The sequence below is a fragment of the Peromyscus eremicus genome, chromosome 1, assembly GCF_949786415.1.
Source record: "Peromyscus eremicus chromosome 1, PerEre_H2_v1, whole genome shotgun sequence".
Classification (NCBI taxonomy): domain Eukaryota; kingdom Metazoa; phylum Chordata; class Mammalia; order Rodentia; family Cricetidae; genus Peromyscus; species Peromyscus eremicus.
Window position 1 is genome coordinate 27814612 of NC_081416.1, and position 124976 is coordinate 27939587.

The 124976-nt window shown below is 43.1% G+C and overlaps 4 protein-coding genes and 1 pseudogene across 4 annotated transcripts; all 5 read right to left on the reverse strand.

Annotated features, from left to right (window-relative positions):
- Positions 1–13870: 13870 nt before the first annotated feature.
- Positions 13871–16346, reverse strand: LOC131902795 (interferon-induced protein with tetratricopeptide repeats 1-like; annotated as a pseudogene).
- Positions 16347–37300: 20954 nt separating this feature from the next.
- Positions 37301–58598, reverse strand: LOC131902797 (interferon-induced protein with tetratricopeptide repeats 1-like). Its single transcript, XM_059253759.1, has 2 exons — positions 58594–58598; positions 37301–41556 (listed from the first exon to the last, which is right to left on the reverse strand). Exons 1-2 carry the CDS (start codon positions 58596–58598, stop codon positions 40170–40172), a joined length of 1392 nt encoding a protein of 463 aa, XP_059109742.1. The 3' UTR covers positions 37301–40169.
- A 7254-nt stretch (positions 58599–65852) lies between these two features.
- LOC131902798 (interferon-induced protein with tetratricopeptide repeats 1-like) lies at positions 65853–68733 on the reverse strand. The gene is made up of 2 exons (XM_059253760.1): positions 68687–68733; positions 65853–67236 (listed from the first exon to the last, which is right to left on the reverse strand). The coding sequence occupies exons 1-2, from the start codon at positions 68731–68733 to the stop codon at positions 65853–65855; spliced, it is 1431 nt and encodes a 476-aa protein (XP_059109743.1).
- Positions 68734–84018: 15285 nt separating this feature from the next.
- On the reverse strand, positions 84019–95979 carry LOC131902799 (interferon-induced protein with tetratricopeptide repeats 1-like). The gene is made up of 3 exons (XM_059253761.1): positions 95883–95979; positions 90607–90628; positions 84019–85399 (listed from the first exon to the last, which is right to left on the reverse strand). The coding sequence occupies exons 1-3, from the start codon at positions 95977–95979 to the stop codon at positions 84019–84021; spliced, it is 1500 nt and encodes a 499-aa protein (XP_059109744.1).
- Positions 95980–110515: 14536 nt separating this feature from the next.
- On the reverse strand, positions 110516–120521 carry LOC131896489 (interferon-induced protein with tetratricopeptide repeats 1-like). Its single transcript, XM_059247161.1, is given in 2 exon segments — positions 110516–111896; positions 120154–120521. Coding segments are annotated over 2 exon segments (1386 nt in total). The 5' UTR covers positions 120159–120521.
- Between the last annotated feature and the right edge of the window lie 4455 nt (positions 120522–124976).

Here is a 124976-nt window from a genome sequence, read left to right on the forward strand (position 1 = left end):
CTCCCTGTTCTCTGGTTTCCTGTCTTGTCATGGTCTAGTTCCTCAAGCATATGTTCTACCATGAGCCTGTTGGCCATGCTGTGCTGTTTGAGATTTAATCTCCTAAACCACCAACTAAAGAATTTTTTTTCTTTCTGTTGCCTATGCTCACATGTTTTATATAGTCATAGAATAGATTAACCCACTAGATAATCCAAGTTGAAGCAGACTGTCGGGTGGATATTCTAATTTTCAGTGCAGTTCTAGCTCTAAATAAAGCATAATAGCCAGAATAGCACAAGTGGCTGGAGCCCACGGCAGTGTGTAGCAAATGGAAGGAGCTGTAGGTTGGCCTTAGGTAAGTGTCAATGTAGAGAAGAGCTCCGAGTGAGTTGTTAACAACCTACGTGGCGGTACTCAGTTCTTGAAATTCATTGGCCGTTTTGCTGGGACATCTTGGGTATATCTGCAGACAATCCTGAATACGAGGGCATTCATATAGTTGATGCAAAAATGCACTGTGCTCCAGGATTCAGTTCTTGCTTTTCTCTGTAAACATCCAAACTGCACCACGCTGTACCATTCTTATATCTGGCAAGGAAGGACAGACATCTCTTCTTGGGCAGGCAGGACAGAGTGGTGTTGTTAGGTTGACAATAAGACACTAAATAAGTACACTTCATGGAGATCATCAAACCCCTCACCACCACACTGAGCACCCCAGATATTTATTTTGCATTAATGGCTATTGCTTTCAGATCATATTACATCTATTTTATAATGCTTGGTTTAATCAAATCTCTATCAGCAAGTGGCTAAAGTAGTACTTCAGTTAAAATAGCAAAAAATGTGAAACTCATGAGGACAATATGACAATTGATTAAATGTAAAACATTTCACAGAGAAAGCAGACCTGGGTCGCATACCTGTTTGCTGATTCGTTCACTGGATTCAAAGCTGTGTGAGATTTAACAAAAATGTCTACCTCTTTGACTTGTATTTTTGGTATCTAGCACTAAATTGTTGGCTGATAAAATGAATGAATTAAAATGTTCATGTATGTAAGTCCAATGTTTTAATTACTATACATCTGCCATGATTTTTTTCTACGATATGGCATTCACACAATACAGTCATTAGCAATTCATAAAGCACTCTTTATTCACTGTTTTCTGACTGCAATTAGTATTTTACTGGGCTTGAGTAGCTGTTGCAAAGTTAAAGCATTATAGTGAATTATGCGATATGTTTCTGAAAGCAGCAATCACAACGTGTGATAAATATGTGTAAACCTAAAAGCAAATGAAATGTGAAAGTGGCTGATATCTTAGCAGAGAGGGACCGTGCTCCATACCTCCCCAAGTCATCAGTCAGCCTTCAGGCTTGCTCATAACTTTTGAAGGCTGTAGACAAACCCAAGGATGCTGCAGGCCTCCAGGTCTAATGCATTTCTCCTGTTTCATTAAAGACAATTTCTCTGAACAATCAATAATTTTATTCCTGGTAAATAAAGTATTTGTGGGTTATTTTTTATTGTTTGTAAATAATGCCTGGTTGAATCAACTTCAGATTTCTTATGAAGAAAAGTTGAATTCTAAATATTGGCCGTAGGAGAAATGTCCATCTTACAGTAATTGTTTCTCTGGTAGTTGAATGAATAATGATTTTTGGAAAACATTTACAGCTTTTCTGCAAGTCCCCACTTCAATGTACATATGTAGTAGAAGTAGAACAATATAAGATGTGGGCTTCTGTGAAAGACGAAACCTGGCTAATCTTTAACCATTCTGTCCAAATACTTTCTATCCTGCCACCTAGCCTGCATACTTGTAGCTTGCTTTATTTGTATGGTCCATGCCATGAAATCTAGTCTTCGGGGAGGAGGCTTTAAGGTCAAGCTCCAGTTCTGGGGCCTCTGGACCCTGTTTCTGCAATGCATGGTATCTTCAGCGACAGAGACTTCCCTTCTGCCTCCGGGGCATAACCAAAGGCCACAGCAATACTCTCTACTCTTTTGCAAGTCTCTTGGACCACCTGGACCCACAACTTAAAGAGTTCTTCTCATGCCTGGTGTTGGGGGTTTTGTTAGATATTCTTTAACTTTTGGAGGGAACATTGTCAGCCCAGATGGGAAAAGTTTATTTAAACTATATATGTATATTTATCCATGTACTTGCGTGTATTATAGGCTGGGAGTAGATAGTTAATAGTGTAATTCTTTGTTATGATTTTATCAGAGATCTTTACTATTATTCTTCTGTATTTATTTCCCTCCTCCTCCTTAAAGAGCCCCTCCTCCATAAGATAATTTATAACCTGCTATTCCCTCTCTCTTGCTCCTCCCACCCCTCTCCTTGGGCAATGGTCCTGTTTTCCTTTCCTGGTTTTTGCAGTTGCTCCAGGCTGTGTACTCATGTCTGAAGATTGGGAGCTAGGAGCCTCCAATGAGAGAACATACAATGGTTTTTCTCTTTTCTTTCTGGGTCTGAGTTACCTCACTCAGTATCATCTTTTCTAAATCTATCCATTACCCTGCAAATTTTTACTATTTTATTTTTCTTTTTAACTGACTATCATTCCATAGTGTACATGTACCACATTTCATTATCTGTTTACTAGTTGGAGTATTCTTGGGTTGTTTCCATTCTCTAACTATTGTGAATACCAAATGATCAGCCCTGAAAACATGCATACAAGTAACATTATACAGAGTGAGCAGGTTGTATTTTTGTATTTAGGAATATTAGGAGGGGTGTGCATACAGTATAAATAAATCTATAAATGTGTATAACAATAAAAAAGAGGCCATGAATTTGAAAGAGATCAGGGTGGAGTATGTAGGTGATTTCTAAGGGGGGAGAGGGAAGGGAAGGAATGAAGTCACTATAGTAATTATATTATAATCTCAAAAAAGAAAAGAAATATTTAAGTAAAGAAAGTAGTAAAATGTCCAGTATATTCTGTGAAAGCCAGAGGAGCCATGCCTTTTTCTCCTTCACATCACCCACTATAAAAAAAGAGAAAAAAGCCATTTACTCTGGTGTTTGGAAGCCAAATCCAGTGTAACCAAGGGAGCATTTGAAAAGCCTTGTAGCACTTGCAGAACCACTCTGATAAGAACAGAAATGAAAGGAATGGAAGAATGAGTTTGGCCAAATAAATACTAATTTTCTTACAACTTTACCTGTGATCTGAGTAACTTTGTTATATTATAAACTCCAGCTAATTTCTTATTTGCTTAGATTAACTAGTGACTAAGGAACAGTCACCATGTGTTTCACAGTAGCTATGCAGCTAAGTCAACCCAAACACTAACACTACCTAGAGTGACAGGAACACTCCTGTGTGTCCTTTCAAAGAGTGAAGGGTGTATGTACTTTCATTACTCACACACACGTTGATTCTGTGATTTGAGGCAAGCCTCCCCAGGAAAGTGCTTTGTATAGTCAGAGCTAAGGTTTCCAAGGAGCAGCTAGGTGAACCCAAGATCCACATCATTTTCATACAGAACGGAAAGTTTTCCTGCCCTAGTGAAATCTTACATAAGCCATTTCCCCTGAGATCCAATTCTCAGTGGGATTTTTATTTTGCTCTTGCCTGGTCTGTTCCCTAAAGATTAGCTGTCCCTTCTACCCAAGATCTGTTTTCTGTTTTGCAGATTCATTGTACAGTCAAAATTAGCAGAAAATTCACAAACCTCCCCTTCCTGGGTACTCTCTAGTGTTCACATGGGTTACCTCCAAACGTACTGTGTAGCAAACCTTTCACCACTCTGTGTAGGGACCTACTTCAAAAGAAGACAGTTGCTCTCTCGTATTTCAGAGAACGTTCTAGGAGGGGGAGTGATTATAGGACTTCCACCTTGAAATTTGTGGTCCAGACTTATAATTCTGGCGTGCACGCACGGGCGTGTGTGCATGTGTGCGTGTGTGTGTGTGTGTGTGTGTGTGTGTGTGTGTGTACTGTTATTCTGTCTTCCCTTCCTTGAGTACATTTAGCCTGTGTTATGGCTTGAATGTGAAATGCTTCCGACTGGACCACATATCTGAACACCCTGTTCCCAGTTGGTGGTGCTGTTTTGGGAAGTTGTGTGACCTGATTAGTGTAGGGATCACTGGGCATGGACTCTGATCTGCCTGCTTCTGTTTGCCACCACTTGAGGTCACATCCTACCAGCCCCATCAGGATGGACTCTACCCTCTGAGCCAAAATAAAGCCTTCCTCCCTCAAGTTGCTTCTGGCAGGTGTTTTGTTTTCAGGGCACAGAAGTAACCAATGCATTCTGTATGGTTGCAAGTCTTTTCAACTTGTCAAATTGGAGAATGTGATATCTTTTCTTAATGGGGGCCCTCTGATACTAAGTCTAGGAAAATAGTCTGATTATAGTTAGAGACCTGTGACCAATAAATAGATGGTATTTTATGGCACTGTGGCTTGGCCACAATATGCCTTGGGGTTTGTGCTGTGGATATCGCTCTGTATAAATAAAATGCTGATTGGCCAGGAGCCAGGTAGGAAGTATAGGCGGGACAAGCAGAGAAGAGAATTCTGGGAACAGGAAGACTGAGTCAGGAGACGCTGCCAGCCGCCACCATGAGTAGCAACATGTAAGATACCAGTAAGCCAAGAGCCACATGGCAAGGTATAGATTTATAGAAATGGGTTAATTTAGGATGTAAGAACTAGAAAGTTAGAAGTCTGAGCCACTAGGCCAAACAGTTTAAATAGTATAAGAGCCTGTGTGTTTATTTTATAAGTGGGCTGCGGGACTGCCGGGGTTTGGCTGCCGGGGTTTGGTGGGAGCTGGAGAGAAACTCTCCAGCTACAGGTTTGAGAAAGGTTGACTTAATTATTACAGCATGTTTAATTATATTTTTATTGTAAGAGAAAAAGATTACAGAATCCCCTTAAGTGTATTCTTTTATGATACGTGTATGGTGTATGGTGATATGGGAAGACTGTGTTGAATCCTCTGATGGTTCAGAAGCCAAACAAGAACTGTTCTGTATTTTCTCAAAGAAAGTCTGGAGAGGAGGGAGACGGTGACACAAACTGGGGCCCAAATAAAGCACATGGGAAGCCTCTACTAAACAGTTACCCCCATCCATTCTGGTAGGATTGAGACTGAGGCTCCTCCAAACAAAATCTCAATCAAGCAGGAGAGGTCTTGCAAAATGCCTATTGAGACTCTCGAATGTAGAGAGAAAACTTACCAAGCTTTACCACTATCATACAGCTGTAGAGCCAGGAAGACCAGATTATTGAAATATGATAAACATGACTGTCAAGGCGAAGTACCCCAGATAAATGAAAGAGGTGATGAACAGCTGATATTGACCACAGAATGAATGAGCTTATTTTAGCTAATAGCTGCCGCATATAAAGTTTTTCACAACAAAGAATAATGCCTAAAGCCAGAAGTTAAGTGCCAATGGCTTCCTTTGTCCTGGCATCTGGAGGAAAAGGAAGAGGACCTGGGCAAAAGGTGAGCATGGACCAAGTAAAACTCAGTGCACTGTAAGGAAGTGTTGGTCCAGGGTCTCGCAATAATGGGAGACACACCATCAAAGTCTATTAAACCAGAAGCAAACTTTGTTTCAGAAAAATAAAAAAGTAAAAAGTAAAAAATGAAACACCACGGAGCACAAAAAGCTTATCAGCTAGCTGAGACCACAGCCAATGTTGGAATTCTGGGGCTGTGGCAGTGAAGGCGGGTACTGGCCCCCTTTTATAGTATCAGGCACGGGGTGCATGCTAGGAGTCACGTAGAAATAACTATTAAAAGTTAACTTTGGTCCAGGAGGTTGTTGCTAGAAGGGACGAGGGCGTTAAAAGTTAACCCCTGGCTGTTGACAGGGGAGCTGGCTGTAAAGCAGTCAGCCATTGTTAGCAGTTAACCCTTAGAGCTGATGATTGTCAGTTTTCATCTCTTAAGCTTACAATTTTATATTTCTATATTCCTGGACCCTTCAGAAGATGGCTTTAGGACAGCTATGTTTTGTAGTTTCCCTCAGAATTGAAACACTCCCCCATAGAGAAAAGAGGGACATTCAGAAGACTCAGAAGCCAACACAACTTAACACGGTTCAGGAAACTCTGATGCTTGGAGATTAGAGAGGCCTGTCTCTGAGGTTACATAAGTTCCCTAGTGGTGCTGATGGCAGATCATGCAGTGAGGCTCACAGAAGCAGCCTTTGTAAGTCGTCACCCACGCTAAGGGTGTGCCTTTGAGTCATCCACACTCCAGTAAGTAAGCCCGATAACCTCAACAGCACCAAGCACATGTGTGGTACACATACATACATGCAGGCAAACACACACATATATATAATGAATACTTAAAAATTATGTATATAGACACATTTATGTATTATACCCTAGAAAACAACTCTTACTTGCCTAAAGGGCAAGATTATAGCATAAATGCTTCCATGCTGCACTGCCTTTCCTCATAGGGAAATATTACTAAATTTCATTTACTTTTTCTTGGTTTTACTTTCATATACGTGGAGAGGTACACGTTGCTCTATTGCCTCCAATTTCTGTGTTTTTCTGTGATCCAAACTGTGGGCATGAGTGATTGGTAAGTGCAGTATTTACCCTAGGACTTAAGCTCAGAAAGATTCAAAGTTTCCTACAAGCAATTCTGTGAATGAAAAGAATTTGGGTAGCAAAGGATAGGCTATACTTTGAGGGGAGAAAGAAGAGCAAATGACACCCCAAAAAGCTGAGAAGACTCCTAATAAATATGAGGAAGGAGATGTTCCTCAGTGTGGGTTGCACATTGATGGGGGTTAAAAACATCGCTGCTCAACACCCAAGAGCCTGACTTTGATCCTAGGAGCTGATAAGAAGCTAGATATTGTGGCACAGATCTTCAGCTCCCAGTGATTCTACAGCAGATCTGCAATCCCCGTGATCCTACAGCAGATCTTCAATCCCCAATCCTACAGCAGATCTGCAATCCCCGTGATCCTACAGCAGATCTGCAATCCCCGTGATCCTACAGCAGATCTGCAACCCTGGTAATCCTACAGCAAGATGGGAGTCAGGCAAAGCAGACTTGTCCTGAAGCTTGTAGACTATTTATCCTGGCCTATACTTCTCAGCAGCAGAAATGAGAGACCCTGTCCTGTCAGGGTGGAAGGTAACAGTCAATTGAAAATTGTCTTCTAATCTCCACATGCATGCCATGATATGCTCGTATGTGTGCATGCATGTATTCTCTCTCTCTCTCTCTCTCTCTCTCTCTCTCTCTCTCTCTCTCTCTCAATACTAAAACAAAAATACTTTTTTAAAGGATTGTATATGAGGCAAGACATGGCTTCACATCCCTTCCTTTCCTTTAACCCAGGACTCTGGAGGCTGAGACATGATTGCGGGTTCAAGGCTAGCCACATAGCAAGACCCTGTTTTTGTTTGTTTGTTTTTGTTTTTGTTTGTTTATTTCAAGACAGGGTTTCTCTGTGTGTAGTCCAGGCTGTCCTGAAACTTGCTCTGTAGGTCAAGCTGGCCTTGAACTCACAGAGATCCACCTGCCTCTACCTCCCTAGTGCTGGGATTAGACATGCTCCACCACTGCCCAGATAAGACCCTGGATTTTTTTTGTTTTATTTGTTTTGTTTTTTTAAGATTATATATGATGGAAAGCATAAATAAGCCTTCCTACCACAAAGACCCCATTCTCAAAAGTTCTTTCTTGTAAAACTAAGTCTCCATTCCTTAAGGATTTACTATCCACTGAAATTTGTGCTTTATAGATTAACTCTACGCTAATGTTAACCAGGAATACACAAACTCTCCCTTCTTAAGCTCCTCCTAGTTCCAAGTTATGGAAAAAGTCTCAAATGGAAGGGTGATTGCTGGAAATCCAGTTTATAGACTATACAAAACATCAGACACCGGTCACTTCAATATGCTCAGAAATTTATCACTAATGTTGTCTTCTGATCATGTTAAAGACCTTAACTCTGTGGACCTATGTGAAGTGCTACAAGCCACAGGAAAATGTAAAGGAATTTGGCTACTATCACAAAAAGTCAAGGACTTTTCCAAAGGTTAAGCCATGGCTTAAGAAGTCTTAGTGATATTTTAGCTTTTGTATATATATTAGCTGGTTCCTACAAGGATTTTCTTGTAATGCTATGTATGCTTCCAAGAACTCCTAACAGTGTGTTTACCTAAAATACCCATCAAGCATCCAAGGCCAAATGATCTGAACTGAGGGAAAAACCCTTGTGGAAACTATGCCTGTTTTTTAGGTCAGGTGGTTAGCTTTATTTCTTGTGCAGTTTAAGCTGAGACTCTCCCTTTTCTTACAGCCTTGCTAACATTATGGACTCCTAACTTCTTATCTAACCATTTCTAGGAATGTAGACTGAGCACATAAATCCCCCTTTTCTTGATACACTAACCTATCATTAGTTCTCAGTTGACCTCCTCCTTTACTACTCCCTTTTTGAATTGTAAAAGAAAACCTGATGGTCACTCCCTGAGGAAAACTCTTGTCTGCCTTTATGACTCTGTAAGAATTCAAGCCTGGTGACCTTGCTTAGCCAGAAGATTGCTATTGCTTGGGTTTATAACTAAATACCTCAGAGATCTTGGGAGACCGAAGAGGGATAAGGAGAAGTATAAGGAGACTTGGAGGAGGATTTGAGGGAGAGAACTTGAGGATGAGACAGAGAAGAGAAAAGAGAATGGAAGAACTAGATGGGTAAGAACTGGAGAGGAATGAACTAGATGGGGAAGAACTAGATTGAAGGGCTAGAAGGGAGTACTAGAAGAACAAGATGAGGAAGAAATAGATGGGGAAGAACAAGATGAGAAAGGAGGAGATGGAAGAGGAGCTGAGATGGGAAGGAACTAGATGGATGAGAAACTAGATGGGGCAGAATTCAGATGAGAGAATTAAGACAGAACTTAGAGGGAACAGCAGATAAATGAAGAGAGAAATCAGACAAGAAAGGAGCTGGGCATGAGAGCAGAATAGAAGCTGTATAGAGAGAGATCTGGCTCAGAAGAATGAAGTGTATGGACTAAAGAGTTTTGTGTACATAGATTCATTTCATATCATCAAAGATTAAATTATCATATGGTTGTAGATTCTTCCCAGACCCTGGGAGGGGACTATTGAGGAGCTGGAATCCCATAGTCATCAATAGTGAAGGAGATAAGATAATAACCCTTCAAATTAATCCTGTTTGAAATAGAAAAATGAGGGACCTGTCTCTTTAATCTATGTATATTTCCTTCAGAAATCATGCTAAAGACTTTCCCTTGGAGCAAGAGGGTAAAGGTCCTTGAAAGAGATAACCTGCTATCTTCCAAGATGCTGGCTTGTTAATAAAGCGTTCATGACCTGTCCTTCCTTCTTCTACCACTGTTCTTCAACCACTTCATTCATAGACTCAGTAGTCAACAGTGACATGAATCATCTGTGAGCACACCAGTTATTTCCTATGCTTGCATTTAATAAACACATTCTTGGCTTATCATGGGTAAATCTGAAAACAGTATCAGTTGTGTATTTCTCAGGTATTGTGTGAATGACCAAGATAAGCCATAGCATCAGACTCCAGCATTCATAAATGCCAACCCTTAGGGATGATGGTGACATGAATCAACCTTATAATTCATGTCACATAGAAGTTAACACTATATTCCCATTTATACACACACACACACACACACACACACGCAAACACACACACACACACACGCAAACACACTTGGCAATGTTTATATGCACACACACACACACACACACACACACACACACGCACTTGGCAGTGTTTATATGCACACAACTCCATTTTCTACATGCCTGCTAGTGTTACATTCATTGCTTTTCCTGTTCCATGACCCCATGTGTTCTAATTTGCTTTCTATTGTTGTGATAATATCCAAAAACAACTTGGGGAAAAATGTTTATTTGACTTACACTTAAAGGTCACAGTCCATCACTGAGGAAAGTAGAATAAGAAGTCAAGGCAGAAAATTGAATAGGAATTGTGGAGGAATTCTGTTTGCTGGTTCACATACTGGTAAATGCAGTGTTAGATAACTTATACAGACCAAGACAACCTAACTAAGGATGAAACTACCCAAGGTGGGGTGGGTCATCCTACCACAGGTAAGACTTAAGACAGAAATCCCACAATATGCCCACAGCCAGTTTGATGGAGGCAGTTCTTTTCAGATGAACCCAAGATACATCAAGCTGAGAGTAAAAGATAACCAAGCTACTGTGTAAACATACAATTACATTTTTTATAATATCATCAACAAAATATAACAAATTTGTTATTACAGTTACTTTTGCTAGATATTTTTAGCACAAAAATATTAAATGAAGTTATTTATTTAATTTTCAGTCTATGTGACCTAAACAGGGCTTTCCTTTTATTTATCTCATCAAAGGAAAGTCTACTTGGTTCCTAATAAGTGCCCAGTAATGTGAGACCTCTCAGGTATCAAACTCTCCCCTTTGCTCACTTGGTTTTCTCTGACACTGCACTGTACTAAGAGTATCTGCTGACCTAAAGTAAAAGCTTCCTTGGAGAAGACCTCTTTGTCCAGGACACTGGCAGGCAGAGGATGGAAGACTTGCATTCCCAAGACACAGACATAAGGAAAAGGTGTCGTAGGATCTCACAGCTTAAGGGAGTACAGATCAGCAGGGGTCAGTCCTGGTTATTAAGTGAGCAGATGCAGTGGGGTGCAAGTTCCTTATAGACACCACAATGTCCTTGCTTATCATTTAAGCTCCAAAGAATTATCCCACAGTGGGTAGAATGCTGCTTGTTGGGAAACATTTCTAATAACTAGGTCAGCTTCTAAAACATCATTGACTCATGTTTGGGGTAAAAGACAATGCTCTGTGTACATGCATGTGAAAGCCCATCATGTTTGAGCACAATGCTTCAATGGAAACATATTGGAGTGTTTCATTTTCCAAATCACTACAGCCCATGGCAAGCAGAGGACCAAAAGGGATTCTTCCCCTACTCCTATAATGTGACATTAGTGCCCGTTCTGTGCGGTTCAGGCTCAGGATGGTATTTCACCTCTTCCCCCTTTGTCTCTGTAATAAATGGAACCATTTTTGATTTTGTATGCTCAATTGACTGTAGGGTGTAGATAGATGTTAACACACATCTCCTGACATGGTACATATATGCAGCATTAGGGAAGGTGTTCCATATAAAATACCCATGACTTGTTCAAATCCATCACTTTTCTTCAAAAATCTGCTATCTTAAGCCTACACAGAGTAGGTCTTAGTGACCTGGCTGCCTATCACTTTAGGAACAAATCCAATAGCTGGAGGTCACTGCCCAGTCCACCCCCAGCTTGATATCAGTGTTCTGGTCCTTCTGTCACATTAGCATGCACTGGAGAAAAATGCTATGCCACTTGGGGAAATTATAGTTGAAGGAATGCATGGCAGTGACTGCGGGTGATCCCAGGATGCTTTCCTGCTAAGGCCATAACAAGCGTGGACACAAAATAGACCACTGATCCACATTCACTACCTGCTTCTCCATCTTTGCTATGGAGTTTTCAATGTCAGTCTACGGAAAGTCAGGTTTGTAAACATTTGTCCTACATTGAACCTACAGGTCACCATAGAGCATTTGGAACAGTAGTGGTAACTAAGTACACACAATCTACATTTAATTAAAAATAAGGACATTATTAGTTATAGCTTGATGCTCAAAAACATAATACACAGTGACATTTCTTAACTTTATTAATTTAATGTATTTCATATGTATTTACTTTGTGGGCATTCTCATTTTCTCTCTCTCTCTCTCTCTCTCTCTCTCTCTCTCTCTCTCTCTCTCTCTCTCTGTGTGTGTGTGTGTGTGTGTGTGTGTGTGTGTGTGTATTGTGTCATCCATGCTTGTTCCTTGCACAGCTGTGGAGGGCACACCTCCACTTGCTGTAGTTTCGTCCATGCAGTTGAGTGAATGGGAAGACTAGGATAACAAGAGGAGACTATACTCAGAGGGGATGAGGAAGAGCAAAGAAAACCCCAAAGAGCTGACAGGACAGCTAAACAGCAGGAACAAGGAGAGAGGAGATGCAGAGGATGGGGAAGTGCTCCTGAGCATGGGAGTGTGGGTCAGCAGACACAGAGCACATGGGTGCATACTGGGCTTGCTGAGCCCAGGACCTAGGAACCACAAGACACTTTAATCAAGGGTAGAATTTTAAGCATTAATGTTCTCTAGTTTAACCCTATAGACTACAACTTTCATGGAGGTAAGTGAAGGGGATAAGGCTTAGTCACAACAGGACACCCCAGGTGTCTGAAACATCCAGTGTCTGACACACATACTTTCCTTGACAGACCTAGTAAAGGTGTGTCACATGGGGCATGTAGCTGGAGAGCTTCTCTCTGGGTCCCGCCAATCCCCGGCAATCTGACAGCCCAATTATAAAATAAACATATAGACGCTTATATTATTTACAAACAGTATGGCCGTGGCAGGCTTCTTGCTAACTGTTCTTATATCTTAAATTAACCCATTTTTATAAATCTATACCTTGACAGGTGGCTTGTGGCTTATCAGCATCTTCACATGCTGCTTGTCATGGCGGTGGCTGGCAGTGTCTCCCCAACTCAGCATTCCACTTCCCAGAATTCTCCTCTCCTTGTCCCGCCTACTTCCTGCCTGGCCATGGGCCAATCAGTTTTTTACTTATATAGAACGATATCCACAGTAGAGGCAAGTGTGAAAATGCTCTCCTGGAAGAGAAGAGTCTGCAAAGTTCCCAGACCCCAGCTTGTGAATCAAACTGCCTGCCCTCTTGCTATCTCCCAATCTTTCTCTCTCCAATCCACTTTCCTTTCCAATCAGTTACTCTTCATCTGCAATGATTGAAACTATTAGGGAGCAGTATAATGAATCCTGAGAGTTTTACTTTGATTGAATGAAATAAACATGATTTTGGCTTATCAAAGAAACATCTATTAAAAATATCAGAGGTATTTCCCCAAGTATCGGGTGAATGAACCCTAAACCCATCCCGAGCACCATAATTAACAAAGACAAACAGCAGCTGTCAGGTAGCAAGGCAGCATCAGTCACCCTTACTATCCCATGATGTGGAGAATGAAATACAGCCTCATCTTTACACAGACCCCCTTCAGGGTTTATATGCACAACTTTCTTTCCCACCTGCCACTAGACTTCTGTTAGTTGATTCTGCTATCCCAAGCCTTCTTGAGGACACTGAAGGGATATCCTTTCCATTCGTCAACAAATTACACTGGAAGACTTTGTGATTCAAGGAATTTTACTGAATATATTTTAGTTGAGGGGAAAACATCACATATAACACACTAACAATAGCACAGAAAAACTGCACATATCTCCTTATACACACTATCAATAGCACAGAAAAAGTGCACATATCTCCTTATATCATCTTCTGTCTGTAAGGTCCCGGCAGGTTTCCTCTGCATGGCTTTCCCCAAACTTAAGACTCTAATTAGCCGTGAATGATTTCTGCAGTAAGGGGAGACCTCTCAGGTACAAACTCTCCCCTTTGCTCACTTGGTTTCCTCTGACACTGCACTCTAGGAGTATCTGCTGACCTAAAGCAAAAGCTTCCTGGAGAAGACCTCTTTGTCCAGGACACTGGCAGGCAGAGGCTGGAGACTTGCATTCCCAAGACACAGACATAAGGAAAAGATGTCCTAGGATCCCACAGCTCAAGGGAGTGCAGATCAGCAGGGGTCATTCCTGGTCAGTAAGTTAGCAGATGCAGTGGGGTGCAAGTTCTTTATAGACACCACAATGGGGGTGATAGAGAGGTTGGAGAAAGAAACTGGGAAGGAGGCCAGGAACCCTCAATTTTGGGTATATTCACTTCACAGAGGTGAGCTGCATTCAGAACTCAGGGTTCACTCCCCCAGTGAGCCTCAGAGCCCTCTCATAGAGCTGCAGGGCCTCTTCCTTGTTGCCTTTCAGTTTGTAGACTAACCCAAGCAAGCTGAAGCTCTGCACAAGTCCAACATGCTGGCAAACATGTCTTATGGCCACTCTCTCTAAAGCTATGAGTAGTCTCCAACAGAAAAAGTTTTTTTTCTTTCAGATTAAGACCTATTAAGTAGCGAGTGATCATGTGATCCTCTGATTTCCGATGAAAGTCTTGATAACGGCCATAGCGTAAATGAATATCCTGCTCTTTGTGACACTCAAGATTACTATTCAGTTCCTTCATGTTCAGCGCCTTCTGGAAATTTGCCTGTGCTTCTTCATATTGGCCCATTTCTGCCTGTACTTCAGCCATGCAAACATAAGCCATTTCAAATATGGGCCTGAGTTTCACAGTCTCTTGAAATTCAAAAACAGCCTGTTGTGCTGCCTGCCTTTGGGCCCGCTTATCGCTGGATGTCCTCAGTTGCATCACATGTCTATGGTAGCAGAGCCCTAGTTGGTAATGCAGGTAGCCAGAGGCAGGTGACACCTTCAAGGCCCTGTGTAGCAGAGGGAGAGCCTTGTCTACACAGCCTTTCCTTCTGTAATACTTGGCTATATAGCGAAAGATAGAGTGTGGTCAGGATGTGCTACTGAGGGCTTCTTCAATGTGTATTTCTGCTTCAGCTGCTTCTCCTACATCCTGAAGCTTCAGGGCAAGATAAACTTTAATATTCGGATCTTCTGGATTTAACCTGACAGCCTTCCTTAGGGGATTTAGAGAGATAGTATTGTTATCAAAGTCTATGTGATAGGCTGCAACTGCATAGCCAATGTTGCTTTCAGGGTTTTCAGGCTCCACTGTCAGAGCCATTTCAAAGTAGGTCCTGGATCCTGCATAACTCTGTCCTCCACACTTCAGCAAGGCCCAGCCTTGCTCATAGACAATCTCAGCACACTCCATACTATAGCAAAAGGGACTGCCCAATTCCTTGCATGTGTTCTCCACCTTGTCCAGGTAGTTCTGGGTTAGTGTTAACATGCCCATGTGGTAATGCACCCAGGCACAGTTGCCCCAGGTCACCAAGCTTCTCTTGTCCAACTGTTTTCTCTGGATCAAGGCTTCTGCTTCCTTCAAGCTCTGTAGGGATTCCTCATCCTCTCCTTTCAGGTGTCTCACATAGGCCTGGAGGTTGAGCATCCCCACTGTGTTTTTGATGTCTAGGAACTCAAGGTCCTCAGAGATCCTCATTTCCACATCTGGTATGTGAATGTCTTCCAACAGTAGCTCTCATGTGAAAGGACAACTCAGCTGAATCAGACTCTCCTTGACCAGATCACCACCACCAATCTCTCTGTGAGAAGGAAGCAGGTGATTTGTTATTAGAGAAATGACCCAAAAATTGCCAATTAAAAGTTAAACACATTTTACAACATTCTTGCTTATTTCCTGAAAGTCTGACATTTTGTTCCTTTAGAATTTCTTGATTATTTTAAAACAATCTCTCATCTCCATTTATTGGTACTGCCAGAGACTTCTTCTACATGCATGTTAATGTACCTGTACTTACAATCTCAGGTTGTAAGTTAATCCTTTCAGTCAAGACTGGACATTGCCACACAGATACAGGCACACGAACATACATGTAAGAGTCCTTATCTGAGGTTTAGAATTCTAAAATTCTATTCCCCCTTTCCTTATGTCTTTGAGGACTATGTGCACAAGTTTATGTCACCTGAGCTGACATAGACAGGACCTGTCTGTGTGGTAAACACTGAATGTGGAGGAGAAGTCACTGGGGGTCTGCCTATTTCATCTCAGACACAAACAAGGAATTGTTCTCCATAGGCTGATGCAGAACAAATGGACATGCTCTCTGCCTTGTGACACTGGGGATATGACTCTTCTCTAGAACTTTTATCTTTGGACGATGTAGCTGGGGAGATTCCGGAGAGTAAGTCAACTTAGCTCTCCCTCCTATGGTTACAAAGAATCCCTTTATTTTAAAGATGCTTATACAACTTCATGGCTTTTCTGGTTTCCCTATAGAGCAGTACAAGTAGTTTCAAACCATGTATCATTCCTGTCTCAGAGAACCACCTATAGAGAACCACCTATAAATCTAATAACTTAGCTTTAGGGTAGTTACCCAAAAGCAAGCAGCTTGGAGACAAATCTGTGCTCAGAAGGCAAAAATGCCTTTGTTCCTGTTGGTAGCTGTCTCTGCCAGAGACCAGAGATGCCATAGTGCTTAAACCAGCTGTCTTCACTTTTCACATGGCCATGCCAAGAATAGTAGAGTACAGGTGTTATCTTACCCATATCAGAGCACACTAGCATTGTGCCCATAAGGGTAGGCTAATGGAAACAGACAGCCATCTAGACATCTCATGGATCAGCCAATTGGTCAGGTTTGCTCACCCATACCTCATGCCTCCATCCATGAATGTTATGAACAATGCACTAGTGACCATTGATGGCCCTCTTTTCCAGGTCCTAATTTTATAAGACCACAGTGGTTTTCAATCTTCCTAATCCTGTAGCCCTTTAATACAGGTAAGCATCTTATGGTGAATGCCAACCTTGAAATTATTTCATTACCACTTCCTAACTATAATTTTGCTACTGTTAAGAATCATAATATAAATATCTGATATGTGTCTCCCAGATGGATGTTGACACACAATTGAGAACTGCTGTAGAAAAGGAACTTTGTCTTCTTTCTTTCAGTGAAGTTCCCACTTACAATACCACAATAAATCTTTTGGAAAACACCTTCTGTGGAGCATTAACATCTGTTTTCTATACTGTAAGATTGGAACATAAAACCACCATGGACTCAATGGAAGCTTTGTGTGACTGTGAGCTTTGGCACACTGAGTCTTGAATTAAAATTCATCTTAGTCTAGAATCCTTCTGTCCAACTCAAATCCTCTTTCTTTTCCTTTGACTAGTTTTCAGTGCAGAACTTCCCTAAACATTATTGTCTTGAGGACCATGTAGTGCATGGAACAGGAAAAGGACCATGACTGAAATGATGTGATGTTTGGTCAGGATAGTGTTTTCCTCCTTTACCTCTAAAAAGTATAGATTCATGGAAAGCTTCCCAGTCAGTGCAAAACTCAGCTTTCTCCTTCACCGGGTTTTTCAATATGTACATCTTATACAAGTACAGTAGGAGAACTAGTGAGGAAACTGAGGTGGTTGCAACAACACATGGACAACTGTCATTTGTCCCCTTAATGATCTAAGTGCTGGAACTGACATTCATCAGCTGATGTAGACTCCTTCATCACCAATGCCTCCAGTTCCTGCTACCCTGGACAGGCACACCTCTAGCCTTAGTGCTCACACATTTTTTAGCCTTTGGCAACTGTAAACTTTGTCTCTATCACTTTAATTAGTCATTTAAGAATGGTAATGTAAGTGTGAAATGACACACAAAAGGTTGTTGAATTTGTAGAGATCAGTCACTGCAACAGAGAAGGTAAGAGGAAGTTGGAGAAGGGTCCATTTTGCCCAAGGGATGCATAAAAGTTGCACATAAACAATGAACCCAGAAAACTATAAAATTAATTAAAAGAAATTAAAATAGAAAGTAATGGAATTATAACTTGTATTAATGAGGAAGGGCAGCATTCACATGGTTCATTATAAATAAAGGCCCTTGAAGGGAAAGCTGTCACCTCCTAGACTATGGGAGAAGACCTGCAACTCGTGGAGACCTGCCCATGTCTCCTCCATTAAGAGCTATTCTTGTTGGGGAGGTCCTTGATCTGGCTAATGATGTGCCCTGGAAAGGCAAGTTTACCTTCATCCACACTGAAGAGATAGGAGGAATACTTCTCCCTTCAATGAGGTAATGGATTTTCTTTCCCAGAGTGTCTTCTCCCTGTAGTGCAATGCCTAGCAGCTGCCATGAGCTTGGGCTGAGCCTGCCTGCCTTCTGAGCCCTGACCTGGAAGGTAGAACTGTTCTGCCCATCTCCCCATACTTGTCCTTTCTTTCTCCTCTAAAGCTCCCCTCCCAGCCATGTGGCTGCTTGTACAACCTGTTGCTGTCCTTCAAGAAGGCTCAACACAATATGCGTGTGTATCCCATACCCCTGTTCTTCTCTATTCTCCTATTCTGAGCATCTACTGAAATTGACAACTTGCTTGCCCTGGGGCTTGCCATTAAAATTGCAATAAATTATCCTGGAACTCCCTTTTCAGTCCATTTCTAAGTTCTTTTAAAAGGCAACTAAGCACCCTAAGAGGACACCCAGTTTTCACCTTATCACTAAGATAAATAAAACTACCCAAAGAGCCGGGCGGTGGTGGCTCACGCCTTTAATCCCAGCACTCGGGAGGCAGAGCCAGGCGGTGTAGGGCCCTGGTCTTCTCCCATATTGAGTAAAGCCGTTGCCTGCTTGCTGACCTTGACCAGATGTCCTTCCTATGCTAATTCCCTGCCGGTATCCACCCTCCTGAATGCTTTAGGGAAGTTCCTTGTTTGTGTATCCTGCATATTGGGCGTTAACAGCTTAGATGCAAGAATGTAGAACATTCAGTAGCAAACTTCTGCCCTCCGGGGATCCGCCATTGTGCTGTAAGCCTGTATTTAAGGTTTCCTCCCTCTTTCAATAAACGGCATTTGGCATTTGGCATTCTGCTGAGGCAAATGACCCGCTGTCTCTTGTCCCTTATTTTTTAATCCACAGCCCCTCGCTCGGACATGGTGAATGGGTGACAGTAACGCGGGCGTTACCGTTACAAATGGAGGTCCCTACCGAGATTCTACCAAGACGTTACCGAGATCCGAGAAAGAAGGGACAAGCTGATGGACACCCGAAAGGTAAGGCTGGCCAGCAATTTAAAGAAAAAAAGAAAAGATAAGGGTGAATTGAAATGGGTGCAGCTAGCTCACAGTCAGTTGATTGGACTGTTGAAGCAGGAAGGCACCGAAGTTAAGAAAGGGCAAGACAGCTAAAGATTTTAAATAAAAAAGGAAATCTTCCCAAAAGAGAAGAGGGAAGGAAAGGAAATTTCCCGTTAGAAAAGGGAGAAAATTTTTAATCAAGAAAAAAGGATTTTCCCGGTAAAAAAGGGGAAAAATTTTGAAACTAGGCCTAAAGATTGGGGCCCTGTAGAGAAAGTATGAACAAAAGAAAAAAGCCTCTTCCGAGTGATAATGGAGGAAGAAAAGACTTTTTCCAATTGTAGAATTTTCAGGATAGCTGAAACTCTGAGCTCTTTCTGCAGTGCAGCATCTGAATTACAAAGAATCGGCAGGTAGGCCTCATTGCTGCTGGCTGAACAGCAAGAGAGCCCAGAGGTTAGAAGTTCTGCTGTCTGTTTGCTTATTTTGGTTCAAATGCTTTTTATTTCTCCCTCAGAGTGGGAATAATTCAATATTTAGGATCCCTTCGTGGGAAATGTTTTTCTGTTTTTCCCTTATGGTGGGAATAACTCATTAGGTAGTCCCTTCATGGGAGTAGGAAGTTTAAACATGAGTTTGTGTGTGCGGGGCGCCCAGCGGCGGCAGTGGTGGACATGCACAAGATAGCTCGGAGCGGCGGGCAGACAGGTACAGGCCGGTGGGAGGTGGAGCTGCAATGGAGCGCGGCCCGGGCGGGCACCAGCACTAGAGCCTGGGCACTGGACGGAGCCAAAGCTAAGCCACAGCTTTAGCTTGCTCCAAGTGAGCAGAGGCCCAGGAAGGGACTAACACTAAAAGTTTAAACAGAAATGTGTGTGTGTGTGTGTGTGTGTGTGTTGCATGTCCAGTATAGCTGTGGTCAAAGGCACATGCTGCAGCAGCAGTGTGTGAGATAGCCCGGAGCAGTGGGTGGGCAGGTATGCCAAAGCAGGAGGTGGAGCCACAAGGCCAACAGAATGGACCAAGCCAGCAGAGTCCGGGAGAGGGACTAGCGCCTAAAAGTTTAAACGGGCCTAACTTCTGGTGAAAAATAGTTTTGGTCAGGACATAGAATGCTAAGTCAATGCTGTTTGAATAAAGGATGTTCTGTTCTTTTGACTGTCTTAATAAATGTTTGGATGAATATTTGATTCTCATGGTAGATAAACTAAAGGAACAGGATTCATAATTTTAAACTATATATTAGGTGTGCTCTTGTCTGTTGATCATTACAAAAAATTTGGCCCTGCAATTTAAGTTGCTTTCTAGAAATTCTTGGTTTAATTCTATAGAAGTATAACACCTGAAATGGATTGGGTTGTCAGCTTATTAAATAATGTTGCTAAGATAAACCCATAAATAATAATCTCTTACTGATAAAGAGGTTACAAAATTATTTTTCCAGTAAATAAAATACAAGTAAATTGTTTGGTCCACATTGTTAATATTTGGCAATTTACATTAATGTTACTTGGAATCTATAAAAAAGGATCCTCTTTTTAAGATTTTATAAAAATACTCAGAAGTATTACCTAAAGTTACCTCTTAATCCTGTAGAGATTGTATTTAATGCTTTTATAATTGGTATATGTAAAAAGGACCATGAAAATAGAAGCTGGTGATAAAATTGCTCGATTAATATTGCTTTCCTATTTTAATTGCAAAATGGCACCTATATGTAGAACTGGAGGCTTTGAAAGTATAGGAAAAAGGTGTTTTGACAAACAGTTATCAATGATAAACAGCCTAAATTAAAAATAAAATTATATGGGATTGAGATTAAAAGATTACTGGATTCTGGTGCTGGGCATATCTATAATTTCACAAGAATCCTGAGATCCCAACTGGCCTCTACAAGAAGTCAGGAAAATGGCGGCTATTACAAGATCTTAGAGCTGTAAATAATACCATGCTTCTCATGGGAGCAACACAACCTGGCTTGCCTGCCCCTGTGGCAATTCCTAAACATTAGGAATTTAATTGTGATTGACTCATATGGATGATATTTTATTGGCTGCTAAAGATAAAAAACTTGTTTTTGATGCCTTTTCTAAATTACAAGAGGTTTTTAGCCTGGCTAATTTACAGATTGCCCCAGAAAAGGTACAGGTATCTTTTCCCTATCATTATTTAGGTCATGAATATTTTGTTTTTCTCATTCACCTACTGGAGCGTTTTGGCAAACAGGTTCTATTCTATGGGTACATTCCCCAGCTTCTCCAGCAAAAAACATCACTCCTTATCCACAGGCTATTGCTCAGATTATATTGAAGGGAATCAAGATCAATGTTCAAACTTTTGTTAAGGAGCCAGATATTGTGGTGACCCCATACACCCAGTCTCAAATAGTATGGTTGCAAGCTAATGATAATGATTGGACCATATTGACATGTTCCATGCAGAGTCAGTTTGATACTCACTACCCCTCCAATGATGTGTGTCATTTTTTTTAAATTGCATCCTGTTATATTTCCCAAGATAGTACAGATGACTCCTATTCCTCAGGCCCGTGTGGTATTTATTGATGGCACTTCACGTGGTTTTGCTGTGGTGGTTTCTGGTAACATAGTAAAGAGAATAAAAGTTCAGGGCACTTCTGCCCAAATGGCAGAGGTACAGGCGCTGTTGCTTGCTTTACAGATGTTTTCTGATGAGAGTGTAAATATTTATACTGATAGTCAATATGTGGCACATGCCATTATGCCTTTGGAGACAACAGCCTACATACCATCCATTTCTCCCATTCATGAATATTTATTGCAAGTGCAAGGACTTATATGGTCCCGCTCACATAACCTTTATGTGGGCCATCTTAGAGCTCATCCTCAATTACCTGGACCTCTAAGTGAAGGTAATCAGAGGGATGACGCCATTACTCGTATGCCTGTCACATTAGTTTGTTCTGCCTTTGATAAGGCTACTCAGTTGCATCAACGTTATCATCCTAATGCTGGATCTCTTCATCATAATACAGGCATAACCTGGGAACAAGCCCTCCAGATAGTTAAATCATGTCCTATTTGTGTTGAATTTTTACCTGTTCCTCATTTGGGAGTTAATCCCCGAGGACTTTTACCTAATCATGTGTGCCAGATGAGCGTCACACACGTGCCTTCTTTTGAAAAATTACAATATGTCCATTTGTCTATTGATACATATTCTTCTCTAATTTTTGCTTCTGCTCATTCAGAGGAAAAGATTAAGGATGTAAAGAATCATTGTCTTTATGCTTTTCCTTACATGGGAGTGCCAAAATGCATAAAGACTGATAATGGTCCTGCCTACAGCAGTATGGGATTTTCAAAATTCTGCCAAGACTTTTCTATTGTTAATAAGACTGGTATTCCTTATAATCCTCAAGGACAGGCTATAGTAGAACTCTGCCATCGTACCTTAAAAACATATATTGCTAAAGTAAAAAGGGGGGAGCTAGGGGCTCATCTCTCCTCTCCACATTCTACTCTTTCCCTTGTTTTATATATTTTAAATTTTTTATTGGTGGATTCTGCTGGAGTATCCACTGCAGATAAGCACTGGAGGGCTCCTGTTACAAATCATCCTCTGGTGCGATGGAAGGATCTTTCTACTGGCACTTAAAGGGGACCCGATCCGGTGTTGGTGTGGGCCCGGGGATCTGTTTGTGTCTTTCCGCAGGACAATGAAGTTCCTCTTTGGGTTCCTGAACGCTGTGTGCACCCTGTGGCTGCTGCTGAATCCTGACATGGCAGAGACCTATTGGGCCTTCGTAAAAAACTCTCCCCTTCTGATGCCAATGGGGATTGAGAGCCCAATATGGCCAGCCTTGGCAAACATTATTGTAAGCCTAGGAAGTGTAGCCATGTGGTTGGATTCTTCAGAAGGTAATGTATGGTAACTTTTTTCAAAAATGTTGAGAATGTGTCACACCTTGGAGATTAAGGATAACCCCGAAGGTCAATGACCTTCATTTGTTAACAGTAGCATGCCAGCTAAGCCTTTTCACATTTTGCAACCCTCTTCAAGCTGGTGTAGTACCTACTTTTCAGGAATGGCTCTGTGCAACATTTATTGGCCTCCTGAAATTAATCTAGCCTCTTTTGTAGACACCTTAAAATTTGTGAGCCTGAATGTAGCCATTTATGAGACCACTAGTTCTGCTCCTTGTTTGCTGTTTTTGTTTTTGTTTTCTTTATGGTTCTTAGTTGTTCTTTTGCAGACCTGCCAGCCTAAGTAGTGCTGGGATCAAGAAAAATGGGCCTTGGTTTTTCGTGTTCCTGGAGCTGCGTCCATGCCAGTGGACCATGGCAGTTAGACACAGATGATGCTCACACGCTCCAGAAGAGACTCGGACATCGATGTTGCCGTTGTTGCTGTTATAGCGGTGGTGGCCACTGCTGCTACTATTTCTGGGATGGCTATTTCATAATTGGGTTCTACAGCTAGCACAATGGAGACCCTGGCAGCAAAAGTAGCTACCACAGTTAGTTAATCTTTTATTTTATTGGGCATGATAAATTTAATTCTACATTTATACATTTAAATTGGCTTTGAAAGTTGTAAAAATTATTTAAACTCAAGTTCCATTTGCGTATGGGATACCACCTTACAAGGACTCCAATTTGCAGTAAGGCTCGTTTACGAAGGGAATGGCTCAATCGCCTTTAGCCTCCTGGCTATGGGTGGGTTAGGACTACTGTTGGTCTTTTCTGGGTCACACAGATTGCAAGCCCAGCGCCACTTTGAGATCTTTGGCAACAGTTTACTCTACAGCTCACGTGGTTGAGCCTGTATGATAATGAGTATTCAGAGACGGGTAATGCTTGGGGGGCGCTCACCAACCTAAGACAGAGCACTTGCGGGGCCTGGGCAGGTGTCTCCATGACGGGTAAGGTGACCTGCTGACGTCCCACGCAACCTAAGTCAGAAGCTCATTTTTTAGTAAAAAGGGGGGACCTGTAGGGCCCTGGTCTTCTCCCATATTGAGTAAAGCCGTTGCCTGCTTGCTGACCTTGACCAGATGTCCTTCCTATGCTAATTCCCTGCCGGTATCCACCCTCCTGAATGCTTTAGGGAAGTTCCTTGTTTGTGTATCCTGCATATTGGGCGTTAACAGCTTAGATGCAAGAATGTAGAACATTCAGTAGCAAACTTCTGCCCTCCGGGGATCCGCCATTGTGCTGTAAGCCTGTATTTAAGGTTTCCTCCCTCTTTCAATAAACGGCATTTGGCATTTGGCATTCTGCTGAGGCAAATGACCCGCTGTCTCTTGTCCCTTATTTTTTAATCCACAGCCCCTCGCTCGGACATGGTGAATGGGTGACAGTAACGCGGGCGTTACCGTTACAAGGCGGATCTCTGTGAGTTCGAGGCCAGCCTGGTCTACCAAGTGAGTTCCAGGAAAGGCACAAAGCTACACAGAGAAACCCTGTCTCGAAAAAACAAAAAAAAAAAAAAAAAAAAAAAAAACTACCCAAAGAACCACAGATTCAATGCAATCCTTATTCGGAGGCACATGACAGAGTTGAAATGAAGCTATAAATCTCAAATTGTATAAAATGTCCCAAGATGCTACAGTATTAAAAGTGATTTTCGAAAACATAGAATTAGACTCACTATAGTCTAAAACAATCGACATATTTTTGGGCTACCATGAGTACTCCTGTAAGAGAAAAAGGACATATATGTCATGGGGATTGAATTACATAGAGACCCAAGGGGCAGCCACTGAATGCATGGCTGAGCCCTTCTGTCTAGGCTGCCACAGGAAAAAAACTATGATCACAGAGGCTTACACAAAAGAAATGTGCTACTTGTAACTTAGCAAATTATAAATCTCAGATTAAATTGCCTGCCTATATTACCTCACTTAGTAGGTGTTTCTTCTTGACTTGCAGAAGGCCATATGCCTGTTCCATGATCAGGGTATCTTTCCTGTCTGAGCCATGAAATTTGAGTGTGTGTGTATTGTATGTGTGTGTGTGTGTGTGTGTGTGTGTGTGTGCGTGCGCGCGCACGCGTGTGTATGGATGTGTGAATATATGTGTGCGTGTATGTGTGGGTGTGTGGGGGTTTGTGGGTGTGTATTTATAAGGGGTGCCAATGACAAGTCATGCATATGAAGGTCAGAGGACAGCATTGGGCACTCATCTTTACCAGCTTGTGTTGGGAGAAGGAAAGCCAAGGCTTCCCTCTCTTCTCTCAGCAGAAACACTGAGATTGTAATCCTCATGCTTGCTTGCCAAGCCCTTGACCCACTCAACTCTCTGAGCTGCACCTTTTGATGTCTCCAAGGGAAGCAAGTGTGATGCTCATTCCCTCCTTTCTTATGGCATTTCAGATCTTAAGGATAGTGGCTTGAGATTGGGGACCACAAAGAGAGCAGCATCAATGACCATGAATCAAGCCAGCTGATCATTTTTCCTCAGACTAGAAGCCTCTGAAAACTCATCCAAATAGATCTCAGCTGAACTGCTGCTCAAAAGCCTGAAGCTTAACCATCTCTAGTTCCTGGTTGTTATGCCTTATATACCTTTCTACTTTCTGCCATCACACTCTGGGATTAAAGTCATGAGTCACCATGCCTGGCTGTTTCCAGTATGGCTTTGAACTCACAGGGATCCAGATGAATCTCTGGCTCCTAAGTGATAGGAATAAAGGCATGTGTGCCATCATTTTCTGGCTTCTATGTCTATCTAGTGGCTGTTCTGTCTTCTTACCTCAGATAAGTTTGTTAGGATGCACAATATATTGGGGGTCACAATATATCACCACAGCCCAGTGCTCTTTGGGCTTATCTCTCTGCTCACTAGTAACTTCTCATTTTCCAGAGTGCTGTTTTGTAATGAAATGTCTCTATTTCTGTTACTAATCATGTGGCCCTGGTCCAGTTCATTGATGTTGGACACAAATACTTGGATATTTCAAAAGTGTCCCAGGGTAGGTTTCCCAATTGTGACTAGACTCAGGTCTTTACCTGTAATATTTGATGAGCCAGGCTAGAAAGAGACAAAGGCATAAGAAGTTTCTGTCCTCTCAGTCTCTGTCTCTGCCTCTTTCTCTCTGTCTCTGTCTCTCTTCAAAATAACCAAATGGGTGGTTATTCCTTCTTTTACAGATCACTTAGAAATGATGGAGAGATTTCTATGTGCAGATTAATCATGGCCCAGGGGCATAAGATTCAATCCTGCTTTTCTTTGCTTTCCCTGCCTACAGCAGTGCACAGTGAACTAGAGATTGTGCCCACACCTTATGGGAAATAAAGGCATTGGCAGGGCAGCTAAAATCACCTGAAATCTGAACACCAGCTGTCCAGGAAGATCTGCCTAGTTGGGAGGCTCACAAGGTTCCTCCTGAGGACCTGTGCCCCAAGAAGTAGGCACACGAACTTGTGCATAAGTTCTTGAAGCAGGAAAGCTGAGCAGCACAGAGGCAATAGCCATTTGTGTGGGCAACCTGGACAGAGAGCAGCCAGGATCCCACAGCCCTGTGGATGCTCAGGTTCCCCTGTGAAGTTGGAGATCTTTAGCCTTTCTCATTCTGCAGGAACGCCTTTGCAAACCAAAGTCTTAAAAGCACCTGGGCCACTGACTCTATGATAATAACCATCACCTGACAAGTCCTACAGCCTTTTGCACTCTACTTACTTCGGCTCCATATTTTTCTACCACTGTGAACTCTGTATTCTATTTCATCATTCCCCAACAGCTCTCAGCCTCCTCCATATTCATGTACCATAGATAGTCCTATGTATAAAGACAGAAGAATAATCCCCCAAGTCAAGAGATGCTCACTGTAGCAAAGTGTCAGTACAGACACCTCCACTGACTGGCACTTTTAATCTGAATGGCAATATCAAACATAAAAACCCAGGGCCATTCACATAAATAAGACTCCACTGGGTGCCTAGTATTTCTTGAATATATATAGTATATATGCATATACAGTGAATATATATGTTATATGTATTCACACAGAAACCTTGAACAGGATCTCAAGAGGTACCTCTGCTGGGTACATCCCAAGGACAATGAAGGAGTGAGATCAGCATGCTAACTTCGCCCCAGGAGTTTCCAACTACATGTGTGAGACACTCTTTAAAACTAAAGCCAGCTTGCTGTCACCCATCCAGCCTCATGACAACAGAATACCCATTAAACAGAGTCTCTGGATTCTCAGGACAATCAGCATCCTTGTTCCCCTTTCAGTAGTAGAAAGAGAAGGCAGAAGACAGAACAGAGGAACAGAAGCAGACTCAGTCACACCTGGCCACAAGCAAATGTGTCCTGGGTTCACTCAAACTGCAGAGCAGGGAAATCCTTACCCCAGGGTTGCTGTGAAGGTGGCAGCAGTTCTCTGGGTTCTCACCAGGACAGGCTCTTCAGAATCCTGCCTTGACTCTCTGCTGTCTTGTGGACTTGCACACCAACTGGACTCTCAGAATGGCTGGGAGACAGCTCTGTGAGCTATGGTGTGTGTGTTTGTGCTTTTATAGTCACAGTAGGAACCTGAAACAGAAAGTGAAACTAATGCCTGCAGGTTTCTCCTCAGGGAAACTGAGGGCTAACAGGTGTGGGCCTTCTGCTCTCTCCTCTGAACCAATGGGAAGAAGGAATCTTGAACAGAGTGACTTGTCATTTCCATTCAACTGTCTAGCGAGAGAGATGCCCAGCACCAGGACATGGTGTTAGGCAGGGGTTGATGGAGGAGATGTGGACATAAAGACCCAGCCTGGCATCTCCAAAAGCACCATTGTTCCTCAGTCAAAAGAACTGCAGTTCTTCACTGTCTCCTTGGAACTTAGACCACACTCTAAGTGGTCTAAGTTCCAAGGAGACAGTGGCATGGCAAAGGGGAAGTTTGGGGACAGAGGATTCCATGTGCAGATGAGTTGCCCCTCAGTCTGGAAGGGGTACATCCCAGCTGGTTTGGTGTGTGGCTGTCCTTAGGAACTACTGCAGGTGTGATCATTCAAGTCCTCTTCCCTCTGCAGAGCTTCTCAGTCTCCCTGAGGCTTTAGGAGTTTACCCTTCATTTACTAGGCCAATTTCCCAGAGCCTACAGTCTGAGTCTTGCTTTCTGTCACCTTCTCCTGAGGTGTCTGTTTGTAAAGGGCTCTTGCCACCAGTCACAGCCACATGAACAAGACCCAAGCATGGAATCTGTAGAGAATGCTTTACTCACAGCCTTGATGCTATTCTTTGCTAAAGGCTGAGACCAGTGTAGGGAGCTGCAGAAAGTGAGGCTCATATTGGTTCAGGCCTAGGTCAAGTCCCTTATTCTGTTGTCTTGCTTTCTTGGTAACCTACTTTCACAGCCCTATTGAATAGTTGCTTAGCCTGGCCATTCATTGCTGTGTCCCCAAATAGAGCTCATCCTTCACTCCTCCAAATATATAAAAAAAAAATCATTGAAAGAGACTTAAATATCTAACTCCATCTCCTTCATAGATTGATAAACTCTCGGGAAAGTTTCCCTGACCAGCGAGTTTTATCCCTAAACCTCAATCAGCTGTCACCAACAGGAGATGGGGGCTTCTTGGCCACATTCCCAATGAAGTTTAATTATGAAGAACCCAGAGGTATGTGTCAGGAGGTGTCTAGGTGTGTGACAGAGAGTATAAAAGCTTTTTATAAAGTCTGCCTCCTGGGATCAGTCACCAGAATCCTTATTGGGGCAGAGAATTAAATCTGTAGGGTTATACAGTGACCTTCACAATATGTCATGACACATTTGCTCAGGTCCATGCCAGTATATGACAGGTGACAACTTGTGTTTGACAAGTCGACCCACCAGATATTTATGTCCCTAATGGGGAGCCTCACATGGCAAAGCCATGGGGTCACTGGCTGTGGAAACTGGTTCCTTTCTGTTTGTACCTTTCACAGATTCCACTGGCATGCCTCCCTAATAAGAAGAGCTGCAGGGTGCTTTCCATAGTGCTTTGGTAGTGTTTTACTTCTGTGCACACATTTAGCTGTGAATTTCTGTTCAAGCTGTATACTTCTGATGAACAGAAATATTACCAGGGTATTCTTCTTTACTGGCACAGGAAAGTAACAGTGTTCTGTATCCATGACAACCTTTAACTCATTGTCAAAACCTTAGAACAAGTCCAAACCAGACTAAGTGGCCCCTACAGAAATTACACAAAGACTAATTCTCAGTGTTGTTTTTGCTTCATCAAGGCCAGGCTGTTTACATCAAGACATAGCCTTGTGGTAGCTCCCTTTCTTCATGTCCCCTGACCACACAGGCTGTAGCCAAAGGTTTAATGTCTGGGACCCCTCACCAACTTAGAGCTGCATGCATGGGCCAATGTGATATTACTATCCTAAGAGAAGCTACGTGAATTATCTGTGTTGTGAGAATGTGTGGGGCCCTGAAAATGTAACTAATACTTGCCCAGAGTTTGGTTGTGGAGCAGCAGCAGCAGCAATGTAGCAAGAGATGGCCCTGTAGAGGTATGTGACAGCTACTGCAGAATGTGAGTGAAGTGTGTGTATGTGTGTGTGTGCTGTGTGTGTGTGTTTCTGTGTGTGTGTGACTTGTGTGTGTCTGTGTGTGTATCTGTGTGTGTCTGTGTGTGTGTGTGTGTCTGTGACTGTGTGTGTGTGTCTGTGTGTGTGTGTCTGTGACTGTGTGTGTGTGTCTGTGTGTGTGTGTCTGTGTGTCTGTGACTGTGTGTGTGTGTCTGTGTGTGTATCTGTGTGTGTGTCTGTGTGTGCTGTGTGTGTATATGTGTGTGTGTATCTCTGTGTGTGTGTGTGTGTACGTGTGTGTCTGTGTGTGTGTGTGTGCTGAGTGAGAGTGATGAAGATTCATGAGAAAAATGTGAGGGAGTGAGGGGGCAAAAGAGTGAGTAAAGAGTAAGTGAAAAATCTAGCAGAAGTACGGGTGTGAGTGAGTGTGAGAGAGAGAGCTGTGTGAAAGAGCTGCTGCTATGTAGAGGTCCTGTGCCTAGGAACTGTGTAAAGTGCTGTCTGGGGAGAGAGCTTTGTAAATGAGGTGTTCAGCTGTGGCTGTGTGGAGATTTGTAACTGTGTGGAGACAAGGAAGATGAACCTGTGTAGAAAAGAGATGAAGAGGAGAAATTCATGAAAAGAGAGATGTGTAGCCATGTGAAATATGTATGTATGTAAAGACATGTGGCTGTGTGCAATATTGTGGAGATATGTAGCAGTGTGGAGACAGAAAGACTCAGAGACCATTTCTTAAGATGAAGTAAAAGAGAAAGTTATCATCGAAAGGCATGTGTGTTTCCTTATTTCACCAGTCATAGAGAGATTAGAATTTATTCCTAATTACCCTCAGATTAAAAATAGCTTCCCATCCCCCACTACTGTGAGGCATTCCTTTTGTTTTTTGTTTTTGTTTAGTTTTTCGAGACAGGGTTTCTCTGTGTATCTTTGCGCCTTTCCTACATCTCACTCTGTAGACCAGGCTGGCCTTGAACTCACTAAAATCTGCCTCCCTCTGCCTCCAAAGTGCTGGGATTAAAGGCATGAGCCACCAACACCTGGCTGAGGTATTCCTTTTATTATGCTGAGAGGATTGGGGAAGCTGGTCTGTAGTGGGTAGCTGTTCCAGCTTTGACCTAGAAGCACTAACCGCTAGTGAGGCTTAGTACCACTCCTACCTATGACCTGACCCTGGGTCGGGGACTGAGATGGAAGCCCTTAAGACTGAAGATCTGTATGGGCCAGCCCTCTTAGTTCCTCATGATCCTGGATGCTGGAAGTCAAGAGTTCTCCAGAGAACCCTGTTGGACTACACCTCACCTCTCCCAGATCCTCTAACCAACCCCTTTACTGGCTGTAAGTTACCCCAAAATAAACCTCCTTTTAACTACATGGAGTTGCCTTGTTAAATCCCCACATTACTGGTCTCTCACAGTCAGTGATACACATTGGTACCCCCGCCCCAATCACAAACATTCACAAGCCTGTCACATACCTCAGAAACAGACAGGAACAATACATTTTAAAAGCATGGGACTGAAAGGACCAAGGTGAATAAGGGTCTTTACTCAAAATTGTCTTCTCCATGCATTGAGTTTGTCTCTCTTAGAGCCTTAAACTGACTGTGACAACTGTCTGCTCATACAGTTACAGGACAACTGAGCGAAGACCAGAGAGTCCACATACAGCTCCTCTGAACCAGCCCTGTAACTGCCCTGCATAGAGCTCCTTGAACTGACCTTCAAGTGCATGGGAGTCACTCCGGCCTCTGCCCTATAGGCAGCTTCTCAGAAGCATGTTGAGCTCAGTACATGTTCTATTTGCTCTAAGTACTCCATGTTGTAGGTTTTTCACCTGTCCATTGTTAAAGGAGACTCCATTTTATAAGCCAGTCTAGATTCCCTTTTGAGGAGATGTCACCAACCTTTGATCCACTGGACCGAGCCCATAAGTGTACCAAAATGATTCTTTCTTTAACAGTTCTGTGCTGTATCTTCAAAAAGGTGAAACAGAGAAGAACAGGACGGTTTTCATTTTTCAGTCCTTAACTGCATAGAGTGAATTTTGCCTGCTCACACTCTCCTACTAATTATCCTTTAAGCTCTACAGAATAATCCCACAGTGGGTAGAATGCTGCTTGTCGGGGAACATTCCTAATAACTAGGTCAGCTTCTAAAACATCATTGACTCATGTTTGAGGTAAAAGACAACACTCTGTGTACATGCATGTGAAAGCCAATCATAGTTGAGCACAATACTTCCATGAAAACATATTGGAGTGTTTCATTTTCCAAATCACTACAGTCCATGGCAAGCAGTGGACCAAAAGGGATTCTTCCCCTACTCCTATAAGGTGACATTGGTGCCGCTTCTGTGCGGTTCAGGCTCAGGCTGGTATTTCATCTCTTCCCCTTTGTCTCTGTAATAAATGGAACCATTTATGATGCTGGACAAACAGTGTTAGGAAGAGAAGAAAGAAACAGCTAACTGTATGTGGGTGCATGTGCCTACAACCATGTATTTATGATTACAAGTGAGTGTGTGTGTGTGTGTGTGTGTGTGTGTGTGTGTGTGTGTGTAATGCACAGAGAAGAGATAAATAGGAACAGGAAATAAAGAAACCTTCAGGAAATTATAGCTAGAGTTTTCCTGCCTGGCCCACAGTCAGGACAAATCTCTCTCACCTGCCAGTCCCACAGCTGCTCAGACCCAACCAAGTAAACACAGAGACTTACATTGGTTACAAACTGTATGGCTGTGGCAGGCTTCTTGTTAACTGTTCTTACAGCTTAAATTAATCCATTTACATTAATCTATACCTTGCCATGTGGCTCGTGGCTTACCGGCATCTTCACATGTTGTTTGTCATCATGGCGGCTGGCAGTGTGTCTCTGACTCAGCCTTCCACTTCCCAGCTTTATTCTCCTCCTTGTCCCGCCTGTACTTCCTACCTAGCCACTGGCCAATCAGTGATTTATTTATTGACCAATCAGCAACACACTTGACATACAGACCATTCCACAGCAGGAAATGATATGTCAGCATAGGCTTTCACACCCATCCCAGTTATCCAAAGCAACTGCGTGAGACTGACATTTGGTGAAAAGCCATATCACCTCTGCTAGCTGCGATATTCCAGGCTCATTAGTGAGTGATTGGAGTGGGCTGGCAGATTTAAATCCTCACTGCATGTTAGAATCATTAGAGAACATCTAAATGAATTGTGCTCAGGCTCTTGGATAGCCCAACTGAACACACCCCAGAATCAGATTTAAAATCAGTTTTAAAACAATCAATCAAGCCAGGTAGTGGTGGCATATGCCTTTGATCCCAGCACTCAAGAAGCAGAGGCAGGCAGATCTCTGTGAGTTTGGGGCCAGCCTGGGCTACAGAGTGAGTTGCAGGACAGTCAGGACTGCTTCACAGAGAAATGCTGTCTGAGAAAATCAATCAATCAAACCAACAAACAAATCAGAATAATCAGGTGATTATGTTGTGTACCTGGGTTTGAACCAGGGACAAAAAGGTCCTAGGCATCCTCTATCAATTTGAAATTGCTTGACTGTTGATCTGGGACTCAGCTGAGGGTCCAGTCCATCTTTCAGGGGTATGGTGAGGGGCCCCAGGTACAGTATCATTTTTACATTGTACCTATTGTTCTTGGTGACTCTCTAGAGAAGAAGATGGCCAGTGTCTTCCTAATGCAAAAGAAGACATGGGAAAAGAATGCAATTATGTATGCTCTATTGACTGTAGGGTGCAGACAGATGTTAACACATGTCTCCAGACATGGTTCAAATATGCAGTTTTAGGGAAGGTGTTCCATACAAAATACCCATGACTTGTTCAAAGCCATCACTGTTCTTTTAAAATCTGTTATCTTAATCCTACACAGAGTAGGTCTTAGTGACCTGTCTGCCTATCACTTTAGGAACAAGTCCAATAGCTGGAGGTCACTGCCCACTCCACCCCCAGCTTGATATCAGTGTTCTGGTCCTTCTGTCACATTAGCACACACTGGAGAAATTGCTGTGCCTTCTAGAGAAATTATAGTTGAAGGAAATCATGGCAGTGACAGCTGGTGATCCCAGGATGCTTTCCTGCTAAGGCCATAACAAGCGTAAACACAAAATAGGCCACTGATCCACATTCACTACCTGCTTCTCTGTTTTTGCTATGGAGTTTTTATTTTCAGTCCAGGGAAAGTCAGGTTTGTAGACATTTGTCGTACATTGGACCTACAGGTCACCGTAGAACATTTGGAACAGTAGTGGTAACTAAGTACACAAAATCTACATTTAGTTAATAAGGACATTATTAATTATAGCTTGATACTCAAAAAAAATTCACAGTGATTTTTCTTAACTTTATTAATTTAATGTATTTCACATGTATGTACTTTGTGGGCTTTCTCATTCAATCTCTCTCTCTCTCTCTCTCTCTCTCTCTCTCTCTCTCTCTCTCCCCCTCCCTCTCTCTCTCTCTCTCTCTCTCTCTCTGTGTTTGTGTGCGTGTGTGTGTGTGTGCGTGCGTGTGTGTGTGTGTGTGTGTGTGTGTGTGTGTGTGTGTATTGTGTCACCCATGCTTGTTCCTTGCACAGCTGTGGAGGGCACACCTCCACTTGCTGTAGTTTCGTCCATGCAAGTTGAGTGAATGGGAAGACTAGGATAACAAGAGGAGACTATACTCAGAGGGGATGAGGAAGAGCAAAGAAAACCCCAAAGAGCTGACAGGACAGCTAAACAGCAGGAACAAGGAGAGAGGAGATGCAGAGGATGGGGAAGTGCTCCTGAGCATGGGCAGTGTGGGTCAGCAGACACAGAGCACATGGGTGCATGCTGGGCTTGCTGAGCCCAGGACCTAGGAACCACAAGACACTTTAATCAAGGGTAGAATTTTAAGTATTAATGTTCTCTAGTTTAGACCCTCCAGACTACAACTCTCATGGTAGTAAGTGAAAGGGATAAGGCTTAGTCACAACAGGACACCCCAGGTGTCTGGAACATCCAATGTTTGACCCACATATCATCCTTTGAAAAACCTTATAAAGATGTGTCTCTGTGGGCAAGTGTGAAAATGGTTTCCTAGAAGAGAAGAGTCTTCGGATTTCCCAGACCCTGGCTTGTGAATCAAACTGCATGCCCTCTTGCTGTCCTCTAATCTTTCTCTCTCCCACGTGCTTACCTTTCCAATCAGTTACTCTTCCTCCGCATTGATTGAGACTGTTAGGGAGCAGTATTCTGAGAGTTTCCCCTAGCTTGAATATAATGAAATTTTTTAGCTTATCAAAGAAACACCTATTAGAAATATCAGCTGTATGTTCCCAGGTGTCAGGTGAATGAACCCTAAACCCATCTCTAGCAATATAATTCACAATGATAAACAACAGCTGTCAGGTAGCAAGGCAGCATCAGTCACCCTTACTATCCCATAATGTGGAGAATGAAATATAGCCTTCATCTTTTCACAGAATACTTGCAGGATTTATATGCACAACTTTTTTCCCTGTCTGCCACTAGACTCCTGTTAGTTGATTCTGTTATCCCAAGCCTTCTTGAGGACACCGAAAGGATATCCTTTCCATTCTATCAACAAATTACACTGTGATTAAAGATAAAATTCCTTGTGATTAAAGGAGTTTTATTGAATATATTTTAGTTGAGGGAAAAGCATCACATATAACACACTATCAATAGCACAGAATGCAGGGCGTTTATCCACCAACCCCACTGTTCCCCAGAGTTTTCTTGAGTGTGAGAAGCAGGAAATATTAGATAGAAGGATTTAGAATGTGGAGATGAACAGATAGAAAATATAGAGAACCTCAAGAGATCCTGGAACCTATTCCAAAGAGCCCTGACTGTCTCTGTTCCAGAGTATTTATAGAGACACCAAGGGGTAGAGCAAAAGACCTCCCCCCAGCACAGCCAAGTGCAGACCCTCTCAGACACCTGCACTCAGGTCCGTGGTCCTAATCATCCTTCTATATGGACCTGCTCGGTAAAGCCACAAGGAACCTGAAAACGGGCTCCCACAGGTCCCCTTTTCTTAATATATAAAAAATAACTCATTATTAATGGCTTACAGCAATCTCCATAGCTGTTACACATCCCAGTATGGGAGTAAAGGATGATAAAGATGGCATTTTATTTTTGGATTAGGTCCAAGGTGACTACAGCAGTCTTAGCTGCCCTAAGCCCTTTCTAAACCAAAAACTTAATGCAATTGCAAACTAAAGAACCCCTTAGCTTCATCATTACCATTAACATGTTAACATAAATATTGCTATACATAGTCACAATTCTCCCAGTCTTACAACTCATAGAAAACTCTTAACAGAACCATTTGAATTAACATAAATGGTGATATATATATAGATATATAGATATATATATTTAACAATTTTCTCAGTCTTACAACTTTAACTCTTAATAGAATCATTTGAATTTTCTTGCTAAGAGAACATAGGAAAAACTTCTGATTTTTTTACGTCAAACTTAAATATTTCCTTAACTCCACAAAACCAGGGTACATTAATATCAATAAATTAACATAATTTCTGCAAACATACATTCAACCTTAACTCAATCATAACTCCTCCTTTTCTTTGTAAAATTTTTTAAACAGTCTCAAACCTAGTTAGAAAAACCCAAACTTACACAATTCCTATAAACCCATATTGAAAAGCAATATTCTCAATCTAACCATTAACACTTTGAAAACTTTTAGCAAAACATCCAAAAGCAGTTTAATAAAACTCTTTACACTTTAAAGTAATCTTAACATATCCATTTGCATTTCTTACTAACAAAACATAACATTAATCCACTCAAATAAGGAAAGTTTTAAATTAAATAGAGTAAGGAATATTAACTCTCCCTTTTCTTTATAATTTTTAAGCAAAATCTCAAGCCTAATTAGCAAACCCAAACTTTTCCATTTAAACAGTTTCATTTGTAATACAAAACCAGTTCCATAAGTAATTTCATTTTTACATAAACAGTTCCTTAAAACAATTCATGAATCACCAGTCAATAAAGCATATATGCATACACAAAACTTCATTTTGACTCTAGGTACAAACAATAAATTTCTTCATTTAAACAGTTCCATTTTTAACACAAATATTTCCAGAAAACAGTTCCTAAGTCATCACCATAAGTAAATTCAAAATTGTCCCATTGCAATGAAATCACTATTGTTCATTTCATTTCTTTTTCTTTTTTTTTTTTTTAAAGATTTATTTATTATGTATACAGTATTCCCTGCAGGTCAGAAGAGGGTACCAGATCTCTTTACAGGTGGTTATGAGCCACCATGTGGTTGCTGGGAATTGAACTCAGGACCTTTGGAAGAACAGTCGGTGCTCTTAACCACTGAGCCATCTCTCCAGCCCTGTTCATTTCATTTCTTAAATTCCAAAATTCAGCCGGGCGGTGGTGGCACACTCCTTTAATCCCAGCACTCGGGAGGCAGAGCCAGGCGGATCTCTGTGAGTTTGAGGCCAGCCTGGGCTACCAAGTGAGTCCCAGGAAAGGCGCAAAGCTACACAGAGAAACCCTGTCTCGAAAAACCAAAAAAAAAAAAAAAAAAAAAAATTCAAAATTCAAATAAATTCTAGTGCTAGCCTTCCAAATATGAAGAAATCCATAACAAATCTTTTTGTAACTTTCTTGTTTTTTTTTTTTAAGTTCAAGAAAAGTAAATTCTGGTATTAGACTTTCACTTCCAAATATGAAAAGACATTTTACAACCAAAACTTTTTGCAGTTAACAATTTTAATTCAAACAAGTGTCTTTGTAACTTTCATTCTCAAGCCAGGGCCTTTTTAGTTACAGTAATATTTTAAACTGCACTTTTTTGTTGTTAGCTCAGGTTTTTGTGTGTTGCCTTGATTTTCCTTAGGATCCCAGCTGGGGATGTCTTGTTGTGCTGGTTCTGGTGGCATCCACCATTCTTAGCTTCTTAGTGGCTTCTGGAGCTTTTGAAAAACACTCAGACTGCCTGCTTTGCAATCTGCTAGGACACTAACTTCTGTTTCTCAGTTGTTTTTTTTTTTTTTTACACCATATACATTAAGCATAGACTCACACTTAACATTTACACTTTTTTACAAACTTACATATAATGTATCTTACCAAGCATTTAGACTCACATTCAACATTTACACTTTTTTACAAACTCACATATAACATATTAACATCTACTTATTTATACTCCTTAAGGAAACTATAGAACTACTTTAGCAAATATATTTCTTATTTACTTTTTATACTCATTCTATATTCTTATTTAAACTTACATTTACAACTAGCATCTTTACTTCTTGCAAGCTTATTTTATAGATCTATCACATATTACTTGTACTTATTTAATTATAGATCTATTTTACACACTTATATTCATAAGAACTATTAAGCAAACTCTACAGGGCTACCATTAGCATATATCTTACTTAGCAAACACCTAAAGATTTCTTCACACTTAGAGATTTAACATTTTCTAACAAGACAGAATAATTGTCTACTTCTTACTTAATTATTATCATTATCTCTATTAGAAGATTCTCTTAAGTAGAGAGGAAGTACGCATATCATTTCTAAAGTTCAGAGCTTATAGACAGCTTTGATATTCTGAAAGTTCTTGATAGATTGAAATGAGTATAATTCTTTAATGGCTCTCTTAATTCTGGGACTTAGTGTCTTCTGTTGCTATGCATTTCAGATCCTTTATAACAACTATTAAGAGTTACGTCAATTTACAACAAACCCAAAAGAAAGAAAAGAGAAGAGAAAAACCTTGTAAGGAATATTCTGTTTCTGAATTGCTTAACTGGCAACTCAACTTCCCAACAGGAGAAGATAGTTGTCTAAATTGGAATGGGATTCTAGACCTGCAGCTTTCAACAGGTCTGAAAACATTGTTGAAACTTAGAAACAAAAATCTCAAACTCCTCAGCAGTCTGGAAGCCTCTTTATTCTCCTACTGTCTCCAGACTGCAAGATGGAACCTTAACTCTGACTCACTGTCTTTTACTAGCTTGAAGAGACAGAGCTTAGAAGAGAGGTTTTTAGGAACTCCATCCCTGCCTCCTGCATTGCAAGGAGGATTTTTAAAGCTTGAAAGACAGAACTTAGAGGTTTTGCTGTCTTAACAGGTTTGTTGCTTTCCCTTAGAGCTAATCACAGGTGATTCCCATGCTAATATCTTCAGGTGATTCTATTTTTTGTCCTTCTGAGAAAGTCAAAGGCTTTAGTTTTTAAGTTTTTTAAGAGAGCTTTTAGTTTGAGAGAGAAAGATAAAGGCTTTTTATAGAGATATTTTTGCCCAAGACTTCCAAGAAAAGATTTTAGTTTAAGAAAAAGATTTTTTCCCCCCAAGAGAAAAAGACCAACTTTTCACAAAGCTATGAACTTTAAACTAATTGGATTCTTACACCCGAATTTTTGCCTCAGGGAGAAATCACTTTTCTTCTGCCCCTTGGACTTTAGCTGTCCCCAGGCCTAAAGCTTCCATAGGAAACTTTTTTCTTTCTCTTTTCTGCCCGAAGCTCAAAGAAGAGCTTTTTTTTTTAACTACCCATAAAGCTCAAAGAAAGATTTCTCCCCCCAGTTTGCGTTAATAGCCCCCAAAGTTAGAAAATTGAGTTTTTCTGTCTAGTTGCCTTACTTATCTTAAATTTTTTCTACACAATCTTATACTTCTAAGTTTTTCCTACACTATATTACTATACTATAACTTATACTTATTTTTCACACATAGACATTAAAAAAGAGATACAAGATAGAAAATTTGATAGAGGAGATTTTTGCGCTGCAGCATTGGACAATCTTCCAGTCAGTTTTTTCCTTTTCTCTTGAGGATAAAACACCATGACCCTTTTTAATATTCATATTTCATATTTATTACACCAGACATACCCCTTTCTTTTTCCACTGTCAGAGTCTGACTCAGCACTTTTGCCAAAAACTCTGTATTAAAACTATTATTTTCCTTTGTTTTTAGTCCCTATTACTTTGTCTTTAGTTCCTGTTAATTTGTCTTTCATCTCCCTCACTTTTTTTTTCTTAGTTCCTGTTCATGGCACCATTCTGCGGGGTGTTTACTCACTAACCCCACAGTTCCCCAGAGTTTCCTGAGTGCGAGAAGCAGGAAATATTAGATAAAAGGATTTAGAATGTGGAGATGAACAGATAGAAAATAAAGGAGAGCCTTGAGAGGGCCTGGAACCTATTCCAATGAGACCTGACTGTCTCTGCACCAGGGTATTTATACAGACACCAAGGGGTGGAGCAAAAGACCTCTCCCCAGCAAGTCAAGTGCAGACCATCTCAGACACCAGTATTCAGGCCTTTGGTCCTAATCATCCTCCTATGTGGATCTGCTGGGTAAAGCCATGAGGAACCTGAAAACGAGCTCCCACAACCGAAAAGTGCACAAATCTCCTTATATCATCTTCTGTCTGTAATGTCCTGGCAAGTTTTCTTTGCTTGGCTTTCCCTAAACTTAAGGCTCTTATTAGCTGTGAATAATTCTGCAGTAAGGTGAGACCTCTCAGCTTGCAAACTCTGTCCTTTGCTCATTTGGATTCCTCTGACACTGCACTGTAGTAAAAGTAACTGGTGACTTAAAGTAAAAGCTTCCTTGGAGAAGACTTCTTTGTCCAGGACACTGGCAGGCAGAGGATGGAAGACTTTCGTTCTCAAGACACAGACATAAGGAAAAGATGTTCTAGGATCCCACAGCTCAAGGGAGTGCAGATCAGCAGGGGTCAGTCCTGGTCAGTAAGTGAGAAGATGTAGTGGGGTGCAAGTTCTAGACACCACAGTGAGAGATGAAAAGAGTTTGGAGAAAGAAACTGGGAAGGAAGCCGGGAACCCTCAGTTATGAGTACATTCACTTCTCAGAGGTGAGCTGCATTCAGAACTCAGGGTTCACTCCCCCAGTGAGCCTCAGAGCCCTCTCATAGAACTGCAGGGCATCCTCCTTGTCCCCGTTCAGTTTGTGGACTAACCCAAGCAAGCTAGTGCTCTCCACAAGTCGAACATGCTGGCGAGCACGTCTTGTGGCCACTTTCTCCAAAGCTGTGAGTAGTTTCCTCCAGGCAAAGGTCTTTTCTTCTATTTTCAGACCTTTTAAGTAGTGGGTGATCGCCTTGTCGTCTGATTTCTGATGAAATTGTTGGTAACGGCCATAGCGGAAATGAATATCCTGCTCTATGTGACACTCAAGATTCTTCATGTTCAGTGCCTTCTGGAAATTTGCCTCTGCTTCTTCATATTGGCCAATTTCTGCCTGCACTTCAGCCATGAAAATATAAGCCATCTCATCCCTGGGCCTGAGATTCACAGCCTCTTGAAATTCACAAATGGCCTGTTGTGCCAATTTCTGCACACTACCCTGCCTTCTGGCCTGGTCATTTCTGGATGTCTTCAGTTGGATCATTTGTTGCTTGTAGCAGAGCCCTAGTTGGTAATGCAGGTAGCCAGAGGCAGGTGATGCCTGCAAGGCCCTGTGGAGCAGATGGAGAGCCTTGTCTAGGCAGCCTTTCCTTCGGTAATATTTGGCTGTATATCGAAAGATATAGTGTTGGCAGGATGTGCTACTGAGAGCTTCTTCAATGTGTTTTTCTGCTTCAGCTGCTTCTCCTACATCCTGAAGCTTCAGGGCAAGATAAACTTTAATAAATGGATCTTCTGGATTTAACCTTACAGCCTTCCTTAGGGGTTCTAGAGAGATATTATTGTCATCACAGTCTATGCGATAGGCTACAGTAGCATAGCCAATGTTGTATTCAGGATTTTCAGGCTCCACTTCCAGAGCCTTTGCAAAGCAGCCCATGGCTCGTTTATAATTCTGTCCTCCACACTTCAGCAAGGCCCAGCCTTGTTCACAGTCCACCTCAGGACACTCCATCCTATAGCAGTAGGGACTGCCCAATTCCTTGCATGTGTTTTCCACCTTGTCCAGGTAGGTCTGGGCTTCTGCCAGGCTGCCCATGTGGTAATGCACCCAGGCACAGTTGCCCCATGTAACCAGGCTTCTCTTGTGCAACTGCTCTCCCTGGATCAAGGTTTCTGCTTCTTTCAAGCTCTGCAGGGCTTCCTCATGCTGGCCTTTCAGGTGTTTCACATAGGCCCTGAGGTTGAGCATTCCCACTCTGTCCTTGATGTCTAGGAATGCAAGCTCCTCAGAGATCCTTGTTTCCAAATCGGGTATGTCAATTTCTTCCAACAGCAGCTCCCATGTGAAGTGACAACTCAGTTCAATCAGATTCTTTTTGACCTGATCACCACCAGCATTCTCTCTGTGTGAAGGAAGCAGGGGATTTGTTATGTGAGAATTTGCCAGAAAGTGACATTTGACTCCAAGAAAAGCACTTTTATGTAGTGGGTAGCCATTCCAGCTTTGGTCTGGAAGTTCCAACCCCCATTGAGGCTTCGGTAACTATCATGCCTACAAGGCGGGGCCAAGGGAGGGCCCTGAAGACCCGAGATCAGGATGTGCTGTGCTCTCTTCCTGCTTGGACCCTGGACGTTAGAGGTAGACCAAGGAGAGTTCTCCAGAGAACACCACTGCGCTGTGTCCTTCCCAGAACCTGCAACCTACTTATCCCTTCATTTGTAAGTTATGCCATTAAATAAATCTCCCTTTTAACTACGTGGAGTGGCCTTAATAATTTCACCAATATCTGGTGCTCATGTGGGGCAAATTCCAAAGGCCTGGGTGGCTCCTGCCCTTAGCTTCCTCCTCAGCTGGCGGGCACTTGAAGCTGCAGGTTACCGCCTGCAGAGTTCTGTAAAACCAGGAAAAACCTACATGGTTCCATTCCTAAAAATGAACTAATCCGATATCAGTTCCGTGGCAAGTTTAGCCCCAAGACCAGCAAAATCACTGTGAGTGGGGCTCCCTGAGTGCTGGCTCCCCGCCCTAGCCTGAGGCTTCCACAGTTTCACCTAGTTAAAATAGACAGGGCACTGTCCCTTGTCCCTGGCGGGGGTTTGGAGCCGTGCCTGCTGGCAGACCTATTGTCTGTAGAGGCAGAGAGGGGCTTAGAATGGCCTGGAACTCTCCACGACCTGAAGCTCCAGGGGGTCACCGGAAAAACTGCCGGCTACCTGTGCTCACTCTGCTACCAGCCAAGGCATTCAACAGGACCTGCTTTAGCTCTATACCAATGCCTCCTTCTGGCTGAAAAGTCCTACTACACCCCCAGAACCATGCAAAGGTAAGATAGGCAAAGCAGTGTCTTATTTCAAGTAAAAGTACTTGATAATTATATACATTAAAATTGACTAACAAATTTTGAGTAATTCTTGTAATAGGGCCGAAAACATTACCTCACAAGAATTTAAAACCTTTTTTGTCTGTATGATGAATGTCATTTTCTTGGAAATATATGACCTTCCTCAGGCATATTTGGCCTGTGCCATTTTGGCATTCATTGTAATAATTCACACAGTGTTCAAACACTGGTTTAATAATAAGAACAAAGATGAGTCATTATTGGGACTGATACAGGCTTTAAAAGATAGCAATGAAGACTTACAGAAAAAGATTCTCTCTCTGGAATCTGCTAACCAGGATTTACAGGCTTTAAAAAATAGCAATGAAGACTTACAGAAAAAGATTCTTTCTCTGGAATCTGCTTTAAGAGACAGCAATGAAGGCTTACAGAAGAAGATTCTTTCTCTGGAATCTGCTGATCAGGATTTACAAAACAGGCTTGTACCAAAAATTGATCTTATTGATAATAAATGTGAATATTTGATGGATAGAACACTAACTCTCCAGACACTATATAAGGAAGAAAGATTATCATTAATTGATAAGGTCCATAGAATCATGTGTTTCTGAGGAACATAAAAACTTCTTTGATTCCATGAGAAATCTGGAGACTCTTGCAAGAGAGGAGGTTCACTCCTTAGAACAGACCCTAGGTACTCGTTTGCAAGCCCTAGAAGAAACTCTCAGTAAACATGACAAGGGACCTAATAAGCAGAAGGGCAAGACCATAGAGCTTGTAACATCTCCAAATGGCTCTCATACAATGGCTTATCCTGTTATCATCCATGAGAAGCCAGCAGATGGCACACACACCCTGAGCCATATAATACATATACATTACAACCAATTTCTACAAGGGATTTTAAAAATATAAAGGAAGCAGTAGTTATGTCTGGGATACACTCCACATACATAAGACAGATGTTAAATTCGTAGTCTACCTCACATAGAATCATTCCAGATGACTGGCATCAGGTAATTTCAGCTGTTCTAGAATATAGCCAGTGTTACAGTGGAAAAGATGGTTGAGAGAAGAGGCAAAAAATTTAGAACAACAAGGTAAACTCAGAGGTTTTATGATCTCCCAAGATCAAATACTTGGTGAGGGATGTTTTGCTGACAGGAATGTACAAGCCATTTATGATGAGCATACAATATTCCTATGCCTTACAGCAGCTCTAAATGCTTGGGAAAAAATGCCAGAACCTAAAAAAACCAACGGAGGTATACACAAAGATATTTCAAGGACCGCACTAACCCTTCACTGATTTTTTACAAAGGCTGAACACAGCTATAACAAAAGCTGTATCAGATAAAGAATTAAGAAAAGTATTAACTGAGTCCTTGGCGTTTGACAATGCTAATGCAGAATGCAGAAGAATACTTACACCATTAAAGATCAGATCAGCTCCTTTGGAAGAATGGATTCAGTATACTAATGGTGTTCAGTCTCTTAACTATTGTAATGAGGCTTGGATAGGAGAGACAAATTCCAGAGGTGAAAGAAGGCCTGTGGTACCAAATTTTTAAATGTAGTACACCAGGTCATATAAGTAAAATCTGTACATGGGGTAGTCTTAGAAGTAATACTCCTTTTAGGAATAGCCTAAACAGGAGACCCCAACCACCTCCTGGATTATGTAGAAGGTGTGGCAAAGGCTGACATTGGACCAGTGAGTGTAGATCAAGAATAGATATACAAGGCAACCCTTCACTGGCGGGAAATGCCTCAGGGGGTCTCTTGCAGGCCCCCAAATCAAACATAGTATGAACATTCCCAGCCACTGTGGAAGAAATTCCTCTCCAGTACAACTGAATAAACCAATGCCTAATGTAAAAACCGATATTGCAATGGATGATAAAACAGCTCTGATAGATGGGTCACAGTTTACAAAGAACATTATAAAACAAATATTTTGGCAGACTTCCATAAATGAACAAAGACCAAAGCTTAGAATTCGAATTAATGGCCTGGTTCTGGAGGGCCTGGTAGACACAGGTGCAGATGTAACTATAATTACACCAAAATCATGGCATCCGAATTGGCCTCTTCAAGAGGTGCCAACTTTTAGGGATTGGCACCCTATCTCAGATAAAACAGCATTCGAGATGGGTTGAATGCATAGGGCCAGAAGGACAGAGAGGAAGGCTGAAGCCATATGTAGCAAATGTAGCAGTAAATCTTTGGGGCCGATATCTGTTACAACAGTGGAATACCCAGATTAAAATTCCTACACTCTCAGGAAAGGAATACAGACCAATGCATGTCTCTAGGAATAATATCATGACATGCTATGAAAAACAGTTACCAACCATTCAGGCTGTACACAAACAGAGCACGACTGCTGTTGAACTCTCAGAAGTACCAACTGCCTTATCTTTAAAATGGCTAACTAATAAATCTGTCTGGATTGGACAATGGCCTTTGACAAAAGAGAAGCTACAAGCTTTAGAACAGCTTGTTCAAAAGCAGATAAATGCTCAACACATTGAAGAATCTACCAGCCCTTGGAATTATCCTGTATTTCTTATTTTAAAAAAGTCTGGTAATTGGGGAATGCTGACAGATCTGAGAGCTATTAATAAAGTAATTCAGCCAATGGGCTCCCTACAGACTGGGATGCCCTTGCCCTCTCTGCTACCCAAAGAATGGCCTATAATAGTTATTGACTTAAGAGACTGTTTCTTTACCATACCCTTACAAGAAAATGACAGAGAAAAATTTGCCTTTACAGTACCTAATTATAACAATTCTCAGCCAGTCAAGAGATATCAATGGAAGGTCCTCCCACAGGGAATGGTAAACAGCCCTACCTTGTGCCAATACTTTGTGCAAAAACCATTGGAGATAATTTGTGTAAAGTTTTCACAATCCATAATTTATCACTATATGGATGATATCCTATTAGCTGATCCAAAGTTAGATACATTAGAAAGCATGTTTGAAGAAGTAAAAAAAGTTTTGCCTAGCTGGGGACTGCAAATTGCTCCTGAAAAAATATAAAGAGAAGATTCTATCAATTACTTAGGATATAAGATAGAGCTACAAAAAATTAGACCCCAAAAGGTACAACTAAGGAGAGATCGATTGAAGACTCTTAATGATTTTCAAAAGTTATTAGGAAGCATTTCCAACTTACTGGGTATCATGGGAATACCCAAAGATGGACTACAAAATTTGGCTAATACTCTAGAAGGGGACAAAGAATTAAAAAGTCCAAAAGAATTATCAGCTGAAGCTGAGAAGGAATTGGCTCTAGTAGAAAAGACAATTCGAGAAGCACATGTACATCATGTGGATCCAGAACTTAAATGCATTCTTGTCATATTCCCCTCCAGACATTCCCCAACAGGAATTTTGATGCAGAGGGAAGATATTATATTGGAATGGATATTCCTCCCATGTAAACCAAATAAGAAATTTAAGACTTATAGAGAAAAGATCTCAGATTTGATTCAGAAAAAATTAAGACTTCGCCAGTTAACAGGAATGGACCCAGCAGAAATTGTAGTACCTTTAACTAATGAGGAAATTTCATCACTATGGAAAGATAATGAATACTGGCAGAGAGCCTGCAGTAACTTTTTGGGAGAGATTAACAACCACTATCCCAAAAGCAAGAGAATAGAATTCATAAAGAAGACTGAATGGGTCCTTCCTCACATTGTACGACAAAAGCCAATTTCTGGAGTCCTCACATTCTATACTGATGCAAATAAATCAAGGAAAGCAGAATATAAATCAGGAGACTTAAGTAAAGTGGTACAAAGTCCATACAGCTCTGTACAAAAGGCAGAACTGTATGCTATTCTTATGGTACTGATGGACTTCACAGAACCCCTCAATATAGTCACTGACTCTCAATATGCAGAGAGAGTTGTTTTACATATTGAAACTGCTGAATTTATTCCTGATAATACAGAATTAACTTCATTATTCATACAATTGCAGGAAATCATCAGAAAAAGGGAACATCATATATATATATATATATATATATATATCTCATATATATATCTCATATATATATCTCATATATATATATATATATATATATATCTCACATATCAGATCCCATACAGGTCTGCCAGGACCTCTAGCACAAGGTAATGATGAGATTGATCAGTTACTAATAGGTAATGTGCTAGAAGCCTCAGAATTTCATAAGAAATACCATGTAAATAGCAAAGGTTTGAAGAAGGATTTCTCCATCACTTGGCAACAGGCTAAGGATATTGTGAAAAAATGTCCTACTTGTTCCATCTATAACCAAACTCCATTACCTGTAGCGAGCAATCCAAAAGGTATACAAAGAAATGAAATTTGGGAGATGGATGTGTTTCATTTTGCAGAATTTGGAAGATTAAAGTATGTACATCATACCATTGACACTTATTCAGGATTTCAATGGGCAACTCCTATGAGTTCTGAAAAGGCTGATTCTGTAATTACACACCTATTAGAAGTTATGGCCATCATGGGAATACCTGTACAATTAAGACAGACAATGCCCCAGCATATGTCTCCAATAAAATGAGACAATTCTTTGCTTATTACAATATAAAGCATGTTACAGGTATACCACACAATCCCACAGGCCAAGCAGTCATAGAAAGATCCAATCGAACTTTAAAGGATATGCTAAATAAACAGCAACAGGTAACAATGACTCCTAGAAATAGATTGCATAGTGCTTTATTAACCTTGAATTTTCTCAATGCTGATGAGAAAGGAACAACAGCTGTGGAGAGACATTGGATGACAGACAAAACTCCTGAGCTAAACCAACTGGTTTATTTCAAGGATGTGCTGACCTCAGAATGGAAACCTGGATATGTTCTACATTGGGGAAAGGGTTTTGCTTTTGTTTCTGCAGGAGAATAAAAGCTATGGATAGCAACAAAATTAATAAAAATTTGATTCGAACAGGAGAAAACCCTTGATGAGAAGTAAAAGATCATCCACCAATGTGACATCTCTACAAGTTGTAAGAAAAATTTAACAATCAAAGGTTCTGTTTTTGTCTTTCCAGGATAATGGAAATACCCATCTTTCAGAAACCATAAGGCCTTGGATATCCGGATGTTTACAGCAGAAAGAAAGAATCTATTGGTACCAATCTACACAGGGTAAAATCTCACTGTCTAACATCTATCTCTCTATCAATCTAGAAAAGTTGTGGTTCCAATTCAATTATAAGCCAAGCTGGCTTTGGAGATGGAATTGGCTCACTCCTTCTCTAAACCCAAGCATGTTGCTAAAAGAAAAGGTTGAGAGATTCTTCAGTCCCATATCAGAGGAGCCCTCTGGTGTGGAACAGAAGGAAACCAATAAAAAGGGACCATTGTCTTCAAGATTCTAATTCTCTCCATGCTTACTCTTGATTTCTCAGAATCCTTTCTTACATATTATGTCCTCTTTAAATCCAAACTTTCCATTTTGATAAAAAAAATAAGTTTTTCCAATAGCAATCTCTGAAGTCTCCAGAAGGAAGATGGGGCCCCAACAACAACTCTACCCAATCCAGAATGATGCCATGGTAATCATCATGCTACACTTCTTGCCAGAATTTCAGACAATCTTACCCATTACTCTAAGACTTGCTGCAGAACCTACAGTTAGTCTAACTGAGATTTAACTATCTGAGCTTTCTCACAGTACCCAACAGAGATATCATCACCCTCTAAACAGCAGGAAGCAATTCTAAGAAAATGACACCCCTTCTCCCTAAGGTTTCATATTTCTCAGGGTTATGGATGATGATTATAGGGTTGGGGGTGGAAGAAAATATTAGACTCAGTATACTCCTAAAAAAAGGGAAAAGAAGAAATGGAATGGATAGGTATAAGATATTATGGTAGATTATTGTATATACTTGTAAACAAATTTAGTAAAATAGCAGCCTTAGATAATTTGCACTGTAATTTGCACTGTTATGGATTCTTATATGTTGATACAAATGTAAACTATTTTTATATTCCTGTTTAAGATAATTTGTATATTGATACAAATACAGAACTATATTTGTTATAATGTACATATATTTCTACTCTTGCTTGAAATATTTGTATATTGATGCAAATGTAAATTTATATCTGTCATACTTTATGTATGTTCTACTTCTGTTTAGGATATTTGGTATATTGATATATATTTAAGATTATTGTCATTGTATATTGCACTATATATTTCTACCTCTGTTATAAATATCTTGTGTATTGTCACAATTTTGAAGTCATCGTTCTTTACCATACATTTGCTTATAGACTGTTTACCTTGTTTACATGAAGCTTTAGTCCTTAGGTTATTTCAGTAGCTAAGACTTATAGATTTATAGTCACGTATGCTTGTCATCTCTATAGTTACGTTAGTTAGGTTATCCAGATTTACAGATACATAGGTCAGATGGACAGGTAATCTTCAAACACTTTGTAGACCTAGAGAATATGGCATTTAAATAACTTAGAATTCTGTTGATGTGAGACACAATTGCTCCTAGCAGCACCAATTTGATCCCGAGAGAATGTTGGGCTTCTAAGATATTTCCATTTGGAAGTTAGTCTTCTTGGCACAAAATGGCCTACTGGGCAAAGAACTGCCCTTGCCTCGACTGCTGACAGTACGAATGCTGTCCTTTCTGGACAAGCGGGACACAAGGAAAGCGACCACTGTACTCTGCCAAGACAGGGTAAGATGGTCTTTCAGAATTCCTGCTTCTGAAAATGGTCTGTCAGATACTCTAGGCCTGTAGCCAACTTGAATGCACCAACAATGCTGAGAAACATTAGGTGACTGTCCAGGCTGCCAGCTGTCTCGGTCTACTCTTGCAAGACTCCTGAAAGTTGCTTGCATCCATCTACCATTTCTCAGGTACCATTATATTCCTTCTCAGGTCTTTGATGGGATTGGGATTGAAGACTAGCAGTTATAGTTACAACTCTCTCTCTCTCTCTCTCTCTCTCTCTCTCTCTCTATATATATATATATATATATATATATATATATATATATATATATATATATATATATACATATAATCTTAGATAGAAAATATTAAGTATTAGATTCAGGTTCTTTAGGATAGGACACCTTTTGGAATGATTTTTGTAACATACCATTTACCTACGCTCTAGACTTCTTTGGATTTTAGTATGTGTTTCTTGCTTGATATTGTTCGCATTGATTGTAGTTCCATCTTATCTAGGTCATTATCCCTCATTACTCCTGGACAATATTTGATAACCTTTCCTTTGTATATAGTCTTGTATTAAGTTAGAACCTTCTTATTTAGACAAAAAGGGGAAAATGTAGTGGGTAGCCATTCCAGCTTTGGTCTGGAAGTTCCAACCCCCATTGAGGCTTCTTCAGTAACTATCACGCCTACAAGGCGGGGCCAAGGGAGGGCCCTGAAGACCCGAGATCAGGATGCGCTGCGCTCTCTTCCTGCATGGACCCTGGACGCTAGAGGTAGACCCAGGAGAGTTCTCCAGAGAACACCAATGGACTGCGCTGCATCCTTTCCAGAACCTGCAACCTACCTATCCCTTTATTTGTAAGTTACACCATTAAATAAATCTCCCTTTTAACTACGTGGAGTGGCCTTAATAATTTCACCAATACTTTTACAACATTCTTGCTTATTTCTTTTAAGTCTGACATCTTGTTCCTTTACAATTTCTTGGCTTTTTTTTTTTTTACATCAACCCCTCAACTCCATTTATTTGAACTGCCAGAGACTCTTTGTATATGCATGTACATGTACAATCTTATGTTGTGAGTTTATCTTTCAGTCAAGACTAGACATTGCCACACAGGTACAGGCACACAAACATACATGTCAGAGTCCTTATATGAAGTTTGAACCTGTAAAATTCTATTCCACCTTTTCTTATGTCTTCGGGGACTATGTGTAGAAGTACATGCCACCTGAGCTGACATAAATAGGACTGTCCATGGGCACAACACTAACTGTTGAGGAAAAGTCATTGCAGGGTCTGCCCCTCTCATCTCTGACACAGATAAGGAACTGGTATGATGTACTCCAATAGACTGATTCAGAACAAAGAACATGCTCTCAGCCTTGGGACACTGGGGACATGACTCTTCTCTGGGCCTTATATCTTAGGGTGATTCAGGTGGGGACTTCTAGAGGGAGACTCAACATAACTCTCTTCTTCTGTGAGATGATCCTTCTGTGTACTGTGAATGTGTGTTGCTCTCATTGGCTTGTAATAATGCAGTTAGGCAGAAAAACCAAAATAAGGAGAAGAGAGGGCAGGGTCAGGAGATCTATGAGCCAGCTGCCCAAGAAAGCAAAATGCTAAAGTACTTGTAAGTCATGGGCCTCATGGCAATGTACTGATTTAAAAAACAAATGGGTTAATTTAAATATAAGATCTAATTTGTTATAAGCCTAGGCTATCAGCAAAGCATTTATAATTAATATAAGCCTCTGTGTACTAATTTAGAAAGCAGCTGCTGGGTATTTTGTGGTGTGCCACAAAACAGCTTGACCACACAGCTGCCATGACAGGCTTAGAGGCCCAGACACAGCTTCTGGCAGGCCCCACCCAGTGAGGCCTGCATCTAAGGGGAAATACCTGAGGCCCAGACACAGCTTCTGACAGAAAACACCTGGATCCAGGAAGAGCCATAAGCTGACACTACCCAGTGGGGCCTGCATCTCAGAAAAAATACCTGACATTCCAAACTTCCCCTATACCCCCAGACAAATGTCAGCCCATCAGGGTCCTAAACCTTGAAATCCCCTCACACCAACCTCTGCCATAATAAGATCCCCACCCTGCCTGGGCCCTGGGCTCTCTGCTCTCACTGATGCATCAGACAGACAGAGAGATCAAGCTCACAGCTTGAAGATAATAAAGGCTCTTTGCTTTTACGTGCCTGATTCGGTCTCCATGATGGTCTTTTGGGTATCCTCAAGACCTGGGCATAACAATTTGAGAAAAGGGAGGCGGTAGAAAAGCCTCCATTTAAACTCCTCTCCAACAGTTACAAGGAATCCATGCATTTTAAAGATGCCTATACAACCTCAATGCATTTTCTCGTCTCTGCAGAAAGTAGTAGCACTTGCAAGTGTCTATCACTGCATGCCTCACTATCACACTGTGCTCATCTCTGAAATGGGAATGAAATTAGTATTTCCCATTCTGCTGTGGGATGTTCTGTATGGCAAATGTGTTGCTCTGATTGGTCAATAAATAAATCACTGATTGGCCAGTGGCTAGGCAGGAAGTATAGGCAGGACAAGGAGAGAATAAAGCTGGGAAGTGGAAGGCTGAGTCAGAGAGACACTGCCAGCCGCCATGATGACAAACAGCATGTGAAGATGCCGGCAAGCCACAAGCCACGTGGCAAGGTATAGATTTATAAAATGGATTAATTTAAGCTGTAAGAACAGTTAGCAAGAAGCCTGCCACGGCCATACAGTTTGTAAGCAATATAAGTCTCTGTGTTTACTTGGTCGGGTCTGAGGGGCTGTGGGACTGGCAGGTGAGAGAGATTTGTCCTGACTGTGGGCCAGGCAGGAAAACTCTAGCTACACCATTCCTCATCTTTCGGGAGATTAGTGAGGCTATCAATATAAAATCCATGGATATAGCATAAACTCCATAAGAATTTCCTACTTTTCTGTTACTTTGGAGAACAAGACATTATGTGTAGTCACACAGGTTTTGGGTAGGTACCCCAAAGCAAGCAGCTTTGAAACTTGTCCATGGCTAGAAGACAGAAAGGGCTTTGGTCCTACTAGTAGTTGTCTCTGCCAGAGGCCAGAGATGCCATGGTGCTTAAACCAGCTGTCTTTGCTTTGATCTGGTCAGATGCCAAGGAAAGCAGCAGGAGGTGTGATATCTTTTAGGTCTTTCCCAGAAAGGAGCACTCTGGCTGGGAGCCCTTAAAGGTAGACAATAGAAAATGACAGCCATCTGGAACCCACATGAATCAGGCAGTCTGACTTACTAGTTCACCCATCCCCCATGACTCTACCTAGATAAGGTTATAACCAAAATGGTGGGGAACATTGATAGCTCCCCGCTCCCCCTCTTCTGGGTCCCTCTTCTACTGCAGGAACTTTGTATTCATCCTTTCAGTTAAGTTCCCACTTATGACCACACAACAAGTCTTCTTTCTGGAAACCCCCTGCTGTGGTGCATAAACACCAGTTTTGGATATTGCAAGACCAGAATGCAACACCACTAACTCAAAGGGAGCATTGTGGGACTGACTAAGATTCTACAAAATCTCCAAGATGCTCTATGGCAAGCCACAGGAATATGAAATAGAAGTCCAGCTGTATATTTTAAGCTATACCTTTGCAAGACCAAGGGTCAGTCGAATGGGAAGCCAATCAGCAGGGACTATTGGTGTTATGCAGCTTAATATTCAGTTGTGCCTTGCTATGAATTCCTTGTGCTCATAATTCTCCTAAAATGTGTATGTGAGTGTGAATCTCCATTTCAAGGTACCTGGATAGTCAAGTAGACAGAACATTCTGCCTCTGAACTCCAGGCCCTCTGTTTAGCATTTGTTTTGGGTATCTGCCTTTTGGAAATACCTTCCTTGAGCTACTTCCTAAGATAGAGTCAACCCCAAACAAAGCCTTAAGAGACAAGCAAGGAACAGACAGCTACCAGGCCATCTGTTGGACGCCTGAACACCACCCCCACCTCCAAACTAAGACAAAATGTCCTTTCTGAGACAACCTGTCTCACAAGCCAAGTGCCTGCCCAGTAGAAGAACAAGCTTTGTTTCTTGTGCAATCAAGGCCTCCCAGCTCTCTCTCTCTCTCTCTCTCTCTCTCTCTCTCTCTCTCTCTCTCTCTCTCTCTCTCTCTCTCTCTCTTTGCCCCAAAGAACCTCTTAGATCCAAAAGGGCTTTCCTCTAACCAGGCCTTTCAAGCTGTGATGCAGATTGACTAGCTATGAGTACACTTCCCCCTGCCCTGTCAGGAAACTGGCAGCAGAGGAAAAAATTGACAGTCTTAACTTGTAATGACTGACAGACTTTCCCTACCCTATCACCTGTAAGTTTATAGTTGAACACATTTATGATAGACTTGTAATGCCTTCACCTAACCACAATAAGGATATATTTCTAGCACATACATCCCTTTTCTGATTTATCCCAACTGCTAACTGACTCCACTCTTATCTCTGTCCTTCTGGGTTGCAAGTAAAACTGCCAGGAAGCCTCTAGCGGGGACCCCTACAATCTTGTGCTGAATTCAAAACATAAGGTGTTATTGCTTGGGATAGGACATAGACCTGTCCTGGGAGAAGGGGTTTAGCATGAAAGGAACCAAGGAAAGGGAAGAGATTGGAGACAGTTGAACTAATGACTGAGTGAGGGTGGCAGACCAATAAACGAATTGTACAAAAGAGCTCTGAGCAACTGGATTCATTCCCATGCTGATGGTAGCATCTCTCATGAGCCCCTGGAATTGTATAAATTTAAGGTTGGACCCTTAAATATTATACAAAAATGCTCCAGTAATAAAAATGATTTTGAAAACATAGAATTGGACTCACTATAACCTAAAATAATCAATACATTACGGTGCTAGCATGAATAGCCCTGAAAGGGAAAAGGGACATCCAAACCATGGAGGAGAGAGGCACTAAAAGACCCCCACAGACAAAGCACTGAACACAAGGCTGAGCCCTTCTGCCTAGGCTGCTATTGGAACATCCTATGGACCCAGACCCTAGCACAACACATCTCTGTTTATCTGTAACTTAGCAATTTATAAATGTCAGCTCTTATAGCCTGCCTGTATAACGTCTCACTGAGCAGTGGTTTCTTCCTGACTTGCAGAGGGCCACATTCCCACTGCACCTTCATGCAGTCTTTCCTGTCTGTGCCAGGGACTCTGAGAACTCTGGTTTTCTTCCTCTTCTTGTAGGAAAACCTCCCAGTCCTGTAGCAGAAGAGCCTGCCCTTGTGTCTGCAGCTAACTTTAATCACTTTCCTCTACCTTTATCTGTGTATAAGTACTATTCTTGAGGCTAATTAGGAAAGGGAAACAGTTTGGACATTAGTATAGCCAAATGATATTGACTTAGTGAAAAGCAGGTTTTTTTGGGCAGATTTTAAGTCTTTTATATGTCTGGATGTAAGAATAGAGTAGGAAGAAAACACTAGGATAGTTTAGTTACAATTTAAGTTGGAAAAAGTAACCACAAGAAAATGTAGCATGCAAGTTTTAAATCTTAGGATCTGTTTAGAAGACCGCGGTTTGGCACAAAACAGACAGAAAGCTATGTTTTCTGAGTTAGAGATAATCCTGTAATCAGCTGGGGAAGGATTCTGAGAATCAGAGTGTGTGTGTGTGGGGGGGGGAGAGACAGAGAGACAGAGAGAGAGAGACAGAGACAGAGACAGAGACAGAGACAGAGACAGAGACAGACAGAGACAGAGACAGAGAGACTGCCCAGAGTGTCAGTGTACTGATGTCACATCAAGGGATGAAAACAGAGCCTACTTCCTGGAGTCCTTCAGACCAAGACTAAGCCCTGGTTTGAATTCCCCACTTTTCTCCCTGTGTTACAGTCTTCCTAGAGTTTTTAGTTTGTGTTCTTTCTGTGGTGTGTGCTTGAGCAGCCTGTCCCTGTCATTTGTCTGATGGATACATAGCCTTAAATGCTCTCAGGGCAGATTATTTCCTCAGTTTCAAGCCTGGCAAAAGTTCTGTTTCTTTGGATGTTAGAGTATTTTCAGAAAAAGATTTTAGCCGTGCGTCAAGGCATTCTGGTGGGCATCTGGAATAGAGAGGTAGAAAAAAGAAAAGAAAACGTGACACTTTCTCAGCATAAGCATGGAGCCATAGATGTGAGAAACTGGAGATGACTACTTTGAGACAGATGCTTTGGGTCTGAGAAGTATATGTCTTATTAAGGGGATAGAGGGATAGTCATTCCTTCCATTTGGGGAATCTTACAATCCTTTGATTAGTTTTGAATGCCATTTCTCTATGGAAGACCAGAGACAGAATTCATCTCCAACCCTTTTGACAACTTCACCAATATGAGTGACCAAATGTGAGCTGACCAAGGATGATATCCATGAGCAGGAAACATGCCAAACCAGATAGAGAAAAGGCCACAAAGCCTCAACTATACAAGAACAATGAACAACCAATTCATTGGTTAGTAGGGAGGTAGGGAGGTGGTGTTCCCCAGGGGAAGAACACAGCCATTGGTTGCCCAGTGCCAGGTGTACAACCCTGATAGCATGCATACGAGAAACATTATAAGGACTGGACAGGATATACTTAGGAATATATGTGTATGTACAAACACAGACACACACACATATATGTGTATATATGTGCATTCAATAACAATTAATGTAAAAAGGAGGCCATGGATTTGAAGCAGAGCAGAAAGGGTAATATGTGAGGGGTTTGAAAGAGGAAAGGAAAGGGAAGAGTAGGGAGAAATGTAAATTAGATTCTAATCTCAAAAATTAAAAATCATGTGGAAGGACACTTTAAAGAAAATTCAGAAAGAGTAAAACCAAATTTTCAAAGCAGTCATCATGATCAGGAAATAATTTCTTCTAGGGACTTTTTCTAAGCTTCTTGTCTGCACATTCCTCCTTTTCACATGGTATTTAAATTGTGTGTGGGTGGGTGGTGCTAACATCATATGAAGGCAGGCTTATGAAGGTCAGGGGACAGAGTCAGGCACTGGTCTCCACTTGCTTGTGTTTTGAGAGAGGAAAGCCAAGTGGTTCCCTCCCTTCTCTCAGCAGAAACACTGAGATTGCAATCCTCATGCTTACTTGGCAAGCCCTTGACCCATTCATCCACTTGTCCAGCACCATTTTAAGCACCCTAGGGAAGCAATTGTGATGCTGAATCCCTTCTTTCTTATGGTATTTCAGATCTTATGGAGAGTGACTTGAGATTGGGGACCACAGACAGAGCACCAGCATGACCAGGAAGGAAGCCAGTTTGCAGAGAAACTCCTGCAGCCCTTCCTTCCATAGGCTTCAAGTAATGGACAGAGGATGCTCAAAATGCCCTCGATGTACCAACCTGGAGAAGAGACAGGGCTCTTTGTTCATGCCATGTAAATGGTCATGAGTCTCATGGCCCAGTGCTGTTTGGGATTATTCCTCTGCTCACTAGTCCGTTCTCATTTTCCAGAGTGCTGTTTTGTAATGAAATGTCTCTATTTCTGTTGCTAATCATGTGCCCTGGTCTAGTTCATTGATGTTGGACACAAATAATTGGATATTTCAAAAGTGCCCCAGGGAAGGTTTCCCAATTGTGCCTGAACTCAGGTCTTTACCTGTAACATTTGATGAGCCAGGCTAGAAAGAGACAAAGGCATAAGAAGTTTCTGTCCTCTCAGTCTCTGTCTCTGCCTGTTTCTCTCTGTCTCTGTCTCTCTCTGAAGTAACCAAATGCATGGTTATTCCTTCTTTTACAGAGCACTTAGAAATGATTGAGAGATTTCTGTAGGAAGATTAATCATGACCCGTGGCATCAGATTCAATCCTGCTTTTCTTTGCTCTCCCTGTGTTGCAGTGCACAGTGAATAAGAGATTGTGCCCCACACCTTATGGGAAATAAAGGCATTGGCAGGGCAGCTAAAATCACCTGAAATCTGAACACCAGCTGTCCAGGAAGATCTGCCTAGTTGGGAGGCTCACAAGGATCCTACTGGGGACCTGTGCCCCAAGGAGGAGGCACATGATCTTGTACATAAGTCCTTGCAGCAGAAGCTGAGCAGCACAGAGGCAGCAGCCATTTGTGTGGGCAACCTGGACAGAGAGCAGCCAGGATCCCACAGCCATGTGGTGGCTCAGGATACCCAGTGCAGTCAGAATTCTTCAGCCTTTCTCATACTGCAGGTAATCATTTGCAAACCATAGCCCTAGGCACCTGCTAGAATGATAGGAACTTTAGACCCAGGCAGAGCTTGGTCACTGATCCTAGGACCATGACTGTCACCTGACATGTCCTACAGCCTTCTGCCCTCTACTTACTTTGGCTCTATATTTTTCTATCACTTTGAACTCTGTATTCTATTTCATCATTCCCCAACAGCTCTTAGCCTCCTCCATATTCATGTACTACAGATAGTCCTATGTATAAAGACAGAAGAATAATCCCCCAAGTCAAGAGATGCTCACTTTGGCAAAGAGTCAGTACAAACACCTCCACTGACTGGCACTATTAAACTGAATGGCAATATCAAACATAAAAACCCAGGGCCATTCACATGAATAAGACTACACTGGGTGCCTAGTATTTCTTGAATATATATATGCATATATATGCATATGTATATATGCATATGCATATATATGCATATATATGTATATATATCATATGAATTGAGTACACATGTTATATGTATACAGAGTTAGGAATAAATATGTGACCACATCTACTGAGTATATTGTGGGAGGGCAGGATACTTGAATACCATTGTCAGAAGGACTTGTATGTCTGTATTTTTGTTTCTTAATCATGAGTGGTTGAACAAAATATATGCTGTCCATTTGTTAAGCCAGCTGTGGTTGGGTAAAAAACCACCTGGTTCAGAAACGTTGAACCTGATTTCAAGAGGTCCTTTGGGGGTCTGCTGGGTACATCCCAAGGACAATGAGGGAGGGGGGGTCAGGGGATGGGTAGAAGGACACTCTGAGCAGCCGCTCTCTTTGGGGGCTCTAAGTAGGTAGAGTGGTAACCTGTCCATTCTCGAAGTTCTCCTTGGTAACTGTCTCTCTCTGTGAGATGACTATGCTAAAATCTCCCCAAGTGTTTCCAACTACCTGTGTGAGATAGCCTTAAAAGCTAAAGCCAGCTTGCTGTCACCCATCCAGCCCCTGCAAACAGCACTCCCATTACACAAAGTCCCTGGACACTCAGGACAATTAGCATCCTTGTTCCCTTTTCAGTAGTAGAAAGAAAAGGCAGAAGACAGAACAAAGGAACAGAAGCAGACTCAGTCAGACCTGGCAAGACGCAAATGTCTATGTCCTCCTAGGTTCACTCAAACTGCAGATCAGGGGAATCCTTACCCCATGGTTGCTGTGAAGGTGGCAGCAGTTCTCTGGGTTTTCACCAGGACAGGCTCCTCAGAATCCTGCCTTGACTCTCTGCTGTCTTGTGGACTTTCACACCAACTGGACTCTCAGAGAAGGGCTGGGAGACAGCTCTGTGAGCTGTGGTGTGCTCTTGCAGTCACCAGGTGAAACAGATCTCTGAACTGTGGTGTGCTCTTCCAGGCACAAGCAGGAAACTGAAACTGGAAAGTGAAACTAAAGCCTGAGGGTTATGCTCCAGGAAACTGAGAGCAAACAGGGATTGGCCTTCTGCTCTCACCTCTGAACTGATGGAGAGAAGGCTCTGAAAGAGCCTGACATGTCAGTTCCATTCAGCTCTCCAGAGAGACATCCCTGGCACCAGCACATGCTGTTAGGATGTTAATGAAGGTGATGTGGACATATAGACCCAGCCTGGCATCTCCACAAGCACCATTGTTCCTCAGTCAAAAGAACTCTAGTTCTGCACTGTCTGCTTGGAACTGAGACCACACTCATGGATTTGATGGCATGGCAGAGGAGAAGTTTGGGGATGGAGGAGTCTATCTGCAGGTGAGATCCCCTGCAGTCTGGAAGGGGTACATCCCAGCTGGTGTGGTGTGTGGCTGTCCTTAGGAACTTCTGCAGGTGTGATCATTCAAGTCCTCTTTCCTCTACAGAGCTTTTAGGTCTATCTGAGGCTTTAGGAGTTTACCCTTCATTAACTAGGCCAATTTCCCAGAGCCTACAGTCATGGAGTCTTGCTTTCTGTTACCTTCTCCTGAGGTGTCTGTTTGTAAAGGGCTGTTGCTAACAGTCACAGCCACATGAACAAGAGCCAAGCATAGAATCTCTAGAGAATGCTGTATTCACAGCCTTGATGCTATTCTATGCTAATGGCTGAGACCAGTGGAGGGAACTGCAGAAGGTGGGGTTCTGATTGGTCCAGGCCGAGGTCAAGTCCCTTAGGCTGTTGTCTTGTTTTCTTGGTAACCTACATTCTCAACCCTATTGGTGTCTCCTTGCTTAGCCTGGCCATTCATTGCTGTGTCCCCAAATTTAGCTTGTCCTTCACTCCTCCAAATATAAAATCATTGAAAAGGACTTAAATATCTAACTCCATCTCCTTGATAGAATGATAATCTCTTGTGAAAGTTTCCCTGACCATAAAGTTTTATCCCCAAACCTCAATCAGCTGTCACCAACAGGAGATAGGGGCTCCTTGGCCAAATTCCCAATGAAGTTTAATTATGAAGAAGATGGAGGTATGTGTCAGGAGGTGCTAGGTGTGTGACAGAGTATAAAAGCTTTTTATAAAGTCTGCCTTTTGGGATCAGTCATCAGAATCCTTATTGGGGCAGAGAATTAAATCTAGAGGGTTATACTGTGACCTTCACAATATGTCATGACACATTTGCTCAGGACCGTGCAGTATATGGCAGGTGAAAACTAGTGTTTGACAAGTTAACCCACCAGATGTGTATGTCCCTAATGGGGAGTGTCACCTGGCAAAGCCATGGGGTCACTGGATGTGGAAACCGGTTGTTTTCTGTCTGTAACTTTTTCGGGTACCACTTGGATGCCTCCCTAATAAGAAGAGCTGTGGGGTGCTTTCCATGGTGCTTGGTAGTATGTTTTCCATTTCTGGACACACATTTAGCTGTGAATTTCTGTTTAAGCTATATACTTCTGATGAACAGAAATATTACCAGAGTATTCTTCTTTACTGACACAGGAAAGAAATAGTGTTCTGTATCCATGACAGCCTTTAACTCATTTTGCAAAGACCTTAGAACAAGTCCAAAACAGATTAATCTGCTCCTACAGAGAATACTCAAAGACTAATTCCCAGTGTTGTTTATTGCTAAATCAAGGCCAAGCTGTTTACATCAAAACATAGTCTTGTAGTGGCTCCCTTTCTTCATGTCCCCTGACCACACAGGCTTCAGCCAATGGTTTAATGTCTGAGACCCCTCACCAACTTAGAGCTGCGTGCATGGGTCAATGTGATATTACTATCCTAAGAGAAGCTACGTGACTTATCTGTGTTGTGAGAATGGGTGGGTCCCTGAAAATGTAACTAATACTTGTCCAGATTTTGGTTGTGAGGCAGCAGTGGCGGTGTGGCGAGAGATGGCCATGTAGAGCTATGTGACAGCTGCTGCAGAATGTGAGTGAAGTGTGTGTGTGTGTGTGTGTGTGTGTGTGTGTGTGTGTGTGTGTGTGTGCTGAGTGAGAGTGATGAAGAGTCATGAGGAAAGTGTGAGGGAGGGAGTGGGTGAAAGAGTGAATAAACAATGAGTGAATAAAGTGTCAGAAGTATGTGTGTGAGTGAGTGTAAGAGAGAGAGCTGTGTGAAAGAGCTGCTGCTATGTAGAGGAGCTGTGCCTAGGAACTGTGTAAAGTGCTGTCTGGGGAGAGAGCTGTGTAAATGACATGTTCAGCTGTGGTTGTGTGGAGATTGTAACTGTGTGGAGGCAAGGAAGATTAGCTCATCTCACTCACAGATAGAGAAAAGAACCACTAACAATTAAATCCTCAGCCACTTACCTTCACCCCAGGTTATTTACACAAGACCCTAACTTAAGAGATTTACTGCTCACATTCCTGGCATAATGTTTTAGCCCCTTGCTAGTTACTGAGTTAAGGCAGTTACTTCCCACTGACCCAAGGAGATTGCCTACAGGCCAGGCAGGCAATAGGTGCCAAGCTTCTTTCTTGTACAAATTAGGTTTTTATTCCTCCTCAGCCAGGTGCTATTCCTAGATTTTCTCCTCAGCAATTACTCTGAGTGAAAGTGCTTTTACTAACCAAATACTACAAGCTCTGACATAGGTTGCTTAGCCACCTAACATATGTCCCTCTCCCTATCAGAAAGCAGCTGCAGCTGGGACGAGCTGGAAAAGTGGCGCCTGGGACAGTTTACTTTCTTGTGACTTACTGACCCCTAACATTTTACCTAGCCATTTCTACATTGTAGTTTGAGCACATAAATTCCCTAATTGATCTTAGTCTTTAGTTGGCCCTACCAGAGAACTCCCTTTTTGTCACTCCTCTTTTGGGTTGTAATTGGAAGCTGACAATTAATTGCTTTACATGTGGGTCCTTATCACCTCTCTCTGAGACCCTGAAAACTTCAAGCCTTCCACTGTTTTACCGAAGAATTACTGTGTGGGTATATATACTGGTTCTCTGAGAGCACTGGGAGAAGAGGATTGATGGAGAAGAACAAAGATTAGGACAGAGATGGAAAGAACTGGTAAAATGGTGAGAGAACAGCAGAAGGGATTGAGAGCAGAAGGGACCGAGAGGAGCTAAGAGAGCAGAAAAGAAACTGTGTAGATAGAATCACCATAGGAGAATAAAGTGAATGGACTAAAGAACTCAATGTGCTTAGATTCATTGAATATTCCTCAGATTAGAATCCTCAGCTGGTTGGTAGACTCTCCCGCAGACCCTGGAGCAAACAATATAGGCTGGACCTAATATTTTTTGCGTTTATGTGCTATATCTTCAAAAAGGTGAAACAGAGAAGAACAGGAAGGTTTTCATTTTTCCATCCTTAACATCATAGAGTGAGTGTTGTCTGCTCACACTCTCCTACTAATTATCCTTGTTATCATTTCAGCTCCACAGAATTATCCCACAGTGGGTAGAATGCTGATTGTCGGGAAACATTCCTAATAACTAGGTCAGTTTCTAAAACATCATGACTCATGTTTGGGGTAAAAGACAATGCTCTGTGTACATGCATGTGAAAGCCAATCATGGTTGTGCACAATACTTCCATGAAAACATATTGGAGTGTTTCATTTTCCAAGTCACTACAGTCCATAGCAAGCAGAGGACCAAAAGGGATTCTTCCCCTACTCCTATAAGGTGACATTGGTGCCGGTTCTGTGCGGTTCAGGCTCAGGCTGGTATTTCACCTCTTCCCCCTTTGCCTGTAATAAATGGAACCATTTATGATGCTGGCCAAACAGTGTTAGGAAGAGAAGAAACAAACAGCTAACTGTATGTGGGTGCATGAGCCTTCAACTATGTATTTTTATTACGTGCAAGAGTGTGTATGTGTGTGTGTGTGTGTGTGTGTGTGTGTGTGTGTGTGTTTGTGGAATGCACAGAGAAGAGACAAATGGCAACTGAAAAATAAAGAAACCTTCAGAAAGTGATGTGTCTGTATAGGCTATCAGTTATCCAAAGCAACTGCATGAGACTGACCTTTTGTGAAAGACCATGTCACCTCTGCTAGCTGCGATAATCCTGGCTCATTAGTGAGTGATTGGAATGGGCTGGCAGATTTAAATCCTCACTGCATGTTAGAATCATTAGAGAACATCTAAATGAATTTTGCTCATGCTCTTGGATAGCCCAACTGAACACACCCCAGAATCAGATTTAAAATCAGGTTTAAAACAATCAATCAATGCAGGTATGGTGGCACATGCCTTTGATCACCGCACTCAAAAGGCAGAGGCAGGCAGATCTCTGTGAGTTTGAGGCCAGCCTGGTCTACAGAGTGAGTTGCAGCCAGGACTGCTTCACAGAGATATGCTGTCTGAGAAAAAAAATCAATGAAACAAATCAGAATTCTCAGGTGATTATGATGTGTACCTGTGTTTGAACATGGGTCAAAATGGTCCTAGGCATCCTCTATCAATTTGAAATTGCTTGACTGTTGATCTGGGAATCAGCAGAGATTCCAGTTCATCTTTCAGGGGTATGGTGAGGGGCCCCAGGTGCAGTATCCTTTTTACATTTTACCTACTGTTCTTGGTGACTCTCTAGAGAAGAAGATGGCCAGTGTCTTCCTAATGCACAAGAAGACATGAGAAAAGAATGCGATTATGTATGCTCTTTTGACTGTAGGATGTAGACAGATGTTAACACATGTCTCCTGACATGGTACATATATGCAGCATTAGGGAAGGTGTTCCATAAAAAATACCTATGACTTGTTCAAAGCCATCACTGTTCTTTTAAAATCTGTTATCTTAAGCCTATACAGAATAGGTCTTAGTGACCTGGCTGCCTATCACTTTAGGAACAAATCCAATAGCTGGAGGTCACTGCCTACTCCACTCTCAGCTTGATATCAGGGTTCTGGTACTTCTGTCACATTACTACACACTAGAGAAATTGCTGTGCCTTTGGTGTAATTATAGTTGAAGGAAAGCGTGGCAGTGACTTTGGATTATCCCAGGATGCTTTTCTGCTAAGGCCACAACAAGTGTGGGCACAAAATAAGCCACTGATCCACATTCACTTACCTGCTTATCCGTCTTTGCTATGGAGTTTTCATTTTCAGTCCACGGAAAGTCAGGTTTGTAGACATTTGTCCTACATTTGACCTACAGGTCACCATAAAACATTTGGAACAGCAGTGGTAACTAAGTACACACAATCTATATTTAAGTAATAACAGGGACATAATTAGTTACAGCTTGATGCTCAAAAACATAATGCACAGTGGTTTTCCTTAACTTTATTAATTTAATGTTTTTCACATGTATTTTATGGGCTCTCCTTTCTCTCTCCCTCTCTCTCTCCCTCCCTCTCTCCCTCCCTCTCTCTTCCTCTCTCTCTCTCCCTCTCTCCCTCCCTCTCTCTCTCTCTCTCTCTCTCTCTCTGTGTGTGTGTGTGTGTGTGTATTGTATCAGCCATGCTTGTTCCTTGCACAGCTGTGGAGGGCACACCTCCACTTGCTGTAGTTTCGTCCATGCAGTTGAGTGAATGGGAAGACTAGGATAACAAGAGGAGACTATACTCAGAGGGGATGAGGAGGAGCAAAGAAAACCCCAAAGAGCTGACAGGACAGCTGAACAGCAGGAACAAGGAGAGAGGAGATGCAGAGGACGGGGAAGTGCTCCTGAGCATGGGCAGTGTGGGTCAGCAGACACAGAGCACATGGGTACATGCTGGGCTTGCTGAGACCAGGATCTAGGAACAACAAGGCACTTTAATCTCGGGGAGTGTTTTAAGCATTTATGTTTTCTAGTTTAGACCCTCCAGACTACAACTCTGCAAGTAAGTGAAGGGGATAAGGCTTAGTCACAACAGGCCCACCCAGGTGTCTGAAACATCCAGTGTCTGACCCACATATCATCCCTTGAAAGACCTAGTAAAGGTGTGTCTGCTTGGGCAAGTGTGAAAATGCTCTCCTGGAAGAGAAGAGTCTGCCAAGTTCCCAGAACTCAGCTTGTGAATCAAACTGCATGACCTCCTGCTCTCTCCCAATCTTTCCTTCTGGAACCCAACTTTTGTTCCCTCAGTTACTCTTCCTCAGCATTCATTGAGACTATTAGGGAGCAGTATTATGAATCCTGAGAGTTTTCTTTTGATTGAATGAAATAAACATGATTTTGGCTTTTCAAAGAAACATTTATTAAAAATATCAGAGGTATTCCCCCAAATATTAGGTGAATGAACCCTAAACCCATCCCGAGCACCATAATTCACAAAGACAAACAGCAGCTGTCAGGTATCAAGGCAGCATCAGTCACCCTTACTATCCCATGATGTGGAGAATGAAATAGAGCCTCATCTTTACACAGACCCCTTGCAGGGTTTATGTGCAACTGCCTGCCACTAGACTTCTGTTAGTTGATTCTGCTATCCTAAGCCTTCTTGAGGACACTGAAGGGATATCCTTTCCATTCTATCAACAAATTACTCGGGAAGACTTTGTGATTCAAGGAATTTTACTGAATATATTTTATTTGAGGGGAAAACATCACATATAACACACTATCAATAGCATCGAAAAAGTGGACATATCTCCTTATATCGTTCTGTCTGTAAGGTTTCCGGCAGGTTTCCTCTGCTTGGCTTTCCCCAAACTGAAGACTCTAATTAGCCGTGAATGATTCTGCAGTAAGGGGAGACCTCTCAGCTCTCAAACTCTCCCCTTTCCTCACTTGGTTTTCTCTGACACTGCACTGTACTAAGAGTATCTGCTGACCTACAGAAAAGCTTCCTTAGAGAAGACCTCTTTGTCCAGGACACTGGCAGGCAGAGGATGGAGACTTGCATTCCCAAGACACAGACATAAGGAAAAGATGTCCTAGGATCCCACAGCTCAAGAGAGTGCAGATCAGCAGGAGTCAGTCCTGGTCATTAAGTGAGCAGGTGCAGTGGGGTGGAAGTTCCTTATAGACACCACAATGGGGGTGACAGAGAGGTTGGAGAAAGAAACTGGGAAGGAGGCTGGGAAACCTCAGTTATTAGTACATTCACTTCACAGAGGTGAGCTGCATTCAAAACTTAGGATTCATTCCCCCAGTGAGCCTCAGAGCTGTCTCATAGTACCTCATGGCCTCTTCGTTGTCCCCCTTCAGTTTGTGGACAAAGCCTAGCAAGCTATAGCTCTTCACAATTCGAACATTCTGGTGAACACGTCTTCTGGCCACTTCCTCCAAGGCTGCGAGTAGTTTCCTCCAGACAAAGTTTTTTTCTTTCAGATTAAGACCTTTTAAGTACTGGGTGATCGCATCATCTTCTGATTTCCGATGAAAGTCTAGGTAACAGCCATAGCGTAAATGAATATCCTGCTGTTTGTGACACTCAAGATTACTGTTCAGTTCCATCATGTTCAGTGACTTCTGGAAATGTGCCTGTGCTTCTTCATATTGGCCCATTTCTGCCTGTACTTCAGCCATGCAAACATAAGCCATCTCTAATCTGGGCCTGAGTTTCAGAGTCTCTTGAAATTCAAAAAGGGCCTGTTGTGCCGCCTGCTTTCTGGCCTGCTCATTGCTGGATGTCCTCAGTTGCAACACTTGTTGATGGTAGCAGAGCCCTAGTTGGTAATGCAGGTAGCCAGAGGCAGGTGACACCTGCAAGGCCCTGTGTAGCAGACGGAGAGCCTTGTCTATGCAGCCTTTCCTTCGGTAATACTTGGCTATGTATCGAAAGATATAGTGTTGGCAGGATGTGCCTCTGATGGCTTCTTCAATGTGTGTTTCTGCTTCAGCTACTAATCCTACATCCTGAAGCTTCAGCGCAAGATATACTTTAATATTCGGATCTTCTGGATTTAACCTTACAGCCTTTCTTAGGGGTTCTAGAGAGATATTATTGTCATCAAAGTCTATGTGATAGGCTGCAACTGCATAGCCAAGGTTGTATTCAGGGTTTTCAGGATCCACTGTCAGAGCCATTTGAAAGCAGGCCATGGCTCTATGATAATCCTGTTTTCCACACTTCAACAAGGCCCAGCCTTTCTCATATTCCATCTCCGCACACTCCATACTATAGCGGAAGGGACTACCCAATTCCTTGCAAGTGTTTTCCACCTTGTCCAGGTAGTTCTGGGTTTCAGCCAGGCTGCCCATGTGGTAATGCACCCAGGCACAGTTGCTCCAGATTAACAGGCTTCTCTGACCCAACATCTCTCCCTGGATCAAGGCTTCTGCTTCTTTCAAGCTCTGCAGGGCTTTCTTATGCTGGCCTCTCAGGTGTTTCACATAGGCCCTGAGGTTGAGCATCCCCACTGTGTTTTTGATGTCTAGGAACTCAAGGTCCTCAGAGATCCTTACTTCCAAATCAGGTATGTCAAGGTCTTCGAACAACAGCACCCATGTGAAGTGACAATTCAGTTCAATCAATTTCTCCTTGACCTGATCACTGCCAGCATTCTCTCTGTAAGAAGAAAGCAGATGATTGGTTATATGGCCCAAAAATTGCCAATTAACTCCAAGCTAAACACATTTCACAACATTCTTGCTTATTTCCCGAAAGTCTGACCATTTGTTCCTGTAGAATTTCTTGATTTTTCTTAATCAATCTCTCATCTCCATTTATTGATACTGCCAGAGACCTCTTATACATGCATGTTCATGTACCTGTACTTACAATCTCAGGTTGTTGTTGGGGACCGACTCGGACAGCTGTGTCCTTACTTTATCAAGCCTTACAAACGCAGGAAGTTCCTGGCCTAACCACGGGCTGTACAACTTCCTGAAGTACATGCTAATCAGCCAGCTGCAGGGGCCTGGGACCAAAGCGACCTCACCCTCCCTTAGGAATTTTCCGTTCTTCTCTCCCTGCTTCCCCTGTTCCTCCTCCCTGCCTGAAGCCCTGCTTATAAGCCTCAACACCCAGTCAATAAACGAGACCTTGACGCAACTCAGACTGACTTTGTCTTCCTTTACACGCCTGGTCTCCTTTCTCTTTCGCCCCCATTGATCTTTCAGGAGGTGCCTCCTCAGGTCTCATCAAATAACCTGGCCCGCGGGACCAGGTCAGGTTGTAAGTTAATCCTTTCAGTTTTCGACTGGGCATTGGCACACAGATACAAGCACACGAACATACATGTCAGAGTCCTTATCTCAGGTTTAATAAAATTCTATTCCCCCTTTTCTTATGTCTTTGAGTACTATGTGTACAAGTTTATGTCACCTGAGCTGACATAGACAGGACCTGTCTGTGTGGTAAACACTGAATGTGGAGGAGAAGTCACTGGGGGTCTGCCTATTTCATCTCAGACACAAACAAGGAGCTGTTTTCCATAGGCTGATGCACAACAAATGGACATGCTCTCTGCCTTGTGACACTGGGGATATGACTCTTCTCTAGAACTTTTATCTTTGGACAATGTAGCTGGGGAGCTTCTGGAGAGTAAGTTAACCTAGCTCTCCCTCCTATGGTTACAAAGAATCCCTTTATATTAAAGATGCTTATACAACTTCATGCCTTTTCTTGTTTCCCTATAGAGCAGTACAAGTAGTTCCGAACTATGTATCACTCCTGTCTCAGAGAACCACCTATAGAATCTACTCAGTTAGTTTCAGGGTAGTAACCCCAAAGCAAGCAGCTTGGAGATGAATCTGTGCTCAGAAGGCAAAAAAGCCCTTGGTCCTGTTGGTAGCTGTCTCTGCCAGAGACCAGAGATGTCATAGTGCTTAAACCAGCTGTCTTTACTTTTCACATAGCCATGCCAAGAGTAGTAGAATACAGGTGTGCTGTCCACTTTGGTCTTACCCATAACTGAGCACACTAGCATTGTGCCCATAAGGGTAGGCTAATGGAAACAGACAGCCATCTAGACATCTCATGGATCAGTCAGTTGGTCAGGTTTGCTCACCCATACCTCATGCCTCCCTCCATGAATGTTATGAACAATGCACTAGCAACCATTGACGGCCACTCTCTTCCAGGTCCCTACTTTACTAGTGGTTTTCAACCTTCCTAATCCTGTAGCCATTTAATACAGGAAAGCATCTTGTGGTGACTGCCAACCTTGAAATTATTTCATTACCACTTCATAACTGTAATTTTGCTACTGTATTGAATCATAATATAAATATCTGATATGTTAACAAGATGGATGGTGGCACATAATTGGGAACTGCTGTACAATAGGAACTTTGTCTTCTTTCTTTCAGTGAAGTTCCCAGTTATAATCAAACAATAAATCTTTCAGAAACCACCTACTGTGGAGCATTAACATCAGCTTTCTATACTGTAAAAATGGAACATAAAACCACCATTGACTCCATGCAAGCTTTGTGTGACTGTGAGCTTTGGCACACTGAGTCCTGAATTAAAATTCTCCTTAGTCTAGAAACCTTCTGTCCAACTCAAATCCTCTTCCTTTTTCTTTGACTAGTTTTCAATGCAGAACTTCCCTAAACATTATTGACTTGAGGACCATGTAGTGCATGGAACAGGAAAAGGACCATGACTGAAATGATGTGATGTTTGGTCAGGAGAGTGTTTTCCTCCTTTACCTCTAAAGAGTATAGATTCATGGAAAGCTTCCCAGTCAGTGCAAAACTCAGCTTTCTCCTTCACCGGGTTTTTCAATATGTACATCTTATACAAGTACAGTAGGAGAACTAGTGAGGAAACTGAGGTGGTTGCAACAACACATGGACAACTGTCATTTGTCCCCTTAATGATCTAAGCGCTGGAACTGACATTCATCAGCTGATGTAGGCTCCTTCATCACCACTGCCTCCAGTTCCTGCTACCCTGGACAGGCACACCTCTAGCCTTAGTCCTCACACATTTTTTTAGCCTTTGGCAATTGTCAACTTTGTCTCTATCACTGTGATCATTCATTTAAGAATGGTAATGTAAGTGTGAAATGACACACAAAAGGTTGTTGAATTTGTAGAAATCAGTCACTGCAACAGAGAAGGTAAGAGAAAGTTGGAAAATGGTCCATTTAGCCCAAGGGATGAATAAAAGTTGTACATAAACGATAAAGATAGAAAACATAAAATTATCTAAAAAATACAAAGTAATAGAATAATAACTTGTATTAATGAGGCAGGATAGCATTCACATGTTTCATTATAAAGAAAAGCCCATGAAGGAAAAAAACTATTATCTACTAGTCTATTGAATTAAATCTACCACTAGGTGGAGACCTGTCCTTGTGTCCTTAATATAGAGCTATTCTTGTTGGGGAGGTCCTTGATCTGGCTAATGATGTGTCCTGGAAAGGCAAGTTTACCTTCATCCACACTGAAGAGATAGGAGGAATACTTCTCCCTTCAATGAGGTAATGGATTTTCTTTACTAGAGTGTCTTCTCCCTGTAGTGCAATGCCTAGCAGCTGCCATGAGTTTGGGCTGAGCCTGCCTGCCTTCTGAGCCCTGACCTGGAAGGTAGAACTATTCTGCCCATCCCCCCATACTTGTCCTTTCTTTCTCCTCTAAAGCTCCCCTCCCAGCCATGTGGCTGCTTGTATAACCTGTTGCTGTCCTTCAGGAAAGCCTCAACACAATATGCGTGTGTATCCCATACCCCTGTTCTTCTCTATTCTCCTATTCTGAGCATCTATCTACTGAGATTGACAACTTGCTTGCTCAGCGCTTGCCATTAAAATTGCAATAAATTATCCTGGAACTCCCTTTTCAGTCCTTTTCTAAGTTCTTTTAAAAGGCAACTAAGCACCCTAAGAGGAGCCCCAGTCTTCACCTTATCACTAAGATAATACAATTACCCAAAGAACCACAGATTCAGTGCAATCCCTATTCAGAGGCACATGACAGTTTTGAAATGAAGCTATATATCTCAAATTGTATAAAATGTCCCAAGATGCTACAATAATAAAAGTGATTTTCGAAAACATAGAATTAGACTCACTATAGTCTAAAACAATCAACATATTTTTGTGCTACCATGAGTACTCCAGTAAGAGAAAAAGGACATATATGCCATGGGGATTTAATTACATAGAGACCCAAGGGGCAGCCACTGAATGCATGGCTGAGCCCTTCTGTCTAGGCTGCCACAGGGAAAAAACTATGAACACAGAGGTTTACATAACAGAACTTCGCTGCTTGTAACTTAGCAAATTATAAATCTCAGATTAAATTGCCTGCCTATATATTACCTCACTTAGTAGATGTTTCTTCTTGACTTGTAGGGAGCCACATGCCTGTTCCATTGTCAGGATGCCTTTTCTGTCTAAGCCATGAACTTTGAGTGTGTGTGTATTGTATGTGTGTGTGTGTGCGCGCGAGCGCGTGTGTGTGGATGTGTGCATATATGTGTGCATGTATGTGTGGGTGTGTGGGGGTTTGTGGGGGTGTATTTATAAGGGGTGCCAATGTCAAGGCATGCATATGAAGGTCAGAGGACAGCATTAGGCACTCATCTTTACCAGTTTGTGTTGGGAGAAGGAAAGCCAAGGCTTCCCTCTCTTCTCTCAGCAGAAACACTGAGATTGTAATCCTCATGCTTGCTTGCCAATCCCTTGACCCACTCACCCCTCTGAGCTGCACCATTTGATGTCTCCAAGGGAAGCAAGTGTGAGGCTCATTCCCTCTTTTCTTTTGGCATTTCAGATCTTAAGGAAAGTGGCTTGAGATTGGGGACCACAAAGACAGCAGCATCAATGACCATGAAGGAAACCAGTTTGCAGAGAAAACCTGTAGGCCTTCCTTTCCTAGGCTTCAAGGAATGGACAGAGGATAGTCAAAGTGCCTTTGATGTACCAACCTGGAGAAGAGACAGGGCTCTTTGTTCATGCCATGTAAATGGTCATGTGGAATGTCATTTTGTATGCTGTAAATGTGTATTGCTCTGATTGGTTATAAATAAAATGTTGATTGGCCAGTAGCCAGGCAGGAAGTATAGGCAGGATAAGCAGACAAGGAGAATGCTGGGAAGAGGAAGGCTGAGTCAGGAGTCACCAGCCAGACACAGAGGAAGCAAGATGACAAGGCAGTGCTGAGAAAAGGTACCAAGCCACGTGGCTAAACATAGATAGGAATTATGGGTTAACTTAAATGTAAGAGCTAGTCAGTAATAAGCCTGAGCTAATGGCCAAGGAGTTAGTTATAAATAATATTAAGCTTCTATGTGATTATTTTATAAAAGGCTGAGGGACTATGGATGAGAGAATTGTCCCAACTGTGTGTCAGGCGGGACACAGGAAACTTCTGACTGCAATGAGCCTCATGGCCCAGTGTAGCACGAATCTTAAAAGTTCTTATTAATAAAAACAAAAATAAAGCTAGGTATTGGGGTGAACCCTAAATGATTAGAGAAAAAAAAAAAGCCACAGCCACCTCACCTTGCCAATTCCTCAGCTGATTATGTTTCCTCAGACTGGAAGCCTCTGAGTACTCATCCAAATAGATCTCAGCTGAACTGCTGCTCAAAAGCCTAAAAGCTTAACCAGCTCTAGTTCCAGGTCCTCACACCTTATATACCTTTCTTCTTTCTGCCATCACTTCCTGGAATTAAAGGCATGAGTCACCTTCCTGGCTGTTTCCAGTGTGGTTTTGAACTCATGGAGATCTGGATAAATCTCTGCCTCCCAAGTGATAGAATTAAAGGCATGTATGCCAATATTTTCTGGCTTCTATGTCTATCTAGTGGCTGTTATGTCCTCTGACCACAGCTAAGTTAATTAGGATGCATAATATATTGGGAATCACAATATATCACCACAGCCCAGTGCTCTTTGGGCTTATCCCTCTGCTCACTAGTAACTTCTCATTTACAAGAGTGCTGTTTTGTAATGAAATGTCTCTATCTCTGTTACTAATCATGTGGCCCTGGTCCAGTTCATTGATGTTGGACACAAATAATTGGATATTTCAAAAGTGCCCCAGGGAAGGTTTCCCTATTATGACCAGACTCAGGTCTTTACCTGTAATATTTGATGAGCCAGGCTAGAAAGAGATAAAAGCATAAGAAGTTTCTGTCCTCTCAGGCTCTGTCTCTGCCTGTTTCTCTCTGTCTCTGTCTCTCTCCGAAATAACCAAATGCATGGTTATTTCTTCTTTTACAGAGCACTTACAAATGATGGAGAAATTTCTGTATGCACATTAGTCATGTCCCAGGGGCATCAGATTCAGTCCTGCTTTGTTTTCTCTGCCTACAGCAGTGCACAGTGAATTAGAGATTGTGCCCACACCTTATGGGAAATAAAGGCATTGGCAGGGCAGCTAAAATCATCTGAAATTTGAATACCAGCTGTCCAGAAGATCTGCCTAGTTGGGAGGCTCACAAGGATCCTGCTGAGGACCTGTGCCCCAAGAAGTAGGAACATGAACTTGTGCATAAGTCCTTAAAGCCAGAAAGCTGAGCAGCACAGAGGCAAATCCATTTGTGTGGGCAACCTGGAGAGAGAGCTAATGCAAACAATATTAGGTACAGCCAATATTGTTTGCCCCCAGGGTCCGCAGAAGAGTCTACCAACCAGCTGAGGATTCTAATGTAAGGGATCTTCAATGAATTTAAGCACATTGAGTTCTTTAGTCCATTCTCTTTATTCTTCTACGGCAACTTGAACTGTACAGTTTCTTTTCTGCTCTCTTATTTAGCTCTCTTTCCCTCCTGCTCTCAGTCCCTTCTCCTGTTCTCTCATCACTCTACCTAGTTCTTTCCATCTCTGTCTTCATCTGTGTTCTTCTGCATCAATCCCCCCAGTGCTCTCAGAGAACCAGTATATATACCCACACAGTAATTGTTTGGTAAAGCAATGGAAGGCTTGAAGTTTTCAGAGTCTAAGAGAGAGGTGATAAGGACCCACACATAAAGCAATTAAATGTAATTATTCCAATTACAACCCAAAAGAGGAGTGACAAAAAGGGAGTTCTCTGGTAGAGTCAACTAAAGACTAAGATCAATTAGGGAATGTATGTGCTCAAACTACAATGTAGAAATGGCTAGGTAAAGTGTTAGGGGTCAATATGTCACAAGAAAGTAAACTGTCCTTGGCGCCACTTTTCCCGCTCGTCCCAGCTGTAGCTGCTTTCTGATAGGGAGAGGGACATATGTTAGGTGGCTAAGCAACCTATGTCAGAGCTTGTAGTATTTGGTTAGTAAAAGCACTTTCACTCAGAGTAATTGCTGAGGAGAAAATCTAGGAATAGAACCTGGCTGAGGAGGAAAAAAACCTAATTTACATAAGAAAGAAGCTTGGCACCTATCACCTGCCTGGCCTTGTAGGCAACTCCTTGGGTCAGTGGGAAGTAACTGCCTTAACTCAGTATCTAGCAATGGCTAAAACATTATGCCAGGAATGTGAGCAGTAAATCTCTTAAGTTAGGGTCTTGTGTAAATATCCAGGGGTGAAGGTAAGGAGTTGAGGATTTAATTGTTAGTGGTTCTTTTCTCTATCTGTGAGTGAGATGAGCTAATGTTTATCTATGTGCAGTTTTGTCCTTGGTAAAAGTTATCTTCGCTGAAATACATTTGTCTGGAGAATGGCCCTAGCCAGGTATGTTAATGAAAATAACACAGCTGGGGACAGTTGTCCAATTACCCCAATGCATAGGAAAATTGTGCCCAAGATTGAGATGCAATCATGAGATTACATGTACACTAATTTGGAGATACATGGTAAACGGGGAGAATTATAGTTGTTTTTGCACAAGAAGTTTACAACAAGAGGCAGCCAATTCATTCAAAAGGCAGTAATTCCATAATGCCTTGCATGATGGTTTCATCTAACAGAACCCTTAGTTCTGTTTGGTTGACCTTCTGAACTCTAGTTGTCACTGCTGTATCCTCTCAGGGACTTTTGCTACCAGTGGCTCTTAATAGAGAGCAGCCAGGATCCCACTGCCCTGTGTTTTTTCAGGATTCCCTGTGAAGTTGGAGATCTGCAGCCTTTCTCATTCTGCAGGAATGCCTTTGCAAACCAAATGCTTAAGCACCTGAGTCACTGACTATGATAATAACCATCACCTGACAGGTCCTACAGCCTTCTGCCCTCTACTTAGTTTGGCTCCATATTTTTTACTATTGTGAACTCTGTATTCTATCTCATCCTTCCCCAACAGCTCTCAGCCTCCTCCATATTCATGTACCATAGATAGTCCTATGTATAAAGACAGAAGAATAATCCTCCAAGTCAAGAGATGCTCACTGTAGCAAAGATTCAGTGCAAACACCTCCACTGACTGGCACTTTTAATCTGAATGGCAATTTCAAACATAAAAACCCAGGTCCATTCATATGAATAAGATTCCACTGGGTGCCTAGTATTTCTTGAATATATATAGTATATATTGCATATGCAATGCATATATATGTTATATGTATTCACACAGAAACCTTGAACAGCATCTGAAGAGGTACCTCTGCTGGGTACATCCCATGGACAATGAAGTGGAGTCAGGGTAAGGGGAAGTAGAACCTCTAAGCAGCTGCTTTCTTTGGGCCTCTAAGTAGGTAGAGTGATAACTTGTCCATTCCTGAAGTTTTGATTGGTATCTGTCTCTCTCTGTAAGATGACTATGCTAAAGTCTCCCCAGGTGTTTCCAACTACATGTGTGAGACAGCCCTTAAAACTAAAGCCAGCTTGCTGTCACCATTCACCCCCTACCAACAGCACACCCATTAAACAGTCCCTGGACACTCATGGCAATTAGCATCCTTCTTCCCTTTTCAGTATTAGAAAGTAAAGGCAGAAGACAGAACAAAGGAACAGAAGCAGACTCAGTCACACCTGGCCAGAAGCAAATGTCTGTGTCCTGGGTTCACTCAAACTACAGAGCAGGGAAATCCTTACCCCATGGTTGCTGTGAAGGTGGCTGCAGTTCTCTGGGTTCTCACCAGGACAGGCTCCTCAGAATCCTGCCTTGACTCTCTGCTGTCTTGTGGACTTGCACACCAACTGGACTCTCAGAGAAGGGCTGGGAGACAGCTCTGTGAGCTGTGGTGTGTGTGTGTTTGTGCTTTTATATTCACAGTAGGAACCTGAAACAGAAAGTGAAACTAAAGCCTGCTGGTTTCTCTTCAGGGAAACTGAGGGCTAACAGGTGTGGGCCTTCTCCTCTCTCCTCTGAACCAATGGGAAGAGGGAATCTGAAACAGAGTGACATGTCAGTTCCATTCAACTATCAAGAGAAGAGAGATCCCTGGCACCAGGCCATGCTGTTAGGATGTTAATGGAGGTGATGTGGACATAAAGACCCAGCTTGGCATCTCCACAAGCACCATTGTTCCTCAGTCAAAAGAACTGCAGTTCTGCACTGCCTCCTTGGAACTGAACCACACTCATGGATTTGATGGCATGGCAAAGAGGAAGTTTGGGGATGGAGGAGTCCATCTGCAGGTGAGATCCCCCGCAGTCTGGAAGGAGTATATCCCAGCTGGTTTGGTGTGTGGCTGTCCTTAGGAACTACTGCAGGAATGATCATTCAAGTCCTCTTCCATGTGCAGAGCTTCTCCGTCTTCCTGAGGCTTTAGGAGTTTACCCTTCATTAACTAGTCCAATTTTCCATAGCCTACAGTCATGGAGTCTTGATTCCTGTTACCTCCTCCTGAGGTGTCTCTCTTTTTTTTTTTTTTTTTTTTTTTTTTTGGTTTTTCGAGACAGGGTTTCTCTGTGTAGCTTTGCGCCTCTCCTGGAACTCACTTGGTAGCCCAGGCTGGCCTCGAACTCATAGAGATCCGCCTGGCTCTGCCTCCCGAGTGCTGGGATTAAAGGTGTGCGCCACCACCGCCTGGCGAGGTGTATCTTTTTAAAGGCCTCTTGCTAGCAGTCACAGCCGCATAAGCAAGAGCCAAGCATAGAATCTTTAGAGTATGCTGTATTCACAGCCTTGATGCTATCCTATGCTAAAGGCTGAGACCAGTGTAGGAAACTGCTGTAAGTGGGGCTCAGATTGGTTCAGGCCAAGGTCAAGTCCCTTATTCTGTTGTCTTGCTTTCTTGGGAACCTACTTTCACAGCACTATTGAATGGTTGCTTAGCCTGGCCATTCATTGCTGTGTCCCCAAATATAGCTCATCCTTCACGCCTCCAAATAATCACTGAAAGTCTCAAATATCTACCTCTATCTCCTTGATAGAATGATAAACTCTCATGAAAGATTCCCTGACCAGAGAGTTTTATCCCTAAACCTCAATCAGCTGACAACATCAGGAAATGGGGGCTCCTTGACCACTTTCCCAATGAAGTTTAATTATGAAGAAGATGGAGGTATGTGTCTGTGTGGTGGCTAGGTGTGTGACACAGAGTTTAAATGCTTTTTATAAAGTTTGCCTCCTGGGATCAGTCACCACACCTTAGTGGTGGAGAGAATTAAATCTAGAGCGTTATATTGTGACCTTCACAATATGTCATGACACATTTGCTGAGGGCTGTGGCAGTATATGACAGGTGACAACTAGTGTCTGACAAGTCGACCCACCAGATGTGTATGTCTCTAACGGCTAGTCTCATCTGGCAAAGCCATAGGGTCACTGTCTGTGGAAACAGGTTGTTTTCTGTCTGTAAATTTCTCGGGTACCACTTGTATGCCTCCTTAATAAGAAGAGCTGTGGGGTGCTTTCCATGGTGCTTTGGTAGTGTGTTTTACATCTCTGGACACACATTTAGCTGTGAATTTCTGTTTAAGCTATATACTTCTGATGAACAGAAATATTACCAGAGTATTCTTCTTTACTGACACAGGAAAGTAACAGTGTTCGGTATCCATGACAGCCTTTAACTCATTTTGCAAAGACCTTAGAACAAGTCCAAAACAGATTAATCTGCCCCTACAGAAATTACACAAAGACTAATTCCCAGTGTTGTTTTTGCTACATCAAGGCCAGGCTGTTTACATCAAGACACAGTCTTGTAGTGGCTCCCTCTGATCGTGTGCACTGACCACACAGGCTTCAGCCAATGGTTTAATGTGGCGGTATTGTGTTCCCCAAAATATTGTGCACCCTAATAAACTTACCTGGGGTCAGAGACAGAACAGCCACTAGATACAAAGGCTAGAAAATGGTGGCACTCACACCTTTAATCCTAGCATTCCAGAGGCAGAAATCCCATTGGATCTCTGAGTTTAAAGCCACACTTGAAACAGCCAGGCATGGTGACACACGTCTTTAATCCCAGGGAGTGATGGCAGATAGCAGAAAGGTATATAAGGCGTGAGGACCAGAAACTAGAAGCATTTGGCTGGTTAAGCTTTTAGGTTTTGAGAAGCACAGTTCAGCTGAGAACCATTCGGATATGAGGACTCAGAGGCTTCCAGTATGCGGAAAAAATATCAGCTGAGAAGTTGGCCAAGTGAGGTTAGCTGTGGCTTGTTCTGTCTCTTTGATCTTCCAGTGTTCATCCCAATACTTGGCTCAGGGTTTGTTTTAATTAATAAGACACTCTAAGATTAATGCTACAGTTTAATGTCTGAGATCCCTCACCAACTTAGAGCTTCGTGCATGGGTCAATGTGCATTACTATCCTAAGAGAAGCTACATGACTTATCCTGTGTTGTGAGAATGGGTGGGGCCCTGAAAATGTAACTAATACTTGTGCAGAGTTTGGTTGTGGAGGGGCAGCAGGGATGTAGCGAAAGATGGCTATGTAGAGCTATGTGACAGCTGCTGCAGAATGTGAATGAAGTGTGTGTGTGTGTGTGTGTGTGCACATGCGTGTGTGTGTGCGTGTGCGTGTGTGTGTGTGTGTGTGTGTGTGTGTGTGCTGAGTGAGAGTGATGAAGATTCATGAGGAAAGTGTGAGGGAGTGAGTGTGTGAAAGAGTGAATAAACAATGAGTGAATAAAGTGTCAGAAGTATGTGTGTGAGTGAGTGTAAGAGAGAGAGTTGTGTCAAAGAGCTGCTGCTATGTAGAGGAGCTGTGCCTAGGAACTGTGTAAAGGGCTGTCTGGGGAGAGAGCTGTGTAAATGAGGTGTTCAGCTGTGGCTGTGTGGAGATTGTAACTGTGTGGAGACAAGGAAGAAGAACCTGTGTAGAAAAGAGATGTAGAAGAGAAATGTGTGAAAAGATAGATGAGTAGCCATGTGAAATATGTACGTATGTAAAGACATGTGGCTGAGTACAGTATTATGGAGATATGTAGCAGTGTGGAGACAGAAAGAGTCAGACCATTTCTTAAGATGAAGTAAAAGAGAAAGTTATCATCAGAAGGCATGTGTGTTTCCTTATTTCATCAGTCATAGATATATTAAAATTTATTCCTAATTACCCTCAGATAAAAAAAAAATTTCCTATCCCTCACTACTCTGAGGCATTCCTTTTATTTTTGTTTTTGTTTTTCCAGACAGTGTTTCTCTGTGTAGCTTTGCACCTTTCCTGGATCTCCCCCTGTAGACCAGGCTGGCCTTGAACTCACAAAGATCTGCCTGCCTCCGCCTCCAGAGTGCTGGGATTAAAGGCATGTGCACCACCAATGCCTGGCAGAGACATTCCTTTTATTACCCTGCATGATTGTGAAAGCTGGTCTTTAGGAGGTAGCTGTTCCAGCTTGGACCGAGAAGCACTAACCCCTAGTGAGACTTCTGGTAAGTACAACTCCTACCTATGACCTGACCCTGGGTGGGGGGCTGAGATGGGAGCCCTTAAGACTGAAGATCCATATGGGCCAGCCCTTTTAGTTCCTTGTGATGCTGGATGCTAGAAGTCAGAGTTCTGCAGAGAACCCTGTTGGACTACACCTCACCTCTTCCAAGATCCTGTATCCAACTACTTTATTGGCTGTAAGTTACCCCAAATAAACCTCCTTTTAACTACATGGAGCTGCATAATTAAATACTGGTCTGCCACAGTCAGCTATACACATTGGTACCCCCCTTCCAATCACAAACATTCACAAGCCTGTCACATACCTCAAAAATGGACAGGAATAATACATTTTAAAAGCATAAGATTGAAAGGACCAAGGTGAAAAAGGGTCTTTACTCAAAATTGGTTTCTCTGTGCATTGAGTTTGTCTCTCTTAGAGCCTTAGCTGAGTGTGAAACTGACTGTGACAACTGTCTGCTCATTCAATTACAGGACAACTGAGTGAAATCAAGAGAGTCCACATACAGCTCCTCTGAACCAGCCCTGTAACTGCCCTGCATAGAGCTCCTTGAACTGACCTTCAAGTGCATGGGAGTCACTCAGGCCTCTGCCCTACAGGCAGCTTCTCAGAAGCATGTTGAGCTCAGGACATGTTCTATTTCCTCTAAGTACTCCATGTTGTAGGTTTTTCAGGCTGTCCATTGTTAAAGGAGACTTCATTTTATAAGCCAGTCTAGATTCCATTTTGAGGAGATGTCACCAACCTTTGATCCACTGGACCGAGGCCATAAGTGTACCAAAATGATTCTTTTTTTTAACAGTTCTGTGCTGTGTCTTCAAAAAGGTGAAACAGAAGAACAGGAAGGTTTTCATTTTTCCATCCTTACCTGCATAGAGTGAGTGTTCTAATGAGGTCTGCTCACACTCTCCTACTAACTATCCTTGTTATAATTTAAGCAGAATTATCCCACAGTGTAGAATGCTGCTTGTCTGGAAACATTCCTAATGACTAGGTCAGCTTCTAAAACATCATTGACTCATGTTTGGGGTAAAAGACAACACTCTGTGTACATGTATGTGAAAGCCAATCATGTTTGAGCACAATACTTCCATCGAAACATATTGGAGTGTTCCATTTTTCCAATCACTACAGTCCATGGCAAGCAGAGGACCAAAAGGAATTCTTCCCCTACTCCTATAAGGTGACATTGGTGCCGGTTCTGTGCGGTTCAGGCTCAGGCCGATATTTCACCTCTTCCCCCTTTGTCTCTGTAATAAATGGACCATCTATGATGCTGGCCAAACAGTGTTAGGAAGAGAAGAAACAAACAGCTAACTGTATGTGGGTGCATGTGCCTACAACCATGTATTTATGATTACAAGTGAGTGTGTGTGTGTGTGTGTGTGTGTGTGTGTGTGTGTGTGTGTGTGTAATGCACAGAAAAGATAAATGAGAACTTGAAAAAAATGAAACCTTGCTGGGTGGTGTTGGCCCATGACTTTAATCCCAGCATTCAGGCTGAAGAGACGCGCGGACGTTTGTGAGTTCAAGGCCAGCCTGGTCTATAGAGCGAGATCCAGGACAGGCACAAAGCTACACAGATAAACCCTGTCTCAGAAAAAGAAAAGAAAAAGAAAAAAAGAAACCTTCAGGAAATGATGTGTCAGCATAGGCTATCAGACCCATCCCAGTTAACCAAAGCAACTGCATGAGACTGACCTTTTGTGAAAGACCATGTCACCTCTGCTAGCTGCAATATTCCTGGCTCATTAGTGAGTGATTGGAATGGGTTGGCAGATTTAAATACTCAATGCATGTTAGAATTATTAGAGAACATCTAAATGAATTTTGCTAAGGCTCTTGGATAGCCCAACTGAACACACTCCAGAATCACATTTAAAATCAGTTTTAAAACAATGAAAAAAGCCAGGTGGTGGTGGCACATGCCTTTCATCACAGCACTCAAGGAGCAGAGGCAGGCAGATGTTTGTGAGTTTGTGGACAGCCTGGTCTACAGAGTGAGTTGCAGGGCAGCCAGGATTGCTTCACAGAGAAATGCTGTCTGAGAAAAATAAATCAATGAAATAATCAAATCAGAATTCTCAGATGATTATGAAGTATACCTGTGTTTAAACCAGGGACAAAAAGGTCCTCGGCATCCTCTATCAATTTGAAATTGCTTGACTGTTGATCTGGGACTCAGCTAAGGGTCCAGTCCATCTTTCAGGGGTATGGTGAGGGGTCCCAGGTGCAGTATCCTTCTTACATTGTACCTATTGTTCTTGGTGACTCTCTAGAGAAGAAGATGGCCAGTGTCTTCCTAATGCACAAGAAGACATGGGAAAAGAATGTGATTTTGTATGCTCTATTCACAGTAGGGTGCAGAGAGATGTTAACACACATCTCCTGACCTGGTACAAATATGTAGCATTAGGGAAGGTGTTCCATACAAAATACCTATGACTTGTTCAAAGCCATCACTGTTCTTTTAAAATCTGTTATCTTAAGCCTACACAGAGTAGGTCTTAGTGACCTGTCTGCCTATCACTTTAGGAACAAATCCAATAGCTGGAGGTCAATGACCAGTCCGCCTGCAGCTTGATATCAGTGTTCTGATCCTTATGTCACATTAGCACACACTGGAGAAATTGCTGTGCCATTTGGGGAAATTATAGTTGAAGGAAAGCATGGCAGTGACTGCGGGTGATCCCAGGATGCTTTCCTGCTAAGGCCATAACAAACGTGGACACAAAATAGGCCACTGATCCACATTCACTACCTGCTTCTCCATCTTTGCTATGGAGTTTTCAATGTCAGTCCACGGAAAGTCAGGTTTGTAGACATTTGTCCTACATTTGACCTACAGGTCACCATAGAACATTTGGAACAGTAGTGGTAAATAAGTAAACGCCATCTACATTTAATTAAAAGGGACGTTATTAGTTGTAGCTTGATGCTCAAAAACATAATGCACAGTAGTTTTTCTTAACTTTATTAATTTAATGTTTTTCACATGTATTTATTTTGTGGGCTCTCCTCTCTCTCTCTCTCTCTCTCTCTCTCTCTCTCTCTGTGTGTGTGTGTATTGTGTCACCCATGCTTGTTCCTTGCACAGCTGTGGAGGACACACCTCCACTTGCTGTAGTTTCGTCCATGCAGTTGAGTGAATGGGAAGACTAGGATAACAAGAGGAGACTATACTCAGAGGGGATGAGGAAGAGCAAAGAAAACCCCAAAGAGCTGACAGGACAGCTAAACAGCAGGAACAAGGAGAGAGGAGATGCAGAGGATGGGGAAGTGCTCCTGAGCATGGGCAGTGTGGGTCAGCAGACACAGAGCACATGGGTGCATGCTGGGCTTGCTGAGACCAGGACCTAGGAACCATAAGACACTTTAATCAAGGGGAGAATTTTAAGCATTAATGTTCTCTAGTTTAGATCCTCCAGACTACAACTCTCATGGAGGTATGTGAAGGGGATAGGACTTAGACATAATATGACATCACAGGTGTTAAAACATCCAGTGTCTGACCCACATATCATCCCTTGAAAAACCTAGTAAAGGTGTGTCCCCTTGGGCAAGTGTGAAAATGTTCTGCTGGAAGAGAAGAGTCTGCCAAGTTCCCAGAACCCAGCTTGTGAATCAAACTGCATGACCTCCTGCTCTCTCCCAATCTTTCTCTCTCCAACCCACCTTTTCTTCCCTCAGAAGCTCTTCCTCAGCATCCATTGAGACTATTAGGGAGCAGTATTATAAATCCTGAGAGTTTTCTTTTGATTGAATGAAATAAACATGATTTTGGCTTATCAAAGAAACATCTATTAAAAATATCAGAGGTATTCCCCCCAAATATTACGTGAATGAACCCTAAACCCATCCCGAGCACCATAGTTCACAAAGACAAACAGCAGCTGTCAGGTATCAAGGCAGCATCAGTCACCCTTACTATCCCATGATGTGGAGAATGAAATACAGCCTCATCTTTACACAGACCCCTTGCAGGGTTTGTGTGCATAACTTTCTTTCCTGCCTGCCACTAGACTTCTGTTAGTTGATTTGGCTAACCCAAGCCTTCTTGAGGACACTGAAGGGATATCCTTTCCATCTATCAACAAATTATACTGGAAGACTTTGTGATTCAAGGAATTTTACTGAATATATTTTATTTGAGGGGAAAACATCACATATAACACACTATCAATAGCACAGAAAAACTGCACAAATCTCCTTATATCGTTCTGTCTGTAAGGTCCCCGCAGGTTTCCTCTGCTTGGCTTTCCCCAAACTGAAGACTATTATAGGCTGTGAATGATTCTGCAGTAAGGGGAGACCTCTGAGCTTTCAAACTCTCCCCTTTGCTCACTTGGTTTTCTCTGACACTGCACTGTACTAAGAGTATCTGCTGACCTAAAGGGAAAGCTTCCTTGGAGAAAACCTCTTTTTGTCCAGGACACTGGCAGGCAGAGGATGGACGACTTTCATTTCCAAGACACAGACATAAGGAAAAGATGTCCTAGGATCCCACAGCTCAAGGGAGTGCAGATCAGCAGGGGTCAGTTTTGGTCAGTAAGTGAGCAGGTGCAGTGGGGTGGAAGTTCCTTATAGACACCACAATGGGGGTGACAGAGAGTTTGGAGAAAGAAACTGGGAAGGAGGCCTGGAACCCTCAGTTATGAGTACATTTACTTCACAGATGTGAGCTGCATTCAAAATTCAGGGTTCATTTCCCCAGTGTGCCTCAGAGCCATCTCATAGAACTGCACGGCTTCCTTCATATTTCCTTTCAGTTTGTGGACGAACCCAAGCAAGCAGGTGCTCTCCACAAGTTGAACATTCTGGCGAACACGTCTTGTGGCCACTTCCTCCAATGCTACGAGTAGTTTCCTCCAGACAAAGTTTTTTCTTTTCAGATTAAGACCTATTAAGTAGTGGGTGATCGCGTCTTCCTCTGATTTCCGATGAAAGTGTTGGTAATGGCCATAGCGTAAGTGAATATCCTGCTCTTTGTGACACTCAAGATGAATGTACATTACCGTCATGTTCAGCGCCTTCTGGAAATTTGCCTGTGCTTCTTTATATTGGCCCATTTCTGCCTGTACTTCAGCCATGCAAACATAAGCCATTTCAAATATGGGCCTGAGTTTCAGAGTCTCTTGAAATTCAAAAATGGCCTGTTGTGCCGCCTGCTTTCTGGCCTGCTCATTGCTGGATGTCTTCAGTTGCATTACATGTCTATGGTAGCAGAGCCCTAGTTGGTAATGCAGGTAGCCAGAGGCAGGTGACACCTGCAAGGCCCTGTGTAGCAGAGGGAGAGCCTTGTCTATGCAGCCTTTCCTTCGGTAATACTTGGCTATGTATAGAAAGATATAGTGTCGGCAGGATGTGCTACTGAGGGCTTCTTCAATGTGTGTTTCTGCTTCAGCTACTAATCCTACATCCTGAAGCTTCAGTGCAAGACAAACTTTAATATTCAGATCTTCTGGATTTAACCTTACAGCCTTCCTTAAGGGTGCTAGAGAGATATTGTTATCAAAGTCTATGTGATAGGCTGCAACGGCATAGCCAATGTTGTATTCGGGGTTTTCAGGCTCCAATCTCAGAACCTTTTGAAATTTCCTCATGGCTTCTATGTAATTATGTCCTCCACACTTCAGCAAGGCCCAGCCTTGATCAAAATACATCTCGGCACACTCCATAGTAAAGGGGAATCGACTGCCCAATTCCTTGCAAGTGTTCTTCACCTTTTGCAGGTACTTCTGGGCTTTTGCCAACCTGCCCATGTGGTAATGCACCCAGGCACAGTTGCCCCAGGTCACCAAGCTTCTCTTGCCCAACTGCTCTCTCTGGATCAAGGCTTCTGCTTCTTTTAAGCTCTGCAGGGCTTCCTCATCCTCTGCTTTCAGGTGATTCACATAGGCCCTGAGGTTGAGCATCCCCACTGTGTCTTTGATGTCTAGGAATTCAAGCTCCTCAGAGATCCTCATTTCCAAATAAGGTATGTCAATGTCTTGAAACAGCAGATGCCATGTGAAGTGACAACTCAGCAGAGACAGTTTCCTCTTGACCTCTTCACTGTCAGCAATGTCTCTGTGAGAAGGAAGCAGGTGATTGGTTATGTGAGAAATGGCCCCCAAATTGCCAACTAACTCCAAGCTAAACACATTTCACAACATTCGTGCTTATTTCCTGAAAGTCTGACATTTTGTTTCTTTAGAATTTCTTGATTATTTTAAATCAATCTCTCATCTCCATTTATTGGTACTACCAGATAGTACCGGTACATGCATGTTCATGTACCTGTACTTACAATCTCAGGTTGTAAGTTAATCCTTTCAGTCAAGATTGAACATTGCCACACAGATACAGGCACACAAACCTACATGTCAGAGTCCTTATCTGAGGTTTGGAAATCTAAAATTCTATTCCCCCTTTCCTTATGTCTTTGAGGACTATGTGCAGAAGTTTATGTCACCTGAGCTGACATAGACAGGACCTGTCTGTGTGGTAAACACTGAATGTGGAGGAGAAGTCACTGGGGGTCTGCCTATTTCATCTCAGACACAAACAAGGAGCTGTTCTCCATAGGCTGATGCAGAACTAATGGACATGTTCTCTGCCTTGTGACATTGGGGATATGACTCTTCTCTAGAACTTTTATCTTTGGACAATGTAGCTGGGGAGCTTCTGGAGAGTGTCAACTTATCTCTCCCTTCTATGGTTACAAAGAATCCCTTTATTTTAAAGATGCTTATACAACTTCATGGCTTTTCTGGTTTCCCTATAGAGCAGTACAAGTAGTTCCAAACTATGTGTCACTCCTGTCTCAGAACCACCTATAGAATCTAGTCAGTTAGCTTCAGGGTAGTAACCCCAAAGCAAGCAGCTTGGAGATGAATCTGTGCTCAGAAGGCAAAAAAGCCCTTGGTCCTGTTGGTATCTGTCTCTGCCAGAGACCAGAGATGTCATAGTGCTTAAACCAGCTGTCTTCACTTTTCACCTAGCCATGCCAAGAGTAGTAGAATACACGTGTGCTGTCCCCTTAGGTCTTACCCATAACTGAGCACACTAGCATTGTGCCCATAAGGGTAGGCTAATGGAAACAGACAGCCATCTAGACATCTCATGGATCAGTCAATTGGTCAGGTTGGCTCACCCATACCTCATGCCTTCCTCAATGAATGTTATGAACAATGCACTAGCGACCAATGACAGCCCCTCTCTTCCAGGTCCCAATTTTACTAGACCATAGTGGTTGTCAACCTTCCTAATCCTGTAGCTATTTAATACAGGTGGTGACTGCCAAACTTGAAATTATTTCATTACCACTTCATAACTGTAATTTTGCTACTGTAATGAATCATAATATAAATATCTGATATGTTAACAAGATGGATGGTGGCACATAATTGGGAACTGCTGTACAAAAGAAACTTTGCCTACTTTCTTTCAGTGAAGTTCCCACTCACAATCCCACAGTAAATCTTTAGGAAACCACCTTCTGTGGAACATTGACATCAGTTTTCTATAATGTAAGAATGGAACATAAAACCTCCATTAACTCCATGCAAGCTTTGTGTGACTGTGAGCTTTGGCACACTGAGTCCTGAATTAAAATTCACCTTAGTCTACAATCCTTCTGTCCAACTCAAATCCTCTTCCTTTTCCTTTAACTAGTTTTCAATGCAGAACTTCACTAAACATTATTGACTTGAGGACCACGTAGTGCATGGAACAGGAAAAGGACCATGACTGAAATGATGTGATGTTTGGTCAGGATAGTGTTTTCCTCCTTTACCTCTAAAGAGTATAGATTCATGGAAAGCTTCCCAGTCAGTGCAAATGTCAGCTTTCTCCTTCACCGGTTTTTCAATATGTACATCTTATACAAGTACAGTAGGAGAACTAGTGAGGAAACTGACGTGGTTGCAACAACACATGGATAACTGTCATTTGTCCCCTTAATGATCTAAGCACTGGGACTGACATTCATCAGCTGATGTAGACTCCTTCATCACCACTGCCTCCAGTTCCTGCTACCCTGGACAGGCACATCTCTAGCCTTAGTCCTCACACATGTTTAAGCCTTTGGCAATTGTCAACTTTGTCTCTATCACTGTAATCATTCATTTAAGAATGGTAATGTAAGTGTGAAATGACACACAAAAGGTTGTTGAATTTGTAGAAATCAGTCACTGCAACAGAGAAGGTAAGAGGAAGTTCGAGAAGGGTCCATTTTGCCCAAAGGATGCATAAAAGTTGTATATAAACAATGAATACAGAAAAGTGTGAAATCATCTAAAAGAAATTAAAATAGAAAGTTATGGAATAAAAATTTGTATTAATGAGGCAGAGTAGCATTCATATTGTTCACCAAAGGCCCTTGAAGGGAAAGCTGTTACCTCCTAGACTAGGGGAGAAGATCTGCAACTCGTGGAGACCTGCCCATGTCTCCTCCATTAAGGGCTATTCTAGTTGGGCACGTCCTTGATCTGGCTAACAATGTGCCCTGGAAAGGCAAGTTTACCTTCATCCACACTGAAGAGATAGGAGGAATACTTCTCCCTTCAATGAGGTAATGGATTTTCTTTCCCAGAGTGTCTTCTCCCTGTAGTGCAATGCCTAGCAGCTGCCATGAGTTTGGGCTGAGCCTGCCTGCCTTCTGAGTCCTGACCTGGAAGATAGAACTGTTCTGCCCATCTCCCCATACTTGTCCTTTCTTTCTCCTCTAAAGCTCCCCTCCCAGCCATGTGGCTGCTTGTACAACCTGTTGCTGTCCTTCAAGAAGGCTCAACACAATATGCGTGTGTATCCCATACCCCTGTTCTTCTCTATTCTCCTATTCTGAGCATCTACTGAGATTGACAACTTGCTTGCTTAGGGCTTGCCGTTAAAATTGCAATAAATTATCCTGGAACTCCCTTTTCAGTCCATTTCTAAGTTCTTTTAAAAGGCAACTAAGCACCCTAAGAGGACACCCAGTCTTCACCTTATCACTAAGATAATACAATTACCCAAAGAACCACAGATTCAATGCAATTCCTATTCTGAGGCACATGACAGTTTTCAAATGAAGCTTTAAATCTCAAATTGTATAAAATGTCCCAAGGTGCTACAATAATAAAAGTTATTTTTGAAAACATAGAATTAGACTCACTATAGTCTAAAACAATTAACATATTTTTGTGCTAGCATGAGTACTCCTGTAAGAGAAAAAGGACATATATGCCATGGGGATTTAATTATATAAAAACCCAAGGGACAAACACTGAATGCATGGCTGAGCCCTTCTGTCTAGGCTGCCACAGGAAAAAAACTATGAACACAGAGGTTTACATAACAGAACTATGTACTTGTAATTTACCAAATTATAAATCTCAGATTAAATTGCCTGTCTATATACTACCTCACTTAGTAGGTGTTACTTCTTGACTTGCAGGGGGCCACATCCCTGTTCCATCGTCAGGATGTCTTTCCTGTCTGAGCCACGAGCTTTGAGTGTGTGTGTGTGTGTGTGTGTGTGTGTGTGTGTGTGTGCGTGTGATGTGTGCATGTGTATGTATGTGTGTGTGCGTGTGTGCATGTGTGTGTGTGCCTCTGTGTACATGTATTTGTGAGCATGAGTGCCTGTGCGTGCGGGTGTGTGTATGTGTGTGCATGTGTGAGAATGGGTGTGGGTGGGTGTAGGTGGTTGTGTGGTTGCTGTGGGTGACTGTAGGTGGCTGTGATTTTGGGGGTATATTTATAAGGGGTGCCAATGTCAAGGCATGCATATGAAGGTCAGAGGACAGCATTAGGCACTCATCTTTACCAGCTTGTGTTGGGAGAAGGAAAGCCAAGGCTTCCCTCTCTTCTCTCAGCAGAAACACTGAGATTGTAATCCTCATGCTTGCTTGCCAAGCCCTTGACCCACTCATCCCTCTGAGATGCACCATTTGATGTCTCCAAGGGAAGCAAGTGTGATGCTCATTCCCTCCGTTCTTATGGCATTTCAGACCTTAAGGAAAGTGGCTTGAGATTGGGGACCACAAAGACAGCAGCATCAATGACCATGAAGGAAGACAGTTTGCAGAGAAAACCTGTAGCCCTTCCTTTCCTAGGCATCAAGGAATGGATAGTGGATACTCAAAGTGCCTTTGATGTACCAACCTGGAGAAGAGACAGGGCTCTTTGTTCATGTCATGTGGAATGTCATTTTGTATGCTGTGAATGTGTGTTACTCTGATTGGTTATAAATAAAATGCTGATTGCCCAGTAGCCAGGCAGGAAGTATAGGCAGGATAAGCAGACAAGACGACTGCTGGGAAGAGGAAGGCTGACAGGCTGAGTCACCAGCCAGACACAGAGGAAACAAGATGACAAGGCAGTGCTGATAAAAGGTACCAAGCCACATTGCTAAACATAGGTAAGAATTATGGGTTAATTTAAATGTAAGAGCTAGTCAGTAATTAGCCTAAGCTAATGGCCAAGCAGTTAGTTATAATTAACATTAAGCCTCTGTGTGATTATTTTATAAAAGGCTGAGGGACTATGGGTGAGAAATTGTCCCATCTGTGTGTCAGGTGGGACACAGGAAAATTGACTGCAATGAGCCTCATGGCCCAGTGTAGCATGAATCATAAAGTTCTTATTAATAAAAACAAACCTAAAGCTAGGTATTGGGGTGAACCCTGAATGATCAGAGAAACAGAACAAACCACAGCCATTTCACTTTGCACTTCCTCAGCTGATTATGTTTCCTCAGACTGGAAGCCTCTGAGAACTCATCCAAATAGATCTCAGCTGAACTGCTGCTCAAAAGCCTAAAAGCTTAACCAGCTCTAGTTCCAGGTCCTCACGCCTTATATACCTTTCTTCTTTCTGCCATCACTTCTTGGGATTAAAGGCGTGAGTCACCATGACTTGCTGTTTCTAGTGTGGCTTTGAACTCATGGAGATCTGGATAAATCTCTGCCTCCCAAGTGATAGAATTAAAGGCATGTATGCCAATATTTTCTGGCCTCTATGTCTATCTAGTGGCTGTTATGTCCTCTGACCACAGATAAGTTAATTAGGATGCGCAATATATTGGGAATCACAATATATCACCACAGCCCAGTGCTCTTTGGGCTTATCCCTCTGCTCACTAGTCCCTTCTCATTTTCAAGAGTGCTGTTTTGTAATGAAATGTCTCTATCTCTGTTACTAATCATGTGGCCCTGGTCCAGTTCATTGATGTTGGTTGGACACAAATACTTGGATATTTCAAAAGTGCCCCAGGGAAGGTTTCCCAATTGTGACTAGACTCAGGTCTTTACCTGTAATATTTGATGAGCCAGGCTAGAAAGAGACAAAAGCATAAGAAGTTTCTGTCCTCTCAGGCTCTGTCTCTGCTATTTTTCTCTGTCTCTGTCTCTCTCCGAAATAACCAAATGCATGGTTATTCCTTCTTTTACAGAGCACTTACAAATGATGGAGAAATTTCTGTATGCAGATTAGTCATGGCCCAGGGGCATCAGATTCAATCCTGCTTTGCTTTCTCTGCCTACAACAGTGCACAGTGAATTAGAGATTGTGCCCACACCTTATGGGAAATAAAGGCATTGGCAGGGCAGCTAAAATCACCTGAAATCTGAACACCAGCTGTCTAGGGAGATCTGCCTAGTTGGGAGGCTCACAAGGATCCTGCTGAGGACCTGTGCCCCAAGAAGGAGGCACACGAACTTGTGCATAAGTCCTTGAAGCAGGAACGCTGAGCAGCACAGAGGCAACAGCCATTTGTGTGGGCAACCTGGAGAGAGAGCTAATGCAAACAATATTAGGTACAGCCTATATTGTTTGCTCCCGGGTCCGCAGAAGAGTCTACCAACCAGCTGAGAATTCTAATCTGAGGGATCTTCAATGAATCTAAGCACATTGAGTTCTTTAGTCCATTCTCTTTATTCTTCTATGACAACTTGAACTGTATAGTTTTTTTCTGCTCTCTTATTTAGCTCTCTTTCCCTCCTGCTCTCAGTCCCTCCTGCCCTCAGTCCCTTCTCCTGTGATGAGAGCATCACTCTACCTAGTTCTTTCCATCTCTGTCTTCATCTGTGTTCTTCTGCATCAATCCCCCCAGTGCTCTCAGAGAACCAGTATATATACCCACACTGCAATTCTTTGGTAAAGCAATGAAGGCTTGAAGTTTTCAGGGTCTCAGAGAGAGGTGATATGGACCCACACATAAAGCAATTAATTGTCAGCTTCCAATTACAACCCAAAAGAGGAGTGACAAAAAGGGAGTTCTCTGGTAGGGTCAACTAAAGACTAAGATCAATTAGGGAATTTATGTGCTCAAACTACAATCTAGAAATGGCTAGGTAAAATGTTAGGGGTCAATATGTCACAAGAAAGTAAACTGTCTTTGGCGCCACTTTTCCCGCTCGTCCCAGCTGTAGCTGCTTTCTGATAGGGAGAGGGACATATGTTAGGTGGCTAAGCAACCTATGTCAGAGCTTGTAGTATTTGGTTAGTAAAAGCACTTTCACTCAGAGTAATTGCTGAGGAGAAAATCTAGGAATAGCACCTGGCTGAGGAGGAATAAAAACTTAATTTGCACAAGAAAGAAGCTTGGCACTTATTGCCTGCCTGGCCTTGTAGGCAACTCCTTGGGTCAGTGGGAAGTAACTGCCTTAACTCAGTAACTAGCAAGGGGCTAAAACTTCATCCCAGGAATGTGAGCAGTTAATCTCTTAAGTTAGGGTCTTGTGTAAATAACCTGGGCTTAATGTAAGGGTTTGAGGATTTAATTGTTAGTGGTTCTTTTCTCTATCTGTGAGTGAGATGAGCTAATGTTTGTCCATGTGCAGTTTTGTCCTTGGTAAAAGTTATCTTCGCTGAAATACATTTGTCTGGAGAATGGCCCTAGCCAGACATATGTTAATGAAAATAACACAGCTGGGGACAGTTGTCCAATTACCCCAATGCATAGGAAAATTGTGCCCAAGATTGAGATGCAATCATGAGATTACATGTACACTAATTTGGAGATACATGGTAAACGGGGAGAATTATAGTTGTTTTTGCACAAGAAGTTTACAACAAGAGGCAGCCAATTCATTCAAAAGGCAGTAATTCCATAATGCCTTGCATGATGGTTTCATCTAACAGAACCCTTAGTTCTGTCTGGTTGACCTTCTGAACTCTAGTTGTCACTGCTGTATCCTCTCAAGGACTTTTGCTACCAGTGGCTCTCAATAGAGAGCAGCCAGGATCCCACTTCCCTGTGATTGTTCAGGATTCCCTGTGAAGTTGGAGATCTGCAGCCTTTCTCATTCTGCAGGAATACCTTTGCAAACCAAATGCTTAAGCACCTGAGTCACTGACTCTATGATAATGACCATCACCTGACAAGTCCTACAGCCTTTTGCACTCTACTTAGGCTCCATATTTTTCTACCACTGTGAACTCGGTATTCTATCTCATCCTTCCCCAACAGCTCTCAGCCTCCTCCATATTCATGTACGATAGATAGTCCTATGTATAAATACAGAAGAATAATCCCCCAAGTCAAGAGATGCTCACTGTAGCAAAGATTCAGTGCAAACACCTCCACTGACTGGCACTTTTAATCTGAATGGCAATATCAAACATAAAAACCCAGGGCCATTCACATGAATAAGACCCCACTGGGTGCCTAGTATTTCTTGAAAATATATAGTATATATAGCATATGCAATGCATATGTATGTTATATGTATTCACACAGAAACCTTGAACAGCATCTGAAGAAGTACCTCTTCTGGGTACATCCCATAGACAATGAAGTGGGGTCAGGGGAAGGGGCATGAGAACCCTCTAAGCAGCTGCTCTCTTTGGGGGCTCTAAGTAGGTAGAGTGGTAACTTGTCCATTCCTGAAGTTCTCATTGGTAACTGTCTCTCTCTGTGAGATGACCATGCTAAAGTCTCCCCAGGTGTTTCCAACTACATGTGTGAGACAGCCTTTAAAACTAAAGCCAGCTTACTGTCCCCCATTCAGCCCCTACCAACAGCACACCTATTAAACAGAGTCCCTGGACACTCAGGGCAATTAGCATCCTTCTTCTCTTTTCAGTATTAGAAAGAAAAGGCAGAAGACAGAACAAAGGAATAGAAGCAGACTCATTCAGACCTGGTCACAAGCAAATGTCTGTGTCCTGGGTTCACTCAAACTGCAGGCAGGGAAATCCTTACCCCATGGTTGCTGTGAAGGTGGCAGCAGTTCTCTGGGTTCTCACCAGGACAGGCTCCTCAGAATCCTGCCTTGACTCTCTGCTGTCTTGTGGACTTGCACACCAACTGGACTCTCAGGGAGGGGATAGGAGACAGCTCTGTGAGCTGTGGTGTGTGTGTGTTTGTGCTTTTATATTCACAGTAGGAACTTGAAACAGAAAGTGAAACTAATGCCTGCAGGTTTCTCCTCAGGGAAACTGAGGGCTAACAGGTGTGGGCCTTCTGCTCTCTCCTCTGAACCAATGGGAAGAGGGAATCTGAAACAGAGTGACATGTCAGTTCCATTCAACTATCAAGAGAGAGAGATCCCTGGCACCAGGCCATGCTGTTAGGATGTTAATGGAGGAGATGTGGACATAAAGACCCAGCTTGGCATCTCCACAAGCACCATTGTTCCTCAGTCAAAAGAACTGCAGTTCTGCACTGCCTCCTTGGAACTGAACCACACTCATGGATTTGATGGCATGGCAAATGGGAATTTTGGGATGGAGGAGTCTATCTGCAGGTGAGATCCCCCGCAGTCTGGAAGGAGTATATCCCAGCTGGTTTGGTGTGTGGCTGTCCTTAGGAACTACTGCAGGAATGATCATTCAAGTCCTCTTCCGTGTGCAGAGCTTCTCCGTCTTCCTGAGGCTTTAGGAGTTTACCCTTCATTAACTAGTCCAATTTTCATAGCCTACAGTCATGGAGTCTTGATTCCTGTTACCTCCTCCTGAGGTGTCTCTTTTTAAAGGCCTCTTGCTAGCAGTCACAGCCACATAAGCAAGAGCCAAGCATAGAATCTCTAGAGAATGCTGTATTCACAGCCTTGATGCTATCCTATGCTAAAGGCTGAGACCAGTGTAGGAAACTGCAGAAGGTGGGGCTCAGATTGGTTCAGGCCGAGGTCAAGTCCCTTGTTCTGTTGTCTTGCTTTCTTGGGAACCTACTTTCACAGCACTATTGTCTGCTTGCTTAGCCTGGCCATATTGCTGTGTCCCCAAATATAGCTCATCCCTCACTCCTCCAAATATAAAAAAAAAATCACCGAAAGTCTGAAATATCTAACTCCATCTCCTGATAGAATGATAAACTCTCATGAAAGTTTCCCTGACCAGAGAGTTTTATCCCTAAACCTCAATCAGCTGTCACCAGCAGGAGATGAGGGCTCCTTGACCACTTTCCCAATGAAGTTAGTTATGAAGTGACCCGTCCCATGGGCCAGGTTATTCGAGGGTCTCGAGGAGGGTCCACCTGTAAACCAAAGGGGGGAGAGGGAAAGGAGACCAGGCGCATAAAGAAAGACAGAGTCAGTCTGAGTCGCGTCGAGGTCTTGTTTATTGACTGGGTATTGAGGCTTATAAGCAGGGCTTCAGGCAGGGAGGGGAAGCAGGGCAAGCAAGGATGGAAAATTCCTAAGGGAGGGTGAGGTCGCTTTGGTCCCAGGCCCCTGCAGGTGGCTGATTAGCATGTACTCCAGGAAGTTGTACAGCCCGAGGTTAGGCCAGGAACTTCCTGCTTTTGTAAGTTTTGATAAAGCAAGGAAGGTAACACAAAAGTTCAAGACACAGCTGTCCGGAGTCGGTCCCCAACAGTTCCCCCTCTTTTCTCAAAAATGGACCAAGTCCATGTGATCGGGGTGGCTAGGGTCTGAGAGAGCCCCTGTCTTAGGCTATACAGGGGGCTTCCCACGCTCAGCAGCGTGTCTTGTTGAGCCGGTCTGGACGACCTCTGTACGCTGTTGTCTCCGACGTGGGCCCTGTACTATTCCCGTCATTGAGTACCCTCTAGCAGGACCGTGGGGACGTTAGTGCCTTAGGACACTGAATCTGAGTCCTTGATGGGGCTCCTGGCCGGTCTCCTCAGAATCTACTCTGACAATGAATCGAGACGTGTCGTGGTAAGGCCGAATCAATCTGATTTTTGATAAACCGAGTCAACCGCTGAAAGGCCCAGGGACTAAAGGTAATGAGAAGGAGGAAAACAATTAAGGGGGCTAGAATGGTAGGTAGCAAGGTGGAGAGCCAGGGGGACCCTTGCAGCCAATTTTCAAACCACCCGTGCTGATTTTCAAACTCTCTTTTTCTTTGACCCAGCTTTCCCTTAATTTTTCCATCAATTCCCTGACAATACCAGTATGGTCGGCATAAAAGCAGCATTCTTCCTTCAAGGCAGCACATAGGCCCCCTTCCCTCAGGAACAACAGATCCAGGCCCCTTCTATTTTGCAGCACTACTTCTGATAGTGAGGTAAGTGACTTCTCAAGGGCGGAAATAGATCTTTCTATTGCCTCCAGATCGGTGTTCATGGCCATCTGTAACTGCATCAAGTGATTATTTTGTACAAGGGCGGTGGTCCCTGTACCAGTTCCCACAGCAATGCCTCCAACACCCAACAAGAAGGCTATGGTCAATGACACAGGTTCTCGAGTGTATCTACTCCTTTGCTCGAAGAATTCCATAACCGAGCTTGCTTCATGATAGGTGACACGAGGCCACAACTGAACCAATACACAGAATTCATGGGAACCATTAAATATCTGAGCAGACACACAGGGGGTTAACCCAGTGTTGCAGGCCCAGTAGGACCCATTGAGTGCCTCAAGATAATATCCTCCTTTATAGGGTGTCGAGGTTTCGTTACAGAGATGCCTATGGGTTGGTGGGACTTTGCCCAAACAGGAACCTTGTCCAGAAACCTCAGAGAGTGTCAGTCTATGAGGCTTAGTCTGACACCTACTGCTCGGGGGAAGTGAAGTTGCTGGCAGCAGACTGGTAGGCGACTCCCTCATAGTAAGGAAGGCTGGAGGTAAGGCAAAGCCAGCAGTCCAAGGTCTAATCTGGGCTTGTGGCATTTAGGGCCATATAAGCTCCCTGTACTAAACTGAATAACCTGTTGCTTGTACTTTGCAGAATGACGGGGGAAGTACTATGCAGGGAGGGGGTGGAAGTGCTACCAGGTGTGGGTCCTGGTGTGATCGCTCCTTTGGCTAGGGCCAGGATTTTGCTTTGAGAATCAGGGAGGACTGGATTGGGTCCAATGGAGACAGCACTAACGGGTTCGATTTTCAGTAGTATCTTAAAGCTGACTCCTTTATCCTTGCCATCAAGACGCCATCTAAGTCCCCATGTCTTTCCCGAAGTCCAGCCCGTATTGGACTTGCCCTGTGCGGTAAAGGTGATAGTGAGGGGCAGCGACAACCCAGGGGCCTGGGGCTTCCACGTCGCTGAAGAATAGCAGGGGTGGCCAGAGGGCTTTAAGTAGCCCCTGGTGACTGTAATAAGGTCCCAGGAGGAGGACTGGTGCCAGTAAGCTGCACCGGTGGTCTCACAGCCCCATTGAGCGCAAAAGAATTCCTCATAACCCCCGCATCTGGCCGCCACGGCCCGACTTCTACCGTCTTTGGGGCAAACGTAAAAATCGGATTGGGCCAACCTGCACCGAGAGGTGGGGCTAACACACCTGGGGGCGGTCATGGTGGCAGGATTGGTACCATGGAAAGTTCCACAAGGGCTCGTCCAAGTGACGGGGCCTTTGTTGGATCCAGGGAAGGTTTTGCAGTTAGAATAATTATTTATCTTGGTCCCGTTTAGGGCACTCAACTCTATGGTGGGGATATCCCAAGAGTCGAGCCCTGCAGCCAGCTGGCAGAAATCGGGGGTAAGAGATGGCCACCATGAAAAGGGGGCATGATTGGCAGCCATCTGCCAGACCGTTTCCCCAGTTTGTGAGATGACCTGCCAAGTGAGTTTCTTAATAGCGTGGGGACTGGCCTGGGCCATAGAGATGGCAGGCAAAATTAAAAGAAAAGGAATAGCATAGAGACGGGGTTTCCAGATACCAGGACGCACTGGAAGAGCGATGAGGGCACTCATGGTTCTTTTCCTTCCTCGGGCCGCGGGGGCACCTGCAAAAGAAAGAATCCATGTCTCAGGGCTAATCCCTGGACCCAAAATTATTATTTACTGCTGTGGGGCATTTCCTGCAGAGTAGGGTTTAATTAACCTTGCTGGTAACCAGTGGGCCCCATTTTCCTTGGAGTCATAGATGCATGCGGACCCTTTTCCCCAGATTAATACTGGGTCCAGGCCGCCCCATTTTCCAGTGATGGGATCTTTCCAAAGGACCTGGGCATGTCCCTGGCTGGTCTCTGGGTGCCAGTGCCTTTCGGCTGCAGATTTTCCTGAGCCATCCAAAGTTAAGAAGTTTAACACAAAGAGGGCATGGGCAAGCAACATCTTTTGGTTTCCCTTGATAGGGAACAAGGTTTCCTGTGAGCTGAGTTTATTAATGGTATTTTTTAGGGTTTGGTGAGCCCGTTCCACAATGCCTTGTCCCTGCGGATTATAGGGTATTCCAGTGACATGCTTTATCCCTAATTGCAAGCAGAATTGTTTAAACCTGTTGCTGGTGTACCCCGGGCCATTATCAGTTTTTATGCATTTTGGCTGTCCCAGCACAGTGAAGACATGTAGCATATGATTGATGACATCCTTAGCGGCCTCCCCGCTGTGAGCGGAGGCGCTGATAAACCCGCAGAAGGTATCGATGGTGACATGTACATATTTTAATTTTCCAAAGGAAGTGACATGGGTGACATCCATCTGCCAAATCTGTCCTGGAACAAGCCCCCTAGGATTTACCCCATAATGGGGCTCAGGCAAAAATATCAGGCAATTTTTACAGCTTTTGACAATTTCCCTAGCCTGTTCTCTAGTGAGTGAGTACCTTTGTCTCAAGGTCTGGGCATTAAGGTGGTGTAATCGGTGGGCCTCGCAGGCGGCTGCGATCTGGTCTTGTTCTAGAAGCAAAATCAGGGGGGCCCATGTAGCGGCATCCGCAAGTTCGTTCCCCAGTGCTAGGGGTCCGGGCAGGCCAGTGTGGGCACGAATGTGGCCAATAAAAAAGGGGAGCGACCTCTGACGGATCAGCTTTTGTATCTTTGAGAACATTTTGAAGGTTGGAGTGTGGGGCTGGATCACCGGCACCATTTCTAAAACTTGCAAAGCTCCCACCACATATTGGCTGTCCGAATATAAGTTAAGGGGACGTGCCTCAAATGCTTCAAACACTGCCAGGTCGGCGTAAAGCTCCACCAATTGGGCCAAGTTAAAGGGTGTTTTCATGACTCTTTTTTGCTGGTTATAGACATAAGCAGCCTGGCCATTCTTTGACCCATCTATAAACACCGTGCAGGCATTGGAGATCGGCTTTAGCTTTGTATTTTTAAGAAAAAGAAAAGGGGTAAAGGAAAAATACTGTAATAACTTATCACTAGGCATCTGGGTATCGAATTTTCCTGCATAGGAACAAGCAAGCGTAGCCCATTCCGGGTGATGGGTGGACAGCCATTCCAGGTTTTCTTTATCATATGGGATAATGGTAACATCAGGCTCCCTCCCAAAATATCTAGTGGAGGTTCTTATCCCCAGCATCACCAATTGGCACACTAACAGGGGATATAAAGGAAGGACTTTCCTTTTAGCAACCGGGAGGTGTACCCAAAGCAAGGGTACAGACTCTTGCCACAACAGGCCAGTAGGGGCAAACTCGGTGGAGAAGATCACTAAATGCAGGGGTAAGGCAGGAGAGAAAAACCCAATGTGTTGCCGGGTGATGGCTAATTCTACTTTATTAAGTACCCTTTCTGCCTCTGCGGTGAGGTGTCGGGGAGAGAGGGGGTCGGGATCTCCTTTAAGGATATCTTCGAGAGGACGTATGTCCCCTTTTGTCATTTTGAGGTAAGGCCGTAGCCATTGGATGTCCCCCAAAAGCTTTTGAAAATCATTGAGGCAGAGCAGGGTATCTCTTCTGATCTGAATCTTTTGAGTATAGAGGAGCTCAGGGTGAAGTTCAAACCCCAGGAACAGAAAAGGAAATTGCGTTTGAATTTTTTCCGGGGCGATATGAAACCCTCTATCTTGTAAGACCCGTACCAAGTTTTGCGCTACTAGATGTGTCCTTTCCACTGTCTCAGCAGCAATCAACAAATCATCCATGTAGTGGATAATATAGGCCTCAGGAAATTGCATTCTAATTGGGTCAATTGCCTGGGCCACATATTTCTGACAAAGAGTGGGTGAATTGGCCATTCCTTGGGGCAGAACCTTCCACTGGAAGCGTGGATTTGGTCCAATCTGATTAGTAATAGGAATAGAAAAGGCAAATCTTTTACAATCAGCAGTGTGAAGGGGAATAGAAAAAAAGCAATCTTTAATATCAATAACTATTTTGGCGTACCCTCTGGGGATGGCTACAGGAGAGGGTAGCCCTGGTTGCAGCGCCCCCATGGGCATCATGGTTTTGTTAACTTCTCTAAGATCCTGTAATAATCTCCATTTACCAGTCCTTTTTTTAATGACAAAGATAGGAGTATTCCATGGGGAGGTGGAGGGTTCGAGGTGCCCTTGGTCTAACTGTTCCTGCACTAACTGAAGGGCAGCCTGGACCTTCTCTTGAGGCAAGGACCACTGGTCTATCCACACCGGGTCATCTGACTTCCATGTTATTTTGTTATTTTGTTATTTTCCATGTTATTTTGTTATTTTGGCGTGCAGGGAGAGCAGTGGTCTTTAGGAAAAAAGGTCCGTAGAACCCGCGCCTAATCCTCTCCTATCCAATTTTGGTTTGGCCATAATAGGTTGTGTGGGTCCTTGCTCGCGCCTCCCCAGACCTTTTCCTGGTAAGAAGCCTGTTTTTAACATCATTTGGGTCATTTTGTCATTGGGACTCATCATGATGACCCCCATCTGAGTCATAATGTCACGGCCCCACAGATTGACTGGCAGTCCCTCAACTACAAAAGGTTTCACGGTCCCTGAATTCCCCTCAGGATCCTTCCATTGTAACATTTTTGAACTTTGAAGGGTATTTTGTGTCTGTCCTATCCCTTTCAAATGGGTGGCTGTGGGCTCCAAAGGCCACGCGGCGGGCCAGTGTCCTCTCGAGATGACAGTAGCATCAGCACCACTATCCAGAAGGCCAAGGAAGGGTTTCCCATCTAACAAAAGTTTTATAGTGGGTCGGCTTTCAGTCAGTTGCTGCACCCAGAATACATCAGAGGAGCCAGGATGGGAGGAGCCACGGGAGTGATTTTTATATTGAAATTTCCCGGTTAATGAGAGTGGTAGGGCCTGAGCTATTCGTTGACCCATGGGGATAGTGACTGGGCCTCGAGAGGCTGAAGCCAGGAATTTTATTTCTCCATGGTAGTCACCACCGACTATGGATGGGGTGATTGTGAGCCCCTGTATCGAACTGAAAGCTCGGCCGATAACAAGGAAGAACATGCCGGGTGGGGGAGGACCAAAAACCCCGGTTTCTATCACTACTGTTCCTTCCTCTGGAGTTACAATCCGGGTGGCGGAGGAACAGAGGTCCAGTCCGGCACTGCCTCGGGTGGCTCTAGATAGGCTTGAGCAAGGTGGGCTAGACTGCCCTGGGGACGTGTAGTCCCCTGTTGCTGACGGCTGGTAAACGAGTTGTTGGTCCCTGACTGGAGTGGGGATGACCGCTGCGGAGGAGGGCCCCGGAACGGGGCCCTCAGCCCATTTCCTGGGACCGCAGTCAAGGATTGGCCAGCACTATCATATCTGGAGCGACAGTCTCTTGTCCAGTGTCGTCCAGCTTGCACCGGGGGCATAATCCTGGAACTGGATCGCGGGGATCAGGGCTGGGGGAAGGAGTCCCAGGATCGGAGCCAGTGGGACAGTTATGAGCGAAGTGCCCTGGAGCTCCACATCTAAAACAATTTCTAGCTTCCCCTGATCTGCTAGCCATGGGCTGAAGAACTGCACCTATGGCAAGACTAATGGACTTTGAAATCTTGTGCTCAAAGGAGTCTACTTCACTACACAGCTTGATCATACCATTAAGAACCATTGTTTTAGTTTTGCCTCTTAAGGCAGCCCTGCAGGCTGCATTGGCATTTTCCAAGGCCAGTTGTTTGACCATAATGTTTTCGGCACCGTCCTCCCCCAAGATCGGCTCAGCGGCCTCTAGTAATCTGGCCACAAATTGAGCGTAAGGCTCATTGGCTTCCTGTATTATCTTTGACAGTGAAGTGCTGGCCGACCCCATGGAGGGGATGGCCCGCCAAGCCGCTAGGACTGCCTGGGAGGTTTGTGCCAAGAGTCCCACTGGCAAACCCCTTTGTTTATTTTCCGTGGCAAAATTGCCTCGCCCTGTCAATTTATCTACGGACCAGGAAGCCATCTGCGGGCTTCGTTTGTTTAAAGCAGCCTGTGTTTCAGCTCTGTCTATGAATTCAGCCTTCCAGGTCAAAAACTGACTGCGAGTCAAGACTGATTGGACAATTTTATTCCATTCATGGGGGAGGAGACTGCCTCCTTGCCCAAGTCCTTCCAGGACAGAAATTGTAAACGGGGCATTAATACCGTAATTTTTAACAGCCGAATGTAGGTCCTTCAAATGTTTAAGCTTTAATTTTTTAAAAATATGAGAGCCCTGAGAGCCAAGGCCATTGCGTTCCCCTGGTTCGTTCCCTGGTTCCTCCCCGCCACCGGCCGGTTCGTCCAGGGGGCCCTTGGCTTCCTCCTCAGAACCTGAGGCCGCATCCTCTTCCATGTCCCCACCCCCATGGTCTTGGGACGAGTCTGGCTGCCCCTCTGCTTCCTCTGTTCCTTCTGTCTGTTCTATCTCCCCTGTTTCCTGAGGCCGATCAGCCGAGCGGGTCATCACAGGGAAGGAGAGGGACACTGTGGGCGCCCGCCTTTGTATGCTCTGTTTCTTTGCGCCTATCTTAGGGGTTAAGGATATTTCAGTGAGATTGGCTTGTAAGATTTGGATCTGCTAGGTGAGTTCCTTAAGTTCCTTTTTTAATGAGAGGACCTCCTTCAGGATATCAATTTGGCCTAAGAGGGATTCCTTAGTGGCAAGCAAATCCTGGAGCCCAGGTGATAGGGAAGGGGAGCCTAACAGGGCAGAAGGAGCAAATTCCGGCGGGGAAGGAGCATAGGGGGGCGGGAAGTGCCATCGTAAAACATTTGGTCTCCTGGCAGCCGGGAGGCGCCTCGCAAGGGTCGTTGGAGCCTGAGACCTAGGTGGATCATATTTCTCCCTGTCATAGCGGGCTGCCTCCTCCTCTAAGCTGGCCTCCAAGGCAGGGTCCAGCCAATCATCACCCCTATGTCTGTGGATAACAGGATACAGAGACCTAACTGGGGGAGGAGGTCTGATTAAGGGGGGGTCCAAGTCCTTTTCTAACACGGGCTCATCTATTAAAGAAGGAGTACGGGAGCCAGCCTCCCCTGTTGCCTCGTTGACGAGACCATTTTTACTTTCACCTTTGCCATCGGTTCTGCCCTGTCTGTCCGTGTTGGCTACGGCGCTAATTTCCTTATTCTCTTGACCTGCCTTATTTGAAGCTATTTCACCCTTTTTTTCTTCTGGATAGGACACATTATTTAATAGATCCTCTGCGAGTGCCAGTAAATGTGACACCCTGTCATCCTTTTCTGAATCTTTTAGGATATCTCTTATTACTCCATAGAAACTAAAAAATGTGTCGGGGATGTTTTCCCCATCTTTAAGCATGCTATTGATGTCCTTTCCAACTTTGTTCCATGTCAGGGGATGAATGCCCGGGCCATTGATGACCAACCAAGGACATTTCTCCTCCACGAAACAAAAAAATTCTATTAAGTCTTTCTTTTTTACTCTTATTCCCCTCTCCCTAAGACTGTCCTTCATTTCCTTTATGAAGAGAGCTTCTTTAGAGAGAACCTTGCCCATGGTTATGGGACGACAAGTCTTACCTCAAGGTCGCCCACGGTGCACGAGTGATGCTGTCCGGGCGCCTATACCCGAATTTTGTCCGGACCTCTATCTTGGCTGTTGTCCGGTGGGTCGCTGTGCCTTGAGCCCCAAGTGTGGGCGCCACTTGACCCGTCCCACGGGCCAGGTTATTCGAGGGTCTCGAGGAGGGTCCACCTGTAAACCAAAGGGGGGAGAGGGAAAGGAGACCAGGCGCGTAAAGAAAGACAGAGTCAGTCTGAGTCGCATCGAGGTCTCGTTTATTGACTGGGTATTGAGGCTTATAAGCAGGGCTTCAGGCAGGGAGGGGAAGCAGGGGAAGCAAGAATGGAAAATTCCTAAGGGAGGGTGAGGTCACTTTGGTCCCAGGCCCCTGCAGGTGGCTGATTAGCATGTACTCCAGGAAGTTGTACAGCCCGAGGTTAGGCCAGGAACTTCCTGCTTTTGTAAGGTTTGCTAAAGCAAGGAAGGTCACACAAAAGTTCAAGACACAGCTGTCCGGAGTCGGTCCCCAAGAATGAAGAACCCAGAGGTATGTGTCTGTGTGGTGGCTAGGTGTGTGACACAGAGTTTAAATGCTTTTTATAAAGTCTGCCTTTTGGGATCAGTCACCAGAATCCTTAGTGGTGGTGAGAATTAAATCTAGAGGGTTATACTGTGACCTTCACAAAATGTCATGACACATTTGCTGAGGGCCCTGGCACTATATGACAGGTGACAACTTGTGTTTGACAAGTCGACCCACCAGATGTGTATGTCCCTAATGGGGAGTCTCACCGGGCAAACCATGAGTTTACTGGCTGTGGAAACAGGTTGTTTTCTGTCTGTAATTTCTTGGGTACCACTGGTATGCATCCATAATAAGAACAGCTATGGGTTGCTTTCCATGGTGCTTTGGTAGTGTGTTTTACATCTCTGGACACACATTTAGCTATGGATTTCTGTTTAAGCTGTATACTTCTGATGAACAGAAATATTACCAGAGTATTCTTCTTTACTGACAAAGGAAAGTAACAGTGTTCTGTATCCATGACAGCCTTTAATTCATTGTCCAAGACCTTAGAACAAGTCCAAAACAGACTAAGCTGCCCCTACAGAGAATACACAAAGACTAATTCCCAGTGTTGTTTATTGTTAAATCTAGGCCAGGCTGTTTACATCAAGACATAGCCTTGTGGTAGCTCCCTTTCTTCATGTCCCTTGACCACACAGGCTTCAGCCAATGGTTTAATGTCTGAGACCCCTCACCAACTTAGAGCTGCGTTCATGGGTCAATGTGACATTACTATCCTAAGAGAAGCTACGTGACTTATCTTGTGTTGTGAGAATGGACAGGGCCCTGAAAAAGTAACTTACACTTGTCCAAAGTTTGGTTGTGGAGCAGCAGCAGTGATGTAGCAAAAGATGGCACTGTAGACCTATGTGACAGCTGCTGCAGAATGTGAGTGAAGTTTGTGTGTGTGTGTGTGTGTGTGTGTGTGTGTGTGTGTGTGTGTGTGTGTGTGCTGAGTGAGGGTGATGAAGATTCATGAGAAAAGTGTGAATGAGTGAGTGGGTGAAAGAGTGAGTAAAGAGTGAGTGAATAATCTGTCAGATGTATGTGTGTGAGTGAGTGTGAGAGAGAGAACTGTGTGAAAGAGCTGCTGCTATGTAGAGGAGCTGTGCCTAGGAACTGTGGAAAGGGCTGTCTGGGGAGAGAGCTGTGTAAATGAGGTGTTCAGCTGTGGCTGTGTGGAGATTGTAACTGTGTGGATACAAGGAAGATGAAGCAGTGTAGAAAAGAGATGTAGAAGAGACATGTATGGAAAGATAGGTGAGTAGTCATGTGAAATATGTACGTATGTAAAGACATGTGGCTGTGTGCAGTATTGTGGAGATATGTAGCAGTGTGGAGACAGAAAGAGTCAGAGACCATTTCTTAAGATGAAGTAAAAGAGAAAGTTGTTATCAGAAGGCATGTGTGTTTCCTTATTTCATCAGTCATAGATATATTAAAATTTATTCCTATTTACCCTCAGATTAAAAACAGTTTCCTATCCTTCACTACTGTGAGGCATTCCTTTTGTTTTCGTTTTTCGAGACAGGGATTCTCTGTGTATCTTTGTGCCTTTCATCGATCTTCCTCTGTAGACCAGGCTGGCCTTGAACTCACAAAGATCTGCCTGTCTCTGCATCCCAAGTGCTGGGATTAAAGGCATGTGCACCACCAATGCCTGGCAGAGACATTCTTTTTATTACCCTGCATGACTGGGGAAGCTGGTCTGTAGTGAGTAGCTGTTCCAGCTTTGACCTAGAAGCACTAACCCCTAGTGAGGCTTCTGGTAACTACAACTCCTACCTATAACCTGACCCTGGGTGGGGGGCTGAGATGGGAGCCCTTAAGACTGAAGATCCATATGGGCCAGCCCTTTTAGTTCCTTGTGATGCTGGATGCTGGAAGTCAGAGTTCTGCAGAGAACACTGTTGGACTACCCCTCACCTCTCCCAGATCCTGTAACCAACCCCTTTACTGGCTGTAAGTTACCCCAAAATAAACCTCCTTTTAACTACATGGAGTTGTCTAGTTAAATCCCCACAATACTGGTCTCTCACAGTCAGCTATACATTAGTACCCCTCTCCTAATCACAAACATTCACAAGCCTGTCCTATACCTCAGAAACAGACAGGAATAATATATTTTAAAAGCATAGGATTGAAAGGACCAAGGTGAAATAAGGGTCTTTACTCAAAATTGTCTTCTCCATGCATTGAGTTTGTCTCTCTTAGAGCCTTAGCTGAGTATGAAACTGACTGTGACAACTGTCTGCTCATTCAGTTACAGGACAACTGAGCGAAGACCAGAGAGTCCACATATAGCTCCTCTGAACCAGCCCTGTAACTGCCCTGCATAGAGCTCCTTGAACTGACCTTCAAGTACATGGGAGTCACTCAGGCCTCTGCCCTACAGGCAGCTTCTCAGAAGCATGTTGAGCTCAGTACATTTCTATTTCCTCTAAGTACTCCATGTTGTAGGTTTTTCAGGCTGTCCATTGTTAAAGGAGACTCCATTTGATAAGCCAGTCTAGATTCCATTTTGAGGAGATGTCACCAACCTTTGATCCACTTGACCAAGCCCATAAGTGTACAAAAATGATTTTTTTTTTAACAGTTCTGTGCTGTGTCTTCAAATGAAACAGAGAAGAACAGGAAGGTTTTCATTTTTCCATCCTTAACAGCATAGAGTAAGTGTTGTCTGCTCACACTCTCCTACTAATTATCCTTGTTATAATTTAAGCGGAATTATCCCACAGTGTAGAATGCTGCTTGTCTGGAAACATTCCTAATAACTAGGTCAGCTTCTAAAACATCATTGACTCATGTTTGGGGAAAAAGACAACACTCTGTGTACATGCATGTGAAAGCCAATCATGTTTGAGCACAATACTTCCATTGAAACATATTGGAGTGTTTCATTTTTCCAATCACTACAGTCCATGGCAAGCAGAGGACCAAAAGGAATTCTTCCCCTACTCCTATAAGGTGACATTGGTGCCGCTTCTGTGCGGTTCAGGCTCAGGCTGGTATTTCACCTCTTCCCCCTTTGTCTCTGTAATAAATGGACCATTTATGATGCTGGCCAAACAGTGTTAGGAAGAGAAGAAAGAAACAGCTAACTGTATGTGGGTGCATGAGCCTACAACCATGTATTTATGATTACATGTGAGTGTGTGTGTGTGTGTGTGTGTGTGTGTGTGTGTGTGTGCTTGTGTGTGTAATGCACAGAAAAGATAAATGAGAACTTGAAAAAAATGAAACCTTGCTGGGCTGTGTTGGCACATGCTTTTGGTTGTGATCCTAGCCTTTAACAGCTGAGCCATCTCTCCAGCCTACAGACAGTGCTTTTAATCCCAGCATTCAGGAGGCAGAGACAGGTAGATCTTTGTGAGTTCGAGGCCAGCCTGGTTTACAGTGCGAGATCCTGGAAAAGCGCAAAGCTACACAGAGAAACCCTATCTCGAAGAAAAAAAGGGAAAAAAAAAAGAAGAAAAAAATAAACTTCCAGGAAATGATGTGTCAGCATAGGCTATCAGACCCATCCCAGTTATCCAAAGCAACTGCATGAGACTGACCTTTTGTGAAAGGCCATGTCACCTCTGCTAGCTACAATATTCCTGGCTCATTAGTGAGTGATTAGAATGGGCTGGCAGATTTAAATACTCAATGCATGTTAGAATCATTAGAGAACATCTACATGAATTGTGCTCAGGCTCTTGGCTAGCCCAACTGAACACACTCCAGAATCAGATTTAAAATCAGTTTTAAATCACTCAATCAAGCCAGGTAGGGGTGGCACATTCCTTTGATCACAGCACTCAATAGGCAGAGACAGGCAGATCTGTGAGTTTGAGGCCAGCCTGGTCTACAGAGTGAGTTGCAGGACAGCCAGGACTGCTTCACAGAGAAATGCTGTCTGAGGAAAAAAAAAAAATCAATCAATGAAACAAACAAATCAGAATTCTCAGGTGATTATAAGGTGTACCTGTGTTTGAACCAGGGATAAAAAGGTCCTAGGCATCCTTTATCAACTTGAAATTGCTTGACTGTTGATCTGGGACACAGCTGAGGGTCCAGGCCATCTTTCAGGGGTATGGTGAGGGGCCCCAGGTACGGTATCCATTTTACATTGTACCTATTGTTCTTGGTGACTCTCTAGAGAAGAAGATGGTTAGTGTCTTCCTAATACACAAGAAGACATGGAAAAAGAATGCGATTATGTATGCTCTATTGACTGTATGGTGCAGACAGATATTAACACATGTCTCCTGACATGGTACATATATGCAGCATAGGGAAGATGTTCCATACATATACCTATGACTTCTTCAAAGCCATCACTGTATTTTTAAAATGTTTTCTTAAGCCTACACAGAGTAGGTCTTAGTGACCTGTCTGCCTATCACTTGAGGAACAAATCCAATAGCTGGAGGTCACTGCCCACTCCTCGCCCAGCTTGATATCAGTGTTCTGGTCCTTCTGTCACATTAGCACTCACTGGAGAAATTGCTGTGCCACTTGGGGAAATTATAGTTGAAGGAATGCATGGCAGTGACTGCGGGTGATCCCAGGATGCTTTCCTGCTAAGGCCATAACAAGCGTGGACACAAAATAGGCCACTGATCCACATTCACTATCTGCTTCTCCATCTTTGCTATGGAGTTTTCAATGTCAGTCCACGGAAAGTCAGGTTTGTAGACATTTGTCCTACATTTGACCTACAGGTCACCACAGAACATTTGGAACAGTAGTGGTAACTAAGTACACACAATCTATATTTAAGTAATAACAGGGACATTATTAGTTTTACCTGGTTCCTCAAAAGCAAAATGCACAGTGATTTTCCTTAATTTTATTAATTTAATGTTTTTCACAGTTATTTATTTTGTGTGCTCTCCTCTCTATTTTTCTGTCTGTCTGTCTGTCTGTCTGTCTGTCTGTCTGTCTCTCTCTCTCTCTCTCTCTCTCTCTCTGTGTGTGTGTGTGTGTATGTGTATATTGTGTCACCCATGCTTGTTCCTTGCACAGCTGTGGAGGACACACCTCCACTTGCTGTAGTTTCGTCCATGCAGTTGAGTGAATGGGAAGACTAGGATAACAAGAGGAGACTATACTCAGAGGGGATGAGGAGGAGCAAAGAAAACCCCAAAGAGCTGACAGGACAGCTAAACAACAGGAACAAGGAGAGAGGAGATGCAGAGGACGGGGAAGTGCTCCTGAGCATGGGAGTGTGGGTCAGCAGACACAGAGCACATGGGTGCATGCTGGGCTTGCTGAGCCCAGGACCTAGGAACCACAAGACACTTTAATCAAGGGGAGAATTTTAAGCATTAAGGTTCTCTAGTTTAGATCCGCCAGACTACGACTCTCATGGAGGTAAGTGAAGGGGACAAGACTTAGACATAATAGGACACCCATGGTGTCTGAAACATCCAGTGTCTGACCCACATATCATCCCTTGGAAAACCTAGTAAAGGTGTGTCCCCTTGGGCAAGTGTGAAAATGTTCTCCTGGAAGAGAAGAGTCTGCCAAGTTCCCAGAACCCAGCTTGTGAATCAAACTGCATGACCTCCTGCTCTCTCCCAATCTTTCTCTCTCCAACCCACCTTTTGTTCCCTCAGTTACTCTTCCTCAGCATCCATTGAGACTATTAGGGAGTATTATGAATCGTGAGAGTTTTCCTTTGATTGAATGAAATAAACATGATTTTGGCTTATCAAAGAAACATCTATTACAAATATCAGAGGTATTCCCCCAAGTATCAGGTGAATGAACCCTAAACCCATCCCTAGCAACATAATTCACAAAGACAAACAGCAGTTGTTAGGTATCAAGGCAGCATCAGTCACCCTTACTATCCCATGATGTGGAGAATGAAATACAGCCTCATCTTTACACAGACCCCTTGCAGGGTTTATGTGCATAACTTTTTTTCCTGCCTGCCACTAGACTTCTGTTAGTTGATTCTGCTAGCCCAAGACATCTTGAGGTCACTGAAGGGATATCCTTTCCATTCTATCAACAAATTACACTGGAAGACTTTGTGATTCAAAGAATTTTACTGAATATATTTTATTTGAGGGGAAAACATCACATATAACACACTATCAGTAGCACAGAAAAACTGCACAAATCTCCTTATATCATCTTCTGTCTGTAAGGTCCCCGCAGGTTTCCTCTGCTTGGCTTTCCCCAAACTGAAGACTCTAATTAGCCGTGAATGATTCTGCAGTAAGGTGAGACCTCTCAGGTACAAACTCTCCCCTTTGCTCACTTGGTTTTCTCTGACATTGCACTGTACTAAGAGTATCTGCTGACCTAAAGTGAAAGCTTCCTTGAAGAAGACCTCTTTGTCCAGGACACTGGTCTGTACTAAGAGTATCTGCTGACCTAAAGTAAAAGCTTCCTTGGAGAAGACCTCTTTGTCCAGGACACTGGCAAGCAGAGGATGGAAGTCTTGCATTCCCAAGACACAGACATAAGGAAAAGATGTCCTAGGATCCCACAGCTCAAGGGAGTGCAGATCTGCAGGGGCCAGTCCTGATCAGTAAGTGAGCAGGAGCGGTAGGGTGCATGTTCCTCATAGACACCACAATGAGGGGTGACAAAGAGTTTGGAGAAAGAAATTGGGAAGGAGGTTGGGAACGCTCAGTTATGAGTACATTCGCTTCACAGAGGTGAGCTGCATTCAGAACTCAGGGTTCATTTCCCCAGTGAGCCTCAGAGCCCTCTCATAGAACTGCAGGGCTTCCTTCCTATCCCCTTTCAGTTTGTGGACGAACCCAAGCAAGCTAGTGCTCTCCACAAGTCGAACATTCTGGTGAACACGTCTTGTGGCCACTTCCTCTAAAGCTTTGAGTAGTTTCCTCCAGACAAAGTTTTCTTCTTTCAGATTAAGACCTGTTAAGTACTGGGTTATCGCCTCGTCCTCTGATTTCCTATGAAAGTCTTGGTAACGGCCATAGCGTAAATGAATATCCTGCTCTTTGTGACACTCAAGATTCCTGTTCAGTTCCTTCATGTTCAGTGCCTTATGGAAATTTGCTTCTGCTTCTTCATATTGGCCCATTTCTGCCTGTACTTCAGCCATGCAAACATAAGCCATCTCTAATCTGGGCCTGAGTTTCAGAGTCTCTTGAAATTCAAAAATGGCCTGTTATGCCACCTGCCTTCTGGCCCGCTCATTGCTGGATGTCCTCAGTTGCAACACTTGTTGAAGGTAGCAGAGCCCTAGTTGGTAATGAAGGTAGGCAGAGGCAGGTGACAACTGCAAGGCCTTGTGTAGCAGACAGAGAGCCTTGTCTATGCAGCCTTTCCTTCGGTAATACTTGGCTATGTATCGAAAGATATAGTGTCCGCAGAATGTGTTACTGAGGGCTTCTTCAATGTGTGTTTCTGCTTCAGCTGCTTCTCCTACATCCTGAAGCTTCAGTGCTAGATACACTTTAATATTTGGATCATCTGGATTTAACCTGACAGCCTTTCTTAGAGATTCTAGAGAGAGATCGTCATCAAAGTCTATGTGATAGGCTGCAACTGCATAGCCAATGATGTATTCAGTGTTTTCAGGCTCCACTGTCAGAGCCATTTCAAAGCAGGTCATGGCTCCTGCATAATTCTGTCCTCCACACTTCAGCAAGGCCCAGCCTTGCTCACAGACCATCTCGGCACACTCCATACTATAGCGGTAGGGACTGCTCAATTCCTTGCAAGTGTTCTCCACCTTGTCCAGGTAGGTCTGGGCTTTAGCCAACCTGCCCATGTGGTAATGCACCCAAGCATAGTTACCCCAAGTCACCAGGCTTCTCTTGCCCAACTGCTCTCCCTGGATCAAGGCTTCTGCTTCTTTCAAGCTCTGCAGGGCTTCCTCATCCTCTCCTTTCAGGTGATTCACATAGGCCCTGAGGTTGAGCATCCCCACTGAGTTTTTGATGTCTAGGAACTCAAGCTCCTCAGAGATCCTCATTTCCAAATCAGGTATGTCAACATCTTCCAACAGCAGATGCCATGTGAAGTGACATCTCAGCTGAATCAGATTCTCCTTGACCTGATCACTGCCAGCATTCTCTCTGTAAGAAGGAAGCAGGTAATTGGTTGCCAATTAATTCCAAGCTAAACACATTTCACATATTCGTGCTTATTTCCTGAAAGTCTGACATTTTGTTCTTTTAGAATTTCTTGATTATTTTAAATCAATCTCTCATCTCCATTTATTGGTACTGCCAGAGACCTCTTGTACATGCATGTTCATGTACCTGTACTTACAATCTCAGGTTGTAAGTTAATCCTTTCAGTCAAGGCTGGACATTGCCACATAGATACAGGCACACGAACATACATGTCAGAGTCCTTATCTGAGGTTTGGAAATCTAAAATTCTATTCCCCTTTCCTTATGTCTTTGAGGACTATGTGCACAAGTTTATGCCACCTGAACTGACATAGACAGGACCTGTCTGTGTGGTAAACACTGAATGTGGAGGAGAAGTCACTGGGGGTCTGCCTATTTCATCTCAGACACAAACAAGGAGCTGTTCTCCATAGGCTGATGCAGAACTAATGGACATGCTCTCTGCCTTGTGACACTGGGGATGACTCTTCTCTAGAACTTTTATCTTTGGACAATGTAGCTGGGGAGCTTCTGGAGAGTAAGTCAACTTAGCTCTCCCTCCTATGGTTACAAAGAATCCCTTTATTTTAAAGATGCTTATACAACTTCATGCCTTTTCTTGTTTCCCTATAGAGCAGTACAAGTAGTTCCAAACTATGTGTCACTCCTGTCTCAGAACCACCTATAGAATCTAGTCAGTTAGCTTCAGGGTAGTAACCCCAAAGCAAGCAGCTTGGAGATGAATCTGTGCTCAGAAGGCAAAAAGGCCCTTGGTCCTGTTGGTAGCTGTCTCTGCCAGAGACCAGAGATGCCATAGTGCTTAAACCAGCTGTCTTCACTTTTCATCTGGCCATGCCAAGAATAGTAGAATACACGTGTGCTGTCCCCTTAGGTCTTACCCATAACTGAGCACACTAGCATTGTGCCCATAAGGGTAGGCTAATGGAAACAGACAGCCATCTAGACATCTCATGGATCAGTCAATTGGTCAGGTTTGCTCACCCATACCTCATGCCTCCCTCCATGAATGTTATGAACAATGCACTAGCGACCATTGATGGCCACTCTCTTCCAGGTCCCTACTTTACTAGTGGTTTTCAACCTTCCTAATGCTGTAGCCCTTTCGTTCAGGCAAGCATCTTGTGTTGACTACCAACCTTGAAATTATTTCGTTGCCACTTCATAACTGTAATTTTGCTACTGTAATTAATCATAACATAAATATCTGATATGTGTCCTTCAACTTTGTCTTCTTTCTTTCAGTGAAGTTCCCAATTATAATTCCAAAGTAAATCTTTCAGAAACCATCTACTGTGAAGCATTAACATCAGTTTTCTATACTGCAAGAATGGAACATAAAACCTCCATTAACTCCATGCAAGCTTTGTGTGACTGTGAGCTTTGGCACACTGAGTCCTGAATTAAAATTCACCTTAGTCTAGAATCCTTCTGTCCAACTCAAATCCTCTTCCTTTTTCTTTGACTAGTTTTCAATGCAGAACTTCTCTAAACAATGACTTGAGGACCATGTAGTGCATGCAACAGGAAAAGGATCATGACTGAAATGATGTGATGTTTGGTCACGATTGCATTTACTCCTTTACCTCTAAAGAGTATAGATTCATGGAAAGCTTCCCAGTCAGTGCAAAACTCAGCTTTCTCCTTCACCGGGTTTTTCAATATGTACATCTTATACAAGTACAGTAGGAGAACTAGTGAGGAAACTGAGGTGGTTGTAACAACACATGGACAACTGTCATTTGTCCCCTTAATGATCTAAGCGCTGGAACTGACATTCATCAGCTGATGTAGGCTCCTTCATCACCACTGCCTCCAGTTCCTGCTACCCTGGACAGGCACACCTCTAGCCTTAGTCCTCACACATTTTTTTAGCTTTTGGCAACTGTCAACTTTGTCTCTATCACTGTGATCATTCATTTAAGAATGGTAATGTAAGTGTGAAATGACGCACAAATGGTTGTTGAATTTGTAGAAATCAGTCACTGCAACAGAGAAGGTAAAAGGAATTTGGAGAAGGGTCCAATTTGCCCAAGGGATGCATAAAAGTTGCACATAAACAATGAACATAGAAAACTGAAAATCATCTAAAAAAATAAAATACCAAGTAATAGAATAATAACTTATATTAATGAGGCAGGATAGCATTCACATGGTTCAATATAAAGAAAGGCCCATCAAGGTAAAAACAATTATCTATTAGTCTATTGAAGAAAATCTACCACTAGGAGGAGACCTGTCCTTGTGTCCTCAATTTAGAGCTATTCTAGGTGGGCACGTCCTTGATCTGGCTAATGATCTGCCCTGGAAAGGCAAGTTTACCTTCATCCACACTGAAGAGATAGGAGGAATACTTCTCCCTTCAATGAGGTAATGGATTTTCTTTCCCAGAGTGTCTTCTCCCTGTAGTGCAATGCCTAGCAGCTGCCATGAGTTTGGGCTGAGCCTGCCTGCCTTCTGAGCCCTGACCTGGAAGATAGAACTATTCTGCCCATCTCCCCATACTTGTCCTTTCTTTCTCCTCTAAAGCTCCCCTCCCAGCCATGTGGCTGCTTGTACAACCTGTTGCTGTCCTTCAAGAAGGCTCGACACAATATGCGTGTGTATCCCATACCCCTGTTCTTCTCTATTCTCCTATTCTGAGCATCTACTGAAATTGACAACTTGCTTGCTCAGGGCTTGCCATTAAAATTGTAATAAATTATCCTGGAACTCCCTTTTCAGTCCTTTTCTAAGTTCTCTTAAAAGGCAACTAAGCACCCTAAGAGGACACCCAGTCTTCACCTTATCACTAAGATAATACAATTACCCAAAGAACCACAGATTCAATGCAATCCCTATTCCGAAGCACATGACAGTTTTCAAATGAAGCTTTAAATCTCAAATTGTATGAAATGTCCCAAGATGCTACAATAATAAAAGTGATTTTCAAAAACAGAATTAGACTCACTATAGTCTAAAACAATCAACATAATTTTTGTGCTAGCATGAGTACTCCTGTAAGAGAAAAAGGACATATATGCCATGGGGATTTAATTACATAGAGACCCAAGGGACAAACACTGAATGCATGGCTGAGCCCTTCTGTCTAGGCTGCCGCAGGGAAAAGAACTATGAACACAGAGGTTTACATTACAGAACTTTGCTAATTGTAACTTAGCAAATTATAAATCTCAGATTAAATTGCTTGTCTATATATTACCTCACCTTGAAGGTGTTTGTATTTGACTAAGAGGGCCACATGCCTGTTCCATGGTCAGGATGTCTTTCCTGTCTAAGCCATGAACTTTGAGTGCGTGAGTATGTTTGTGTGTGGGTGTGTGAGTGTGTATGCATGTGTGTGCGTGTATGTGTGTCTGTGTGCGTGTATGTGTGCATGTGCATGCTCCTGTGCTTGCATGCATGTGTTCACATGCTTACAAGCATCTGTTTGTGTGTGCGTGTTTGTGCATGTTTGCACATGTATGTGCACCAGTGTGGACCTGTGCACACGCACCTATGTGTGCTCGTGTGTATGTGAGTGTGTGTTTGTATGTGGCTTATGTGTGTGCCTGTGTGGGTTTGTGGGTGTGTGGGGGTTTGTGGGTGTGTATTTATAAGGGGTGCCAAAGTCAAGTCATGCATATGAAGGTCAGAGGACAGCATTAGGCACTCATCTTTACCAGCTTGTGTTGGGAGAAGGAAAGCCAAGGCTTCCCTCTCTTCTCTCAGCAGAAACACTGAGATTGTAATCCTCATGCTTGCTTGCCAAGCCCTTGACCCACTCAACCCTCTGAGCTGCACCATTTGATGTCTCCAAGGGAAGCAAGTGTGATGCTCATTCCCTCCTTTCTTATGGCATTTCTGATCTTAAGGAAAGTGGCTTGAGATTGGGGACCACAAAGACAGCAGCATTAATGACCATGAAGGAAGACAGTTTGCAGAGAAAACCTGTAGCTCTTCCTTTCCTAGGCTTCAAGGAATGGATAGTGGATACTCAAAGTGCCTTTGATGTACCAACCTGGAGAAGAGACAGGGCTCTTTGTTCATGCCATGTAAATGGTCATGTGGAATGTCATTTTGTATGCTGTGAATATGTGTTGCTTTGATTGGTTGATAAATAAAATGTTGATTGGCCAGTAGCCAGGCAGGAAGTACAGGCAGGATAAGCAGACAAGGAGAATGCTGGGAAGAGGAAGGCTGAGTCAGGAGTCACCAACCAGACACAGAGGAAACAAGATGACAAGGCAGTACTGAGAAAAGGTAACAAGCCATGTGGCTAAACATAGGTAAGAATTATGGGTTAACTTAAACGTAAGAGCTAGTCAGTAATAAGCCTGAGCTAATGGCCAAGGAGTTAGTTATAAATAATATTAAGCCTCTGTGTGATTGTTTTATAAAAGGCTGCAGGACAGTGTGTGAGAGAATTGTCCCAACTGTGTGTCAGGTGGGACACAGGAATCTGCTGACTGAAATGAGCCTCATAGCCCAGTGTAGCACAAAAAAGTTCTTATTAATAAAAACAAACCTAAAGCTAGGTATTGGGGTAAACTGTGAATGATCAGAAAAACAGAACAAGAAACAGCCACCTCACCTTGCCAGTTCCTCAGCTATTATGTTTCCTCAGACTGGAAGCCTCTGAGTACTTGTCCAAAAAGATGTCAACTGAACTGCTGCTCAAAAGCCTAAAATCTTAACCAGCTCTAGTTCCAGGTCCTCATCCCTTATACTCCTTTCTTGTTTCTGCCATCACTTCCTGGGATTAAAGGCGTAAATCACCTGCCTGGCTGTTTCCAGTGTAGCTTTGAACTCACTGAGATCTGGATAAATCTCTGCCTCCCAAGTGATAGGATTAAAGGCATGTGTGCCATCATTTTCTGGCCTCTATGTCTATCTAGTGGCTGTTATGTCCTCTGACCCCAGATAAGTTTATTAGGATGCACAATATATTGGGAATCACAATATATCACCACAGCCCAGTGCTCTTTGAGCTTATCCCTCTGCTCACTAGTCCCTTCTCATTTTTTTTTTGGGGGGGGGGTTTCGAGACAGGGTTTCTCTGTGTAGCTTTGCGCCTTTTCCTGGAACTCTCTTGGTAGCCCAGGCTGACCTTGAACTCACAGAGATCCGCCTGGCTCTGCCTCCCAAGTGCTGGGATTAAAGGCGTGCGCCACCAACGCCCGGCCCTTCTCATTTTCAAGAGTGCTGTTTTGTAATGAAATGTCTCTATCGCTGTTACTAATCATGTGGCCCTGGTCCAGTTCATTGATGTTGGACACAAATACTTGGATATTTCAAAAGTGCCCCAGGGAAGGTTTCCCTATTGTGACTAGACTCAGGCCTTTACCTGTAATATTTGATGAGCCAGGCTAGAAAGAGACAAAGGCATAAGAAGTTTCTGTCCTCTCAGTCTCTATCTCTGCCTGTTTTCTCTGTCTCTGTCTCTCTCCGAAATAATCAATGCATGGTTATTTCTTTTTTTACAGAGCACTTACAAATGATGGAGAGATTTCTGTAGGCAGATTAATCACGGCCCAGGGGCATCAGATTCAATCCTGCTTTCCTTCCCTGCCTACAGCAGTGCACAGTGAATTAGAGATTGTGCCCACACCTTATGGGAAATAAAGGCATTGGCAGGGCAGCTAAAATCACCTGAAATCTGAACACCAGCTGTCCAGAAAGATCTGCCTAGTTGAGAGGCTCACAAGGATCCTGCTGAGGACCTGTGCCCCAAGAAGGAGGCACATGTATTTGTGTGTAAGTCCATGAAGCAGGAAAGCTGAGCAGCACAGAGGCAACAGCCATTTGTGTGGGCAACCTGGAGAGAGAGCTAATGCAAACAATATTAGGTACAGCCTATATTGTTTGCTCCCGGGTCCGCAGAAGAGTCTACCAACCAGCTTAGGATTCTAATCTGAGGGATAGTCAATGAATTTAAGCACATTGAGTTCTTTAGTCCATTCTCTTTATTCTTCTATGGCAACTTGAATTGTACAGTTTCTTTTCTGCTCTCTTATTTAGCTCTCTTTCCCTCCTGCTCTCAGTCCCTTCGACTGTTCTCTCATCATTCTACCTAGTTCTTTCCATCTCTGTCTTCATCTGTGTTCTTCTGCATCAATCCCCCCAGTGCTCTCAGAGAACCAGTATATATACCCACACAGTAATTGTTTGGTAAAGCAATGGAAGGCTTGAAGTTTTCAGAGTCTCAGAGAGAGGTGATAAGGACCCACACATAAAGCAATTAATTGTCAGCTTCCAATTACAACCCAAAAGAGGAGAACTCCCTTTTTGTCACTCTGGTAGGGTCAACTAAAGGCCAAGATCAATTAGGGAATTTATGTGCTCAAACTACAATCTAGAAATGGCTAGGTAAAGTGTTAGGGGTCAGTAAGTCACAAGAAAGTAAACTGTCTTTGGCACCACTTTTCCCGCTCATCCCAGCTGCAGCTGCTTTCTGATAGGGAGGGGGACATATGCTAGGTGGCTAAGCAACCTCTGTCAGAGCTTGTAGTATTTGGTTAGTAAAAGCACTTTCACTCAGAGTAATTGCTGAGGAGAAAATCTAGGAATAGCACCTGGCTGAGGAGGAATAAAAACCTAATTTGCACAAGAAAGAAGCTTGGCACCTATTGCCTGCCTGGCCTTGTAGGCAACTCCTTGGGTCAGTGGGAGGTAACTGCCTTAACTCAGTATCTAGCAATAGCTAAAATATCGTCCTAGGAATATGAGCAGTAAATCTCTTAAATTAGGGTCTTGTGTAAATAACTCGGGGTGAAGATAAGGAGTTGAGGATTTAATTGTTAGAGGTTCTTTTCTCTATCTAAGAGTGAGATGAGCTAATGTTTATCTATGTGTAGTTTTGTCCTTGGTAAAAGTTATCTTCGCTGAAATACATTTGTCTGGGGAATGGCCCTAGCCAGGTATGTTAATGAAAAATAACACAGCTGGGGACAGTTGTCCAATTACCCCAATGCATAGGAAAATTGTGCCCAAGATTGAGATGCAATCATGAGATTACATGTACACTAATTTGGAGATACATTGTAAATGGGGAGAATTATAGTTGTTTTTGCACAAGAAGTTTACAACAAGAGGCAGCCAATTCATTCAAAAGGCAGTAATTCCATAATGCCTTGCATGATGGTTTTATCTAACAGAACCCTTAGTTCTGTTTGGTTGACCTTCTGAACTCTAGTTGTCACTGCTGTATACTCTCAAGGACTTTTGCTACCAGTGGCTCTCAATAGAGAGCAGCCAGGATCCCACTTCCCTGTGGTTGTTCAGGGTCCCCTGTGAAGTTGGAGATCTGTAGCCTTTCTCATTCTGCAGGAATGCCTTTGCAAACCGAAGTCTTAAGCACCTGAGTCACTGACTATGATAATAACCATCACCTGACAGGTCCTACAGCCTTCTGCACTCTACTTACTTCGGCTCCATATTTTTCTACCAGTGTGAACTCTGTATTCTAGCTCATCCTTCCCCAACAGCTCTCAGCCTCCTCCATATTCATGTATGATAGATCGTCCTATGTATAAAGACAGAAGAATAATGCTCCAAGTCAAGAGATGCTCACTGTAGCAAAGATTCAGTGCAAACACCTCCACTGACTGGCACTTTTAATCTGATTGGCAATTTCAAACATAAAAACCCAGGGCCATTCACATGAATAACACTCCACTGGGTGCCTCGTATTTCTTGAATATACATAGTATATATTGCATATGCAGTGAATATATATGTTGTATGTATTCATACAGAAAATTGAACAGCATCTCAAGAGGTACCTCTGCTGGGTACATCCCATGGACAATGAAGTGGAGTAGGGGAAGGGGAAGGAGAACCATCTAAGCAGCTGCTCTCTTTGGGGGCTCTAAGTAGGTAGAGTGGTAACTTGTCCATTCCTGAAGTTCTCATTGGTAACTGTCTCTCTCTGTGAGATCACCATGCTAAAGTCTCCCTAGGTGTTTCCAACTACATGTGTGAGACAGCCTCTAAAATTAAAGCCAGTTTGCTGTCACCATTCCAGCCCCTACCAACAGCACACCCATTAAACAGAGTCCCTGGACACTCAGGACAATTAGCATCCTTGTTCCCTTTTCAGTAGTAGAAAGAGAAGGCAGAAGACAGAGCAAAGGAACAGAAGCAGACTCAGTCAGACCTGGCCACAAGCAAATGTCTGTGTCCTGGGTTCACTCAAACTACAGAGCAGGGAAATCCTTACCCCATGGTTGCTGTGAAGGTGGCAGCAGTTCTTGGGTTCTCACCAGGACAGGCTCCTCAGAATCCTGCCTTGACTCTCTGCTGTCTTGTGGACTTGCACACCAACTGGACTCTCAGAGAAGGGCTGGGAGACAGCTCTGTGAGCTGTGGTGTGTGTGTTTGTGCTTTTATAGTCACAGTAGGAACCTGAAACAGAAAGTGAAACTAATGCCTGCAGGTTTCTCCTCAGGGAAACTGAGGGCTAACAGGTGTGGGCCTTCTCCTCTTTCCTCTGAACCAATGGGAAGAGGGAATCTGAAACAGAGTGACATGTCAGTTCCATTCAACTATCAAGAGAGAGAGATCCCTGGCAGCAGGCCATGCTGTTAGGATGTTAATGGAGGTGATGTGGACATATAGACCCAGCTTGGCATCTCCACAAGCACCATTGTTCCTCAGTCAAAAGAACTGCAGTTCTGCACTGCCTCCTTGGAACTGAACCACACTCATGGATTTGATGGCATGGCAAATAGGAATTTTGGGATGGAGGAGTCTATCTGCAGGTGAGATCCCCCACAGTCTGGAAGGAGTACATCCCAGGTGGTTTGGTGTTTGGCTGTCCTTAGGAACTACTGCAGGAATGATCATTCAAGTCCTCTTCCCTTTGCAGAGCTTCTCAGTCTCCCTGAGGCTTTAGGAGTTTACCCTTCATTAACTAGGCCAAATTTCCAGAGCCTATAGTCATGGAGTCTTGATTCCTGTTACCTCCTCCTTGAGGTGTCTGTTTGTAAAAGGCTGTTGCTAGCGGTTACAGCCACATAAGCAAGAGCCAAGCATGTAATCTCTAGAGAATGCTTTACTCACAGCCTTGATGCTATCCTATGCTAATGGCTGAAACCATGTAGAAAACTGTAGATGTTGGGGCTCAGATTGTTTCAGGCCGAGGTCAAGTCCCTTATTCTGAGGTGGTATTGTGTTCCCCAAAATATTGTGCACCCTAATAAACTTATCTGGGGCCAGGACAAAACAACCACAATATTAAACATAGAGGATAGGCGATGGTAGCACTCACCTTTAACCCTAGCATTCCAGAGGCAGAAATCCATGTGTTCAAGGATACAGCCAAGCATGGTGATTCACACCTTTAATCCCAGAAAGGAGCCTTTAATCCCAGGGAGTGAGGCAGAAAGCAGAAAGGTATATAAGGCATGAGGACCAGGAACTAGAAGCATTTGGCCTGGTTAAGCATTTGGCTGGTTAAGCTTTTAGGTTTTGAGCAGCACAGTTCAGCTGAGACCCATTCTGGATGAGGACTCAGAAGCCTCCAGTCTGAGGAAACAAGACCAGCTGAGGATCCGGCAAGGTGAGGTAGCTGTGGCTTGTTCTGGTTCTCTAATCTTCCAGTTCACCCCAATACCTGGCTCAAGTTTGATTTTATTAAAAAGAACTTTTAAGATTCCTGCTACAGTCTTGTTTTCTTGTTACCCGACTTTCTCAGCCCTATTGGTGTCTGGTTGCTTAGCCTGGCCATTCATTGCTGTGTCCCCAAATACAGCTCGTCCTTCACTCCTCCAAATATAAAAATCTTTGAAAAGGACTTAAATATCTAGCTCTAATTCCTTAATAGAATTATAAACTCTCGTGAAAGTTTCCCTGACCAGAGAGTTTTATCCCTAAACCTCAATCAGCTGTCACCAACAGGAAATAGAGTCTCCTTGGCCACTTTCCCAATGAAGATTAATTATGAAGAACCCAGAGGTATGTGTCAGGAGGTGCTAGGTGTGTGACAGAGTATAAAAGCTTTTTATAAAGTCTGCCTCCTGGGATCAGTCATCAGAATCCTTATTGGGGCAGAGAATTAAATCTAGAGGGTTATACTGTGACCTTCACAATATGTCATGACACATTTGCTCAGGACCGTGCAGTATATGGCAGGTGACAACTAGTGTTTGACAAGTCGACCCACCAGATGTGTATGTCCCTAGTGGGGAGTCTCACATGGCAAAGCCATGGGTTCACTGGCTGTGGAAACCAGTTCCTTTCTATTTGTAACTTTCACAGATTCCACTGGTATGCCTCCCTAATAAGAACAGCTGTGGGGTGCTTTCCATGGTGCTTTGGTAGTGTGTTTTACATTTCTGCACACACATTTAGCTGTGGATTTATTTTTAAGATGTATACTTCTGATGAATAGAAATATTACCAGAGTATTCTTCTTTACCAACACAGGAAAGTAACAGTGTTCTGTATCCATGACAGCCTTTAACTCATTGTCCAAGACCTTAGAACAAGTCCAAAACAGACTAAGCTGCCCCTACAGAGAATATACAAAGACTAATTCCCAGTGTTGTTTATTGTTAAATCTAGGCCAGGCTGTTTATATCAAGACATAGCCTTGTGGTAGCTCCCTTTCTTCATGTCCCTTGACCACACAGGCTTCAGCCAATGGTTTAATGTCTGAGACCCCTCACCAACTTAGAGCTGCGTTCATGAGTCAATGTGACATTACTATCCTAAGAGAAGCTATGCGACTTATCTTGTGTTGTGAGAATGGATAGGGCCCTGAAAATGTAACTTATACTTGTCCAGAGTTTGGTTGTGGAGAGGCAGCAGCCATGTAGCAAGAGATGGCTGTGTAGAGCTATTTGACAGCTACTGCAGAATGTGAGTGAAGTGTGAGTGAAGTGTGTGTGTGTGTGTGTGTGTGTGTGTGTGTGTGTGTGTGTGTATGTATGTATGTGTGCTGAGTGAGAGTGATGAAGCTTCATGAGGAAAGTGTGAGGGAGGGAGTGGATGAAAGAGTGAGTAAGAGTAAGTGAAAAATCTAGCAGAAGAACGTGTGTGAGAGAGAGCTGTGTGAAAGAGCTGCTGCTATGTAGAGGAGCTGTGCCTAGGAACTGTGGAAAGGGCTGTCTGGGGAGAGAGCTGTGTAAATGAGGTGTTCACCTGTGGCTGTGTGGAGATTGTAACTGTGTGGAGACCAGGAAGATGAAGTGGTGTAGAAAAGAGATGCAGAAGAGAATTCATGAAAAGATAGATGAGTAGCCATGTGAAATATGTACGTATGTAGAGACATGTGGCTGTGTGCAGTATTGTGGAGATATGTAGCAGTGTGGAGACAGAAAGAGTCAGAGACCATTTCTTAAGATGAAGTAAAAGAGAAAGTTGTTATCAGAAGGCATGTGTGTTTCCTTATTTCACCAGTCAACCTTAGATTAAAAAAAAACCTTCCTATCCCTCACTACTCTGTGCCATTCCTTTTGTTTTTCGAATAGGGTTTCTCTGTGTAGCTTTGCACCTTTCCTAGATCTCACTCTGTAGACCAGGCTGGCCTTGAACTCACAAAGATCTGCCTGCCTCTGCATCCCAAGTGCAGGATTAAAGGCATGGGCCACCACGTCCTGGCTAAGGCATTCCAATTATTACCTGAGAGGATTGGGGAAGCTGGTCTGTAGTGGGTAGCTGTTCCAGCTTTGACCTAGAAGCAAAAACCCCTAGTGAGGCTTCTGGTAAATACCACTCCTACCTATGACCTGACCCTGGATGGGGGCTGAGATGGGAGCCCTTAAGACTAAAGATCTATATGGGCCAGCCCTCTTAGTTCCTTGTGATGCTGGATGCTGGAAGTCAGAGTTCTGCAGAGAACCCTGTTGGACTACCCCTCACCTCTCCCACATCCTGTAACCAACCCCTTTACTGACTGTAAGTTACCCCAAAATAAACCTCCTTTTAACTACATGGAGTTGCCTTGTTAAATCTCCACAATACTAGTCTCTCACAGTAAGTGATACACATTGGTACCCCCCAATCACAAACATTCACAATCCTGTCACATACCTCAGAAACGGACAGGAAGAAAAAATTTTAAAAGCATGTGATTGAAAGGACCAAGGTGAATATGGGTCTTTACTCAAAATTGTCTTCTCCATGCATTGAGTTTGTCTCTCTTAGAGCCTTAGCTGAGTGTGAAACTGACTGTGACAACTGTCTGCTCATTCAGTTACAGGACAACTGAGCGAAGACCAGAGAGTCCACATATAGCTCCTCTGAACCAGCCCTGTAACTGCCCTGCATAGAGCTCCTTGAACTGACCTTCAAGTACATGGGAGTCACTCCGGCCTCTGCCCTACAGGCAGCTTCTCAGAAGCATGTTGAGCTCAGTACATTTCTATTTCCTCTAAGTACTCCATGTTGTAGGTTTTTCAGGCTGTCCATTGTTAAAGGAGACTCCATTTGATAAGCCACTCTAGATTTCATTTTGAGAAGATGTCACCAACCTTCAATCCACTGGACCGAGCCCATAAGTGTACCAAAATGATTCTTTCTTTAACAGTTCTGTGCTGTATCTTCAAAAAGGTGAAACAGAGAAGAACAGGAAGGTTTTCATTTTTCAGTCCTTAACATCATAGCGTGAATGTTGTCTGCTCACATTCTCCTACTAATTATCCTTGTTATCATTTCAGCTCCACAGAATTATCCCACAGTGGGTAGAATGCTGATTGTCGGGAAACATTCCTAATAACTAGGTCAGTTTCTAAAACATCATAACTCATGTTTGGGGTAAAAGACAACACTCCGTGTACATGCATGTGAAAGCCAATGATAGTTGAGCACAATACTTCCATGAAAACATATTGGAGTGTTTCATTTTTCCAGTCACTACAGTCCATGGCAAGCAGAGGTCCAAAAGGGATTCTTCCCCTACTCCTATAAGGTGACATTGGTGCCGGTTCTGTGAGGTTCAGGCTCAGGCTGGTATTTCACCTCTTCCCCCTTTGTCTCTGTAATAAATTAACCATTTATGATGCTGGCCAAACAGTGTTAGGAAGAGAAGAAACAAACAGC

Excerpts from the sequence above, each read along its gene's own strand:
- LOC131902798 (XM_059253760.1), bottom strand. The coding sequence starts at position 68,733 with ATGGTTGCTAGTGCATTGTTCATAACATTCATGGAGGGAGGCATGAG. Across the intron at positions 67,237-68,686 it reads TTCATGGAGGGAGGCATGAG|AGAGAATGCTGGCAGTGATC; the intron begins GTATGGGTGAGC and ends TTCTTCTTACAG.
- LOC131902799 (XM_059253761.1), bottom strand. The coding sequence starts at position 95,979 with ATGGAATTCTTCGAGCAAAGGAGTAGATACACTCGAGAACCTGTGTCA. Across the intron at positions 90,629-95,882 it reads AGGCATTGCTGTGGGAACTG|CCTGGCTCATCAAATATTAC; the intron begins GTACAGGGACCA and ends GTCTCTTTCTAG. Across the intron at positions 85,400-90,606 it reads TGGCTCATCAAATATTACAG|AGACATTGCTGACAGTGAAG; the intron begins GTAAAGACCTGA and ends TCCTTCTCACAG.